Below are 141,020 nucleotides of genomic sequence, written 5' to 3'. Positions count from 1 at the left end.
CTTTATCTGATGGTTTGGGATGTCAGGTGCTTCCCCTTGGATGCTGGCTCTTTCCCGGGCTGGGTCACCTGTTCCTCTTTATCAGGTTCTACCTGCCTCTCTTCATGATTTTGCTATGCATATTATCATTGTCCTTGCCTATGGAATTTTCCAGCTACGTCTGTAAAAACTAGAAACCAACGTCAAGATGAGCCCTTACTCCTCCTCCTCCTTCTCGCTACTTCTACTTCTTCCCCTCACTCTCCTTCTTCCACTTATTCTTCCTCTCCTCCGCACCCCCTTCACTTCATTTTTCGCCTTACACTTCATTTTTCCCCTGTGCAAGCATGAGGACCTGAGTTCAAACCCCCAGCACCCACAGAAAAAGCTAGGCACAGCCTTTTGTATTTGTACAAACCCAGAATTAGAACTGAGGTAAAGACAGGCAGATCTCTGGGGCTTGCTGGCAACCAACCTAGCTCCAGATTCAGTGAGAGACCCTGTTTTGTTTTGTTTTTTGTTTGTTTGTTTTTCGAGACAGGGTTTCTCTGTGTTTCTCTTGGCTATCCCGGAACTCAGAATCACCGAGATCCACCTGCCACTGCCTCCCAAGTGCTGGGATTAAAGGCGTGTGCCACCATCACCCAGCAAGAAAGCCCCTGCCTTAGAGAAAGAAGATGGAAAGTGATGGAGCAGGACACCTGATGTCCTCCTCTGACCTCCACACATGTACATAGGGGAGCACCTGCACGCATATACATCATGCAAACACACAAAAGACTCACATGCACGAAGTGAGGATTAAGCTGGGCACAGTGGCTTGCCCTTGTGATCTCAGCACTGGGGAGGCTGAGGCAGAGAGGATCACAAATTTCAAGCCAGTTTGGACATTTGATGAGACCTTGTCTCAAAACGAAAAGTGAAAGAATTTCTGTGTTATGTTCAGCAGTAGAGCATCTGCCTAGAATCCTCCAGTGAGGGGCTGGGGTGTGGCTCAGTGGTAGAACATCTGCCTAGAATCCTCCAGTGAGGGGCTGGGGTGTGGTTCAGTGGTAGAGCCCCTGCCTAGAATCCCCCAGTGAGGGGCTGGGGTGTGGCTCAGTGGTAGAGCACCTGCCTAGAATCCCCCAGTGAGGGGCTGGGGTGTGACTCAATGGTAGAGCACCTGCCTAGAATCCCCCAGTGAGGGGCTGGGGTGTGGCTCAGTGGTAGAGCACCTGCCTAGAATCCCCCAGTGAGGGGCTGGGGTGTGGTTCAGTGGTAGAGGAGACTAGCCTAGCATGCGCAAGGTCCTTGATATTCTTAATATTGGGGGTAATTGGAGATAGGCTAAAGTGGAGTGTGGTGGCCCAAGCTTGTAATTTCAGCACTCAGAGGCTGTGGTAACAGAATCACAAATCCAAGGCCACGACATAGTGAGAGACACTGTCTTTTCTCACAAGCAAAACAAACCAACTGCCACAAGGATGGAATCCAAATGGCAGAGGGCTTGTCCTGGCTCCAGACCACCTCATCAGGCTGCTGGGGCACAAGAGGCGCAAGAGGGATGTCACCATCACTAGAAATAGTCCCTGGGCCCAGGCAGGGTCAGAGTGTCTGAGCCCGATCTTTCTGAGTCCCCTCCAGGCCTTTCAAGCCTGATCCATCCTCTTCAGTGACCAGCAATATTTTTCCCTTCAGTGGACAGTTCTGAGAGAGAGAGATGCAGAAGCCCAAAGTAGTTGTTCAGGACAGGAAGAGCCACACAAGTCAGGGAGACAGATGTGAGAAGCTTCAGTGTTAGAACCAATCTGTGTACGAGATGTATGTACAGATGTGGGAGGATTCTAGGCAAGCGTGCATCTCTGTAGCTTTGTGTAACTGGTCTCTGAACAGGAATAAAGAGTTGCTTGCCCTGCTCTCAGATCATCTCAGAGCCAAGGGGAAGTTTATGTCCAGAACCCAAGTCCTCCCCATCTAGACCATACTCCGAGAGTCTCGGTCAAAAGGACTCTCAGCACGTCTGTGAGGACTATAAACCTGTTGTGTTCCCCAGTCCTCCTTCTGAGAGTGGAGCATGTGGGATTTCTGCTCTAGGACAGCTGTTGGCAGAATGGGAACTCCGAGTGTGAATACAGGGGTGTCAGAGGCCACCATGGTGAAGGCTGGACATGGTTTGGGATAAGAAAGGGAGCCATAAACCCATGGAGTTGGACAGTGGGAATTGGCAAAGGCACACTCCAGCCTGGAATTCTGGGAACTCTGAATGTGAACTTGGCCACCCAGTTTATTAAAAAAGGGGCAGCCATCAGTGATTTGTTAAAATGTGTTGACCTGGCTTGCTCCATCCCTATTTTTTCTGAGTTGGAGGCCAGGCTGGTCTACAGAGAGAGTTCCAGGACAACCAGAGAAACTCTGTCTAGAAATACACACACACACACACACACACACACACACACACACACACACACACACACACATTTTGGGAGGCCAGATACAGGGTGTGGCACAGGATTTCATCACACTTGATGGAAGCGCTATTGTACCCCTGACTCTATTCTCTCTCTCTCTGGTTTTCACGTGGCCCAGGCTGCCCTTGAACTCCCTAAGGAGCTGAGGAGAACTTCTGATCTTCCTGCTTCCACCTCTTGAGTCCTGGGATAACAAGCATGATCCAGTATAAAGCAGATGTTTTGTTTCGTTTTTTAAAAAAAACAAAACCCAAAAAACTCCATTTCTTTTATTTTTAATTTTTTTTTTTGGTTTTATTGGACAACTCACTTCAGAAGAGTCAAAGTTTTCATATAGGCAGACCCTAGGGAACTAGATAAAGGTTATTTTTCTCCAAAGAGTTCAAGTCCTGTAATTTCATTTTCTTCCGGCTTTGAGCACACTCAGATTTCTGCCAACTGGATTGGGTAACACTGCCTGTCCATTTCTTTCAGGACATTACTGTCTGTTGTTCCTGGTGAATTAGGAATTTCCAGATTATTGTTGTCACTTTGTTTTTAATCCTTGTTTTTTTTTCTTTCTTTTTTTTAATTAAAAATTTCTGCCTCCTCCCATCCCCCTATTTCCCTCCCACTGCCCCTCCCCCTCCTTCTCCAGTCCTAAGAGAAGTCAGGGTGCCCTGCCCTGTGGGAAGTCCAAGGTCCTCCTCCCTCCATCCAGGTCTAGGAAGGTGAGCATCCAAACAGACCAGGCTCCCAAAAAGTCAGTACATGCAGTACAATCAAAACCCAGTGTCATTATCATTGGCTTCTCAGTCCGCCTTCATTGCCAGCCACATTCAGAGTGTCCAGTTTGATCACATGCTCCATCAGTCCCAGTCCAGCTGGCCTTGGTGAGCTCCCATTAGATCAGTCCCACCGTCTCAGTGGGTGGACGCACCCCTGGCAATCCTGACTTCCTTGCTCATGTTCTCCCTCCTTCTGCTCCTCATCTGGGCCTTGGGAGCTCAGTCCAGTGCTCCAATGTGGGGTCTCTGTCTCTATCTCCATCCATCACCAGATGAAGGTTCCGTCTGGATGGAACTCCTCAGCACAGGAACAGGGACTCCATTTTTTTTTTTTTTTTTGAGATAGGATTTCTCTGTGTTCTTTGGCTGTCCTGGATCTCACAGAGACAGTTACAGATTCAGGGCCAGGGAGAGGGCTCCATGGGTAAAAGCACCTGCAGACAAGCCTGAGGACCTGAGTTCGATCCCCAGAAACCATCTGATGGAAGGAGAGAATCTATCCTCAGCCCTCTATACATACACCCTGTCATTTGGGTGCCCATACATTCACATAAAAAGAGGTACAGGCACTAAATAAAAAAAATGCAATTTTTAATTGCATGTTTATAGCTTTATAGCTTGGAAAGGAGAAAGATCAAAACCTTACAAATGCTTCATTGATTATTTTTTAGGATTTATTTTTATTATTGTCCATGTGTGTGTTTGGTGTGTAGTGTGTAATATGTGTGTATGTGTAGTGTGTGATTTGTGTGTAGTATATGTGTGGTGTGTGAGTTTGGTGTGTGTGTATATGAGCGTGAATGTAGCATGCATGTTTTGGGGTGTAGGTATATGAGTTGTGTGTGTAGTGTGGTATGTAAGTGTGTAGTGTGTGATTACAGGCATGTACCACTATAATCAGACAGCATTTTTATTTTGAACAAGAAGAAACCAAGGCGGCTCAGAGATGACATGAGTCATTTGGAGCGCCCCTCCCCAACAGAAAGAACTGGGGGCTGGGGATCTGGCTGGCTCCAGAACTCTTTAATCCTCAGTTGGGTGAGGAATCTCACACTTACTTTCTTTTTTCGAGATAGAGTTTCTCTGTAGCTTTGAAGCCTGTCTTGGAACTAGATCTTGTAGACCAGGCTCGTCTCGAACTCACAGAGAGTTCCTACCTGCCTGCCTCTGCCTCCCGAGTGCTGGAATTGAAGGAACGCACCACCACTGCCTGGTTTTAGCTGCTCACACTTCTGATCATGGTACCTAGGAGGCAGAAGCAGGAGGATTGCTGCAAGTTCAAGGAGCAGCCTGGGCTACAAAGTGAGACAATATTGGGGGAGGGTTGCTTGAGGCTAAAATCATGGGCACTGGCTCTAACACCCTCATCCTGCAGATAGCTGGCTCTAGCGTCCTCATCCTGCAGACCCCTGGCTCTAGCACCCTCATCCTGCAGACAGCTGGCTCTAGCGCCCTCATCCTGCAGACCCCTGGCTCTAGCACCCTCATCCTGCAGACCACTGGCTCTCCCGCCCTCATCCTGCAGACGGCTGGCTCTAGCGCCCTCATCCTGCAGACCCCTGGCTCTAGCGCCCTCATCCTGCAGACCCCTGGCTCTAGCGCCCTCATCCTGCTGACCCCTGGCTCTAGCGCCCTCATCCTGCAGACACCAGAGTCTCACGCCCTCATCCTGCTGACACCTCTACTGCAAAGATAGTCACATGTTCCTAAAACCCAAAAAATCTATACGAAGTGTGGCAATTGCCACCCTCACAGAGTGACCGAGTCTAAGACCAATTGTGATGAGGGCCTAGAGAGATGGCTCAATTGTTAATGACATGTGCTTTTCTTACAGGGAACTTGAGTTCAGTTCCCAATGCCCCTGTTGGGAGGCTCACAACCACCTGTAACTTTGGCTTCAGGGAAACCAATACCTTTTTCTGAGCTACACACACACACACACACACACACACACACACACACACACACGTAAAAATAGTAAAAAAACAAAAACAAAACAACAATCTTTTTTTTAAAAAAAATTTTTGTGACTTATTTAACTTTATTTTATGTGCGTTGGTGTGAAGGTGTCAGATCCCCTGCAACTGGATCTTCAGACAGTTGTGAGCTGCCATGTGGGTGCTGGGAATTAAACTTGGGTCCTCTGGAAGAACAGTCAGTGCTCTTAACCACTGAGCCATCGCTCTAGCCCCCCAAAACAACAATCTTAAAAAGAGGGAGAGGGTTGTAACGAGATGCAAAGTCGTCCAATGTGCAGGGAACCGATTTCCTGAAAGGAGGCGGCAACCTCAGTGAAGCCTCTGCTCAGGGCTGAGCGTGTTGAGCGTAACACAGAACAAGAGGATGCTGGCCCCCAAGAGATGCAAGCATTTTGAACTGGGAGGAGACAGAGAGAAAGGGAGAGGTGATCCAGTCCTGCAACTTTTGGGTTGTGGGAGAAGAAAACGCTGAAGCAGTGGAACAATTTGATGTTTGCAAATAAAATTATCTTTAGTCAAGAGAAAGACTGAGCCTAAAGAGTGGTGTAGTGCTCAGCTTTAAAGCTAGCCCTTAGGTGGCAGAGGCAGGAAGATCTCTGCGAGTTCAAGACCAGCCTGGTCTACAGAGCGAGTTCCAGGACAGGCTCCAAAGCTACAGAGAAACCCTGTCCCAAAAACAAACAAACAAAACAGAAACTCTTTCTGAGCTTCAGGCCAGCCAAGGCTACATAGCAAAACCCGATCTAAGGGAAAAAAAAAAAAGATAAAGATAGATTTAAAAAACAAAATAGGAGGGAGGAAAGGAAGAAGAGAGAGAGAGAGAGAGAGAGAGAGAGAGAGAGAGAGAGAAGGGAATGAAGGAGGGAGGGAAAAGGAAGAGGGGGGAGGAGTCCTTGCTCCTGATGCAGGGTTCCGAGCCTCTGAGGAAGGGCTGTAGGACTGTAGGGAGCTGGACAGGTCACTCGTCCCTGTGAAACCCATCCCTAAGCGACTCTGGAGCCGGTGGGAGCCATGAACTTGACAGGATGGGACCGCTGTGGTTTTCAGGGAGGGCCTCGGTCATCCAAGAGGCAGCTCCAGTATCAAGTCCAGCCTCAGCACGTCCCCTGGCAGGGCCGGGAGAGGGCGTGTCTCAGTGCAGGTGTCTTCAGCCGCACCCTTTCCCTCTCTCACGCCACACCCCGCTGGTTCATAAAGGGCCATGGAGGGGCTTAAGCCCTGGGACGTGGAGACAATCATTAGGACAGGACCTGGCTGTGCTTCTTAGCTCTGCCTGCCGTGCTCACACCCCAGATCCTCAGGTGGGTACCTCCTCAGTTTGGGAAAAGGGCAGTGTGAGTTGGCGGAAGAATCCGAGCCTGCTGGAGCTCCTGCGTGCAGTCTTGTCCCTCTGATGAAAGCCTGGTTCAGCAAACCAGAGCTAAGCTGAGGTGACAGTAGTGTGTGCCTACCCCCAACTCCTGCCATAGTGGAAGAGGGCAGAAACTGAGGGAGGTGCTTACCTGTACCCAGGCCTGGATTTGGAGTGGGAAAACAGTAGCTGGGGATGCTGTGTGACTCCAGGCAAATGCTGCCTCCTCTCTGATCTGTCTTCTCATCTGCAAAGTGGAAAGTTAGGGGATGATCTTTTTCTTGCATGCAGATAACCTCTGCATTAAGCTTTTGGCTGATGATCTCCAGCATCTTCTGTTTTTTTCATGCCACTGACCCAATCTTCAATCCTCTGTACAGTTGTGCTGATTTCTGACCACAAACCCCCAAACTGAGGGCTGGGTACTTTAAACAGGGCTTTGTGGGTCACAGAAACTTCAGAAAATACTAATTCCTTCCTGGGGGCAGCCAAGTCAGTGAAGGAAATGGCTTTGGGCGAGACATACAGCTGGCCTGTGCAGGTCTGGGCTTGCCAACCAATCCCCAGGAGCATGGTGGGCAGAGGGAGCACAAGAGTGCTGGCTGGCTGGCTGCAGGGTGAGTTTGAGCCTGGGAGAGTCACTCTTATTCCTATAGTTCTATACCCCCAGAACCACATACGCTCATAGTAAATGGATATAAAATACATGCAGAGACAGTGATGTGGTTCAGTGGGAGAGCCCCTGCCTAGAATCCCCCAGTGAGGGGCTAGGGTGTGGCTCAGTGGTAGAACCCCTGCCTAGAATTCCCAGTGAGGGTCTAGGGTGTGGCTCAGAGGTAGAGCCCTGCCTAGAATCCCCCAGTGCGGGGCTGGGGTGTGGCTCAGTGGTAGAACCCCTGCCTATAATTCCCAGTGAGGGGCTAGGGCGTGTCTCAGAGGTAGAGCCCTGCCTAGAATCCCCCAGTGAGGGGCTGGGGTGTGGCTCAGTGGGAGAGCACCTGCCTAGCTGATGCATGACCCTAAGGAGCTGGAGCTCAGTCAATGAGACCCCATCTTCAAACCTAGGATGTGCTCAACATGTGTGCACTAGGAGTCAGGCATAAGGAGGGTGCTTATAGGACTCTCTTCTGAGTTAATTGTTTACAAAAACATGATTGGGAAATGAGGCCAGGCCCGCTTCTCTTCCCTCAGCTATAACATCATCTTTTTTTCTCTTGGCCTGTTTGGTTAAGTCTACCTTGCCAAAACAATGAAAATAATCCTGTAATTGTCCCCGGACTGAATGGGAGGGCCCGGTTAGATTTCTTTCCTTGTGAGACAATGACCCTACCACCACCCTCATTCCGGAAGCAGAGGGTTGCTTGGAGGCCCCAAGTGCTGCCTCTGGGGTGAAGTCTCCCTGAGACCAAATTTGAGTATTGATCCCCAACACTGAAATGCAGGGCTGTCTTAGGGGAAATCTAAACACAGCTGGGTGCAGCTCAAGAGGCTGACGCCCTGGGGATTTCAGGGCCAGACTATGCTACATAGCAAGACTTTGTCTCAAAAAGAAGAGGACGGTGGAAAAAAAGGGCCAAGCAGTCATGGCACACACCTTTAATCTCAGCACTCAGAAGGCAGAGACAGGAGGATCTCTGTGAGTTCAAGGCCAGCCTGGTTTACAGGACTACACTGAGAAACCTTATCTCAAAACACACACACACACACACACACACACACACACACACACACACACAAATGGAGGTAGAAGCAAGATGGTCCACTAGGTAACGGTACTCACATCCAAGCCTGGTGACCTCATTTGATCCTTAAAACCCACATGGTGGTGAGAATTGACTGCGGTGGGCATCTCTGACATCTACAAGCATGTTGTGTCACTCACACGCCCGCCTGCACACACAATAAATAAAGGTTGAAGACATCTTTTAAGGACTGGAGCTGTAGGCCAACGCTAGCTGGCATGTAGGAGGCCCTGGGTGTAACCTCTCAGCACACACACACACACACACACACACAAAGAAGGAGACTTCTGAAAATCAAAAACAGTGGCAGGTAACAAGGGGTATTTCATGGTTTATTATGTCAATTATCTATCAGTCAATTGTCTATTGTTTGTTTATGTGTCTATTACAAATCTAATTTTTTTCTGTCCACTATCTTCTATCTATACATCCATCCATTTATCCATTCATCCATCCATCCATCTGTCTGTCTGTCCGTCCGTCTGTCCGTCCATCCACCCCTCCGAGACAGGGTCCTGTGCAGTCCAGGCTGGCTACAAACCTAAGTTGTCAGGGGTGATCTTGAACTCCTGTGGTAGCATGCACCATCATACCTGGTGTTAGGATGCTGGTAACTAAACCCAGAGCTTCATACATGCCAGGCAAGCACGCACAATGGCATCTCGGCCCATGACTGTAATCCTAGCCTTCAGGAAGCTGAGATAGTGAGATAGGAGGATTGCTACAAGTTGAAGGCCAGCCTGGGTTACATGTGAGTTCTGGGTCAAGCTGGATAACACCCTGACAGTAAGATCATCGGAATGAGACCCTATATCAAAAAATGTGGTATGTGTGTGTATTATTTGTATTATTTGATAATATTATTATCAGTCATTATTTGTGTTTTTGATGTGTACGTTACTGAAAATTGAATTTTAGGCATGCAAAGTTAAGTGCTTTACTGAGCCACACACTAGCCCCTTACTGGGGGATTCTAGGCAGGTGCTCTACCAATTAGCCACACCCCAGCCCCTCACTGGGGGATTCTAGGCAGTGGCTCTACCACTGAACCACACCCTTAGCCCCTCACTGGGGGGTTCTAGGCAGGTGCTCTACCATTGACCACGCCCCATCCCCCATTGGCAGACAAAATGTAAACCCTCTATTGCTGAGCTATGCCCCTTGCCCCTCATCGGGGGTTGCTAGGAAAGCGTTCTACCATTATGTTACATTCCCCAGCCCTGTTCTGGTTGTCTGTTTTGAAACAGGATCTCACTAAGTCTCCCATACTGACCTTGAAATTGCTCTGTAGCCTGGCCAGGCCCTAAACATCTCCATTCCCCTGGCTCAGCCTCCCAGGTGTATGGGACAACAGACCTGTGGTCAGCAGGCCTAGCTCCCTGAAGGCCAATTGTTGAGTGCTTGGCCTCTAATTTTATAGGCAAGAAAACGGAGAAGCAGACCTTTGTGGTTCTTAATTCCTGACTGTGCGATGCTCCTTCGTTCTGCTGTTTTCTACAGTGAACTCCTAGAGACTGGCTTCCTGGGTGATGGGCACAGTAGACCAGAGTGCAGCCTGCTGGCTGCTGGCTGAGCTGGCCTGCTGGGGCCAGCTGGAGACACACTGTCTGGAGACAGTGCTGGAGTTCCCAGGCAACAGATAAGAGAATGGAACGGGACCTAGAAGGAAAGGCAGGGAGAAAATAGCTCCAGAAGTCCGCATAGGACCATCAGCAGGTCACCTGCATCTGAATTATCGAGTCTCCTTTAAAACACCATTTTTTTAATCCCAGCACTCGGGAGGTAGAGGCAGGCAGATCTCTGTGAGTTCGAGGCCAGCCTGGTCTACAGAGCTAGTTCCAGGACAGCCAGGGCTATGTAGAGAAACCCTGTCTTGAACCCCTCCTCCCCATATATGTAAATAAATCAATAAATATGCTACTCTTGGATGAGGGAGATGGTTCAGTGAGCAAGTGCTTGCCTTGCAAGCTTGACAGCCTGAGTTTGATCCCCAGAACCCATGTCCTAAAGCCAGGCATGGCTGTGCCATTTGTCCTCTCAGTGTAGGGACTGAGACAGGCAGACCCATGACTTGCCGGCCAGGTAGCCTAACAGAACTTAATCAGTGAGTCCCAGGCCCCAGTCAGAGACACTATATCACGAAACAGGGGCGGCAGCTCCTGAAGAACCACACCTAAGGAAGAGCTCTGACTTCCACATGCAGACAAGCATGCAAGCATGGCTGCCAGTTTGAAATCTTTCTGCCTGGGCTACTTTTATCAGTTCAAGGACGTTCTAGATGACGTAATGAGACCCTTTCTAAAAATAAAAAATAAAAAAAGACTGAGGAAATCACTCAGTGGTAGAGCATTTGCCTGATATATGTGAGACCTTAGGTTCAACCTCCAGTATGGATAAAGAAAAAAAAAAAGAAAGAAAGAAAAGAAAGGAAAGAAAGGAAACACCTGCCAATCCTTAGGGTGTCCCACCAGCCACTAAACCAGAGTCTCTGGATGCAAAGTAGAAATGGAAATTATGTGATTGTAGCATGTGCGTGCATGCATTTCATGTGTGAATGTGTGTGCATGCATTTCACATGTGGATGTGTGTGCATGCCTTGTATGTGCAGATGTGTGTGTGTGGTGTGAATGTGTGTGCACACATTGTATGTGCGGATGTGTGTGCATGTATTTCACATGTGGATGTGTGTGTATGCCTTGTATGTGTGGATGTGTGTGCATGGTGTGGATGACTGTGCATGCATTGCATGCGTGGATGTAGACACACGTGTGGACAACCTTGGGTGTCAGTCATGGCTTTCCACCTTGTTTGGGGCAGGGCCTCTCATTCTTCTCTTCCTAGGTCAGACTAGCCCGCTGGCCCTTTGATGCTCCTGTTCCCACCTCCCGCTCCGCTGTAGGAGTGCTGGAATCCCACATGTGCAGCTACATACAGGTTTCCGAGGGTTCTGGGGATCAAAACGCAGTTCCTCACATTTATGAAGGGCTTTACCCACAGAGACATCTCAGACACGGACATTTTAAAGGAACGTCCATCTTGCCCACGTTCAGTTTAAATGCCGCTGTGTGAGGTGAGAACAGCAGGCTGAATAGCCAAAGCACAGTGCTGCCGCTCCTGAACAGAGCACGGTCGGTCGAAGAGGAGGTAGCAGCGACTGGCCAGCACAAAGCTCAATCCTTGAACCAGGCCGACCTCCCTAAAGTGTTGAAATTGCTTATACCCCTCCCTCCCTCGTCCCTCCCACATCCAGGCCTTCAATCCCTGCCTCCTTCCTTCCCCCACAAACCCAATCCCTCAGAACCATGTCCAAAGTTCAACAATCAAAGAGGCGGTTCTCAGGGACAAGAACAAACAGAGCCTTTTGCCATGGTTGATCATATTTCCAAGACCAACCTGACTGGGTGAGATCGGATAGATCCTGGGCCGGGGAGGGGGGCGGGCGGGAAGAGCGGGGCTCGGAACCCAGCCCCGGGTGGTAGCGAGAAGGATTGGATAGTTTTTAATGTGCGTCAGTTGACCTCCTAAGAAGTGGTTCTTGAAGCATAGAGTTCCCCCGCCCACCCCCACTCTGTTCCTGGATCCGTTATGCAACCCAAGTTTCAACTCTGGGTTTGTTGGGAGCCAAGGGAGGCTTCACGGGGGAAACGGGAGGGTGTCCAGGGCAGTGAGGGGGAGAGGGGTTTTGAAAGCCACGCCTTTGCTCCTGCCTCACCCTTCACGTTTGTAGTCCACGTGCTGCGAGGCCGAGCAACCCCACTGCCCTCACTCCTCAGCGTGGCAAACAATCCTCTGATTCTCTGGCCCCAGATCTCCTGGGCTACAGCTGAATGTTGCTATGGTAACTGTAACCTACTGGGAAAGGGCTTCTGAGGAGTCTCTCGCTGTGCTTCTGCCATTAGCTTCTCCTGTGGTTGTTAGCCTCCATTATGAGCCTCTGGGCAGGCACTGGGCAGACATGAGCGTGGATGGGGAGTTGGTCGGTGACCCCGGGAGCCAGGAGCTGGTGCCGCCAATAGATTCATATTTCAGAACTCAGATGTAGTCAAAGCGTAAGCCTCGAGCATCTTCCACACCTGGGACTTTGCTAGGAATACTGAGGTACCGTGGCATTAACCCCAGCATTCTGGAGGCTGAGGCAGGAGATTCAAAAGCTGTAAGGTCACCTGGCCAGCAAAATGGACCAGTGGGTAAAGGTGCTTACCGCCTGAAGATGACGTGAGTTTAGTTCATGGATCCCATAAAATAGAAGGAGAGAACAGATACCTACATGTCTTCTGACCTCCACAAGTGCATCGTATCACGTGTGAGGGTGCACACATACTCAAAGCTGAGAGCTAGGAGCTAGGGAGACGGCTCAGTAGGTGAAGAGCTTGTTGCATAAGCATGAGGACCTGACATTGATCTCCAGAGCCTGGGGAGGCAGCCGCAACTGGATCCTTGGGGCTCACTGGCCAGTCCGTCTAATCCAGTCAATGAGCGCCCTATCTCTAGGTGGAGAGAGACGGAGGAAGATTTTTGAGTCTGTCCTCTGGTCTCCACATGCATGTGCATACATGCACATATACACCATTACACATACACACACACACACACACACACACACGAAAACTGAAGGTCAGCTGAGGCTGCAGAGTGAATTTGTAATTCCTTCCAAAATCATCCCATGTTTTCAAGTTCCTTTATCTCCCCCAAATGCCAGTGTTGAGACTTTCTTCTCCAAATTTGCATACACAGTGAGATGCTCACTACCTTTTCAGATGGGCTATCCTTCTGCAAAATCTTTGACTTGGTTTAAGCTTACCTTTGGGTGTGCCGAAGTACATCTGGGTAAGAGCCACCTTTAGACACGAGCATCTAATCCTCCCCCCGCCCCCCGCACAGAGATTATGGGATTATGTTTAAAGTGTGATACGAGTAAGCCTATCTATGCTCTCCATTTCTTGTGAATCTACCGCCTAAGCTTGCGGGTTAATAAAGACAAACAAAGCCGGTGGGACACGGAAATCAGTCACCTCTAGCACAGTAGGAATGGGCCACCAGAAGCAGAGGGGAGTCGGGCGGGAGGAGAGGTGTGCGTGTGCGTGTGTGTGTGTGTGTGTGTGTGTGTAGGAAGAAAACGGCTCATCCCCCAGGAGACCCTGGAAGGACCACAACAGACTCTGTGGTCCTGTTGGTAAAATGTTTGCTGTGTGTCCTTGTTTGTTCTTCCATCGCTGTGATAAAAACACACCAAGACCAAGCCGGGCAGTGGTGGCGCACGCCTTTAATCCCAGCACACGCCTTTAATCCCAGCACTTAGCGGGCAGAAACAGACGGACTCTGTGAGTTCGAGGCCAGCCTGGTCTACAGAGCAAGGTCCCACACAGCTGGGGTGACACAGAGAAACCCTGTCTCAAAAAAACAAACAAATGAAAAATACCATAACCAAAGGCAACTTGGGGAGGGAAAGGGTTTTATTTCATTTTATACCTCAAGGTTACAATCCATCATTGAGGAAACTGGAGGCGGAAGCTAGAAGCAGAAACCCAGGAGGATGCTGCTTACTGGTGCTCTCTCTCTCCCTCTCTCTTTCTCTCTCTCCCTCTCTCTCTCTCTCCTCAGGTAGGCTCTCTTTCTTGCTTTCTTTCTTTTAATTTTTTTGGGTTTTTTTTTTCTTGGTTTTTCAAGACAGGGTTTCTCTGTAGCTTTGGAGCCTGTCCTGGAACTAGCTCTTGTAGACCAGGCTGGCCTCGAACTCACAGAGATCCACCTACCTCTGCCTCCCAAGTGCTGGGATTAAAGGCGTGTGCCACCACCGCCTGGCTCCTTTCTTTTAATTTTTAAATTATGGGTATAGATGTTTTGCCTGCATGTATGTCTGTGTACCACAAGCATTCCACAGAGGCCAGAAGAAGGTGTTAGATCCCTTGAGACTGGAGTTACAGATGGTTGCAAGCTGCCATGTGGGTGGTAGAAATCAAACCCAGGTCCTCTGGAGGAGTGACCAGTGCTCTTAACCACTAAGCCACCTCTTCAGCTTCCCAGCTGGGCCCAGGACCGGGCCTCCCTGCCTAGGGATGGTACTAGCCATGGGGATCTGGGCCCTCATGCATCAATTCAATTAAGAAAATGGCCCCATAGACACAAGTGCAGACCAATCTGATGCAGGCAATCTCCCAAATCAGACTCCTTTAGGTCACTCTGGGCTATGTCAAGTTGACAGCTGAAGCTAACGAGAAGACCACACAGTATGAGGGCATTAGTTGGATTCCCAGAACCTGAGTAACATCTGGGTGTGATTAAACATATCTGTGACTCCAGAGCTGGGACTAGAGGCAGGTGACTCACGGGAGCTTGCTGGCCAGCCTGTCTCGCACAAATAGTAATCCCTAGTTTTATTGTCTCGAAAACTAATGTAGAGAAGCAATAGAGGAAAACATGTGACATCAACCTTTGGCCTCCAGCTGCACTCACGTAGGCAAGTACACACATGCGTATGCCTGCCACAGACTTGCGCATACACACGTACAAACGTACACATGCTGCTCACAGAGCACACGAGAGGTGGGCAGGGGGCAGGGGCTTGGAATTCTAGTTACTTAGGAGGCTGAAGCTGGGGGAGCCTGAGTTCAAGGCCAGCCTGAGCTGTAGGCCAGCCTGGGCTACAGAGTGAAGGGCAGGAGGAGAGGAGAGAGAGGTGCTAGAAGGTAGCTCCAACAGGAAGGGGCTTGCTACACAAGCAAGGATCTGAGCATGGTCCCTAGAACCCAGATCAAAAAGCAGAATGTGGTAATGTATGCTTGTAATCACTAGGGAGATAGGTGGGGGGAGTGGGGGAGGGATGGGGGTGGGTACTAGGGAGATGGGGTGGGGGTGGGTGAGGGATGGGGAATGAGGGTGGGGGAGGGATGGGGTGAGGGTAGAGGGTAGAAAGATGAGTGTGGGAACCCCTGAGCTCTCTGGCCAGGCAGCCTAGCCTAATATGAGATCCTCAGGCCCAGTGAACAGTCCTGTCTCAAAAGAAGGTGTGTGTTGGGTAGTGGTAGCTCATGGCTTTGGTCCCAACAAACAGCCAGGGCTACACAGAGAAACCCTGTCTCGAAAAACACGAAACAAACAAAAAACTATGGTGCAGGGCTCAGCTCCTGAGAAACTGTCCACAAGGCTCTGATTCCTCATGCATGCAAACACATACACCCACACCCACACATACACATGTGTACCCCCACGTGCACTCACACACACATGTGCACCCCACAATGCACCTTCACACACATGTGCACCACACACATGTGCACCACACGCATGTTCACCCACACACGTGCACACACACTATGCACTGCACACACACACGTACCCTCACACACATGTATACCACACACATGTGTACCACACACACGTGCACCCACACACACATGCACCGCACACACACACATGTACCATCACACACATGTGCACCACATGCATGTTCACCCGCACACGTGCACACACACTATGCACTGCACAAACATGTACTCTCACACACATGTGCATCACATGCATGTTCACACACACATGCACCCACACACATACACACCGCACACACACGTACCCTCACACACACGTGCACCACATGCATGTTCACACACACACACGTGCACCCACACACATGTGTACCCTCCCCCCGCCAACACAAAACAAAGCCAGAATCACTCATGGACTTCAGGATCCAGTGAGGCCAAAGTCTGGTAGATTTAGCGAAGGTTTGGAAGTTAGGGAAGTGAGTCCCACCACTCCCCCTCTTCATTCTGATGATAAGACTCATGAGGAAGCTGCCTCCCACCCTGATGTCATCTGTCTGTCAAGAGGAGCTTTGTAACCCCCTGTAGAAGCAGTCAACGGGGACTTGAGAAGATGAATTGGCAGTTAAGAGCATGTGTTACTCTTCCAGAGGACCCAGGTTCAATTCCCAGCACCCACAGAGCAGCTCATTACCCTCCGTAACTCCAGTTCCAGGGGATCTCACGCCCTCTCCTGGCTGTTATAGGAACTGCATGCACATGGTGCACAGGCATATATGCAGGCCAAACACTAGACTTCAAAGGATAAAAATGTTTAAAAAGAAGTGGGGGAGGGCAGCATTCCCTTCCCATTCCCTTTGGCTGACAAAAAAAAATCTGATTTCTTATCAGAGAAAAACAGGGCAGAGCTTTGACCAAGGCCAGACCTGTGATTAAGCTTCTGAGTGGATTTCGTCCTGGGTCTCCAAACTTTGTTAACTCAAGTTGCCTGGCCTTGGGGTCATCCTAGCCTTGTGGGTCTAAGTAACTCCACACACTTACATCCCTCGCATTCCAGGGCAACACTAATAGCATTTGAATTTGTATTTTATCTAGATCCCCCCCCCCCCCCGAGGGCATTCCTGTGTGGTATGTTGGTAGAGGGAGTCAGTTCTTTCCTCTCATCATGTGGGATTGAACATATGAACATAGGTCACCAGGGTTGGTGGCAAGCACTCTTACCACTGAGCCATCTTGCTGGTCCCACTGGTAGCATCTCAAAGTGTGTTAGAGGGCTGAGGTGCCATTTTGGCTTTTATGCAGTACAGGGGATTAAACCAGGATTATCTCCCAAGTGCTAAATGTTCTCTCTCTCTCTCTCTCTCTCTCTCTCTCTCTCTCTCTCTCTCTCTCTCTCTCTCTCTGTGTGTGTGTGTGTGTGTGTGTGTGTTATTCTATAGCACAGGCTAGTCTGGAACTCATGTAGATTAGGCTATTCTCAAACTTGCAGCCAACCTCCCAAATACTGGAGTTGCAGGCATTAGCCACAATGCTTAGCTTATAGTGTGTGTGTGTGTGTGTGTGTGTGATGTGTGTGTGTGTGTGTGAGAGATGTGTGTATGTGTGTGTATGCTCACACACGTGTGTATGTGTAAAGGTCAGAGATCAACATTAGGTATCATTTCTCATGAGCCTTTCACCTTTTAAAATTTTTATTTTATATGCATGAGTGTTTTGCCTATAGTTGTATTAAATGTGTATTAAATCTCAGTACCTACAGATCCCAGGAGAGGGTGCTAGATCCTTTGGAACTCGAGTTGTAATGCTATAAGGGGCCATGTGGGTGCTGGGAACTGATTCATGATCCTTTGAAAGAGTTGTCAGTGTTTTTAACCACTCAGCCGTCTCTCCAGCTCCTCTACCCTGGTTTTTGAAACAAGGTAACGATAGCTAAGCTTGCCAGAGGGAGGCACACGAGATCTAGCCCTTCTCCTCAAGTCTAACTTCTTGGTCTTTGTTACAGAGCATAGATAAGGGGTAATTTGCAGGGGTGTGGGTGGCCCTCCCTGACAAGGCTATGTTGGAAAAAATCTTTGCAATTAAGGCCCAATCGCATACAACAGGTTGCAGGGAGTGGCTAGACACTCTTGTGACCCTGCCCCCATGAAGGAACAGACCCAGGTGGGAATGATCTTTTTATAAAGGGAGAAGCTGAATTCCCAAGATGTCGATTGTGAAGGAAAGTCACAAGTTTGACATGCAGCTTAGGGTGGTTATTCAGCAAGCTCCAGAATTCTCCTGTCTTAGCTAGTAACTGGGTTACAAGTGCATGCCACCACACCCATGAGTGTCAGGATCTACCTCATCCTATGCTTGTAATTTTCCTGAGGGAGCTACTCCGAGGTTTGTATTTTTTTTTAATTGACTTATTTTTATTTTATTTGCATTGGTGTTTTGCCTGCTTGTATGTCTGTGTGAGGGTGTTTGATCCCCTGGAATTGGAGTTTCAGACAGTTGTGAGCTGTCATGTGGATGCTGGGACTCGAACCTGGGTCCTCTGGAAGAGCAGCCAGTGCTCTTACCCACTGAGCCATTTCTCCAGCTCGCAGGTTTGAGAAGAGATCTTACTATGTAGCCCTAGCTGACTTCGAATGCACAAAGCTGTTCCTGCCTTTAAAAGTCTACCACTCTGGCTGGGCGGTGGTGGCGCACACCTTTAATCTCAGCACTCGGGAGGCAGAGACAGGAGGATCTCTGTGAGTTTGAGGCCAGCCTGATCAACTAGAGCTAGTCCTACCACTCTGTCTCTTAGTTTATATTTCTTAAAAAACCAACCACTCCCTTTGGTATCTACAAGGGACGTTAACACAACCATGTTAATCTGGGGCCCTTCTTTCTTTTCATATGAAGACCAGGCCCTCCTCAGTCAAATGTGCCGGTATTTTCTGAGATGTAGAAGAGGACCGTGTACCTAACCTTAGAGATGCACCACGGGTTCAGAGTATCTGAAGCTTCTATGTGCCCATGACAGAAAAAGAGGCCAGGATGTGAGAGGTACTGAGAGGTGTGGGGTCAGAAACAGGGCTCGTGAGAACCACAGCTGGAGAGGACCTCCTGGCTGAGAGCGTAGAAGCTGTGCCCCTATGAAAAATAGCATGATTCCAAAGCGAGCGTGGAACACACAGACACTCCTGGGGGCTGGGGTGGGCATCCTAGAGCGTAGATTCCAGACTCAGGCCCTGGGGAAGGCAGGCTCTGCAGGGAGAGCAGACAGGGATGACTTGGAGATGCTTTGCCAGCCCACTGTTAGGAATCAGGCCGGGTCACAGAACGTCTCGCTGGCGATCCTGAAACACCCATGTCCCAGTTCCTTCTGCTGCTTTTGCTGTGATGAAGAATACTCTGATAAAAGCAACTTAAAGAGAGAAGGAGGTTGTTCTGATCCACAGTTCAAGGGTACAGTCCACTGCACCCACAATCTGGAAGCAGAGATAAATGCAGGTTGCTACTCAGCTCTCTTAACCCACTTAGACACCCCAGGATCCCAGCCAGGATATGGCACTGCCCACAATGGGCAGAGGTCCTCTCATCTCGATTAACCAGAGCAAGATAACCACTCACAGGCATGCCCATCGCCCTGCTCATTCGGGATTCTGTCATACTGACAACATAAATAACGACGGTCTATTACTCGGTGGACCTTGAGATGTCTGCTAGATGAGACACCGTCACCTGGGGACTTTAAGATACCTTCTCGTTCAGGAGCTTGAAACAGCTATCAGACTGGGGACCTTGAAAGCACTCACTAGGCTGGGAATCTTAGGGTGGATCCCTTCCATTCTCTGAACCTCTGGACTCTTCTGTCAGGTGCATATTTCAGAGAGATTTGCTATGATATGTAGGACATGTTACATCTCAGCAGTACAGCACTTGCCTAGAATCCCCCAGTGAGGAGCTGGGGTGTGGCTCAGTGGTAGAGCCCCTGCCTAGACTCCCCCAGTGAGGGGCTGGGGTGTGGCTCAGTGGTAGAACACCTGCTTAGCCTGAATGATAGTCTGAGTTCCTCCTCCAGTGATGCAAAGGTACGGGTTTTGCTATAGTCTGCTAGAGGGACCGTCTAGCTCCACTATAGGTGCTCTAAGAACTGGAGTGAGGTAACAGATCTACCATCCTGTGGCCCCTTTTGCCACTTTCTGAGCAGTCTTTCTGACTGCCACTCCTGTACCTACAACCTCTTCTCCCCTTTGTTTGACGGTGAGGGTCCAAAAGAGACAAGAGTCAAGGCAGGTGGTAGTGGCTCACACCTTTACTCCCAGCACTTGGGAGGCAGAGGCAGGAGGATCTCTGTGAGTTCAAGGCCAGCCTGATTTACAGAGGGAGTTCTAGGTGAACAAGAGCTGTTACACAGAGAAACCCTGTCTCAGAAAACCAAAACCAAAACAATACAAAAAACACAAGACACAAGCCTCCACAGAGTCTTGGGTAAGATACACAGTCCTTCTGTCATAGAGACAGCGACATGTTCTGGGGTGACAACAGCCCAGTCCTTCCGCTAGGCTGTCACCCAAGCCTAAGCTGTGTGCCTCCAGTTATTTTGCCAAGTGGGGGGGTCACTATGGCTTTGAATGACTTTCGTTCCTGTTTTTGGCTCTTCCTGTAGTTCTTTTCCCATCCCTACCCACCCCATGTTTTAGACAAGGTCTCTGTATGTACTGCCTTGGAACTCATGTGTTGCCCAGGTTGACCTTGATCCTCCTTTCTCAGCCCCCCCAAGGTGACACATGTGCCACCAGGTCTGGCTTCCCTTTGGACTCTTACTACTTCATAGAGGAAAGCTATGGAGATCCAAGTGGAAGACAGATCTCCAATGCCTCTGCATTCTAGACCTAGTGGACCCATTGATTCACCAATTAAGATTAAGTGTGTGTGTGTAAGAATGGCATTAGCCAATCAGGACAGGACACAGAATTGTCAGCACTGGAGGGGGTCTGTCCCTGGAAAAGATGTTCAAGGAAAATCCATGTCTTTCCTTTATAGCTTTGTTTTCAATGCTAGGGATTGAATCCAGGGCCTCACAAACAGAAAGGCTCTACCACTGAATCACACCCTATCCCCTCACTGGGAGATTCTAGGCAGGTGCTCTACCACTGAGTCACACCCTATCCCCTCACTGGGGGATTCTAGGCAGGGGCTCTACCACTGAGCCACACCCCAGCCCCTCACTGGGGGATTCTAGGCAAGGGCTCTACCACTGAGCCGCACCCCAGCCCCTCACTGGGGGATTCTAGGCAGGGGCTCTACCACTGAACCACACCCCAGCCCCTCACTGGGGGATTCTCAGCAGGTGCTGTACCAGTTAAGGTTTATTCCATTGGATCCTCTAAGATACCAGGTAACCTCTAGGCAGGGAAGGACTGCACAGAAAGAACTCTGTGCCTCTGATTTCAGGGATGGTTTGAGATGCTGTATACACAGGTACGCTGTGACAGCAATGTCAACATTGCTTGTTGACTTGACCTTTAGGTTCTAGCTACCAGACCATGAAGAAGAAAACGTATTAGAGCACAAACCCTGTGAAACCCCAGAACGCAAACACAGAGGTCCTGATAGTAGAACCTGGAGGTGGAGATGGGGACAGAGCTAGGGGCAAGGGCTACATTGCGTAAGGGTAAGAGATAGCGCGACTGCTCATGGCTCAAAAGCTAAAGGTCTAGGCTGCTGCATTAATCATCAGGGTGACGAAGAGAAACTAAATTAAATTAGATATCAAAATGACTACATTGGAAAGACGTGGAAGTGAGGGTGCGCTGTGGGTTCAATAATCTTAATCATGAGCAAGACTTAAATATAGTCCTGGTCTACATAGTGAGCTCTAGGCCAGCCAGGGCTATATAACAAGACCCTGACTCTAACCAACCAACCAACCAACCAACCAAAAAAAAGCATAAGACTTCAATGACATCAGAGACAGCATCTAAAATATCAGGCATAGGGGGTGGTGAAATGGCCCAGCAGATAAGGGTGCTTGCCCGAGTTCAGTTTCTGGGAGCAGCATGGTGGAAGTTGAGAGCCGACTCCTGCGAGCTGTCTTCTGACCTCCACACGCTGTAGCACGTGGATACCAACACCCCCCCACACACACACACACTAAAATAGGTAAAAATAGTAAACACGCACACACACAAAACCCGACAACAAAACTCAGGGATAGAGCCGGCCCTGGTGACACAGGCCTAGCTACTCAGGGGACCGAGGTAGGAGGAGCAAAGATCTAAGGGTCTGTCTGGGTTACAGTGAGTTCAAACCTAGCATGAGTAACTTGGTGAGACCCTGTCCCAGAAGAAAACGTTCTCAAAAAGAGAGCTGGGGCTATAGCTTGGTGTCAGGCTGTGCGCCGGCCTAGCAGATGGAACGTTCTAGGTTCAATCCCCAGTCCCACAAAACAAAAATCGAGCTTAGGACAAAAGCAGTCACAAAACTACCAATTTAAAGTAGTTTCCGTAGGAGCCATCAAGCCTCTCTCTCTCTCTCTCTCTCTCTCTCACACACACACACACACAAAACCACCAACATCTGGGCAGCAAGGATAAGCAAATGGTTGGGGTTGGCAGACAGCAGCCCTTTGGCGTATCTTTTTTTTTTTTTAAATTGAGAAATATGAACTATGATTTAATTTAAAAACTATGTTATTTCTTTGTGTGGGGAGACACACACCAGGACACGTACACCATGGTGTATGCCGTGGAAGTCAGAAAGCAATCTGTAGGCGTCATTTGTTCCCTCTACCTTGTGGGTCCTTGGGGGATCGAACTCAGATCAATAGACTTGGCTGCAAGTGCCTTTCCTGGCCGACCTCCCACCCCCATTAAAGAAGGCCAGTTATGGCAGAATACACAAATTGTGTGTATCATCAATGAGCTCTTATCCCTGTCCTTTTGTTTTTTTTTCTTTTTTAAAAAAATTAGATGCTTCTTACTTACAGGTTTAGCAATAATAAACCGCAGACCTGTTTCTGAAGACCTCTACCAACCATGTATCATTAAACGCCTGCATTTGGTTATAGCTCAGCAGAAGCACAACCTCTTAGCCAAATTCTATTTATTTATTTATTTTATTTTGATTCTTTTGAGACAGGGTTTCACTGTAGTTTTAGAGCCTGTCCTGGAACTAGAGCTTGTAGACCAGGCTGGCCTTGAACTCACAGAGATCTGCCTGCTTCTGCCTCCCGAGTGCTGGGATTAAAGGCTTGCGCCACCACCACCCAGCTCTCTTAGCCAAATTCTAGTTCACTTCTCTTCTCTGTGCGATGCTGGGAAACTGCACATAGTTAGAGTGGTTTGTGCTTCCTTGGCCGGGAACTGCTGAGTTCTGTCTTTTGCCTACTTGCGTTAATTAATCTTGCTTATTTAATTAATTAGTAGGGGCTCTTTATTATGGACATAGTCTTTGTAGTTGCAAATACTTTCTTCTAATTAGTTGTCTTTGGAAACGTACTTGCTAATTTTTGACACACATCAAGTATTTGTTTGTTTCCCTTACATTCGTCTCATTTGTTGGGTGTATGGTGCGGTGGCAAGCGGGTGGAGGTCAGAGAAGAACTTTTGGCAGTTGGTTCTCTCCTTCCACTAAGAGTCCTGGGGATCAAACTCGGGTTGTCAGGCTTAGCAACATGTGCCTCTATCTGCTGAGCCATCTCACCAGCCATACTTATTTATAGGCAAGAGCTCACGATGTAGTCTAGGCTCACTTCAAAATATCATACCCAGCTCCTTCCTTCCTTCCTTCCTTCTTTTCTTTCTTTCTCCCTCCCTCTTCCATTTCTCTCTGTCTCTTTCTTCCTCCTTCCCTCCCTCCCTCCCTCCTTCCCTCCCTCCCTCCCTTTCTCTCCCATCTCCTTCCTTCCTCCCTCCCTCCCTTTCTCTTCCACCTCTCTCTCTCTCTCTCTCTCTCTCTCTCTCTCTCTCTCTCTCTCTCTCTCTCTCTTTCTCTTTCTTTCAGTTCTGATAGCCCAGAGCGGCCTCCACCTCCTCATGTAGCTCAGGATGTTCTGGAACTCCTAACCCTCCAGTGTCTAACTCCCAAGCACTGAGATTACAGGTTTTCACCCTCACACTCAATTCATAGTATTTCTATTTCTCTTCTCCTTTTTCCTTTTTCTGAGACAGGGTCTTGTTATACAACCTTGACTAGCTTAGAACTCACTGTAGAGACTAGGCTGGACAGATAATCCTTCTGCCTCTGTCTCAGTAGTGCTGGGATTATCGCTATTCGTCACCAAGCCTGACTTTTATGACATCCTTAAAAGTATTTGGACAAGTGGTGGTGGTGCACACTTTTAAAAACATTATTTTATCCATATAGAATCTGAGTATGTATTAGAGTGAGGTCCTCCCCTGCCCCCGACCGCCACCCATTTATTGATAGTGCATTTTCAGAAGGCAAGGCAGTGACCAGGACATTGGCTGAGGAGCACAGGAGAAACTAACATACAGTCAGGAAGCTTCTGGAATCACCCAGGTGAAATGTGAACCTAGGTGCACCAGAGTCAGGTGGGAAGCAGTCACCAGTGTGACTCAGTGATAGATCACTGCCTAGAATTCCTCTGTGAGATACTGGGCGAAGGGCTTGGAGAGACAGTCCTTACTAGCATTAAGAGGCCCTGGGTTCGCTGGCCAACAGTGAGGGAGGGAAGGAAGGAAGGAAGGAAGGAAGGAAGGAAGGAAGGAAGGAAGGAAGGAAAGAAGGAGGGAAGGAAGGAGGGCAAACTAGCCACAAAAAAGTCCCTCACCTCAATCAGATATGTATTTCTGTTCTAAAGGCAGAAGCAGGAAGTAGAATTTCAAGGCTTAGCAGAGCATCCGGGAGGCATTCGAATTCGAATGGTGTTGTAAGGATGACACAAATATCGGGTATGGCTTTCTCCTGCAGCAATCGCATGGGTTGCTGTAAGAGTCCCCTGTTGCTCATTCCCTAGTTGGACTGGGCCAGCCCTACCCTGAGGTCTGTAGTTCACCAAACCTGTTGCTGGGATAGATTCATTTTCTGTGTCAAACTGGTTCATTCCTAGTCATAGGAATCGCAACCTTGGATGCCATTGTAATCTCTTTTTGTAGGATTTTATATTACACTATTTTATTCATGATTGCCCGTTTTAAGAATTTTTGAAGCCGGCTAGTGGTGGCGCCTGTCTTTAATCCCAGCACTGGGGGGCAGAGGCAAATGGATCTCTGAGTTGGAGACCAGCCTGGTCTACAGAGTGAGTTCCAGGACAGCCAGTACTACACAGAGAAAGCCTGTCTTAAAAAACTGAAAGGAAAAAAATACAATATTTTAAAATTACTTTGTGTGTGTGCCCGCACATGTGTGTGTGCGTGAGTGTGTGTTTGTGTGTGTGTGCGCGTGCGTGTGTGTTTGTGTGCGTGTGTGTGTATGTGTGTGTGTGGGTGCGTGCGTGCGTGTGTGTTTGTGTGTGTGTGTGTAAGTTAAAGGACAAATTCCTGGAGTCATTTCTCTCCGTCCTTAAGGATCTTCAGGATCCAACTCAAGCTGTCGGTCAGGGTTGGCAGCAAGCACCTTTCCTCGCTCAGACATCTCACAGGCCCATCTTAAACAGGCAAAGGGCCAGATGTGGCGAGTGTGCCTGAAAGTTCAAGTCCATAAGGCTCTGGCTTGAAAAACAATAATGTGGGGCAGTGGTGGTACACATCCTTAATCCCAGCACTGGGGAGGCAGAGGCAGAGGCAGGGGATCTCTGAGTTTGAGGCCAGACTGGTCTACAGAGCATGTTCCAGGACAACCAGAAAGAAAGAAAAAAAGAAAAACAATAATAAAGCTCTCTCTCTCTCTCTCTCTCTCTCTCTCTCTCTCTCTCTCTATATATATATATATACACATACATATATAAATGAATGATTATACATTTAATAAAGATGGAGAGAGGTCTCTGAGAGAAGTTGCTCACTGGTCCAAGAGGAATTTGTAGTAAAGCCTTTACCTTCTAATTATTATTATTAATATTTGGAGACAGAGTCTCACTATATAGCCTTGGTTGGCCTAGTGTTCTCTATGCAGGGCAGGCTGGTCTTGAACAGAGATCCTCCTGCCTCTGCCACGGCAGTGCTGGGTCACACAGAACATTAAAAAAATTTATTGCATTTACTTTTTATTAGTGCGTGTGCAAGTGGCATACATGTGTCAGAGGGCAATCAGAGGGAGTCAGTTCTTTCCTTCTGCTGTTCGTCCTGAGCACAGACTGAGTCATCTTGAACAACAAGCACCTTTTACCCAGAGAGCCATCTTGGGTAACCTTTACTAATACTAGTAACTGTCATAAAGACAGTCTTTGCTGTCCAGCACTCACTCTTGCCCTTAGGAACAAAGATTGTTCAGTCACCCAATTCTCACGTTCCTGTTACCCCAAACCTGTAAGGGGCAGAGGTGGGATTCTTAATTTCAATACAGCTGAATTTTCTGTTCTTTCAATTTTTTTCCTTTGAGACCGTTATGAGTAGCTCAGACTGGCCCCAAACTCATTATGTAGCTAAGGGTGATTCTCCTGTTGCAGTCTTCTGAGTGCTGGGACTTGTCTCGCTTTGCTCCGTTTTTTGCAGTGCTGGGGATGGAATTCAAGGCTTCCTGCATGCTAGGTGAGCGCTGCACCAGCTGAGCTACATCTGCTATCCCTCTTTTTTATTTTTGAGCCAGGTCTCACTTGGTAGCCTATGCTCTCCTGGACCGCGATCTGTGACAGCTCCGACTAGCTAGAGCTGGTCTCCGACTAGCAATCCTCCAGCCTCAGCCTCCTGAGCCCTGGGATGACAAGCACAGCTGCTGGCATTCAGATTTCCAAACCTTGTTGCCTTCGCCTCTTCCCTAGCCACTTTCCTCCCTCAAGTCGGCTAACTTTCAAATCTCAGTCGAGGACCCCCGGGCCAACGGTGCCCGCATCGGCCTTGACACTTTCAGCTGACAAAGACATGAGCTAGGCCGGCAGCAGGAGGCCACACGAGGTGACGCCCAGTCACGATTCCGCATTGACCCAAGAGAGAGAGTTCCGCTGCCAGCGGGAGAGGCAGGCAGGGTCACGCAAGTACAAGCTGCCACAGCCGTGCACCCTTACCTCCGAGCTAAACCCAGGATTGGGCGGGGCCTCTTCGAGAGGGGCGTGGCCGTAATCCAGGCACCAGCGCGTGGCCTGGGGGCGGGGCTTCTCTGAGGAGAGAAGTGGGGCGCGGCCTAAGAACGGAGAGCTCGGTTTAGGGGCGGGGCTTTCCGAGCCGACTTAAGGGGCGTGACCCACTGGGACCGTACCAAGAAGCGCAGATTTGGAAGGGGAGCAAAGGAAAGAAGGCCGTCCTCTAGAGCGCGCGCGTGCGGGCCTTGTGGGCGGAGTCTTGGCTGTGCCGGCCACGGCCCACCCCCTCAGCCTTCGCGGGTGGTGGTAGCGTCCCAGTGGTGCGGACTTGCGTCCGGCCCCAGTGCCTCAGAGATCTACCCGGCCGCGCGCGGTGTGTGAGCGGGTCGGTACCGAGGGGCGCCGGGTGAGTGAGGATTGGGGGACTTCGGGGGAGGCTCCGCGATTCCGGGTCACCTCCTGTCGTTACGACTATCCTTCTGGTAACTCCGGGGAGGGTTTTTAGGCCGGATCTCCGCGCGTCTCACCCCGTGCGGAAGGCGACACTTCCCACCTCGGCCCTTCTCTTGGGGTGGTGCTTCCCACCACGACCTAACCTGTCGCGGGGAGTATTGAGGGTCGTCGTTTCCAGACGCCTCCCTATAGCAGCCTTCACCTGAGGGTTGGATCTGTGCATCTGCGGGTGGGGATCCGGTTCACTCGACTCCTCTCTCAGGCAAAGCAACATTCCCTCTCCAAGCCTCAGTTTCCCCACCTGCGCGACGGGACTTTGGGGGCAGCAGATTATAAAACCCACTCACATTAGAATGAGCTCTATGAGGAGAATAGGATCCGGCAACGATCAGGTGGGCTCAGTGGAGGTAGCCTGGAGTCGTCCAGCTTGCATCCCTGGGGCAGTCACCCTCTCGGGACAGTGTCTGCGACACACCTTTGTCGGGCTGTCTTGAAGCAGCAGTGACACCTGGAGCTCTTGGGAGCAACTAGGTGAAAAGTCGAGCTCTGCGGGGCGGCAGGAGCGAGGCATCTTTCCGGTACTTGACCTGGACTGCCCCCACCCCCCAATTTTCTTTTCCCAAGACGATTCAGCATTGTGTAAGCCAGTGAGTGCCCAGGATTGAGGATTTCAGGGACTCTTCAGTGAAAGCGGCTGTGTTTGAAATGGAACCATAGAACTTGAGAGGCTAGCTCGGAGCCTAGCCATGCAGGAGAATAATGGAAGCACAAAGGGAAGCTTAACTGGTGGGGACGGCCCTGAGTTTGAGTCTTGCCACTTTGGCAGGATACATACATCACTCTTTTGAGCTTCAGTTTTGGCTTTAGTGGTCCAGCTGCTGAACCCTAGGGTTGGCTTGTTTTTGCTGTTTTGTGACCAGGTTTCATTAAGCAGCCTAGGCTGGCCTGTGCCTGCCCTGGAACTGATTGATTCTCCTGTCAGCCTCCTGAAGACAAAAATTCTAGGTGTGTGTCAGCCGGCCTGACCAGGGTTGTGACGTTTTTGAGGGTAAGAGATAGTCCTGGAGCTGTTCCAATATTCAGGGGATTGAAGCAGGAGAATGTTTGGATTCAAGGTCAGCAAGTTCCAAGTCAGTCAGGGCAGCATATTGAGACCCCGGCTCAGGAAAACTCTTTGAGAAGAAGAAAGAGCCTAGCTACTGGTATTGAGAACTGGGCTGTTTGTAAATCAGGTGGTTATCTATCTGTGGAGATTTGTTCTTACTATACATGGCAGTAACTCCTGGAACTGTTTGTAGCTTTGGTTCATCAACTGCACATAAACTCTACCCTCGTAGATTCCCCCTTGAATGGTAATCTTTGAATTGACTGCTAGTGGGAAAAATGGCTCAGAGAACCCAGATAGTAAAGTCAGGAAACCCAGAATGGTCCACCTTCACAACAGTTACAGTAGCCGCTTTGTAGAGTTTTCACAGCCAGGTAGTGGTGGCGCATGCCTTTAATCCCCCCACTCAGAAGGTAGAGGCACTCTGTAAGTTCAAGGCCAGCGTGGTCTACAGAGCTGAGTTCCAGGACAGCCAGGGCTACACAAAGAGACTCTGTCTGAGTTTTCACTTTCTTTGGAGAGTGAGTGGATCTTAACTTTTATACCCTCTGATATGGGAGTTGCTCAGTCATTATCAAAAAGTGGCCAGAAAACAGGCCTGCACTGGAGAGAATGGGATATTATAGTATTACCCTCACATCTGGCACTTGAGAAAATAAGAGGCAGGATCTAGGCTGGAAGATTCCAGAGTTGGACTTTGGTACCTGGAAATCACAGGCTTGATGGCAGTGTGGATACCTCAGATGAAGACATCCTGGCAGTAGGAGTTTATAAACACCACAGGAGATGGATATCTGTGGCCTGATAAACCTGGAATTGTCGGACCATTTCACTCTGGGTTGAGGTTTTGTTAACTCCTTGAAAGTCAGGATCCGCATCCATTGGGTAAGTCTATGTACTTAGCAGATAGGTTGTTTGGAAAGAACTGCCTGCCAAGAACTAAACATTTGCTTACTAAACCCATAAGTCATTTCGACATTACAGTTTTGAACCTAGTTGTTTTGAGACAGGGTCTCAGGTCGCCCAGACTGACCTTGAATCCCTGATCCTCCTACCTCTGCCTCCTATGTGCTGGGATTATAGATGTGCACCACCGCTTCTGGCTCTAGTGTCTAGTTCTTAGGGATTCCCCCCCTTTGTGAAACCTTACACAACCATCACACTGTCTTTGTAAGAGACTCCAGCAGCATCCTTAGCCGGTGTGTAATCACTTCACACCCAAGCCAGGCCTCTGGGCCTCAGCTGAGTGAGACATAACTTTCCTTAGTTTATTTTTTCTTTATCAGCTTTTCATACAGGTATGAAATCTGTTGTGTATTGGGCATATTCCTTCACACACATACCCAAACAGTTTTACTTTTTCTTTTCTCATCTGCCCTGTGCTAGACAAGCACACTACCAACCCACTCAAGGCTTAAGGGCATGGTAAGATCTTGTTTCGAAAAAGAAAAGAATAGAACCAATAGCACAAAGCATGACTGAGTTCATACCCTCTTGTATGTCTAGAAACAAGTAGTGTGTGTCTTCTATAAACAAGAAATACCACTTCATAGAGCTTTCCTTTTTTTCTTTTCTTTTCTTTTTTTTTCTTTTTTTTTTTTTTTTGTCCCCCTCTATTGTTTGTTTTGTGTCACAAAACCTTAACTGGCCCAGAACTACGTGTATAATCCAGGCTGGCTCCAAACCTGTAGCAGTCCTCCTGCCTCATCCTCCCAAGTGTTGGGTTTACAGGGTATGTATCAGCCCCCTGGTGCCAAATCCCCATTATTATTTATTTCACATGGGCTGCAGTGCAAAGCTCATCTTTCCATGCAGTTCTGCTGTTTGGCATTGGACAGAAATCTGGACTCGCTGCAGTTGGTGCAGAAGTTCTGGGCCAAAGGTAGCGTATGTGCTGGGATAAGCCACAGGTACACGCCAAGCTTTGATTTCTACATCAGTAAAGCTGGGGAAAGAATCTCTGTTCCACCAGTCTCCCGGATTAGCTCAGGAGCTTGCTTGATTTTTATTTTAATTAATTAGTTTTATTTTTGTCATTTGTTTTTCTCATGCAGTGGATGGCCTTGGATTCCTGGACCTTCTGCCTCCATTTCCCACAGGTTAGGGTTTTTTGTGTGTTTTTGTTTTTAGTAAGTCCTTGTCTCTGAGTAGCAATCCTCCTGCCTCAGTCTTAAGAGTGATGGGTTTCCAGGTATACCCCACCATGCCCAGGAAGAAGGTAGCTGTTGATTCTTGCTGTTCTTGGTGGCTTAGGTCCCCATGGAATGACACTTCAAAGGCCCTCAGGGTGTGTCTTTGGTTCAGCTCCTTGAGAACCTTGCTGGGGACAGAAGCAAACAGAAAACTGAATACATATGGCAGAATAAGCCAAATTTAACCCTGAGATGACAGATGAGAGGTGCTTTGTAGTGTTGAGCGCTCAGTGACCACATGGAACAGAACAGAGCAATGAAGCATGCAAGAGGAGTGGCCTTGGGAGGCCGGGAACTGTGCCAGGCTCTAGGCAGCTAGTACCATTGAGTCTCTCCATGTCGGTTTCTTATTGACCTGAAGCCGGCTAATTTAGCTGGGATGGCTGACCTGCGAGTCCCAGGGATTCACCTGTCTCTGCCTTCCCAGCACTGGGGTTTACAAATTCATGCCAGCATGTTGGCTGTTTTTTCTGTTTGTTTGTTTAAGCTAAGTTTTAGAAATTGAAACACTTCACCAACTGAACCATTTCCCCAGTCCTTGTTTCTTGGGCTAATTAAAAAAAATTATATTTATTTATGGGATAAGGGCATATGTTCTAAATACTATGTTAGAGGACAGCATGGAGGACCCAGAGATCAAACTCAGGTCATCTTTCCCCTCTGAGCCTCCTCACTTCCCTCTTCGAGCTCCAGAGTCTTCTGCCGTAGCCCAGGCTGGCTTTGAGCTCAACACAATCCTCTTTAGCCTATCAAATGCTAGGGAGCCAGAAGAGGGCATCGGATCTCCTGGAACTAGAATTCAGAAAGTTGTGGACTCCCTGGCATGGATTCTGGGAACCAAGCACAAGTGCCTTTAATTGCTGAGCTATCTCTCTAGCCTCCTCACCCTCCCTTTTAAAATTTAAATTTTATTCATTCTCTGACCATGAAAACACAAACATTTCACCTTTTTAATAGATAATCTGATGTTTTATTTCCTGTGTTATTGTCAGGTAACATATCTGCCTTTGCGCACGGAGCCATCTTGCTTGCCCACTTATTTCAAGTTTTTGTTTTGTTTTGTTTTTCAGGACAGGGTTTCTCCATGTGTAGCCCTGGCTATCCCTGAACTTTCTTTGTAGACCAGTCTGTCCTTGAACTCACAGAGATCTACCCTCCTCTGCCTCCTGAGTGCTGGGATTATTGGCATGTGCCACCACTTCCCCAGCTCTTATTTCAGCTTTAGGATATGTCTTAGATGGAGGCCAATCTCAGAATTATCTTTTGATTGGTATACTGGGGTCTGGGATCTTCTGGTCTCCTTTGTATAATACAGCTAAGAGAACTCTACATGTGATTTCCAGAAACTCAGCAGCTTCTGATTAGGGATGTCGCTCAGTAGGTACAGCGCTCACCTAGCATGCATGAAACCCTGGGTTCCATCCCCAGCACTGCATGTCTGTAGTCAAGGAGGGGAGGTAGGCGATCAGGAATTCAAGACTATCCTCAGCAACAGAGTAAGTTGGAGGCTAGCCAGGACTACATAAGACCCTGTCTCAATAAAAGGAGAGAAAGAAGGAAGGAAAGGAAGAAAGGAAGGCATTTGGAGGATAAAGGATAATTAGATAACACTCCAGGCTATGGTACCTTGGCAGTGATCTGTTCTGAGAGTGGACAGGAGATAGCCTGTGGTAGGCAGTAATCCTGGTGAGTTTGGCTTTGGTCCGCCTGATTGTATAACAGGGAGAATAATAGACAAGGTGTGCTTTCTAAGGTGGAACTTACGTCATTTCATTTGCAAGTGGAGTTACAGAGGTATTGAGTCATTTGACTTTCTGTCCCCTGGTCATAGCTTCAGTGTCTGTGGCCCTTCCCAGCCTGACCTCTTCCCAGAGTTCGGTCTCCACATCATCTCTTCCTGAGGTGTCCATAACACCATGAACCTGTAAGACTTTGATCTTCACAGTGTGTGTGTATTGCGTACTGGGTCTGTTGTATAAAGGTTCACAGGACCGGGTAGATACACACAAACTCTTGTGACCTTCCCAGCACACACATGCAATGATTGAGGGTCACCCAGGGTCAGTTTTCAAAACAGCAAACAGAGATGAAGGCCCTCAGATACACAGATTGTATCAGCCAATTGTGCCAGGCACCTCTGAGGTGGGGCTGAGGCAGGTACACATTCCAAACATCACAGTTTCCTGACCTGCGTTTGTGGTCTGGTAAAGAAGGTTTTGTGCTGGCTTTGCTTACGTGTTCAGCGCCTTTCTGATTGTTTATAAAACCACAGTATCACCTGGACAGGTTCCTTATATAATGTAATTTGAGAACTGGGAGTATAGTTTAATAGTGTGTCTGTCATGGGTTTGCTCACTGGTATTTCATTTGTGTGTGTGTGTGTGTGTGTGTGTGTGTGTGTACATTTGCCATGGTATGTGTGCGGAAGACAAAGGAACAACATTGTGAAGTTGATTCTTAATTATGTAGATCCTGGGGATTGAACTCACCTCGTCAGATTTTGCAACAAGCACCTTTTCTCACTGACCTGTAGTATGAGGGGGCTGGCTTGTTGGGGTATCTGTTCTGCCCAGTACCCCACAGCAGGCAGGCCCCAAAGAAAATCACGCACAAGACTCCATAAGGTTATAAACTGATTGGCCCATTAGGTCAGGCTTCTTGTTAACTCTTATAACTTATATTAACCCATTATTCTCATCTGTGTTAGCCATAATGGCTCCGTACCTTTCTCAGCTGGGCATGTTACATGCTGCCTCTTCGGTGGTCTGCACAGGAGTGGCTGAGGAACCTTTCTCCTCCCTAGCCTTATCCTATTCTCATTACTCCGCCTCTACTTCCTGTCTGGTTGACCCGCCTATACTTCCTGCCTGGCCAATCAGCGTTTTATTAAAATACATGATTGACAGAATACGGATAATTCTCCCGCACCACTGACCCATCTCAGTGGCCCCTAAAACAGTATTCTTGTGGGGGGCTGGGGCTGTCTCTCAGCACTGGAACACTTGCCTACTGTGTGGAAGGTCGTGGGGTTCCATCCCCAGTACCATAACACTAAATCAAGTTCTTGCAATATGATCTGGAGTTCACATAGTACTTCAGCAGACATAAGCTGCCACCAACATGGTCTCTGTTCCTGACAGTGGCCCAGCCATCTTTCTGTTCCTGGCCCCCAGAGCTCTTAAGAACAAACACTACCTTCCCCTTTCCCTTTTATTCTGGCTCTGCAGCTGCCATTACGTCTTGTCTGGTTTTGATCTTCAAATCTTTTCTGTGATTGCATGGTCTTACAGTAGCTGTTGTGCTGGTCCTCAATTTGACCTCTTTTTTTTTTAAGTATTTTTATATATTATTGTTAGAGTGGATACATGTGTGTGTTTACAATGCACATGTGTGAGTGTGTACCATAGCATAGGACAGCTTTGGAGAACCAGGTCTCTCCTTCCATCTTTACATGGATCCCAGGGATCAAACTCAGATTGCCAGACTTACAAGCAAGTGTCTTTACTCACTGAGTCAATCCTGATGCCCACTCTGCTTTCTTTGAGACAGGATTTTGCCATGTTCCAGGCTGGCCTGGAATTCATAATTCTCTGCTTCTCCCTCACCCACTTCCCAAGATCTGTCTATAGTACCATTGCTAAATTCCCCCCCCCAATAGTTTTAAAGATTTATTTTTATGCACATTGGTATTTTGCCTTCATGTAGGTATGTGTACCACAATGTGTACTTGGTTCTGGTGGAGCAAGAAGAGGGTGTCAGATCCCTTGGAACTGGAGTTAATAGGCAGTTGTCAGCCACCACGTGGGTGCTGGGACGTGAACCTGGGTCCTCGGCGAGAATGGTACACGTTCTGATTGATCTTGAAGACTGTTGTTGTTTCTTTGTTATTTATTTATTGAGGTAGGGTCTCTCATAGCCCAGTCTTAAACTTGCTCTGTAGCCAAGACTGCCTTTGAACTGCTGATCCTCCTGCCTTCACCCCTTGGGTACTGGGATTACAGGCACTTACTGCTGTGCCTCACTCAGATGCTGCCCTTTCCCACCCCTTGTCCACTTTGCTTAAGAATTTTTGTGCATCCAGAGGCAGAGGCAGGTGGACCTCCGTGAGTTTGAAGCCAGTCTGGTCTACAAAGTGAGTTCCAGGACTTCCAGAGCTGTTACACAGAGAAACCCTGTCTCCAAAAACAAAAACACAGATTTTTGTGTATGTGTTTTCAGGGAGGTACTGGAGGCATGAAATCAAGGGCTCCTGTGCCGGTACATTCTCTACCTTTAATCCATATTCCAGCCTTGCTCGAGAGTTTAAACCACTCTCCTTATCTGCTGAGTACATGTTTTTGTTTTTTTTTTTTCCTGTGTTTACCTTTTGTTAAGTAGCCAGTAACAAAAGAAGTCTAGCTAGACATGTAGCTTATTTCTGTAATCCTAGCCCTTGACTGAGGTAGGAGGACTGCGAGTCAGAGGCTGGCCTGGACTACATACTTAGACAGACAGTGTCTCATAACGTGAAATGAAAACTTTGTACCCCAGTGGCAGAATAGTTGGAATGGTAGGTGAGTTCAGTGAGAGCAGAGAACTTGCAGTTATCTCTGAGGGTAAGCCAGTGCCCGGAGCAGCACCAGACATAGGATGATAAGCACTCAGTTGATAGTATCTATACTAGGAGTGTAATGAATGAATATGATCATTCTCCCAAGAATATTGCTCATCTTTGTCCTGTGTGTTGACTGAGCCCAGATGTCCAATTTAGATTGTTATTCTAAGGTCTAGTAGCTATGAAATTTATTTTTATTATTTTATTTATTTATTTATTTAGAGGCAGGGCTTTGCTGTGTAGCCCTGGCTGTCCTGGAACTCTAGCTGTAGACCAGGCTGACCTTAAACTCAGAGATCAGCCTGCCTCTGCCTCCAGAGTGTTGGGATTAAAGACATGTGCCACCACTGCCCAGCTATTTTTAGTTTTTATATTAAAATTGTGTGTATGCATGTATATGTACATGTGAGGGCATCAGATCCCCTGCAGCTGGAGTTACAGGTGGTATGAGCTAGCGAATGTGGGTGCTGGGAAGTGAACTCAAGTCCTGTGAGAGCTGAACCTGGGTCCTCTGGAAGAGCAGCATGTGCTCTTAACTGCTGAGCTGGCTCTCCAGTTTTTTGTCAGCCTTTTATCATCACAACAACTAGAAAGCAACAAATGCATACGAAGTATTTGTAAGTTTATAAGTTTATCGAATCCCATATACTCTTTCCAGCGAAACCAAGAGCTTAGCAGGACCTGGGAGGAAGTAGTTGTATCAGATGAGAATCAAGAGAAACTCTTGGGCTGGAGAGATGGCTCAATGGATGAGAGTGCTGGCTGCTCTTCCAAAAGGCTGGCTTCAATTTCCCAGCACCCACATGGCAGCTCACAACTGTTTGTGACTCCAGCTGCAGAGGAGGCAACCCCCTCACATAGACATACACGCAGGCAAAACACTAATACACATAAAATAAAAATAAATCCTTTAAGAAAGAGAGGAACTCTTGTGACTGAGCGTGGAACTCAGCGAAGCGCTTCCTGGCAGTCAATGTGAAGGAGTGTGGGATGCACAGCTGACCCAACCAAAGACATGAGGCAAGTAGGTCACCAGGTGTGCCTTTCCTGGGTCTTTCTCTGTGTGAGGATCATTGGCACCGGCAGCTAACAACAGCCCGGTGCTCAGCATCCACAGAGCACTTAGTGCCTGCCAGGCAGACTCAGATCTGGGATTGTGCTTTCGTGGGATGAAAGGTGATAACAGTGGAGGCCGGAGTCGTGGCTAGAGCATTCCAAAGAGCATAGGGGTAGGGAGCTGCAGAGATGACCCAGTTCTCAGCACCCACGTCCTTCAGCTTACAACTGCCTGTAACTCCAGCTCCAGAGGATCCGATGTTCTCTACTGGCCTAACATATACGTACCCGTATACAAGCAAGCACACATATACACAGAGTTAAAAATAGAATAAAAGAATTTTAAAGAAAAAATGGAGGAGTGGTACCCATAGGGTACCCTACCTAGACCTATGTAGCTAAAGGGATGAGGCCTCAGGCTCAGTCAGAACTCTATAAGGGTAAAGCTTTGGGGATGGGAGAAAGAGGGCAGAGTCGGACTGGTGTCTTGTGACAAGCAGGATTCCGACTTGGGGATCTGGGGCCGTGAGTGGGAAGAGATGCTTTGCCCCAGTTGGAGGTGTTAGGTGCTCAGTCCCACCCACATGCAACCTCTTGCCCTTCTGCTGGAAGAGCAGCTTGCCTCCCTGCCCTTGCGTGATGGTTCGAATCAAGGACACTAATCCAGGATCTATCTATTTCTCTTTCTCTCTCTCTGTCTGTCTCTCTCTCTCTTGTTTTTTGTTTTTTTGTTTTTTGTTTTTTTTTTTTAAGACAGGGTTTCTCTTTGTAGCCCTGGTTGACCTGGAACTTACTCTGTAGACCAGGCTGGCTTTGAACTCAAAGATCTGCTGCCTCTGCCTCCTGAGTGCTGGCATTAAAGACATTTGCCACCACCACCACCACCCGGTGCTCTGTCCTCTGTTTGCTTTTCTGTTTTGAAACAGGGTGCTAGTAAGCTGACCAGGCTGGACTTGGACTCAGTCTCGCAGCTGTTCTGCTGCATCTGCCCTCTGAAGTGTGTGCGTCACCACACCTGCCCCTTAATTCTTAAACCTTAGTAGTTACATAGTTGTCCATCAGGAGTTGTGTTTTATTTGTTTATTTTATGGATATGGGTATTTTGTCTGCGTATATGTTATATGTTTGTATACTACATGTGCGCAGTGCCTTATGGGACTAGAAGGGAGCATCAAAACCCTGGAATGGGAGGTGCCTGGGGATCAAGCCTGGGTCCTCTGCAAGAGCAGCAAATGCTCTTAACCACTGAGCTATATCCTGGCTTCCCGTCTGTGTTTTGTTTTTTGTTTTGTTTTGTTTTGTTTTTTGACACATGGTCTCTCATTGGCCTGGGGCTTACCACTGAGGTTAGACTGACTAACAAATGAGCTCTAGAGACCCCTCCAGCCTGTAACTCCTGCTCCAAGGGCTCTCATGGCCTCTCCTGGCCTCCCTGGACACTTGAACGCACACACATATGCATAGTTGAACATGAAATAAATATTTTTTTAAAATATTACTTTAAATAGAAAATGTGAATTGAATACTCTTTACACAGGTCCTGGGGAGGGGACCCAGGTCCTCATGTTTACAAAGCAAGCTGTTTACTGACTGAGTCACCCCCCCACCAGCCCTAGCTCTTTAATCTCATCTAGTGTTACCTTTAGAGGAACTTGCATAATGTCAGATTTCTTTCCATTTCTCACCAAGCTTTCCTGATGTTCCTATCTTACATAACCACACTAAAATGATCCAGAACCGGAAGTAGTGCTGGTACAGCGTGATTAAGTCAGACACTGACAGATTCCTTTGTGAAGGGCCAGATAGTACATTCTTGAAACTTATGAGCTGTAATGTCTGACAGCTGAGCAACTGTTGTTTTATTTAGCAAGAAGACAGCCGTAGGTGGCGTGTGAGTGAATGGGTATGGCTGTGCATTCCATAAAAGTATTTGAGCAAGTAGGCAGTGGGCTTTGAATACAGGCCAGAGCCTGCTAATGCCTGGAGATGCCCCACTAGATGCCCCGATCTCAGCTCTAAGCTCTGCTGTGATGGCTAATCTTTACTGTCAACTCCTTAGACTCTAGGATGCCCAGGAGATGGGCCCCTGGATATGCCTGTGAGGCTTATCTTATGTCATAGACGTGGGAAGACCCATCTTGACTGTGGGGCTGGAGAGATGGCTCAGTGGTTAAGAATGTTTACTGCTCTTGCAGAGGACCTGAATTCAGTGCCCAGCAACCAGATCAGGCAGCTCACAGCAGCTTGTAACAAGAGCTCTAAGTGACCTCACAGCCTTTTCTGACCTTGAACACCTGAACTCATGCACATATGACCACACATATACACATAATTAAAAATAAAATAAATGCATGTTTTTAAAATGCTACTTTAAAATGGAGAAAGAGAACTGAACGCTGCATTCATTTCTGTCTTCTAATTATGGGCATATTTGACCAGCGGCTTCACTGTGTAGCCCAGGCTAGCCTTGAACCCGTACTGATCTGCCTGCCTCAAACTCCCAAGTACTTAGATTAGAAGCCCGAGTCACCACACTGAACTAGTTACCTGGTTTTCTAGCTGGCCTTTGTGTTTGCCATCCTATCTCTTTGTCACCTGCCATCTAGTATTCCTTTGGTCAAGAAACCCACCATGGCAGCTGATTTTAGACTCACCCAAGCCTCCTTATCTGGCCTATGTATTTTGGACAAGGAGTATCTTACCCCAAGAAAGGTAAAAGTCACACTCTGGCTTGGTCTGTCCTTTCTTCTGGGTCACAGGTCCCATGGCCTCCTTGGACTGCTCTCTGAAGTTCATAGCTGACTTTCTTGCTCTCCTAGGCTCCTGTCTCTCCACAGTATATGTATGCCTTAACCATGAAGGGCTGCTGGGAAGCAATTGCTTTTTCTTTTTTTTTTTTAAATATTTATTTATTTGCTTATTATGTATACAGTATTCTTTCTTCAGTCCAGAAGAGGGCACCAGGCCTCATTACAGATGGTTGTGAGCCACCATGTGGTTGCTGGGAATTGAACTCAGGACCTTTGGAAGAACAGGCAATGCTCTTAACCACTGAGCCATCTATCCAGCCCCAAGCAATTGCTTTTTCGAAGTTAATTTGACAGTAAGTCAGAAGCCTTAGAAATACTCCCTTTGGTTCAGATTTGTGTGTGTTTGTATGAGTGTGGTGTACTTACATATGTGTGTACATTTGTATGTGTTTGTGTATCTCACTGTGTTTCTGTGTATGTGTGCACAAATGTGTTTGTATGTATAAGTGTCTCTGTATATGTATATGTGTATCTGTGTGCTGTTCGTATGTATTTCTGTGTGTCTGAGTATGTATATATGGGTGTCTCTGTTAATGTGTATGTTTGTATATGTGCCTCTGTTTATATGCATGCATATATATGTGTATCCGTGTATCTGTATGTGTGTGTCTGACATGGGTCCCTGTGTCTGTATGTATGTGCATGTATGTGTGTGTCTGTCTGTTTGTATCTCTGTGTAAAAGTATGTATGTGCCTCTGTGTGTATGTATGTCTGAGAGACAGTGAATTGATGTTGGGGATGGAGCCCAGGACCTCACACAGTATTCAGTCACTGAACTTTACCCCTTCCATGTTTGTTTTATACATAAATTTCAGGCCATTTTCTCCCATAACCACAGTGCAGCGAATCCACATCAAGAGAAGAACACTGCATGAGCTCTCAAGCAGCCGGTCATTTCTTTTATAGCAGAAGTCTCTTTCCAGTCTAAGGTCACTTGCTAGACCTAATTTACTACTCATCCCCTTTGATCTGGAAGAGCTTTTTCTTTGTCTTTCATGACCTTGACATTTTTCAGAAAAATGTCAAGACGTGTTTTTGTCGTCAGTTTGGATTCATGTGGTGTCTTCTCATGGTAGGATCCCAGTTAGGTATGCCACTGCTGGGCTGCTCTGGCAGCCGCTAGCCATGTTCTCAGCTGTGAAACTCTCTTCTTTGTTTATTTTTTGAGTCAGGGTCTCCCTATACAGCCCTGACTGTCCTGGAATTTACTGTGTAGACCAGGCTGGCCTCTAACTCACAGAGATCTGTCTGCCTCTGCCACTTGAATGCTGGGATGAAAACTGTGTGCACCACCGTGTCAGGTTTCAGATTTCCCTTTGTTGTCAGGAATCTTATTAATCATCAGAGGTCTGTGTGGGGGCCAGAAGTTGATGTCTGCTGTCTTTGGTGGCTCTCTACTTTGCTTTTGGAGTCAGGGTCTCCCACTGAACCCGGCTTCTGAGTTGGCTACCCTTGCTGGCCACTTATCCCCCAGCACCCTCTTGTCTCCATCCCCTAGTGCTGAGATTGCAGGCAGCATTGCCAAGTCCAGCTTTTTACATGTTGCATAGTCAGCACTTTCCCCGATTGCTACAAGCTCTAGTGCTCATGGTTGGTCACAGCAGGCACAGCATGCAATTTGGGTATGGCTTTGTGTCTCCCCGTGAATTGTGTATTGGAAGCTGAGCCTCTGCTGTCCTGATGTTGACATTTTAAGGGGGGGGACTATTGCAGGTGACTGAGTCATTGAGGGTGCTACCTCCAGGAAAAATTTAAAAATAGATTTATTTTATTTTTAAACTACGTGTGTGGGTATGTGCATGTGAGTGCAGTGTCAGCGGAATCCATAAGAGGGTGTTGGATCCCCTGGAGCTGGAGTTACTGGGATGATAGACCTGAGCTCAAGGGAGATAATCTGATCTTTCTGTGATCCATCACTGGCTGTCTGATGAACAGTTGTCACGTGTTTGGGCAGTCTTTCTATGAGAGGCTGCAGTTTATCATTGTTTTCAATGGTGGCATAGCATTCTGTTGTTTATGTTGAAAGCAGAGGTATCCAGGGTGAGCCTTGCTGGGGATGCCAGGGTGAGCATGCTGCCAGGCCGTAGGAGACACCTTCCGAGCGAAGAACCACTGCATCCAAGAACTCTCTCTCCCTCCCCATAAGAACATAGCTTCAGAGCTAGATGTGATGGCTCACTCCAGGAGTCCCAGCATTTGAGAGCATAGAGCACTTGCCTAGTATTCTTCAGTGAGGGGCTGAGATCTTGACTTGGCAGTAAGATTACTTGCCTAGTTTATGGTACACATCATGTATTTATTTCTCTATCTTTTACCTTTATTTATTTGTTTCATTTATCTCTATGTGTCTAAATGAGTGTGGGTGTCCTTGTGCCGCAGCCCGCATGTGGCAATCATAGGTGTCTGTACTCTCCTGCCGCCCCCAATGTGCAAGGATGGAATATAGACCATCAGGCTTGGGTGTAAGTGCCCTCACCCACTGAGCCATCTTGCCAGCTGAAGTGTTTCTGAGAACAAGTACTGTATCTAGGCATGGTGGTTCATGCCCTTAGTCCCAGTGCATAGGAGACAGAGGCAGGCGGATCTCTTGAGCCCAAGGCCAGCCTGGTCTACAGGGTGAGTTCCAGGACAGTCAGGGCTATACAGAGAAACCTATCTCAAAAACCAAAACAAAGCAAAACAACAACAAAACAAGTCAAAGTGTAACTAAGTATGTCAATCAGCCTTTTGGTAGGGGAATGTATCTGAATGTGTGTGTGTGTATATATATATATATATATATATATATATATATATATATATATAAAAAATATGTTTTTTATTTACAGGGTGGGTGGCAGGAAAGGTAAATTGTAAAGAGAAAATGACCCACATAGGGTGAGAGTCTGGCTGGAGTTTTTATTCTTAAACCTGTAATTTATTTTTAAGGGAAAATGTCGTATGTGAGATCAGAGGACAGCTTGTGGGAGTGGGTTCTTTCCTTCCACCATGTATGTCCCCAGAATTATTTGAGCTCATTAGACTTCCACCTCGCAGACTGGAATCTGTAACTTCTGACCAGAGGGAGGGGCACTTAGCTTCAATGGGGCGACCCACGTGTGGAGTTTGGAATGTCACTCAGCAGAAAGGGTGGTGCTGGGACTACAGCCTGGAATTCCTTCCTGTTTTCCGGGAGGAGCAGGTCCTTTGTTCCTGGAGATTCAGCAGGGCAAGAAAAAGTCCCTAATGCAAACACTCTGAAGGCAGGGGGCAGGACAAGCTGTTTATTTCCCATGTAGTCTCTTAGAGCAGGAAGCCTGGCTCTGAGCATGGCACAAGCTGTTCCTGGGGCTGGTGTTTCATTTTTGTTTTGGTTATATTTTTGTTGTTGTTGTTGTTATTGGTGTGTGTGTGTGTGTGTGTGTGTGTGTGTGTGTGTGTGTGTGTTGCCTGTAGAGGCCAGGAGAGGCCATTGAGTCCTGGAGCTTAAGTTACAGGTTGTTGAGAGCTGCTCAACATGAGGGATCTGCCATGGGCTTATGTGTCACTGTGCCCATTGCTTGCCCTGTCTTCTAAGCTCTTTGTTTCCTGCGTAAGGTCTTACTATAGCCCAGCTGACCGAGAACTCACTCTGTAGCCCAGACTGCTTCAACTCAAAGCGATCTTCCCTCAGCCTCCCAAGCACCATTTTGTCTAGTTTGCTCTTGTTTAACTGTGCATATAGGAGAGATTAGGGATGGATGGATGGATGCAGAGAGTGATAGGGAGGTTCCTTTTGTTTGTGTGTGTATGTGTGCTCATGTGCACCTGGTGGTGTTTCTTAGCTACCATCTGTCTTGTTTTCTTGCACATGCATGTGTGCCCCAAGGAGGCCTAAAGAGGGTATCAGATCTCCTGGAGCTGGAATTACAGGCATTTGAGAGCTGCTTGACATGGGTGCTGTGAACCCTACCTGGTCCTCTGGAAGGGCAGGAAGTGTTTCTAACCACTAAGCCATCTCTCCAGCCCCTATACTATTTTTTGATAAGGCTCTTACACAGGCCTGGAACTTGCCAAGTAGGCTGATTGGCCAGGGAGCACTCTGTGCTGAGATTACAAGCGCAGACAACCATACGCAGCACTTTTCATTTGTTTTTGTTTTGTTTTGTTTTGTTTCGTTTGCTTGTTTGTTTGTTTTTTAAGACAGGGTTTCTCTGAGTGGCCGTGTCTGTCCTGGAACTCACTCTGTAGACTAGACTGGCCTCGAACTCACAGAGATCCGCCTGCCTTTGCCTCCCAAGTGCTGCAATTGAAGGCGTGCATCACCACTGCCAGACTTTGTTTTATATTCTTTTGTTTTGTTGGTTTGTTTTTTGCTTTTTGAGACAGGATCTTTCTTTGTAGCCCTAGCTGGCTTGGGATTTACTGTGTAGACCAGGCTAGCCTCAAACTTCCAGATATCCTCCTGCCTCCACCTCCTGAGTTTTGGTATGAATACAGGTGTACATCACATGCTGGGCTTATGCAGTGCTGGGGGCGGAACCAAGGGCTTCCTGTACCCTGGGCAAGTGCTCCACTTACTGAGCCACACCACCAGCCCTAGCCCAAGCCTGCTCCTTCCTCTGAATTGGTTAACTGCATGTGTGGACAAAGACTGATTTCTGCTAAGTCATGCATGCATTCACTGGTGCCTCTGGTGGCCACCTTCCCCTTTAGCCACGTGTCAGTCATACGGTTCCAAATTAAGCCCTGTTATGTGGGGGAAAGGCCATCATTGGTCACTTGACTAAAAAGCATTCTCTGGGATGCTAAAGTCAAGTTCAGGCTGGACTGGCACAGGAGCTATAGACACTGAACTTCCTGCAGTGTACTTCTCATCTGGACGCTGCTCACCCAGTTCTGTTTCCTCAGGGCTCTAAGACCTCTAAGGTCCCTCGGTCAGGCCTTAGGCCTTTGTCGAGCTTAAGTCTTACCAACTGTCCTTCCCGTCCACAAATGCTGCCTCTTGCTCCTCACTCAACTCTCACCATATTCCAACCAGTCTGACGAGTTTGTGCTTCCTGGTCTGTCAGTAAAGACATGCAGATAGCCCCAGCTAGCCTGGAACTTGCCATGCAGTCCAGGTTGGCCTCTGACAGTGTTTGGTGCATGCCATCACCCCCCCCATTCCCCCCCCCCCACACACCTAGCTTGTCATCTTGGTATTTGCCTATTTTGAATTTCAGGTGATCAGTTGCTTCCAATGAGACATTATAAGAAAGTCATCAGTTGTATAATCAAGGGAATTTTTTTAATGTGGGACCTTCCTGGACTAGGGGTTGTAACTCAGTGAGCGATTGGAGGGGTGGCTGAGTGACACAGTGCTTGTCACAAGGCCCTGGGTTCCAGTCCTAACAAAGAAGAAGGATTTCCCTTGTGCTCATGTCTAGATCTGAGAACTCTGTTGGAACTGTGATTTGAGCTCAGAAAAATAGAGCATTTTTGTTGTTGTTTTTGACATTTTAAAATTATTTATTCCTATTTATGTGCATTGGGTTTTGTTTGTTTGTTTGTTTGTTTTGTTTGCCTGCATGTCTGCTTGAGGGTGTCGGATCCCTTGGAACTGGAGTTCCAGACACTTGTGAGCTGCCATGTGGGTGCTGGGAATTGAACCTGGTCCTCTTGAAGAGGAGCCAGTGCTCTTAACTGCTGAGTCATCTCTCCAACTCCAGTTTTTGTTTGTTTGTTTGTTAGGGGGATGTATATGTGTGTGGGGCGTTATTGTTCTTTTAAATGGAATGGAGATCTCATTTCACGGTTTACTTCTTTTTTCCCCTAATTTTTCGAGACAGGGTTTCTTTGTGTAATAGTCCTGGCTGTCCTGGAACTCACTTTGTAGACCAGACTGACTCAAAGATATCTACTTGCCACTGCCTCCCAAATGCTGAGATTAAAGGCATGCACCACTACTGCCCACCTCACTCGTGACTATCCAGAAATTGTATAAAAAAATTTCACCTTACTTACAACTTATACCATTTTTGTTTTGTTTGATTGACTTTATTGCAATATAATCTTCACAGGTAATTTTAGGTTAATACTGTTTAAAAAAATAATCAAGGGCAGGCATGGTGACATACACCTTTAATTTCAGCACTCACAAGGTAGAGGCAGGTGGATCTCTGAGTTTGAGGCCGGCCTGGTCTACAGAGTAAATTCCAGGACTGCCAAGAGCTGTACAGAGAAAACATATCTCAGAAAAGAAAATCAAGTTTACAGCAAAAACAACTTTCCAGAGCCATTCAGTGTTTACTAAAGTTGCTGAAGCCAGTCATTCAGAGAGGTCTCCATCGGACACAGAGCACAAAAAAATCAGACCAGTGTTGCACACGCAGCTCAGATGGCAGAGGACTTGCCAAGTGTGCAAGAAGCTCTGGACTCAATCCCCAGTACCACATAAACAAGACACTTCACACCTTTGATCCCAGCACCCAAAAGGCAGAGGAAGACCAGAAGTTCAAAGCCAGCCTGGGTGATGCTAAACTTTGCCATGCCATGTTGTTAAGCTGCTGCAGAGAGGGACAGGCTGGATATTCAGCTCCTGGTTCTGAAGTCTATAGAACAGATGGACAGTGGTGAAGTTGAGAGAGCCTATAAAGCACTGTGTTGATCGCCATGATGGTGGCATCGCGGTTTAAACACTGAGTGCAGTGCTTGCAGACAGGAAGGGCATGATAATCACAAAACTATTTTCACAAACTTGGAAAATTTCTCTAAGGCTGTCCTTGAACTCACAGACACCTGCCTAGTTCTGTCTCTCAAGTGCTGGGATTAAAGGTTCCACTGCCTAACTTGAGACCCTGTTTTGTTTTGTTTTTAGTCCAGGATACGATTTTTAAAAAAATCACCGTATCCAAGAACCAGGAAAAGCTGAACTTGAACGAGAAAAGGTAATAGGCAAATGCCAATGGGAGGATAACACAAGATATTAAAAAGAACCAAACAGATTGTAGAACTGATGAAAATGACAGAGGGAGCCAGGTATATTTGGGGCTAGCCTCAGCTACATACTGAACTTGAGGCCAGCTGGGTCTACATGAGACATTCAAAAAACAAAGGAAAAAAAAGACTAGGGATGACAGTTGCCTGGTGTGCATGAGACCCTTGGCTCTGCCCCATGTTTCTGCTGCTGTGTTAAAACTCTCCAAACAAAGGCAGCTTAGGGGAGGATAGTGTTCATTTTACCTTACAGTTCCCACACAGTCCATCATTGACAGAAGTCAGGGCAGGAACTCAGGCAGGAAGCCCAAGCAGAGACCTGGAAGAACACTGCTTCCTGGCTCAATTGCTTGCTCGTGCTTAGCTATCTTTCTTATACAGCCAACTGCCAAGAGAACCTCTTGCCCACAGTGGGCTGGGCTCTCCTCTATCAATCAGCACTCAAGACTATTTCCCATTGCCATGCCCAGGGGCCAATCTGATCTAAACAGTTCCTCAATGAAGGCTTTCCTCTCAGGTGACTGTAGGCTAGGTTAGCAGGACAATTAAAGCTAACCAGAACTGGTTCATTCCATCCTCAGCTCTGCGCCCAGAGAGGAGTTGAATAGTCAGTTAAGGAGCTTGAAGATAGAACCTTAGACTCTCCAGTCTGAACAAGAGGAAAACTGGATTTATGTTGGAAGAGGGAGCCTAAGAGTTTTGTGGGAGCAAGAATAAGTCTTTAAGGGAACTGGAGAGAGAGCTCATTTCAAGAGTTACTTGCAGTAACATCAGCCAGTAACATCAGCTCCAAGGGAATCCTACACTGCTTCTGGACTGGCAGGGGCCTGCACCCACATTGCATGTACATACACATATATACATGCATTAAAAAAAATAATAGGACTTAACCCAGAAGCAGAAGAGAGAGGTTAGGGCAGAAAGAAAGAAAGAAAGAAAGAAAGAAAGAAAGAAAGAAAGAAAGAAAGAAGGAAGGAAGGAAGGAAGGAAGGAAGGAAGGAAGGAAGGAAGGAAGGAAGAAAAAAGTTCAGTAAGTCATGATTAAAAAGAACCCCAAAGTAGCAAATGACATAAACTGACATTTGAAAAAAGCTACTAGAGCGGGTGGTGCACACCTTTTTCTTGCACTCGGGAGGCAGAGGCAGGCAGATTTCTGTGAGCCAGAAATTTCAAAGCCAGCCTGGTCTTTAGTGTGAGTTCCAGGACAGCCAGGGCTGTTACACAGAGAAATCCTGTCTTGAAAAACCAAACCAAATTAACCAAGCAAACAAAAAAACCTAGCTACTATAACTGATTCAAAAAGCCCTGACCCAAAGAAATCCACACCAACAGCACACTGGAGGAACCCCGTAAGAGGAAAGCCCAGTACCACACCAGCAGCACATGGGTTCAGATGCCAGCCTTTCTGGACAGCCTGGCCACAGCTCCCAGTCAGCCTGCAGGCAGGTTGCCTTGGGGGAATGGTTCTTCTGAGAACTTTTGGCAGGGGAACTGTTTATTAGGCAATACTGTAATTTGTTTTCTTAAAGTTTTCAGCCCTCTGGAAGCCTCCAGATCTTGGCAGAGTTTTGTGAGCTGAGCGGTTGGACCCTCTCTCCTCCCTGAAACTGCAGGGTAGACACCGGGTCCCTTGTCTAGGCATATGTGAGTTGTTAATGACTGTTACTAGGCTATTTATAGTGACCACTATTCTGCACCAGACAGTGCTGCTTGCCTCTCTCTTCTTTACCGTTTTTGTACAAGTGACTGACTCATCCTGCATTGAGTGCCGGGTTGCCTGAATCTTGTATACTGACCAGAAGTTGCAAAAATGCTCAGTGGAGGATGACCTTGTACTCCAGTGTCATAAACAGTCTCCTGGAGAAAGAGAGAATCTTTCTGATATTAAAAAACAAAACAACCAAGCAAACAAAAAACATCTTTTAATCCCAGCACTTGGGAGGCAGAAGCTGGTGGATCTCTGTGAGTTCGAGGCCAGCCCGATCTACAGAGCGAGTTCTAGGACAGCCAGAGCAGCATAGAGGAAGACCCTGTCTCAAAACAACAATACCAAAATTTTAAATTCATTTCTAGTATATCAGTTTGTTTATGTGACAGTGCAGATCTGGAGATCAGAGGACAACCTGCAGGAACCAGGTCTCTTCTATCAAGTGGGTCCTAGAAATCGTACTCAGGTTCTAAGATTGGCAGCAAGTGTCTTTACCCACTGAGCTGTTTCAAGGGTCTGAGCCCTTGTGTTTTTGCCTCTTAGGCTCTTTAGGAAACTGGGGAAGCCCCCACCAGCATCCACTGGCATGAATAGACAATAATTGGGCTGTCTACCTTGCATTCAGAGATCTCGTGCATCTCCTTGCTAGGCAGGAGATCATCACACCTGGCATGATCATCACACCTGGATTAATTTTCTGAGGTTGGCTAAATCACAGACATAGAGCCTACAACTTCAGAGGGTTAACCACACATTATGGCTTGATCATTAATCTTCCTCCTTTCACCAGCTGGCCAGTTTCCACAAACCTAGAAAGGCAAAGATGGCAACTCCGCTCCAGGGAAGGGTAGACCAGTTGGACAGCCTAATTATTGGCTATTCATGCTAGTGAATGTTGATTGAAAATGTTCAGTGAGTCTACACTGCTGCACCACCAAACCTGGCTACTTCTCTTGAGTTCAGAGTCAAGACTATATAGTCTACCAAGTGGTGGTGGTGGGGCACACCTTTAATACCAGCACTCAGGAGGCAGAGGCAGGTGGATATCTGGAAGTTTGAGGCCAGCCTGGTCTACAGAGCGAGTTCCAGGACAGCTAGGGCTGTTACACAGAGAAACCCTGTCTCAACATCCGCGCCCACCCCCCAACCAAGAAAGACCACAGATTCCTGCCCAGCTGAGGAAATGGAGGATGGACAAAGATGAATGGTTAAACAAGAAGAAGAGTCTTTTGAGTCAGGGTCCCGTAGCCCAGGCTGTCCTTGGAAGACTTTGAACTCCTGATCCTTCAGAGGCCACCTGCTGGGATAGTGGGTGTGTCTCTGTGCCTGGCTACTTTTTTATTATTCCTTCTTTCCAGAACAGTGACAGTGTTGGCCAGCTGTGTTAGGTACGCTAGGCACTGTGACAGAATACCTGACAAAGCTGTGGAAAGGAGCAGTTTGTTTTGGTTCACGGTCAAGGATGCAGTCCGTCGTGATGGGAGGATGTGATGGGAACTTGAGACATTGGCTCATGTGCATCCATAGGAGAGAAGAGAGCCAGAGGAATGTTGGGATTCAGCTTCTTTCTCCCTTTTTACTCAGCCCAGGACTCCAGCCCATGGAATATTACTGCCCATGTTTGAGGTATCTTCCCACCTCATCTAACCTTATCTAGGAGCTTTCTCACAGATTTGTCCAGAGATTTGTTTCCATGGTGATTCTGAATACTGTCAAGTTGGTCATTGGTATTCGGTCACTCCGGGTGTGGAGTGGTACACATCTGTACCACCTGAGGTAGGAGGATCTCACCTTTGGAGCCAGCCTGAGCTACATTGTTAAAAAGTAAACATGAAAAAATAATAAAAGGACCTCTATGTAGGGAGTAGTCTGACCATCAGAAGCCGCTTTAGGTGGGCTGAATGTGATTTGGGGACTTAGGGTATACCAGTGTCCCTGTACTCCAACACTCTGCCATCTTCAGAACTGCCCACTAGGAAAGCACCTCTTTAGAGCTGTGCGATCAGCCTTGTGACTTGGCATTGTGAGCATCTGGAAAGCAGGGGTCTGGCTGATCAACACTGCCTGCTGCTTCTCAGAGGGGTACAAGTGCAGGCTTCTTTCTCTGTGTTAGCATCTCAGCCCCGAGCAGACCTTCGTTGGCTGCAGCTGGCTCCGAATGTCTGTTTCATCCCAATTCTGTGAGACAGATTTTCCTAGAATCCTCCATCAAAGCAGGGCCTAAACACCTCTTGGTCTGATTTTGTGAACATTTGACAGAAGGTGCGTGGGCTTGTCAAAGACGAAGACAAGGTTGGACAGACAAAACCAGCCCTGAATATGTAGTGTGGTTGAAATATTTAATACAGTGTTCTTGAGGACAGCAGAATTAAATTTATCCTTTAGAGTCAGATACCAGAGGATGAAGGCTGGGGGCGTGTTCTAGAAGTACAGCCCTACAGCACCACAGTGTAACTCCCACCTGAGGCTGGAGCTGTGTTCAATCTTAGAGCCTGCCTAGAATCCCAGTGAGGGACTGGAGATATGGCTCAGTGGTAGAGCTCTTATCTACCACATGGGAAGCCCTGGGTGTGAAGGCCTGGGTTCTATTCCCAGCACCACCCGGTGAGACATGTCAGGATAAAAGTCCCACTGTTGAAAAAGTGTGTCTAAAATCCGAGGAGGAGGCTGGTTCCAGTGGGTTGTGGAATGAAAGAACACATAACCTCAGATTGAGGCTGACCCAGGGTTTTCCTTGAGGCTTTGACAGCAAACGGAAGCTGACAGGAAGCCACTTCAAATGTCCTGCGTTGCCGAGACGTGACTCAGGCATTTCTGGCTCAGTCACAGGACTGTGGGGAAATAGAAGGAGTGGCCTGCTCAGGGTTCAAGACCTCATGCTGTTCAGCTGTGCCCCAGATCAGCTCTACCTACCTGCCAGGTCTCCATGCTGGAAAAAGGTCAGCCAAGCACCCCAAGACCAGCCCAGGCTCAGTGTCTCCCCAGGACTGAGAACCGAGAAAGACTTTCCTTAGGATTGCGACTTACTGCAGCGTGAGGATGGAGACTAAGGCATGGAGGGCGGGGTGCAGGAGATGCCAGGGCTGTGTTTCCAGTTGGCCTCTCCCTCGGGGTCACCTGAACAGCATTTCGTACTCTTGGCAGTGATGGATGACTTCCTGTGTAATGCAGAGATGGTTCTTTACTTTACAATGATATGAAAAGTCAACATTTTAGTATCTCATAGGTTTTTAGGGAGGTGATTTTGTCCAACAGACTATGGAAGTGTTTTGAGCCTATCTCATGACATCAAGATATTATAGTATTTGCTGGGTTGACTGTATAATACAGTGTATACACGAGAGAACAACCTCAAGAATTGTTCCTCAGAAAGCCAACTACCTGGTTTTGAAACATGGCCTCTCATTAGCCTGGAGCTCAACAATTAGGGCAGGCTGCCTGGTCAGCAAGCCCCAGGAGTCCTCTTGCCTCTTATCTCCCCAGCACTGGGATTACCACCATGGCTTTAGAGGTTTATTTTTATTTGTGTATGAGTGGATGTATGCTAAAGCACACATGTAGGGACCAGAGGACAACTTTCAGGACTCTATTCTCTTCCACTGCCCAGCCTTTGCGGTAAAGTAGCTATCTCTCCGCTGGGGTCTTCACCCATTCCTTGTCTTTGTGGAGTTGTACAGGGGTCTCTGCAAACAACATGACCAGCGGAGTGTCAATCCAGGGAAGGCAAGAGAATATGGTTCAACTCAGTAGCTGGTGTTGGTTCAAACTTCAGGCAGCTTATTTTAAGCAGAATACAATTTGGAAGAAAGTTTTGTGGTGATAATTAACTCAATCCATGTGCTCAGCAAAGCTTAAGACACGATTATATTCAAACTTTTGTAAACTACAAATGACATCTTCCATAAAGATAGGTTCTTTAGATTTAGTTAAACTAAGGGAGCAGACTCAAGGTAAACAATGGTAAGGTCTTCAAAAGGATAATATTGTAGATCGACTGAGATAAATAATAAATGTAAGAGTCGGGGGAGCCAGTGTGCCCTGTCCATACACATAGCACAGAGGTCACCAGGTCATTACATTCGTTCACAGCCTTCTGGGCAAAAACCAGGTTATATATCTTTCCCTTTGAAGAGACAACTGTGTGTGTTTAGCCTTCCTGGTTTCCTTGGTGCTAAACTGTGAGCACAAGGACCTCCATGTTTCCTACAGGGCTGGAGATGCTCAGGGACACTGTGACCCCATGACTTCCATTCTTGTTGTTGGCTAAGGGGCTCAACCTACCCTGGGGCGGAGCTGACACCATCAAAGTAGTTTCAGTGTTGGCTCTTTCCTAGGCTGTAGCTGCTGGACTGAAACCTTGCTGAGTCAGCCCGTGCAGCCCTCTCGCTGAAGTGTTCAGATGGGTACTTCTGCCAGCCTCAGGGCCACTCTACCCATTCTCTCTGACACCTGCCATTTCTCTCTCCTGACAGTTCTGTCACTGATATGGGGGACTCTCACAAAGACACCAGTGCCACCATGACTGAGGCAGTGGCCGAAGAAGTGTCTCTTTTCAGCACGACGGACATGGTTCTGTTTTCTCTCATCGTGGGAGTCCTGACCTACTGGTTCATCTTTAGAAAGAAGAAAGAAGAGGTACCAGAGTTCAGCAAGATCCAAACAACGTGAGTGGTGTCCCTCAGAGTCCCCTTGGTCATCCCGTTTGTGGGCATCCTTGGCACTTTGTCCTTCTTGGCTGTTCCCTATTTGGGGTTTGAATTTGGGGTGTGACCCTACGGGTAGATGATGCTTTAAGTCTTCTTTAGTAATAAGAAACACATCACACACGTGCATGTGGAAAAACAAAGCAGAACTGGATTCAGTCTTACCTTCTCCATCAGTGATTTTCTGAGCCAATGTCTCCTGATGTCTTTGCCTGCTGTTTCCCAGACCCTTCCAATGTGTGGGGTTGTAACTGAAGTAGACTCCTGACTTCACTGAGTTTATAGTCTCTTGCTGGGCCAACCTTCAGAGATGTTGAATCTTTCCCTCTCTGTTTCCTGGTCTGCTTAGTGGCCCAGAGCACCACTCTCTTGGGCTCTTTGAGCACTTGATGAGGTCATGACGTGAACTTACCCATGGGGCCTGAGTTCTCCTTGCTGCTGCATGTGTTAGTGTTGGAGTGTAAGTTTAGTTTGAGTCAAGCATCCTAAGGACCACTGAGATGGCGTGAGAGAATCTGAGGCCTGCACAGGTCCAAGCAATCAAGTGGAGGCAGGGGGTTAGGAGTTCAAGGTCATGCTAAGCTTTGTGCAAGCCTAAGCTATCTGAGTCTGTACCTCCCTCCCCCCCAAAAAAACCAGAAGGAAAAAAGTAGACTATTGAGAGTGTGAGAAGTACTTTGTAGAAAGGAGTTTAGGCAATGCCTTAATATGCATTGTTTGACTGGGTGTTCACCTTCTGCCCCTTCTCTCCCCGCCCTAGGCAGTGACAGGCCCAGGGCCTGACAACTAAAAACTAGCAGAGCTAGGCTAAGAGACACATCCTAAGACTTGCCTCTGCACGGGAGCTTGAACCCTGTCCTGCAGGTTGGGTTACACTGGAGGCTGGGGACACAGGAAGGGCAAGTGAGTTGGAATCCAGCTACTCAGGATGCATTGTGGGTGGAGGCCGGACGGTGCTTGTGGTGAAAGTGTGTCCTACTGAAGAGGAAGTGATCAGTGGCCTGGCCCATGTCCCACCATCTTCTGTGAACAAGCTGCGGGACCTGGAGCTGCCTCCCCGCCTCATCATCACCTGCTTATTGTCACCATCACTGGGCTGGGCAGTAAGATATCTGAACGTGATGGCAAGAGAGTCACCTCATCTACAGAGTAAGCTGAAGGCTTCTTACCTGTACAACTTAGCAGAGAGCGTGCCTCAAAAACAAAAAATAGGATCAGGAAAACAGCTCGTTGGGTAAAGGCACTTGCTTGCAAGGAAGGCCAGCAACCTGAGATCTGTTCCTAGGACCCACAAGGTAGAGGACAGAACTGGCTCTGTCGCTGTCCTCTGATACAAGTGCATTTTGCTTGTGCACCATGCACTCATGCACGCTCTCTCTCTCACGCACACACAGACACACACATTAGAAATAAATGTAATTTTAAAATAAAGTCAAAAGCCTGGAGCACATCTATAGTCCCAGCACTTCGGAGATGGGTGCAGAAGGATCAGGAGTTGAGGGTCACTCTCAGCCATACAACAAAATTGAGGCCAGCCTGGGCTACATGAGATCATGTCTCAAACAAAAGCAAAGAACAGCGGAGAGACGAGGGCGATGGACGGAACTTTGTAGAAGCAGGTTCTAAAATACCCTAGGGTGCCTCATCTAAGCAGGTCCCTGTGCTGCAGCCCTGATCTAAGCCGGGTGGCACCCTTAGCTGTCCTCCCAGCCTGGTGGCTGGGCAACTTTGGGGTGAGACGGGGAGCCACATTCCTGGAGGGCAGGAAAGGGTTTCCCTCAGCATAAGAACTCAGGACCCTGTCCGGAGGGTAGAGCCACACCTAGGCTACTGGGACTAAGGGAGGAACTGGCGAACTGGAATCCAGTCTCTCCAGCCTGGGCTGGCCCTGGGTATCTTCTTGGGGTGGGAGCACTGTTTGTGATGAAAATGTGCCCACCTGGAGATAAAGGGACCAGTAGCCTGGTCCCACCCTCCAAGCTGGCCTTGTTCCACCATCTGTAAAATGGAGTCCCGCTGCTCCACAAGAAAGAATATGAGATGCAGAACATTTTTCAGGGGATAGCTTCAGCCACAGAGCAAGGTCTCAGCAAAACCCTGTCTCAAAAACCAAAAGTTGCCAGCCTTGATGGTTCGTGCGTACCTGTAATCCCAGCACTTGAGAGATGGAAGTAGGAAGAACAAGAGTTCAGGGTCTCTAGGCAAGGTGACACATGCCTTTAATCCCAGCATTTAGGAAGTAGAGACTTAGATGGTTGGCTGGGTTTTTTTTGTTTTGTTTTTTTTTGAGACAGGGTCTTACAATGTAACCCATACTAGCCTCAAACTCACAGTGATCCTCTCTGTCCCGAACATTTCTGGGATCAAAGGCATGTGTCTCCTGGTCTTTCATGCTTTGCTTACTTATTTACTTACTTATTTATTTTAGGTTTTTCAATATAGAGTTTAGCTATCCTGTAACTCCATAGACCAGGCTGGCCTCGAACTCATAGAGATTCGCCTGCCTCTGCCTTCCAAGTATCGGAATTAAAGGCTTTCTCTCTTTTCCCCTCCCCCAGCATATCATTATATTCTTATCATTGCTTCTGGTGACTTCTAGAAATGATGTCATAAAGTCTTTGAAGGTCTTAATATAGGGGGTTGCGTTCTATGCTATGGAGCATCAAACCATTGAGCTTAGGTTATGCATGAATTTGTGTGTGTGTGTGTGTGTGTGTGTGTGTGTGTGTGTGTGTGTGTAGATATGTGCCGTGGTGCAGAGAACAGTGTGCAGGAATCATTTCTCTTCTTCTGTCTTGGGGGTCCTAGGGCCATTAGGCTCATCAGCAGGTGCTTTCACTCATGAGTCATCTCTGATCTTACTTATCTTTTGAGGGCAAGTCTCACGTAGCCAGGCCAACATCTGACTTGCTGTGTTGGATTCTGCTCCTTCTACCTCCACCCACTCTGTGCTGGTATTATGGTTGTGCACCACCTCACCTGATTTATGTGATGCTCAGCACCAAAAGGATGGCGGGCAGCTTTGTGCAGATATAGCAAATGCTCTCTCAGACTTAATTGAATCCCTATCCCCAAGGGTGTGGATGTTTACACAAGCCAAAATAGCAAGCCAGCTGCAATCTGGCTAGCAAGCACTCCAAACACGGAGAGGTATACAAGTCAGGAGGTGCCCCTGGGTACCCAGGTGACTCTCCCTGGGAGTTTAAACCTCTGTGGCCCTCCCACAGATCTAAATGTAGCTAGCTCCCTGAACTTCTGAACACTGTCCCATTGCTACTGACCATGTGTGCCCAGTGAAGACACCAGGGCCTGGAAATGCCTACTTGCTACTTGGGCCAGGTCAGCATCACTGGCAGAAAGTCTACCCCTCCTGGAGCTGAGAGAGGGTACATTGCCCTGAATTTTCATTTCAACTCTTTTCTTGGGCAGAATTCCTGCTGAGAGAGAATATACCACAGAATGGAGTGTGGTATATCCCAGGCCTGTCTGGTACAAAGAGAAGGTAGAGGTGGTGGATGCTTTTGAAAGTCTTGGCTCACAGTCGTAGACATCTGTGCGAAAGCACCAGAACAGAACAGCTATAGCCCTGTACATAGATCCTCTGAGGTACACTGCCCTGGGGTCAAAGGTGTATGTAGTTAGGGAGCCCAAGAGATAGGGATTGGTTTTAACTCGGGGTGAGAAAAGGGTTCTAGAAAGGGTCGCAGCATGAATCTAGCTCCAGAGCCAGAGCAGGATTTGGGCAGCAGTGATGGTGTCCATAGGTAGAGGTGTTGGGGTCGTTTGGGGAGCAGCAGGCGAGTGTGGAAAGTATAGTTAGAAGGGCAGGTTGGGACCGGATACCAGAGGGCTATGGGAGTGGCAAACCCCACTGATTTCACAATGGCTACATCCAGGTAATAGGGAAGGGAGAGGGCGGGCAAGTGCAGGAAGGAGGCTGAAGAAACCATTTTAGGATGTGGTCCCTGGGAGGTGATACTGCCCCAGGAGAGGCCCCTGAGGAGAACATAATGAAAGTTGATGATTGGGCTCTCAGTGCCTAGAATAGATAGGAGGGTGTTGGCTGTGACATGTAGGCTGGAGCAGGTTTGGGGAGAATGAGTGGAAGAGTTTGGGGATCCCCCTGGAACATTGGGTAGGGCTTGTTAGGACTATGAATTGAGGGAAAGCCAGAGTTCAGACTGACATCTTCAAAAGCAATAGGGGTGGGGCATGGCTGGAGAGAAGAGAATAGAAGTTAGGCCAAGCGTGGTGGCACATACCCAGAATCCCAGATGGCTCAGAGGGTTAAAGTGGTGTGCAATCATGGGACCCCGAGATAGGGTCACCAGGACCCGTGTAACGAAAGTCAGGACAGCTCTCAGCAACCAGTGCTCTCCCTTCACCATGTGCATTCCAGGGACTGAACTCCAGGTGAGGCTCGGTGGCAGGCAAGCACTTTACCCACTGTTGTCTCCCTGAACTCTCCTTTTAGACTTCATCAGGACATTTGTTTGTAACATGAGGGGCTGACTTGTTGGGGTTTTCTGTCCTGCCCGATTCCCACAGCTGTTTAGCCCCAAAGAAAATCACACAGAGGTTTCCATAAGTTATAAGCTGATTGGCTCATTAGCTCAGGCTTCTTATTAGCTCTTATGACTTATATTAACCCATTATTCTGATCGATTTTAGCCATATGGCTCGGTACCTTTTTTAGCTGGCAGGTCACATCCTGCTTCCTTGGTGGTCTGCTCAGGACTGGGAGGAATCAGCTTCTTCCTTCCCAGAATTCTCCTGTTCTCGTTGCATCACCTCTACTTCCTGTCTGGTTTTCCCGCCTATACTTCTTGCCTGGCCAATCAGCGTTTATTTAAAATATGATTGACAGAATACAGACAATTCTCCCGCACCATTTGTTCTCTTCCTTGATTAGTTGATCAGAGCTTTGCCATTAGATTTTTAGGTTGAAATTTTTTTTAATTCAATATCTTAAAAATCATTTATTGCAATTGATAGTGCATTATATTCTTTTCTCTTTGTGGCGAGGAGTCGGGTATATTCAGTTATAATTTGCATATAATAAAATCCTCCTTGTTTTTCTTCCAGTGCTAGGGATGGAACCCAGATTCTTGTACATACTCAGAAAGTGCTCTACCATTAAGGCACACCCTGTTCTAAAACCCTCTCTTAACTATACACATGGGTCCCAGGGACTGAACTCAGGTCATCAGGCTTGACAACAAGTGCCTTTGCCCACTGAGTCATCTTGCCAGCCCCATGTTTGAGTCTTGACACATGTACAGTTATGCAATCAGTATCACAGTCATCCATGTCCCGTCAGCCCCAAGTGCCCCACTCCCAGTCTCGTAGCTCTAGGTAGAACTCTAGTGCTGCATATTTAAGAATGGCAACTTTTCCTAAGCACAGTATCCATTCCAGCAGTTCTTGGCTTCCTGTCCCTCCCTTGCAACACTTATGTGAAAGAAACTCCAGCCTGTTGTTTCATAGTTTCCTACAATCTGGATTTGGCCAATTGTGCCCTCTCGGGGCTTGTTTAGAAAAGCCACAAAGACTCTCGTTTCCTCAAGTGACCTTTATTTCCTTTATTTTGGGATTGCCCGCCTTTGAAATCACAGCACTGCTCAGAGTCAAGGCTGCAGGCAGCTCTTACGTCTGTCTTTATCTTGGCGCGTCAGCAGATGGAAGAGCATAAGAGGGTTCTTTCCACTTCCAGTCAGGGCCACCCTTTCTGTACAGATGTCCTTGCACCAGTGAGCACAAAACTAGTAACCCAGATGTGTTCCTCAGAGAGAAAGGCGTGGCTGCAGGGTGTGTGTGTGTGTGTGCATGTGTGTGTGCACGCGCGCGCAGCTGTCTGCTCTTGCAGAGGACCTAAGTTCGATTCGCAGTACCCACGCGGTGGCTCACAGTTCCAGGGGACTCGATGCCTTATTCTGACCTTGGAAGACACCAGGCACACACATGGTACACAGATATATGCAGGTAAAACATTCATACATATATGCAGGTAAAGCACTCATGCATATAAAACACTAAAATACATTCAAAAACTTATTTTAAAAGTGAGGGAAAGACATTTAGGAGGGAGCTACCATGTGAAGGGTAGTCAGGGCACCATGCGTGACCCAGAAGTGGCTTGAAGAGGTCTGTCTGCAAGCATACGTCCGGGACCTCTGCTGCCACCTGTTGAGGTCACCTACATTTTTCTACTCTCTGATCAAATGGGTTCTGCCCTTCCTGTTGACCCTCCAGATGTGGTCTGCCTCAGGATAACTGCAAGAAAAGCACTTTGCCCTAGTAAGTCATTTATGACTGTCTTACAGTTTCATAGTAATGAAACGCATGACCAAAAGGAACTTGGTAGGAAAGGGTTTATTTTGTTTATTTAGTTTATTCAGCTCAAGTCCTGAATCCTGAAGTAGCCAGGGTTGGTTCAAACTTAGGCAGTCTGACCTTGAATAGTTTATTTTAGGCATATGTTTGAGCACAGCACAATTTGATGAAAAATCTGGTGATACTCAACTCAGTCCTGTATGCACAATCAAGCTTAAGACATGACTACATCGAAACTCTTTGTAAAGTACCTGTGACACCTTCCATAAAGACAGGTTCTTTTGCTATGTTCCAGTGCAGAGGATGATCCTGAACTCCTGTTTGTCCTGTCTCCACCTTCATGTGCTGGAATTACAAGTGTATGCACGCCATCCATCCCTGTGCAGTGTCTCTGGTGCTGGGGTGGATCGCTGGGCTGCGTGCCTGGGAGTCAACTACACTGCCCACTGAGCTGCGTCCCTAGCTTTGTTTTTTTGTTTGTTTTTTGGTTTTTTGTTTTGTTTTGTTTTGTTTTTTGAGACAGACTTACTCTGTAGTCTGGGCTAGCCTTAAACTCTGTCCTCATGCTTCAGCCTCCAAAATGCTGCTTTCAGAGATACACAGAGATGTGTACTGCCGCCAGGCCCAGCCCTTTTTCTGTCTTGACCTGAGGCCTCTGTCGGCCCTCCACCTGCCCTTGGCTGTCTCCCAGCTCCCTTTGAAGCAGCTCTCCTAGGGGTGGGACCCTGAAGAGAACTGTCTGCTTTTCACTAAGTTCTGCACAGACCTTCTGGCAGTGGAGAGGCTGACCATTCCTCCTGCTGGGACCTGCTGTCCCACTCCTGCTGCCACCATGTCTGACTCTCATCCTCACCCCCCTTTCTGCCTGTTCACCCTGCAGCCCGGAGACATTAGTTGCCAGACAGGCAGGCTCTGCAAGTTCAAAAGCAGATTCCCAGGTCCCTCCCAAGCAGCAGGATAGCCCAGGAGGAATCAGTTCTGCCACACAGAAAATTTAATTTGAGTTGCCTCAGCTTTCAGAAGTGCTTCTCCTTGTTGCCTGGGACAGGAACATAAAAATGCACCCCCTTGAGGCATCTGGGTTCACCCAGTGACTCAGTGCTTCCCCCTTCCCTCCCCTCCCCTCCTCTCCTCTTGCCCACTCTAGTGGCCTGCAGCTGACTTCAGAGGCGCCTGCTCCCAGTGGAGGGGTGGGGGTGGGGGACTAATTGGAACCTTTCAGGCTCTGCTGTGGAGCCATGTGGTATCTGGGCTCCCACAACTTGGGCCAGCTGCCACCTGCACAGGACTCTGGGTTCTATGCCTGGGTACCAGGAGAGGGGTTCCTTAAGATCTTGTACTGGCTGTCACCACTGCATGGGGCAGGAAGGGAAAGTATATCTCCCTGTAGTGCCCAGGATGTCCCCAGAGTCTTTTGGGACTCTGGCAGCAGCGATGGCTGGCTTGGTTCTTATTGCTGCAACCTGCACCCGTCTGTGTCAGGGCTGGGACAGCTTTGTTCTCCATCCTTTTTTTCTCCTAATGGGAAAGGGGGAGGGTGTGGGGAACGGGGCTCTGATATAAACAGTTACCAAGGAGACAGAGTGGGGGGGTGGAAATGTTCTCTCCTTCCCTCAGTCCATACAGGGGGGGGGGGAGTGTTACCCCAGCCGCAGGGGATCATGGGAGGCTGCAGTCTCAGTCCCGCTGGAGCTGCCAGATGTTGCAGAGTTCACAAGCTCATGGGGACAGAGGCAGGCAGAGGTGCCGGAGGATTCTGAGAGGACTTCTGGGGTGTCTGGGCCCAAGCCGCCTACTCCACCACACTGAGAATGGACAGAGCTGAACTTCCTTTCTGTTGGCTCCCAGCCAGCTGCAACAGAGCTCAGTGTGGGACCCTCCTCTTTCCTTAATCCCTGTTGGGAACAGGGGCATCATGGGATGTGCATACTCATCTCCGCCGGACGAGCCCACCCTGAGGTCAGTTCCAGCCCCAGTGTGGATGTGCATGTGCGGGTAGCCTGTGGGCAGGCGGCACATGGCTGCCATCCATTGCCAAAGGGAGAGGCAACTTCCTGGACTAGGGTCCAGCTGACCCCCGGATAGGTGCTACCAGGTCTGCTTCCTTGGACTTGCTGGGAGCTGCTCCCAGGCAAGGGCTGCCCAGGAGGGACACAGTGCAGTTGTTCAGGGTCTAACTTCTTGTTTTCCCCGAGGCCACTGCCCCTGCTGAATCCGAATCCGAATGAGTGAGGGGAGCAGACGGAGAGTTCTTCCTGTCTCGCAGGGCCAAAGCGAAGCTAATCAAGGGGCAGGCGCTGGGCCGAGAGGTGGTCCAGTAAAGTGCTTGCTACATGAGTGTGAGGACCTGAGCCTGATCCCCAGAACCCGTGTGAAAAGACTGGGCATGGAGGCAGGATTGTATTCCCAGTGCCGGGCAGGCAATGGGTGGGCAGATTCCCGGAGCTTGGTGCCCAGTGAGCCAAACCTGCTTGGTGAGCTCCAGGCAAGTGAGAGACCTTGTCTGAACAGAGCTCCTGAGGAACAACACCTGAGGCTGACCTCTTGCCACCCCCCTCCCCCACAAGAAGTGCTGGGTGTCATGGCTGTGTTTCCAGGGTCAAGGAGAGTGTCTCCAGGCAAACCTGTCGGTCAGGGGCTCTCACCTCACCATGGCCAGAGCCAGCTGGCCTGGAGTTGGCCCTTTTCACCTACAGCAGGAGACTAGCCTCAGGCCCTGTCCTGCTCACTCCCAGCTAGCAGTCCCTAGTTTGTGCCCTTGGGATCCTGTTGCTCTGTCTCTTGAGAGCCACTTGCTGTCAGAGAATGGAGCCCAGCCTTTCCTGTCTCTCTGGCAGTGGGCATCGCACCTTTGGCCCTGTGCCACCTTAGGCTGTTAGGTGTCTAAAATCATAGACTAGCCCAGACAGCTGTTCACGTTCCAAGACCTTTGTTCTCTTGAGTGTCACCAAAGTTCTAGGTGCCTGGCAGGGCTCAGGAATGCTATGGAAGTCAAGTTTGGTTAGTAGGACCAGATATCACGTGCCTATGTGGTGACAGGACCTAGATTTGCAGCCAGCTCTGCCTCTGACGTGGCTTCTCTTCTGTGATTTTCCCGGGCTCCAGCTCAGAGGACAGGCCAGGCCCTTGGAAGGCAGAGATGGCACGTTCTAGTCCTCACCCTCAGCTCCTGGCACAGTGCCCATTCACGCCCTGCCTATCCCAGCTGGAGATGTGACTTCTATGGAAACATCTGTCTTTTGGGAAAAGCCAGGAGCTGGCTTCTCAGCCCAGAAAGGGTCAGGAGTGGGAACTATCCCCAGAGGCCTCTGTCTGCCTCTGCCTGCCAGATGCTGGGTGGGAGACCTGGAGCAGCCATGTAGGAAAGCCTTGAATTGTCTGCCAAGTGCCAGGCAGACACACAGATACCTCCTGGTTATTAAAGCCAGTCCTCAAGGGAAGCGATTTGAATATGGGGTGGGAAGTGCTCCATGAATGTATGTGCCCTATTGAGAATGGTGACCTTGATGCTGCAGGGAGGCAGGGAAAGCTTGCTCTGGGGAAGCTCAAATTCTGTGTTGAAGGACAGTAGGGGTTTGTGGGAAGGGGTCAGGGGAGGCCAGGCTAAGTCCAGGGGGCATCAAGTCCGTGTGTCTACTCACAAGGGCATGGTGAGTCAGTGACTTGGCCAGAGAAGCAAAATCTGGAATTTCTTTCCAGAAGACCTTCTCTCACACTAGTCTCTCTACTCAGGGCCCCCATTTTGTTTGTTTATTTTCAAGATGGTTTCTCTGTGTAGCCTTGGCTGTCCTGGAACAGGCTGGTCTCGAACTCACCCACCACCTGCCTCTGCCTTCCTAGTGCTGGGATCAGAGGCGTGCACCACCACCGCCCAGCTGTCCTTATTTCCTTTTGCGTGTGTCTGTATGAGGATGGGTGTTCATGAGCATGCACACAGTGCACAGGTGTGTAGATACCAGACGCCACCTCGGGTTCCATAAATGCTGCTTTTTAAATCTTACGTATTTGTTTTGTGTAAGTGTATGCAGCTGTGTGCACGGACAGAGGCTGGTGCGCAGGATGCCCAGCTTGTTATGTGCTGCTAGGTCTAAGCGCTTGTCCTCATGCCTGCGATCAAGCCTTCTTAATTGTTGAGTTATCCCTGCAGGCCCCCACACCCCCACTTTCTGAGATAGACTTTCCCATTGGCTCACTGTCTCAGGCTTTCAGCTTGTGCTCTGTTTGCCTGAGGTGATGGCAAAGGAAGAAAAGGGACAGAAGATGGAGAGGGGCCAGACACTGGGAAGGGAGCACAGGCAGATGACCAGGCCGGACTCAGAGCTGTCCTCTGTAAGCTCATTGGTGGATCTGAGGACACGAGGAGTGATTGGACTAGTCCCACTCCTAGCTTCATCACTAGGGGCTAGCCTGTGGAATGTCCCCAAACTGCCCCAGGCACCACACCCTGTCACACCCATCCTGTAAGTTGCATCAGTCCCCCATCAGACTGTCTTGTTTTTCAGGACTTCATCTGTCAAAGAGAGCAGCTTCGTGGAAAAGATGAAGAAAACGGTAAGATTCCTGTTTCTGCTCCTAGTAGAGTCTGGCCTTGGTGGGCACCGAGGGGGCCCAGGAGAGGGCCTGATGGAGGGCTGAGGGCTGTTGGAACCAGCAGGCCCAAGTGCTAAGGGCATCCTGATCTTATCACAGCAGTAGGGGCTTTGCTTTTACTTTGACTGTCTTGAATAAACTAAAATGTCAGAACCTACCCCCCCCCTTGTCAATATTTACAATTTTGAGTCCATTCCCCAGAACCCACATAGAAAGCCAGAGTGGGTAGCATATGCTTCCAGTTCCCAAAGCTCCCTGGTCAACAAGCATAGCCTAATCTGAGCTCCAGAGCAGTGAGGGGCCTTGTTCAAAACCAGTGAGGAATGACACCCAGCTCGGGCTTCCACAGGTCCCTGCTGACACACACACACACACACACACACACACACATACACACACACAGAGTTGGTACGTTAAAAGCCAGAATGATGATGTACAACTGTAATCCCAGCAGTAAGAAAAGTGAAGCAGGAAAAGCAAAAGTTGAGGCCGACTTGGGCCATCATAGTAACACCCTGTCTAAAAATTTAAGAGGGCCAGAGATGGCTCAGTGGTAAGAGTGCCCACTGCTCTTGCACAGGACCGGGTTCAATTCCCAGTACCCATGTGGTGACGTACAACCACCCGTAACTCCAGTTTTAGATCAGATACCTCTGACCTCCAGTGACTCCTGAATACACATTATGCACACATACATACACACAAAATACAAATAAGCTGGGCATGGTGGCATATGACTTTAATCCCAGCACTCAAAAGGCAGAGGCAGACAGATCTCTGTTAGTTTGTGGCTAGCCTGGGCTACAAAGTGAGTTCCAGGACAGGCTCCAAAGCTACAGAGAGAAACCCTGTCTCGAAAAACCAAACCAAAAAAAAAAAAAAAAAAAAAGAAAGAAAGAAAGAAAAGAAAATATATTTTTAAAATTGAAAGTATAAAGGATAGATGTAGCCTCTATGTAAATGCCTATTTTAAGATCTGCATATGTGTATATGCATATATATGCTCATGTACATATTCATATGTATGTGTATGTATATATATATAGTTTTGTTTCTTGAGACAGGGTTTCTTTGTGTAGACCTGGCTATCCTGGAACTTGCTTTGTAGTCCAGAACTCAGATCCATCTGCCTGTGCTTCCTGAGTGCTGGGATTAAAGGCATGCGCTGCCATCACCTGCCATATTTTTATTATTTTTTAGTTGGGGGGGGGTGTTGTGCACAAGAGTGCAGGTATGCACTGAGGCCAGAGATAGTTCAATCCATGGAGCTGGAATTACAGGGTGTTGTGGACCACTTGATGTGGGTGCAGGGAACTGCCCTTGGGTCCCCTGCAAGAGCAGCAAGTGCTCATAACTACTGAGCCGTCTCTCTAGTCTCTGCCTCACCATGTTGTACAAGAAACTTTACTCCTGCAGATTTTGGTATCTTGTGTATGGAAGGAGATTATGGACCCCCACAAATGCCAAAGGACCACATCCACTGTGTGTTATGTTTATTGATATATACATATGTAAAGCAAGATGGAGATCAGCTAATCCATATTTTCCTAGTCCCCTTCCCTTTTTTTGTTTGTTTGTTTGTTTGTTTGTTTTTTCAAGACAGGGTTTCTCTGTAGCTTTAGATCCTGTCCTGGAACTAGCTCTTGTAGACCAGACTGGCCTCGAACTCACAGAGATCTGCCTGCTTCTGCCTCCCAAGTGCTGGGATTAAAGGCGTGCGCTACCACCGCCTGGCCCCCTTCCCTTTTTATACTCAATATTAGGTTGTGGTTTCTCCAGTGTCTGAGGATGGTCTTACGATGTGTGTGACATTACTTTGAGGACTCCAGCTGGAGTCCTCTTCCATCACCACATCTGTGACAGCCAGATATCAGCCCAAGAGATTCAGTGAAGAACTGAGGTCAGGACCGAGAGGACTCACAAGGGCTCCACTTGCCAGGCCTGCGCTGTGTCTCCTGGAACTTAGGGGCTGCTCTATCCTGGGCACTTACTCACCCGTGTGTCTGCCTGCTCCCTTAGGGAAGGAACATTATCGTATTCTATGGCTCCCAGACGGGAACTGCTGAGGAGTTTGCTAACCGACTATCCAAGGATGCCCACCGCTATGGGATGCGGGGCATGTCCGCAGACCCTGAAGAGTATGACTTGGTGAGTGTGCCCCACCCTGCTTCTCAAGTGTGAGGGACCCCAGGTTGCCTCTTCCTGTTTATGGAAGGTGTTGGGTGGGGTCATCTCAAAGAGCTCTAAGCCCACCGTATGTTGAGGCTCTTAATAACTTGTGCATTACAGCTGAGGGAAGAGTGGGGATAGAACCAGGGAGGGGTCAAGAGAGGCTGAGAATTTGGTCAGAGGCCACAGTTAGGGGCAATGGGGTCCTTCCTTATATCCATAAGCCACCTGGCTGATATCGTTCTTCTTAAGCCTGTATAGAATATGGCAGATCCCAGCCATGTTCTTAACAGTTAGGGACAGGAACATTATTGCCCCTGACTGCCAACTCACCATGCTTACTCTCCTGGTACTGCCTGCCTCCATTCCCTTACATGGGGTGGCTCTGTATAGCGCATAAAACAGCCACGGTAGAAGGGAGGAGCGGGTGGCTCAGGAGCTGCCTCTTTGGTTCCCATATTCATCAGTAGCATCCCCCTCCCCGCTCCGCCCTGCAAACTGAAAAGACATCCCTGTAAGGTGAGTCTTCTCTCAGAGCTTCCCCCTCCCCCAGTGCCCACTCCTTCCCTTCCACCCACTCCACTCTTCTGCCACAAAGGTCTTCCATCTCCAGACTTCCTTTTAAATATATTTGAAATGCGTGGGAGACTGTCTGGACCAAGGCCTTCCCACCTGCCGTCACCTGTGGGCTCAGGCCATAGTGGTGACACCCCTGTCTTTCTAGGCTGACCTGAGCAGCTTGCCTGAGATCGACAAGTCCCTGGTAGTCTTCTGCATGGCCACGTATGGTGAGGGTGACCCCACCGACAACGCCCAGGACTTCTATGACTGGCTTCAAGAGACTGACGTGGACCTCACTGGGGTCAAGTTTGCTGTGAGTCTCCACAGAACCCTTTGGGCACACACTGGCCTGTGTGTGGCACCTCCCCAGAGCCCTAGGATCCTCCTGTGCAATCTGCCCCATCTGTTTCTTCACCGTTTTACAGGCCAGGGGTTTCCAGCAGAGAGCCTTATCCTTCCTGTAGTGTAGCTTCACCCTTCCAGAGCGTCTCCCTTGCTGCCAGCTGACCGCACAGGACACTGGCTACTGGATGAGGGACAGAACAATATAATTTGGCCAAGCAAGGAGGACTGGAGCCGCCAGCTAAGCTGGTCACTTAGATTTGAGGTGTAAAGGCTAGCCATAAAAGAAGCCATCTGTGGACTGCAGGTCACCTAAATAAAGTAATCGGTTGTTCTTCTCAGTGTCCATAGTGCCGAGGCTCCCAGTGCAGGGTTCAGCCCACCCCACGGTCATCAGACCCCACTGGGCAGGCTGAAGTCCTGGCCTCAGAACCTCCCTGCTGTCCCCACAGGTGTTTGGCCTTGGGAACAAGACCTATGAGCATTTCAATTCCATGGGCAAGTACGTGGATCAGAGACTGGAGCAACTTGGCGCCCAGCGCATCTTTGAGTTGGGCCTTGGTGATGATGATGGGAAGTAAGTGCCACACCCCAGTTGCATGGGTCCCAGCCTGGGTATGGGCCACCCTTCTTCCCCCAGCAGGGTTGGGAGCCACAAGGGTGAGGAGCCGGTGTCTAGCCAGTGTCTAGTCCAGCTAAGCCTCTCCTCTCTCCAGCTTGGAAGAAGATTTCATCACATGGAGGGAGCAGTTCTGGCCAGCTGTGTGCGAGTTTTTCGGGGTGGAAGCCACTGGGGAGGAGTCAAGGTAAGTGGAAGGCCACGGCTGGAGCCTGGGGTGGGTGGCCCTGGGGTTCTAGTGAGGAGGGATGTCAAGAGCTCAGGCATAGGATCTGGGAGGTCCTTGTTCCAGGTAAGGGGGTGAGGTGGGGTCTCCCTTCCTGTCCTGTGGCATTGCCAGGACACTGACTTCCGTTCCACCTGTTGATCCTCTCAGGCTCTCGGGGTCAGCTTCAGCCCTTCCCTTGCCTTTTGCTTCTCTGTTGACTGCTACAGGGTCCGCTGTGTCCTGCTGTCGTATGTCTTCCACCCATGACCACTGTGTAGTTCAACCCTTTCTTGCTATGACTGGCCCTGCAACCCCCTTCCTCCCAGCCCTGACCCCAGCCTTGGTTTTCCCCTCCCAGCATTCGCCAGTATGAGCTCGTGGTCCACGAAAACGTTGACACTGCCAAGGTTTACACGGGTGAGATAGGCCGTCTGAAGAGCTACGAGAACCAGAAACCGTAAGTGGAGGAAGAAAGTGCAGCTGACAGTCCTGGGGTCCCTGTTGTACCCACATCCCGAGCAGATGTGTGTCCCTCCAGTCATTATTGAGTGAGCACAGTGGGGTACTGCACCGTCATGTCCTCTATATGGAAGGGCACAAGTTGCCCAAGGGACAGGCACTGCTCCCCACTGAGGCCTCGGGAGCCAGTTCTGGCGGATCAAACTTGGGCAAGAAGCCCCCTTCCTTTCCTTAGAATCCACAGCTATCTGGGCATGGCAGCTCAGCTGACAGAGTGCTCACCTAATGTGTGAGGCCCTGGTTCCGTCCCCAGCCCTCCACAAACTGAGTGTGGGGGCACATTCTCAAGCGCAGCACACAGGAGTGCAGGAAGGAGGATCCAAAGCCTGGGCTACAGGAAACCTTGTCCCCAAAAAAGTCCAAATCATGTTGCTCACTTTGACCTATGTATCCCTGGGTGCTGCCCAGATTATTCATGTTGAACCTCCCCAGTCATCTGTTGCCCTGAGTCAAGCCAGCCATCCTGCTGGGGCAGACTCTTCCATCTGCCACTCGTAGCCACCCTGTGGTCTCTGTGTGAAAGCCAAGTGCTATGTAAATATCTCAGAACCTAGGTAGCTTCCACGGTGGCTCCACCCCCTGGCCCAGCCCCCCCATAGGCAGAATACAGAGCCAGCTTGCTTTCCTGTCTGTGTCCCTTTGCTCTGCCCACTTCAGCCCTTGCCATATTCAGTTTGGCTCCCTCATGTCCCTCCGCCTGCCCACCAGCTCTAGCTCCCAGTGTTTAGTATAAGCAAGTCCCAAGCCAATCACTCATGACCTTCCTTTCCATCAGCCCCTTCGATGCCAAGAATCCATTCCTGGCTGCTGTTACCACCAACCGGAAGCTGAACCAGGGCACTGAGCGGCATCTAATGCACCTGGAATTGGACATCTCAGACTCGAAGATCAGGTATCTGCCGCCTCCCGTCTCCCCTGGGGCAAGCCTGGCACAGAGTCATCTGCTCGCTTCCTCCTGAGCCTTGCGCTTCCATTCTAGGTATGAGTCTGGAGATCATGTGGCCGTGTACCCAGCCAACGACTCAACCCTGGTCAACCAGATTGGGGAGATCCTGGGGGCTGACCTGGATGTCGTCATGTCTCTAAACAATCTTGATGGTGAGTCCTGCAATCGGTCCTTGACTAGGCCTGAAGGTTGAGCTTCTGCTCTAGCCTGTGACCCGGGTGCTAAGGCCCCATGCTTTAAGACTATGCATGGAGGTCTAGCCCTCTATCCCTGTTATAGCTATAGAGGGAGGACACCTGAGGCCAAGAGCCAGGCAGCTAGGGAAGCCACCCAGCCATATATCCTCCTGGACCAGGGCTGTTAAACCAAACCTTGTATCTTAGGCCCAGGCTCCACAGCTGTGGCTACAGGCTGCTGCCTCCCTGCTCCTGGGCCTCCAGCCCCACTGGTAAATATAAGGCCTGGGATTGGCAACATTCGATACCTTCTAGGTTCCTTTACAGTGAGCAGGTACCGGATGTTGCTGAATCCCAGGGCCTTCCACTGTGGACACAGTACCCGCCCACGTCCTGGCTCTTAGTGACTTGCAGTTAGAACACGTGGACCGAAGGAGCTGGTTTCTGTTCAAGCACCACCCTCCAACACACACACACTATCTTCCTCTAAGGCCCGGCAGCCTACAATGGCTAGATCCCTCTGCTGGACACTTCTGCCTGGCGGAAGTTTGAGCTGTCCCCCAGAGCGAAGGAAGCAATAGAGAGCAGGCTGGAGCGCCAGCTTCCTGCTACAAAGGCCTGCAGCACCTCCATCCCTATGACACCCCGCCCTGCCTCAGGGGGCAACCGCTCACTCAGTCCCCCTTCTCTGCTGCAGAGGAGTCCAACAAGAAGCACCCATTCCCCTGCCCCACCACCTACCGCACGGCCCTCACCTACTATCTGGACATCACCAACCCGCCGCGCACCAATGTGCTCTATGAGCTGGCGCAGTATGCCTCGGAGCCCTCAGAGCAGGAGCACCTGCACAAGATGGCGTCGTCCTCAGGCGAGGGCAAGGTGAGCCTGCACGCTCCGCCTCCACACCCTCACCCAGCCTTCCTTCCCGTCACACATCCCGGGTCACCCACCTTCCTTCTGCATCTCCCCAGGAGCTGTACCTGAGCTGGGTGGTGGAAGCCCGGAGGCACATCCTAGCCATTCTCCAAGACTACCCATCACTGCGACCACCCATTGACCACCTGTGCGAGCTGCTGCCACGGCTGCAGGCCCGCTACTACTCCATCGCCTCATCCTCTAAGGTGAAGGGCGCCAGCTCTGCTGGGACGCACCCCCTAGGGTGATGGGCTGTGGGTACCCGCCAGGGAAGCCACCCAGAAAGGGACTGTGGGGGGGGCCAGGCTCACACCAGTCCTTCCTCCAGGTGCACCCCAACTCCGTGCACATCTGCGCCGTGGCTGTGGAGTACGAAGCGAAGTCTGGGCGAATGAACAAGGGCGTGGCCACCAGCTGGCTTCGGGCCAAGGAACCAGCAGGCGAGAATGGCCGCCGGGCCCTGGTACCTATGTTTGTGCGCAAATCTCAGTTCCGCCTTCCTTTCAAGTCCACCACACCTGTCATCATGATAGGCCCTGGCACAGGGATCGCCCCCTTCATTGGCTTCATCCAGGAGCGAGCCTGGCTCCGGGAGCAAGGTAAGCCACAGGGCTCTGGTTTTGTGACGAGTCAGGGCCAGGCCAGAGAGCTCCCCTTCACCGCAGCCTCACCCCTGCCCAGGCAAGGAGGTTGGAGAGACAGTGCTGTACTATGGCTGCCGGCGCTCAGATGAGGACTATCTCTACCGCGAAGAGCTGGCCCGCTTTCACAAGGACGGGGCCCTCACCCAGCTCAATGTGGCCTTTTCCCGGGAGCAGGCCCACAAGGTGAGGCAGGCAGCTGTGCTGATGGGCTGGGCTGCCCCATGCAAAGGTGGCGCTGTGGAGTCGACACTGCTCACAGCCCATCCCCCCATCCCCTAGGTCTATGTCCAACACCTGCTGAAGAGAGACAAAGAACACCTGTGGAAGCTGATCCACGAAGGCGGTGCCCACATCTATGTCTGCGGGTGAGTAGAGAGGCCTGGGGAGGCACCCGGTGCTGACTACCAACCTACAGGGTGGCTCCGTCAAGTCCCCTCACACATTCTTGTCCCCTTGTCTCCACCCAGGGATGCTCGAAATATGGCCAAAGATGTGCAGAACACCTTCTATGACATCGTGGCCGAGTTTGGACCCATGGAGCACACCCAGGCTGTGGACTATGTTAAGAAGCTGATGACCAAGGGCCGCTATTCCCTGGACGTGTGGAGCTAGGAGCTGCTGCCCTCCCATCCCTCGTTCCCTGTAATCACTTCCCTAGCTCCCTTCTGCCGACCTCCACCTCTGGTGGGTCTTGCCTGGCCTCGACACAGGGAGGCCCAGGGACTGACTCCTCCCGGCCTGAGTGATGCCCTCCTGGGTCCCTAGGCTGAGCCTGGTCCACTGTACCAGGCAGCCCAGCCCCAGGGCACATGGCAAGAGGGACCGGGCCCACCTTTGGGTGATGGGTGCCTTAGGCCCTCGGCAGCTGTACAGAGGGGCTCTTCTCTCCACTGAGCTGGGGTGCAGCCCCACCACATGATTTTGAATGAGTGTATATAATTTTAAATAACCTGGCCCTTGGAATAAAGTTGTTTTCTGTATTTGCCTGGTGTTGCTGGAACCAATACGGGGTCTATCTTGGGATCTGCCTCAGTTAGACAACCCCCTCCCCAGACCAAGAGCCAAGCATCAACTGTGCTTTGTTAGGGCCCCAAGTCCTGCCTCCCCTAGGGAACACACCCACAATCCATCAGACACCTCTAGGAGAACACACACAATCCATCAGACACCTCATGCCTCTCTTCCTTTATTGAGGCCCAGAACCCAAATGCTGCAAGCTGGGCTCCAGGCCCAGGCCTTCCTCAGGGCCCACAGAGCCCACGAAGCCCAGGGGGCAGAGAAGGGAACCCCCCATCCACACAGGGGTGCCCCAACCTGCTGCCCCACCTGGCACACAGGTCAGAAGCCCCTTTGGGGCTGGCCATCGGATCTACTCTAATCCTTCTTGCTCCTGTGCTGCTGGCTGTGGAACTTCTGGTGTACCACTCGGAGGGTCGTGAAGAAGTTGCCGAGGAAGAGGAGAAGGAAGGGGAAGCCACACATGAGCACCTGCAGGGGTTGGGGACAGCTGGGGTCAGGACAGGGAGGTCTAGATGGAATCTCCCATGCATCCTAGACCCCTGGCTCACCTGCCACTCCTTGCACTCAGGATCCCGGGCCAAGTTAAACAGTGTCAGCGCATTAAAAAGCTGCCAGAACTGTAAAAGGGGGGGGGTCTCTTCAGTAAGTGTAGTGTCCGCTAGGACTCAGATCCAGAGGTGGACAACCAAGGGGTGGACGGGGACACTCAACTGTGACTTACATGTCCAAAGAAGAGGAAAGGAAGCAGGAAGGTGAGGCCTCTCCACATCCAAGACTGGAAGCCCTCTGTTGGGGAGGGGTAGGAAAAAGCTGGGGTGGTGAACAGACTGGAAGGGACAGGAAACCTTCACTCAGGAACCCCCCTTTCCCCAGGGGCCTTGGGGCTGCAGAGCAGGACCTACCTACAGTGAGATCCATGGTGTGTCGCTCGCCCAGGGCACGCAGGCGGTACAGGCACCCGCTCTGATAGTAATACTGCAGAAACTGCACAAAGCCTGGGTGGCCGACAGGTGCGCACGTCAGACCCGCTCTGGGCCACAGGCTTTCTCCCCGTCCCTTCCCTAGCAAGGAAACTCACTCTGATACATGGAGAAAGACAGAAACTGGTTCCGGAACTTCTGGTACATGAGACCATCTGGCCTAAATTTAGGGGGAAGCAGAGGAAGGAAGGGGAGGTAAGAGAGCCTGGGGCTTTGGCCTCACCCAATTCCCCTGTCAGCTGAGGTCTTGGTCACTCACCAGGTCAGCATGACTCCCGAAAGGAACGTGGACACGTAATGATGGAACACCCACCAGCCTTTGATCCTATAAGAGGGTGCCAATTACCCCTGTGAAGCAGAGCAGCTCCCCCAGATACAAAGTCCCTGTGCCATGACCCACCCCACTGCGCATGCACACCTGGAACCGTTATTGATGAGGATGCTCTCTCGGATGGTCAGGGTGCAGTAATACCAGACCAGCAGGAAGTTGAAGGCGGCGTCTGTCACCCTGGGGAGTGGGGTACAAAGAAGTAATGTCTGAGCCTTGTCCTTGTCCCAGCCTAGACCAAGATCAGAGCCATGTCCCTGACCCGTCCCAGCCTAGACCAAGATCAGAGCCATGTCCCTGACCCTGTCCCAGCCTAGACCAAGATCAGAGCCTTGTCCCTAACCCCGTCCTGACCCAGACCCAGATCAGAGCCGTGTCCCTGACCCCGTCCCAGCCTAGACCAAGATCAGAGCCATGTCCCTGACCCTGTCCCAGCCTAGACCAAGATCAGAGCCATGTCCCTGACCCTGTCCCAGCCTAGACCAAGATCAGAGCCGTGTCCCTAACCCCGTCCTGACCCAGACCCAGATCAGAGTCGTGTCCCTGACCCCGTCCCAGCCCAGCCCAGCGTGCGCACCTCGAGTTGAGCAGGAAGCGGCAGCTGAAGGAGATGACGATGAGGATGATGGTGAGGTAGAGCTTGAATTTCTCATACTCGTCTTTGTAAGCAAACCTGGTAGGGTGAGGGATGGGCATCCGCACTCATGGGTGGGCATGTGGGGGTGGGGCTTCCTTCTCTACCATGCCCAGAGGTCACAGGCCAGCCTGGAGAAGTTGACCCAGAACCCCAAGACCACACCAAGCAAAGTCAGAGGTGGATGGGGAACCCTGGGTGAGAGCCAGCCCTCGACGACCAGCATCACATACTTAGCCTGCTTGCTCAATAGTGTCACGTTGACATTCCCCAGAACCAGACTCAGGTACAACCTGCGGGACAGAAGACGGCCTGAGTGACAGAAACACTACAATCTAGAGCCCGCTGCCTTCCCCGTTGGCCATGTTCTAAACTCAGGAGGTGACACGGCCAACCACACACGACACCTCACCTACCCCGCCCCCCCCCGCCTGCTCCAGAATCCCGTCCTTGGGTAAACAGTGTCTCCAGCTTGTGGTGCTCCGTCTGGGACCTCCCCATGTTGGTACCTTGAGAGCCTGGATGTCCTTCCCCATGAGAAACTATCCCCACATCTAAAACCACTTCTCAGGTGTGGGCACAGGGACTTGGCATCTGGGCGAATGGTTATCTTCTCTTGCTATCCCACAATTCTTTGAGTTTTCAACTCCAAGAAACTCAGGACTGAGTCCCCTTCAGTGCTTCCCATACATAGCCAAAGCCACACATCGGCCCTCATTCCCGCCTCCCTTCAGAACTCCAAGTGGAGGAGATGGCTCAGCCGGTGGTGTGTGCCTAGCACCCGCGAGGCCCTGGGGTCAGTCACCAGCACCACATAAAAACTCACACCTGTAATCCCAGTTCTTAGGAGGTGGAGGCAGGAGGCTAGCAAGAAGTTGAGGCTAGCCTGGGCTACAAGAGACTCTGTCTCAAAAATATGTCATCAAAACCAACAAACAAAACCAGGCTCCTTGCATCTCTACCCCTCCCACTAGTGAAACTCATCTGTCCTCAGAGCAACTCCAGGTGTGACAGCAACACTGCGTCACTTACAAAGCAGCTGTGCCCAGCAGAGGGGCTTCTGTCCCCCCTCAGGCCTCAGCGGCATGGCAAAGAGACGCCCTCCTCCTACAAAGACGGCTGGGAGTTTGAACTCCCGAAGAGTGAATGGAGCCTCTGTCCTCCCAGATGCTTAGTTAGGATCACTGGTGCTGGGATGAAACACAGCGACGTGGGGAGGAAGGAGTTTCTAAGGCTCACACATCCTGGATTGCGAGTCACTGAAGAAAGCCAAGGCAGGAACTCAAACAGGGCAGGAACCTGTGGGCAGAGCTGACGCAGAGGCCATGGAGGGGTGCAGCTCACTGGCTTGCTCAGCCTGCTTTCTTATAGAATCCTGGACCAGCAGCCCAGGGATGGCCCCACCCACCATGGGCTGGGCCTTCCCGCATCATTTACTCTTTAAGGAAATGCCCTACAGGCTTGCCTACAGCCTGATCTTACAGAGGTGTCTTCTCAGTTCAGGTTCCCTCCTCTCAGATGACTCTAGCTTAGGCCAGGTTGACATGAAAACTATTGTCCCCACAATTGACCCCTTATCAACTTGACACCGCAACACTATTTAATAACCTTTCCTTTCTTGCTCATTCCCAAGATCTCGCATTAATAAACATCACACTATAAACCATATCACCAACTGAAAATCAGTACAGACGTTGCCAATTCAAACACTTCAAAAGCGCAGTTTCTTTAAAAATTACAAAGTACTGCGGGGCGGTGGGGATGCTAGCCTTTAATCCCAGCACGTCAGAGGCAGAGGCAGGTGTAACTCTGTGAGTTGGAGGCCAGCCTGGTCTACAGAGCGAGTTCCAGGACAGTCAGGGCTACCCAGAGAAACCCTGTCTCAAAAAAATAAACAAAACAAAATTACAAAGTCCCTTTTAAAATTCAAAAGTCTCTGTAAAACTCCAAAACCTTTTTCAAACTCTCTCAACTGTGGGCTCCCGTTAAATCAAAATAAGTTAAATACTTTACTTTGAGAGAGAAGAACCAGGGTACAGTCACAATAGGAAGAAGACCAAACCAAATTCCAACTCTGTAAAAAACTCAGTAGCCAGTGCCTGGGATTCAGTCTTCGAAGCACTACCAAAGGACCTGGGTCATTTCTCTGGCTCCACCATCCTCAGCCAGCACAGACGGTGTCCCTTGCTCAGGCCAGCTCCACTCCACAGCAGGGGCTGTCCTGGGTGGTCATCCCATTTGGTCATCCCCAAAATGCTGGGGTCTCCTGACACAGCTGGGTAGCCTCTCCCAGGTTCTCTTCCTGGTGTTAAGCCTCAACTTCTCTGTGACCCCTTCCATCCTGGGGCTAACTACCGAGGCTGCACCTTCACCAACGGCCTCTCCTGGCCTCTCACAGTGCCAAGCCTCAGCTGCTCCCCATGACCCCTTCATGCCTTCAAAACCAGACCATCTGGGTGACTCTTGCACCTAACCAAGCACAGCAGCCAGAACGAGGTACGGCCGCCTCCGGAACACAGTCTCTGTGTGCTGACTGACTCTAAGGGAACACTTCCCAGAAGAACACTTTCACCTCAGCAATGCTGGTCCGCCCCGGCTCAGCAGAACCACGGAATCCTAAATGTCCACGACAGAGTCTTTAACCTTCCCCCTGAATGTCACAAACCAACCTCCATCGTCTGTGCTGCTCTCAGCGTTACCTTCCGAGTGCCGACAGAATGGCCCACTCCACTGAGTTCTCAACGCTCAATGACTTTTCTAGCCCAGAGTTCCAAAGTCCTTCCACAATTCTCCCCAAAAGAACATGGGCACGTCCGCCACAGCAACACCCCACTTTCCTGGTCTCAGACAAGGCTACTATTGCTGTGATGAAACACAATCATCATTGAGGAGGAAAGGGCTTATTTGGCTTCCATATCCTGGATTATAGTCCACTGAGGGAAGCCAAGGCAGGAACTCAAACCATATGGAAACCTGGAGGCAGGAGCTGACACAGAGGCCATGGAGGGGTATGGCTTACTGGCTTGCTCCTCACGACTTCCTCAGCCTGCTTTCTTATAGGACCCAGGATCACCAGCTCAGGGATGGCACCACCCACAATGGGATGGGCCCTTCACCAACAATCACTAATTAAGAAAATGTCCTACAACAGAGCCAGGCATGGTGGCACATGCCTTTGATCCCAGCACTTGGGAGGCAGAGGCAGGCAGATCTCTGAGTCCAAGGCCAGCCTGGCTACAAAGTGGGTTCCAGGACAGCCAGAGCTACACAGATAAAATCTGACTCAAAAAACAAAAGCAAACAAGAAGAAAGGAAGGAAGGAAGGAAAGAAAGAAGGAAGGAAGGAAGCCTGTCCTACAGGCTTGCCTACAGTCTGATCTTATGGGGAGGCATTTTCTCAACGGAGGCTCCCTCCTCTCAGATGGCACTAGCTGTGTCAGGCCCACATAAAAACCAGCCAGGACACAAATGCATTGTCCAGCACAGACCCAGCTCCACTACCCAGGGCATCGATCTACCCAGTCAGCTAAATCCCCGGCCCTTGACTTGGTTTTAGAAATTTTTTTTTTATATGTATGGGTGTTTTCCCTGCATGTGTGTATGTGTACCACGTGTGTGCCCAGTGCCCACAGAGGACAGAAGGTGGTGTCGGATCCCTTGGAACTGAAGTTACAGGCAGTTGTAAGCTTTCGTGTAAGTGCTGGGAATCAAACCCTGGTCCCTTGGAGGCGTAACCAGTGCTCTTACCCATTAAGCAATCTCTCCAGTCCCTTTGGTTTATTTTTGTTTTATTTGGTTTTTCGAGAGAGGGTTTCTCTGTAGTTTTGAAGCCAGTCCTGGAACTCACAAAAATCTGCCTGTCTCTGCCACCACCACCCGGCTGGTTTATTTTATTTTTGAAGGAGTGTCTCACTATATAGCCCTGGCTGACCACACGATGCTGACCAAGCTAACTTTGAATTCACTATGTAGTCAAAGAGGACCTTGGACCTTGGACCTGCCTCGACTTCCAGAGTTGTCAGGACCACAGGTACATGCTAATTCATTGCCTCTGAAGATGACATAGGCGTCCCTACACCAGGAAACTGTGTCTGGCCATGTGTGGGGTTAGACGTCCATCACTGAGGCCCCAATCCCCTGAACCCTCCCCTTCAAGCTCCCATGATGGTGAGCTGTCAGACAGCTGGGCCGTCAACATGGTCTCCTTTGCCGATTGACCGAGAGAGGCTAGGGCTTCCCGAAATCCCTGGAGCTGGAAGAAGGAAGGGCTCACCCATTCTTCTTAGGCAAATAGGCTTCCATGTCAAAGAAGAGGCCTTGGCGCTCCTTCATCTGGTTTTCCAGCTCCTGTGCGGCCTCCGTGGACTCGGGTAGGAGAGAGGGTCTGCATCTGGGAGTATGGCGGGAGTCAGTCAGTGCAGGTGGGGGAGCCCGAGTCCTGCAGGAACCCCAGTGGGAACCCTTCGGGACAGAGAAAGGAACAGAGCCCAGGGAGTGGAGGAGTAGAAGAGCCACGCCAGGGTAAGCCAACGGCACCCACCCCTAGCGGGAAGGCACCCCACCCTCACTTTTTCAGCACCAAGGCCAGCTCCTGGAGCCGTTTCTTCTGGCGTGTGATGGAACTGGTACAGTTGTCCTGGAGCTTGGTTAGCTCCTCTAGCTTCAGGCGGTACAGGCGGTGGGTTTCCTAGGGTGAGGAGAGGGCATAAGCTTGACTGGGGAGCCGTCGGGGCAGGGAACCAGCCCTGGAGGTAGAACTTTCTGGGTTTGCTTGGGGACCTCCAGAGATTGCTCCACCCCTGAAGCAAGCCAGGAGCTAGGTCCTCAACAACAGGTCAGCTGTCCTCAACTCTGCCCGGGTGTTCTGTGCTACCTGCTTCTGGCATTATCATCAGCAGTGGTTCTCAGCCTTCTCAAACTTTAATACAGTTCCTCATGCCGTGGTGACCCCCAACCATACAACTATTTTCATTGCTACTTCATAATTGCAATTTTGCTACTGTTATGAATCATAATGTAAATATCTGTGTTTTCCAGTGGCCTTAGGCAACCCCTGTGAAAGGGCCATTTGCCCCCTAAAATGAGTCACAACCCACAAGTTGAGAACCACTGTTATAAACCATAGGGGCTGCCTGAACTTAATCTTCACCTTCTCAGTTCCTCCTACCTACCTAACCTGAAGGAGTGGAATCCAGGGTTATCCACAATGCTTTCTACCCAGGCATTCCCAATGTGTCCTCTCGGGTCAAAGTCACCAGCTTTCAGTCCTAAGGCCAGTCCCTCCCATCTACTCCCCTCCTGCGAGCACCTTTGGCCCAAGCACTTTGCCCTGGTGAGTGAACCTTGCAAGTTACAAAGTAAAGACGGGGCAAGGAGCAGTGTGGGAAAATCAAGGCAGAGGGCATCGCAGTGATGGCAAAACTGGGAGATTTGGGGCCGTCTAGGCCTCTAGAGAGAGTTTTAGTACCGGAAGGCTGGGAAGGGTTGGAAGCCACAGTGAAGACATGAGGCTGGGTGCAGTCCAGCAGAGGCAAAGGTCTAACCTAGTCTCCAGTTGGCCAGGCTCCGCTATTTGGGTGTTTCTCATGCCAAGCCCAGCTGCCACATCCTCCTCAGGTTCTAGCATATGCCACCTCTGCCTAGTGACAGCCTTCCTGGAAGCAGCAGCTTCCTTCTCTCTAGTATGGGCACAGAGAGGCCACGAACAACCCCCACCTGGAACTGGGAGGTTTTCCAATGGTCTTGGACAGACTCCGCCAAGTCAGAAGGTTCGGGTACAGTCTGCCCCGCCCACCTCTCCTTACAAGAAAGAACCACACGCGCCAAGGCGACCCTTCTCCTGTCCCTAGGTGGGCGCTGTCCCTCTGTCTCAGATGGCTGAGATCTCCATCCAAGCCTGGATTTTACCTAAACTTGCTTCCCTGCAGCATTCAGCAAGGAGTTGGCCAAGGGCAGGGAAGGCGTTGTCCGGTTGCACGTTTGCAGGGTGACAGAACCAAAAGGCCGGGCCCTGCTGGGCTCTGCCTCGGGTGACTACTCTTCAGGAAGGGGACGCGGTCCCAGTCGGTTAGCAGTGCAGTGGGAGAGGCAACAGAGGAATCCTGACCTGTTTTCAAGGCCTTTGCACAAAGTCGAGACGACCCGGTACAGAGGGATCCCGCCCAAGCACGCCGGGGACACGCGGGCAATCGGGGCTGCCATCGGACATTTGAGAAGAAAAGTGGGAGAGGGCCTCGACCCCTGCGAGCTACCCTATGTCTAATCTAGGGCTGCCCGACCCTTGTCCCCGAGACAGAGAGTCACGGCTCGGGGCACGGATGGCCTCAGGGACGCTCACCTGGATACCTTGGAAGTCCTGCTGCAGATCCTCCCAGTTGCGCAGGCAGTCGCCCAGCGGGTCTGGGGGCGGGGACTGCATGTCTTTGTCCACGCCACGGGCCGCGGGGAGCCACGAGTGGGGAGGACCGAGCTGCAACCCCGGCCGGCCCGAGGCGCCTCCGCCACCGCCCCCGTCCGCTTCCGGGCTCGCGCTGCCACTGCTGCCAACGGGAAAGGGCCCGGCGTAATCCGCGCGCGAGCCCCGCCCCTAGGAGCAGCCAATCGGAGCCCGGGACGAGAACTGGGCGTGGCCACGTGCCCGCAGGGCGTCTCCCGACTCCGTAACCGGACCTGTGCTCCCGGCGATCCTACCCGCGACCCGCTTCCTCCGACCACTCACAAACCAAGGAGATACGTGCTTCCAACACTTTATTTTTTTTTAAGATAGCGTCTCACTTCGTAGCCCTGGCTGCTCTGGAACCGAGCCGATCCCCCTGCCTCTGCCTCCCGCGTGCCGAGATTAGAAGCGTGAGCCATCCACCACGCCCTGCACTTCACTCACTTTTGTCCTTGAGAAGCTGCCCCACTCCAGGGACAGCCCGTGTCTCGCAGTCTCAGTAATTTAGAGATACCCTTTTCCTGGCCCGGAGTCCTCCGTATTCACCTCCCATGTCCTTCATACAGCATGTAGGCTGCTTCTAAAATACGAAACCTAACTCCCCACCGTATCATCCCTGTTGAAGACTTACCAGTGGGTCTAGAGCTGAGTCGGTAGAGGGTTTGCCTAGCACGCAGGAAACACTGAGTTCAATCCCCAGCACCACGTGATAAATCGGATGCGGAGACGCCTGCCTGTGATCCCCGCACTTGGGAGGTGCGGACAGAAGGATCAGAAGTTCCAGGTCATCTTCATCAGGGGACACCTACCACTCATGGCTCTCCTTCGAAAGTTCTAGGTGGTAGCTGGGGGTGTTTTCCTTCTTTCTTTCGTTTGTTTCGAGACAGGGTTTCACTGTGTGTAGCCCTAGCTATCCTGGAACTCACTCTGTAGACAAAGTTGGTCTCAAACTCGCAGAGATCCACCTGCCTCTGCCTCCCGAGTGCTGGGATTAAAGGTGTGTGGCACCACTTTCCAGCTGGTGATGTTTTCTTTTTCTTTTTTTTTTATGTAGTTTGGTTTTTGGAGACGGTTTCTCTGTAGCTTTGGTGCCTGTCCTGGAACTAGCTCTTGCTTGTAGACCAGGCTGGCCTCTCCTCAAACTCACAGAGATCCTCCTGCCTCTGCCTCCTGAGTGCTAGGATTAAAGGCTTGTGCCGCCACCACCCAACTTAGGGATACTGTCTTAAATAACTGACACCCTACACATTGCCCAGCAGTCCTCTAGTGATCCGTGAGTCTGGGGAAGTGATTTGGGCAACTCCCTTCAGGACTTGTGGAATTTGAGCCTGTGAGATGGCTGGCTCAGCAGGTAAAGGTGCCCGATGCAAGCCTGATGACCCAAATTCAATAATAAAACGCACATTATGGAAAGAATCGGCAACAAAGTCTCTGGTCTCCACAAGTGTCAAGGAATGCCTACATATGCAGATATAAAATACTGCAGGGTGGCTTAGTGGGTAAGAGCAGTTCTTCCAGAGGACCTGAGTTCAATGCCCAGCACCCACGTGGTGCTTCACAACCATCTCTAACTCCAGTCCCAAGGGATCTGACCCTCACTCACTTCTGGCCTCCACAGGCACCAGGCATATATGTGATGCACAGACATATATGCAGGTAAAAGATGCCCATAAAATATAATTTAAAAACCACACACACACACACACACACACACACACACACACACACACACACGCACACACACACACAACCTGTAAAGACTTGTGGAATTTTAGGGGCCTGAGTCATGCAGGAAGCCCTGGGTTTGATTCGTGTGGTGGCACATGCCTGTATTCCCAGCACTTGAGAAGAAGAGGATCAGAAGTTCAGTGTCATCCTCAGCTACGTAGTTAGTTGTCCAGGCTAGCCTGGGCTACATGAAGCCCTGTCTGCAACAAAAAGAAAAGAAGAAAAACAGGACATATAATTTCTAGAAACCTGGGACTGGGTGATAAGAGGTCCAACATGTGTCCTTCGTAATGAGTTGGGAACAGAATTTATACCCAGTGATCTGGAGGCAGTGGTCAGAATGCTGGCTCTGGGCATTAGGCAAAGACCCCCATTCTGGGAACACTGAAGTCAGGAAAGTCCCTAAGTCTGAGCTGGAGGATCTCCACCCTGGGGTGGACACTGTGATGCTCTGCATCACCCCAGGTGACCTCCAAAGAATGCACGTCACCAGTATGTTCAACAGCTGCTCCAGCCAGAGGCAGCCCCAGAAGTGTAGTTGGGTGGGCACAGCTTGCCTCCAGGTGTGGGGGTTCCTGAGGAGACAGAAGGAAGAGTGCATCTGCTCTGTTAATTGGACCAGAGCTTAAGAAGGCCTGTTATGTTAGAACACACCTGTAATCCCAGCACTCAGGAGATGAACGCAGGAAAATGACAAGGCTAAGGGCAACCAGGGGTATGTAATGAGACCTCAGTTCTTTTATTTTTGTTGTTGTTTGTGTAGCCCTGGCTATCCTAGAACTCATTCTATAGACCAGGCTGGCCTCGAACTCAAAGATCCACCTGCCTCTGCCTCCTGGGTGCTGGGATTAAAGGCGTGAGACCTCAGTTCTTTCTTTTGGCGGGGGGGGGGGGGGGTTGGAGACAGGGTTTCTCTGTAGCTTTGGTGCCTGTCCTGGAACTAGCTCTTGTAGACCAGGCTGGCCTCGAACTCACAGAGATCTGCCTGCCTCTGCCTCCTGAGTGCTAGGATTAAAGGCATGCGCCACCACCTGGCAGTCCCCAGTTCTTAAGATGAAGCAATGGTTCAGTGGTTAAGAGCATTGGTTGTCCTTCCAGAGGACCAGGTTTGGTTCCCAGCATCCATATGGTGGCTAACAACTGTCTTTAACTCCAGTTCCAGGGCATCTAATGCCTGTTTACTTCTGTAGGAGCCAGGCATACACATGGTGCATAGACATACATGCAGGCAAAACATTTATATACATAAAATTAAAAATAAGTCTAAAATACATGTTTAAAGGTATGTGTGTGTGTGTGTGTGTGTGTGTGTGTGTGTGTGTGTGTGTAATGGATTAGAAAAAGCCAGTGCAGGACTGAGGGTGTGGCTTAGTTGGTAGAGTGCCTGCCTGGCTTGTGTACAGGAAGCCCTGGATTCACCCCCAGCGTCACACAAACTAAACAGTGGTGCACACTGTAATCTCAGCACTGGGGAGGTGAAGGCCAGAAGAGCATGGGTTAGAGTCCTCTTCAGTTACACGGAGTTTGAGACCATTCCAGTCTACATGATGCCTTGTCTCAAAAAAATATAAGGCTTGCGGGGCAGTGGCGGCTGATGCCTTTAATCCCAGCAGTCAGGAGGTGGAGGCAGGTGGATCTCTGTGAGTTAGAAGCTAGTCTGGTTGACAGGAGGAGTTCCAGGACAGAGGCTACACAGAGGAACCCTGTCTCAGGGGGGAAAAAAAGACTTGCCTAACAGGTATGAGGCTCTATGTCAGTGTTCTCAACCTATGGGTTGACTGACCCTTTCATGGGTGTCACCTAAGACCATTGGAAAACACAGATATTTATGTTATGATTCTTAATGGTAGCAAAATTAGTTATGAAGTAGTGATGAAAATAATTTTATGGTTGGGGGTCACCCATGAGGAACTGTTAAAGGGTCGTAACGTGAGGAAGGTTGAGAATCACTGCTCTAGGTTCAATCTCCAGTATTGGGGGGAAAACAAAAAGAGAATCAGCCTTAAGACACAGACATGAAACTTCAGGATACAAAGGTCTTTTTCTGGACCACTCCAAGTGTGTACCTAATCCCCACCACCCGCTAAAAGTTCCAAACAAGGTTCCTCAGTGCCCTGGTGGGCTGCAGGTGAAGGTCAGTAGATGGGATCAGAGATATCTGTCAAATATTCCCCATGGATAGTTTTCTCCCACTCCAGCAGCTGAGCCACCAAGCCCCGATTCGGACGCATGTTGTTTTTGCATTTCTTCACGTGGGCCCAGGATCTCTGTGAATGTAGAGATAAGGAAGATTTCAGGACAGGTGGTGGGACCCTTCTAGACCAGATTACAACCAGCTCAGTGGGGTCAGGAGACATCTCCCCAGAAGCCCACATGACAGTTTAAGATAAGATGCTGGTACAGGGGCTAGGGCAATAGCTCATTTGGTAGGGTATTTTCCAGGCAGGCAGAAGGAGCTGAGGCCAGTCCTCCGGACCCATGTAAAAATGCTGTTTACGGTGGCACACTTGTAATCTTAGTGCGGTGAAGTGGAGACAGGATCCCTAAAGCTCACTGGCCAGCTAGTTTAGCCTAATTGTGGAGGAGAGAGAGAGCGCACACCAGGCCAATGAAAGAACTTGTCTCCAAGAAAATCAAAGGTGATGATGCCTGAGGAGTGATAGCTGAAGCTGTCCTCCGATTCCCAACACACACTCACATACACCTACACAGCTGTGGACACACACTCATAGGCACCTATACACACCCTCATGCACAATAACATGTGCACATACACACAAAAAGAAATTATAAATTATGTAAGTATTGAATGCAGATAAACTGAACCCAGTAAATAAAGCAGAGGTGCCAGAGGCTGGGATCAGGAAAGAACAGGAGGCTGTCAATCACTAGGCACAGAACATCAGTTTTGCAAGTGAACGTTTACAAGCTGGTTTTACAACCTGAATCTACTTACTGCTAAAGTCCATATTTATAAGTCATTAAGTAAGGGGGTGCAGCTCAATTGGTAGGGTGCTGGCCCCCTAAATCCATTACAAACCTCAGCTCATAACACATCTGCTGGTACTCTCACAGGCAGAAAGGTCTCACCCTGTCTACCCTGGAATGGAAGTGTGGAGCACTTGCCAGGGCATACTTGGTGAGGGTCAGCGAGGCCCCGTGGAGAGTGTGGGCGCTGTGCCTGAGACATGGGCTTTGGATCCCTGCTGTACCACTATCTGTAGTTGTGCAGCACTGGAGGGAGCACCCAGACCTACCACACCTGAAAGAAGCTGGGGAGCACAATGATATTTAAGCTGCAGTGTCACTGTGAACATGCCATTACATAAAAAGAATTAAAAGGGCCAGGGCCAGTAGGACACAGTTATAACCCCAGCACTCAGGAGGCCGGGACAGGAAGAAGGATTATGAGTTCTCTGTAAGCCTGAATTCTACAGCCAGTTACAGCTGGACCTGGGTTATTAATGAGTTCCAGGCCCACCATGAACTATGTAGCAAAATCTATGCGACACAGTGAACCCTATCTAAAACAAAACAAACCACTAAATGCCAGCTACAGGGATGGCTCCAAAGTTGCTGCTCCAATTGCTGCTTTTCCAGAGGACCCAGGTTCAATTCCCAGGACTCATATGGTAGCTCACAAGTGGGTAGAATTCCAGTTCCAGAGGATCTGACTCTCCTTCTGGTCTCCATGGGTACTGCATGCATGTTGTATACAGACACACAGAGAAACACCAGTGCACATAAAATAAAAATCAGCAAATCTTTTTTTAAAAACAAAAATAAACGTATTTGTTATCATCATGTGTGTGCATGCCATGTATGGGGCGTTCACATGCCACCATGCACTTGTGAGGTCAGCTGCATGCTATGTATGGGGGGTTGCACATGCCACTGCACACTTGTGAGGTCAGTTGCATGCTATGTATGATACACATGACACTGCACATTTGGAAGGTCAGTTATATGCTATGTATGGGGGGTACACATGCCACTGCACACTTGGGAGGTCAGTTATGCATTCAACAGTGAGCAGAGTTACAGTATGCATGCATCACTAAGAAGAGATGCAGTATGCATGAACCATTGAACAGAAATGCAGTATTCATGCATCACTGAGTTCAGCTGCAGTATGCATCCATCACTCCACACCTCCTGACAGTGATACAAGGTGGCCAGCTGTTTCAAGCTCCTGCTGCCTTAAACCCTCCCCCCATGATTGTGGATTATGACCTAGAACTGTGGGCTAGAATTAACCCTTTCTCCCTTAAGCTGCTTTTGTGGAGTATTTTGTTACAACAAAAGAAGAAACTACGGGCTCAGCAACTAAAAGCAGCCTAGGCTGCTCTTGCAGAGGGCTGGAGCTGAGTTCCCGGCACCCATGCTGGGTTGCACAAGGCTGTCTATAACTCCATCTCCAGAGGATCTGATACACAGAGAAAGAGACAGAGAGAGTTAAAGATAAAATAAATCTAAATAATAACTCTAATAATAATAATATAAATAATAATCTAAAAATAAATCTAAAGAAAAACAAATAAATGACTAAGACAAGGGCCATACAGTTGGCTGTCAACCAGAGCCCAGACTGGCTGAGCCCCTGACAGCCTGAAGCTGCTATTCTAAGCAAAGGGACCTTACTAAGAGTGCTGAGAGCTGGGTAACATCCAAACTTTGGAGTTCTCCTCCCTGTTAAAACTAAGACCCTATGGTAGTGCTCCTGTCCTAAGTATGCCCAGATCTAGCTCGGACCCCCTCATAGGATATTTGTGGCCCAGGGAACTATACTTATTGTTTGCCTTGTTTTTGTTTTTTGAGACAGGGCTTCTCTATGTATCCCTGGCTGTCCTAGAATTCACTCTGTAGACCAGGCTGGCCTTGATTTCAAAGATCCACCTGCCTCTCCCTCCCAAGTGCTGGGACTAAAGGCATGTGCCAACATCACCTGGCAGAACACATACTTTTCAAAGACAGGATATCATGTAGCAAGGGTGGCCTCAAACGTGCTCCTTAATTGAAAAAGACCTTGAACGACTGATTCTCCTGCCTCCCTCTCCAGTCATAGTCCCAAGATTACAGGCCTGACCCAATGTACTCTCTTTCTGTGTTGAAGGGGACTGAACCTAGAGCCTTTGTTTGTTTGTTTGTTTGAGACAGGATCTTAATGTATGGCCCTGGCTGTCCCGGGATTCACTTTGTAGACCAGACTAGCCTCAGACTCACAGACCTCTACCTGCCTCTGCCTCTTGAGTGCTAGGATTAAAGGTATAAATTACCATGCCTGGCTTAGACCTAGAGCCTTTTGCAAGTCAGGTGAGCACTCTACCAATTGAGCACCAGCCCCAGTCACATAACACATACCTTCAAGGTCTCCTCATTATAATGCATGAGGAAGGCCACCACAGCAGCACTGCTGCGACTGATGCCCTGGGTGGAGAAGACCAGGATGACAGAGTGGAGCCGGAGGTGAAGTTCTGCAAAGGAAGGAAGCAAGAAGGCTGTGCATGGCACTCTTCCCTGGGGACCTCAGTGGCCATCAGGAGACCAGCCTTGCTAGCCTTGCGGTGCAGGCCTGGAATCCTAGATGTTCAGAGGCTAAAAAGAAGAAGAAGAAGAAAGACTGAAAGTTTAAGGCCAGCCTAGGAACCCAGGGAGATGCTGTCAAAGTAAAAGATAAAAAGAGGACAGGGTGAGGGTGTCCTAGAATCCCCCAGTGAAGGGCTGGGGCATAGTTCAATGGTAGAGCTCCTGCCTAGAATCCCCCAGTGAGGGGCTGGGGTGTGGCTTAGAGGTAGAACACCTGCCTAGAATCTCCCAGTGAGGGGCTGGGGTGTGGCTTAGAGGTAGAGCCCCTGCCTAGAATCCCCCAGTGAGGGGCTGGGGTGTGGCTTAGAGGTAGAACACTTACCTAGCATATGCTCCACCCTAGTTGCATTCTTAAAGTCGAAAAAAAATAGAAGGTGAAAGTGGTGAACTGCTGGACAAATAGGGGTGGAGGAGGCTACTACCTACTCTCAGCCATCCAAGCAGCAGCTTGGACTGAGGGTCAAGTTGGTGCCATGCTGGCAGCCAAGACTCCTCCTGACCCAACTCAGCCTCACTCTACCAGGAATCTTGGTTTTCCTGGTCAGCTCTGAGCCCTGGGTCTAATAGAAAGATCTGCCTTTGTTGTGTTAAGCAGCTGAAGAGCATTGCTATGCCAAGTAGGAAGTCAGAGCAGAGCCAAGTAGACACATGAAGGACAATGGGAAGCAGAGCTGGATGGTTTGGGGTATCTTCCTTCCCTGTGGTAGCTTGAATGTAACTGGCCCCCATAGTCTCATAAGGAGTGGCATTATTAGGATGTGTGGCCTTCTTGGAGTGGGTATGACCTCATTAGAGGAAGTGTGTCACTGTGGGGGCAGGCTTTGAGGGATACTGCCCAGTGTGCCAGTTGATTTCCTGTTGCCTGCCTATCAAGATGTAAGGACTCTCAGTTCCAGCATCATGTTGGGCTACACACCACTATGCTCCCCGTCATGATGATAACGGAGGGAATCTCTGAAACAGGAAGCGAGCTACGCCAATTAGATGTTTTCTTTACTAGAGTTGCCATGGTCATGGTGTCTCTTCACAGCAATAGTAACCCTAACTAAGACAGTCCCTTACCCGACTCTACTGACTAGTACTGAACACAGAAATAGAAAAAGAAGCATTTCTGAGGTCTCAGACACCACAGAGAAGCAGGCAACCAAAACATGGCGCGCCCATGTTTGGCCAGTATCTTTACTGTAGGACTGGCTCAGAAGGACATGTCCGTGAAGCTGAGGGAAGAACAGGACGATCAGGCATCGTGTGGTGCTGTCACTAGACACCACTCCTCAGGGGCTCATGTGCACACAGCGAGGGCTATGGAGCAGTTGGTTGTGCTAGATTTTGTACTTCCCCAAGTCCTGGGGGGGGGTCTCAGTCAGGGACAGACTTGTGAATACAAGAAGGGAGCCCCCCATCTGGAAATTTTCCTTACCCATGAAGTGACAGATGTGGCGGAAGGAGCTGGAAAGGCTGGAATATGACGTATCCTCAACCTTGATGTGCAAGAGTTTGTCCGCATCGCCTACAAAACTGAAGGAAGGCAGCGTGGTTTAAGTATCCGCTTCCTGCTTGGTTGGACCATTCCTTCCAGAAGGGAGGCTTCTTAAGACTCAGGAAGTAAAGGAAACTTCCAAGTCTCAGGAACTGAGAAACCTGAAAACCCCAGCAAGTTTCTGAAACTTACAAGATTCACAAGGCCCATCCCCAAGCTATATAGGCAGTAACAAGTGCAGGTGAGCGGGGGCTCTCTGAGTCACAGCTAGCATGAATCCTGACTCCGCTCCCTATGAGTCGTAGTCTCCCTACACATGCACCTGTTAAGAAGCCACAGTAAACTCACTGGTTCTCTATGCTGAACTTTGGTGTCCTTGTTTTTAGTCTGTCGTCAGTGTCCTATCTGGGGTAAAGAGATGCTGCTTTCTTCACATCACCCCAGAAAAAGTCAGCCAGCCCCACTGGTGTCCCTTGTCCACAGCACAGAAACCACAAAGGAATGATTGGGAGCTGACACAAGGATGACAAGAAGTAGTAGAAAAATTACCTGGGGGCTGGGGAGATGGCTCAGTTGATACAGGGCTTGCTAGGCAAGCATCAGGACATGAGTTTGATTCCTCAGTCCCCATAGAAAAAGTAGACTTGGTGGCCTGCACTTGTAATCCCAACACTGGGAAGTGAAGGCAGATGGATTCCTGGCCTCATTGGCTAGCCAGTTTAGCCTACTTGGTGAATTCTATGCCAGTAAGAGGCCCTGTCTTTTAAAATATGTGAATAGTTCCTGCAGAATGACACTGGAGGTCGTCATCTGGCCTGTGCGTATAGTCACACACATGCACATACACAGAGAGAATGTCTGACAGAAGACATCTGCCTAGAATCCCCCAGTGCGGCGCTGGGGTGTGGCTCAGTGGTGGAGCACCTGCCTAGAAACCTTCAGTGAGAGGCTGGGGTGTGGCTCAGTGGTAGAGCACCTGCCTAGAATCCCCCAGTGAGAGGCTGGGGTGTGGCTCAGTGGTAGAGCACCTGCCTAGAATCCCCCAGTGAGGGGCTGGGGTGTGGCTCAGTGGTGGAGCACCTGCCTAGAAACCCTCAGTGAGAGGCTGGGGTGTAGCTCAGTGGTAGAGCACCTGCCTAGAATCCCCAGTGAGGGGCTGGGGTGTAGCTCAGTGGTAGAGCATTCTGCTGGAATTTTCCAGTGAAGGAATGGGGCTGGCTCAACAGAAGAGCATTTGTCCAGTGTGTGAGAGGTCTGGGTTTAATCTCTAGTACTGAAGGAAAAAATAGCCACAACAAACTATGGCAGTAGGAAACATGTATAAATTAATGACTCTTACCCTAAAATAAAAATCAGGAGCTGGGGAGACCCAGTCAGCAAAATGCCTGTTGCACAAGTGTGAGGACCTGCGTTACAATCCCTAGCATCTGCATAAAAAGCTGGGCTAATAGGGGCACACATCTGTAAATCTAGGGCTTGGGGTACCAAGACAGATACCCCAAGCTTGCTGGATAGCCAGATTGTCCAGTCCATGAACACCTCAGTGTTCTCCCTCAGTGGAGAGCTAGACAGTGGTGGCTCACGTCTTTAACTTCAGCATTCGGGAGGCAGAGGATCTCTGTAAGTTCGAGGTCAGCATGGTGTACACAGCAAGTACTACACAAAGAAACCCTATCTCAAAAAACTGAAAGTAAATAAATAAATAAAGTAGAGACTGGCAGAGGAAGGCACCCAACATCAACCCATGGTCTCCATATGCACAGGCCCATACATGTGTGTGCACACTCACTCACACACACACACACACACACACACACACACACACACACGTATCACCTTTACTTACTAGGGTGTTGCCTCCATGGAAACATTGACATGGGCTTTAATTTTCAAATCCTTGTGAATCTTAGCATTGCAGGCTTGACTGAATTTGCCCAGGAAGATCTTGCCTGGCATTATCTCAGCAGGGTATGGCTGGAAGGCATCCAGTTCCTGGAGTGGGAAGGAAGAAGGCTGCCACAGGTACACCACAGAATAGAAGGGGAGGTCCATCCCTGGAGGGGTAGCTTTGAAGGTGACCTCAGAAGGGCAGTCCCAGAGCAGTGAAGGAGATGGGATCTTGAGTTTCAAATACATCGACAACAAATCCCTCCCATAAAAAGCCAGAGGTTGGAGTGCAAACAAGAACTGCCCACAGCGTCACAGTACATGAACGAGTCTCCACACTGACACTCCGTGCCCTCATGGCACTTGTAAGCATGCATGGACACACACACACAGAGAGCACAAAACAAATAAATGTAATCAGAAAAAAAGAAATCTAGTAGCATTTTTGGTACAAAAGACTAGAAAAGAAAAGGTTTATCATGACTCAGTTTCAGAGAGATTTTAATCCATCATAGTGGGGAAGGCACAGTGGTAGGGTCCTGTTCATGGCAGTGAGAAAAGCTCCCACCCCAGGACCTACTTCCACCTGCCAGACTTCATCTCCTAAAGGCTTTGTGACTGTCTAGGAGGGATTCTGACTGGGGAAAACTGTTCAAGGCATATGCTATGGGGAACATTTCTGAGTCAACTCTGGCACTGTCTGATTTAACACACTGCCCCCCAAAACCACACCCTCTCTAGCTCCTCATGCTTGGCCTCTCCATAATGTGTTAACTCTGAATTTGTCATTATGGACTGAACTCCCCAGTTGTTCCGGGCTCATTTCTCCGCTCTCCCGTTTCTTCTATGTCCTCTCCCGCATCTTCTCTCTTTCTGCCTCCACTTACCTGTCAGTCTCCAGCCTCACTTCCTGGTAGTGAGCACTCATCCTCTGGCCTCACCTGTGGCATCCAGATGATCTTCTGGGTCCGGAAGAAGTGGTACAGGCCAGAGAAGCACTCGTAACCTCCTCTGAGGACATAGACAGGTTGGCGGGTAAAGAGGGTGAGCATCTGTCCAAATTCCACAGCAGGTCCAGGTAAGAGTTCTACAGGTGGAGACCAAAGAGATATACAAGGTGTTCTAGCATTTGCCTAGTGTTAGAATGGATAGCACTTCCATCTAAAAACCAGTTACTTAGAAATCTAAGTAAAGGGGCACATCAAATAAAATTAGGAAACAATACCTGAGTCAAGTATAGAGAAGAATGGAAACTTAACTTGTTTTTAAAAATTTTTAAATTGTTTATGGGTGCTTTACCTGCAGTGCCTGAAGTCAGAGCAGGGCAAGGGATCTCTGGAACTGGAGTTATAGACAGTGTGAGCAAGTATTTGGAGGCTGGGTTTGTTCATAGCACTTTCTCCTGTTCTCCTGACTCTGATTTCATTTTGTTGTCTGAGTTGGGGTCTCCTCTGAAGCAGAGCCCTGCCGAGAACTCACTACATAGCCCAGATTTGCCTTTGAAACTGTGGCCAGTCATGAACCACTGTGCCCAGGCCCTTCTACACTGTGTTCAATGGTGTGTAACGGTTCTGGTGTCTCCACATTCTCATCAACATTTGTTATTATCTGTCTTCTTTATTATGCCCACCCTAGAGAGTGTGAAGTAACACCCTCTTGTAGTTTGGTCTTGTTTGTGAGATGAGGTCTATGGAGCTCGGTCTGCCTGGAACTCATTATCTTCATTATCCTCCTGACTCAGCCTCCTGAGTGTGGGGATTAGAGGCTTGTGTCGCTGTGTCTGACTGCTGAGAGAGAGAGAGAGACTGTAAACGTGTCATATGTGGAAATCAGTCCTGTAGCAGGAGTCTATTCTCTTCTTCTACCGTGGGGGTCCCAGGGTCATCTCACTGATCCTCTTTTAATGGTCTGATAGAAATTTAGACCTTAAACTCTTTCCTGAATCGTAATTATGCTATACAACAGTTAATATTCATTATCCACTTGTCTGGGCACTGCGGAGACATATCGATGGATGCAAATGTGAGGGTGTGTCCAGGAAGAATTACCCAAGGATGGACGATCTCTCGTGAGTGTGGTGGCACCACTTAGTGGGCTGGGTGCTGGGACAGATGAAAAGAGGAAATGGAGGGCAGTGAGATGGCTCAGAGGGTCCAGGTGTTTGCTGCCAAGCCAGAGGACCTGAATTCCACTTCTGGAAGCCACAGGGTAGGAGAGAACCATCTCCTGCCCACTGTCCTCTGACTTCCACATGCACATCACGGCACATGTGTCCATCCCCTGTGTGCACACACACGTGAGGTGGGTTAACTGGCAGAGCACAAATGCTTGTCCCTGCTCTCTTAAGTTGACCCTGTTAGCTCTTCTGTCACAGCAGGAGCGAGAAAGTCACTAACGGAGACCTCGCACGGCCTCCACAGAGTGTCTGCACCATCCTGCCTCAGCCGAGACACCCTCCCTGGCCCAGGGAGCCCACTAGCAGGAGAAGGCCATGGCTCTCCTCCGAACTGACATCCTGGGACTGGGGAGATGGCTCAGTCAGGAGAGCATCACAGAAGCCTGAAAATCCGAGTTCCTTCCCAGAACCCACATAAAAACACCAGGCTTGCTCGTGTGTGCTGGTAATCACATCAATGGTCTCATCAGTGCAGATGGACTGATCCCTGGAGCTCCACGGCAGGACAGCCCAGCTGAACCGGTGAATTATACATAACAAGAGACTCAAAAAGTAAGGTGGGGCCAGGAAGATGGTTCAGTGTGTAAAGGTGACTGTCACCAAGTTAAATGACCAGAGTTTCCATCTCAAGACCTGTATGGTGGAAAAGGGAACTGGCTCCTGCTGACACACACACAAGCTCTGGACACTCCCACTCTAAAAAACAACGTAATTTACAAAACTTCCTAGAACGAAAAGAGCACCTGAGGATCAACACCTAATGCTATCCTCCGGCCTCCTTAAGTTCAAAGGAAAATAAACTAGGGAAAGAAAAATAAATGAGTTCGATTAAATAAACTGAACTGTTCTCAAAGACAAGGGATTGATCAGGACATAAATGACAGGGACCTATCTGGAGGATGAACCTTGGTCTGTAAACCATGGTGGGAGATGTTCAGGCAGAAGTCACCCCCCATCCCCATGAGACCTGGCTAGAGGTCCCCAAGTCCAGACAGTAGGCTACAGGGCACCAGCATATCTCTCTTGAGCAAGAGACTAGTGGGTCAGAGGCCACAGGGGAGTTGGGCTAGAAGTCCTAGGCCACAATGAGGCTGTTACCTTTAGCCTAGATATCTGCCTCTCCACCTCTGGAGACCTACATTCCACAACTACAGGTCAACATTAGTGATAATTGGGAACTGCCACAGAACTTCACCAAGCAGTTTCAGGAGCTATCATGCTTACTGTTTTATCAAGTAAAACAGCAAGAATATTTATCAGCAAGAATAGCTGCTGGGCATGTCAGTATATACCTGCAATCCCATCTCCAGAGATGGAGGCAGGAGGATAACAATTTGATCTCTTGGCCTTAACTTACTGGTAGTGGTAGTGCAGCAGGTGTGCACTGCCACACTGACTGAAAGGTACCATTCTAGAACCCTGCTTCACAAACGCATCCTTTCGTTTTGTTTCTTCTTTTCTTGAGACATAGTCTCACTACATAGCCCTGGCTGGCCTATTACTCCCTATGTAGATCAGGCTGGCCTGGAATTCACAGAGAGCTGCCTATTCTGTTTCCTGAATGCTAGGATTATAAGTGTGTGTCACCAGGTCCAACCTGAAAGGCATCAATATTTTAACTGAGGAAAGTTGCCTAGAGTGGAAATGCTACATTCGGCTGTGGTCTCTTTCTGAGTGGGAAACTCAATAGCACAATACCACCCCTTACAGAGTAAAAATATTGTTTTTTTTTAAATTACACTCATTTATTTACTTATTTACTTACTTGTAGGAGGCATGCATCTACCATAGCATGTATATGGAGGTGAGAGGTCAACTTGTGAAAGATGGTTCTCTCCTTCCATGTGAGTCCAGGGATCAAACTCAGGTTGTCAGGCTTGGTAGCAAGCACCTTTATTGCTGGGCCACCTCACCAGCCCTGGTCCTTAGTGATCCAGGGTAAAACTATGAACAAGCTGGGCATGTCACACACACCAGCAATTCCAGCACTGAATCAGAAGTTCAAGATGCAGTGATGTCGCTGACAGCCTGGGCTATGTGAGACCCTGTCTCAAAAAAGGTGGGGCCAAAGAGATGGCTCAGAGAGTAAAGGCACTTGCTACAAAGCTGCCTGACCATCTGAGTCTGATCCCTAGGACTTACATGGCAGAATCCACAGACACTATAGCATGCTTCACACACACACACACACACACACACACACACACACACACACACACCATATGTACATAAAATATAATTTCCAGAAAGTTTTAATTATGTGTGCCTGGGGTGCCCTCACACACTAGAGGGTCAGATGCTCTGAAGCTGTAATTACAGGTAGTTGCGAGTCGCCTTACATGAATGCTAGGACTCCAACTCAAGTCCTCTGCAAGAGCAGTCCATGCTCTTAAATCGCTGAGCCATCTCTCCAGCACAAAATGCACAAACAAACAGAGAGCTAGGGGCATAGCTCAGTTGGTAGCGAGCTTGCCTAGTTAGCATGCCCAAGGCCCTGGGTCCACCCCCAGCACTGCACATGACATGGTGGCATATGCCTGTAATTCCAGCACTCAGAAGGTAGAGAAAGGAACTTCAGAAGTTCAAGATCATCCTCAGCTACATAGTTAGTGAACTGGAGGTTAGCTGGGCTATACGAGACTGATTCAAAACTAGCAAATATCTACAAACTGTAGCCCAAAGGAACCCACACACGGAAGAAATTTCCAAGTCAAAGACCACTTGGAAAGAGTCTTGATGGCAATGTTGTTAAAGGTGGAATCTTAGTGCCCCCCAGTGGCAGGGAAGTGTCAACGGCCATTCTCATCCCATCAACATCGGGTTGAAAAAATAATAAACAGCTTCAAATTCTTAATGAAGTATCTTGGAGCTGACTACATGTGCTTTTGCGGAGTCTTTTAATTTTGTATTACTTTATTCATCTCTCTGTGTACATGTATGTGCATGTATCACAAACACATGTAGGAGCAAAACTTGTAGGAGCAAATTCTCTCCTTCCACTACGTGGGGTCCTGGGGATCAAACTGAAGTTGTTAAATTGGGGGGTAAGTGCATTTGCCTGCTAAGCCTCCTACTGGTTCCGGTTTTTGCACAGTAGTGAGGATTGGCCTGATCAGATTTTATTTATTTGTTTACTGAGATAAAGTTTTACTATACAGCTCTGGCTGGCCTAGAACTAGCTATGTAGACGAGGTTAGCCTCAAACTCACAGAGATCTACCTGCCTCTGCCTTCTGGGTGTTGGAATTAAAGGTGTCTACCATTACACTCCACTATTTACTTTGATTTTTAAAATATTTATTTATTTATTATGTATACAATATTCTGTCTGTGTCTATGCCTGCATGCCTGAAGAGGGCACCAGGCCTCATTACAGATGGTTGTGAGCTACCACGTGGTTGCTGGGAATTAAACTCAAGCTCTTTGGAAGAGCAGGCAATGCTCTTAACCTCTGAGCCATCTCTCCAGCCCCTCCACCATTTACTTTGAAACAGGGTTTTATGTACCCCAACCTGACCCTGAACTTGCTAGTAGCTGCTATCAGCCTTGAACTTCTGTTCATCCTGCCTCCACATCCAAGTGTGCACCATCATATCCAGTACATGGTATTAGGGTGGACCAAGGACTCCATGCATGCTAGATGAGCACTCTGCTACCTAAGCTACAATTACAAACCAGATCTTTGTTTGTTTGTTTTGTTTTGTTTTGTTTCCATTTGAAACATGGTCTCACTCTGCAACCCAGGCTGTCCTGAAACTCAGAGCAATCCTCCTGCTTCAGTCTCCCCAGTGCTGGGATTACACACATGTGCTACCACACCTAGCCCTGGCTGACACTTGGATTATAACCTCTGGAGAAACACTGGGTCTCCTGCTAAGTGGCCCCTGAATTCTGGGCTCAAGGCTATGATAATTAGCATATTGTCCTTTAGGGCCACTGACTTTTGAATCATTTGTTGCACAGTGATACAGCGCTCACTTGACAGGCATGTGGGTGATTTCACCTTCTCTTTTGTCCTCCTCCTCCTGTTCTTCATCCTTCTCCTCTTTCTCTTCTTCTATCTTTCCTGTGTGTGTGATATGCACGTGTGTGTGCATGTTTTTGCATGTGTGGAGGTACGCATGTATGCAGGAGATGGCTTAGTTGGTAAAGTGTTAGCCTTGCAAACTGAGGACCTGAGTTCAACCCCCAGAGCCTGCGTGATAAAGCCAGGCACAGTGGCATACTTTTGCAATCCCAACACCAGGAAGGCAGGGACAGGTAGACCCCTGAGTCGCACTGGCTAACCAGCCTAGCCTTCTTGGGACTCTCCAGGCCAGCAAAGACAGTCTTGAAAAACAAGGAGGATGGCACTTGACGACTGACACTTGAGGTTGACCTCTGATCTCCACAGACCTGTGCGCACACATGGAAATAAAACTGAAATCATTCATTCTTTCCTCCTTTGTTTCTCTCAGGAATGTGGTCACAGCCACACAAAAATAAGGAATATAGTCACTGTCAACTGTCCTTTCTATGGCTGCAAAAACCCACCTGGGAAGGCTGGGAATGTGGCTCCCTTGGTAAAGTGCTTGCATAGCATGCTTGAAACTCTGGGCTCCATTCCTAGCATTGCATGATCCAGGCATGACTGCACATGTCTGTGAGCCCAGCACTAAGAAGGAAGAGGCAGGCGTATCTCTGTGAACTTGAGGCCAGCCTGGTCTACAGAGCTCCAGGACAGCCTGGGATACATAAGAGAGATCCTTTCTCAAACAACACCAAAAAGACCAAAACACTAAGAAGAGCTCTCTTGGGGTGTTATTACCAGTCTCCTCGTTGTCATTGCTCTCTCCTTTCTCTTCTTCCTCCTCGTCTTCCTCTTCATACTGCCGTCGGATGCGCAGTTCCAGGGAACTGGTGTTGCTGTCATACACGATGCAGTATCTCACGCACTCCAGATCCACGGACTCCGGGATGAGGTACTGGTTGTCTTTCTGAGGAAACAACACAGACTTGTTGCTGGGAACTTGGCTGGGTATACTGTCCCTGCACAACATCCCAGAGGAGCTTGAGGCAGCGGCTGGGGAGTCCTGTCTTCCTTCCCTTGCTGACTCCTGAGCCAGAAACACCATTAATAGATAGAAGAATCTCTGGAATCCCAGAGGGGTCTCCCCTACCCTCCACTAAGAAGGACAGCAGCAGGGGACTAGACAGGAGATGGCCTGGCTGGAGAATGGTTGGTTCATTATTGAACGCACAGCTCCTCGGAGGCACTGTGGCTGATGAACGAGAGATGTTGGCAGTAGACCCCAAACCAAAATCATTCATGAAGATGATAAGACAACTTGAGTCTTGAAGCAGAAGTTCCGAGCAAGTGAATGTCATCAAGAGTACCATGAGATCAAATGCAGGATATGGGATGGCAGGGACTTGGATCTTCTCTTTGGTCTCTAATCATATTTCTGACTGTCTCCACCACTGTGGTAGAATGTCTGACAGAGCAGCTTATAGGAGGAGGTTCATTTTGGCTCATAGTTTGCAGGTACAGTTAATTGTGGGAATGAGGTGTGGCTACTGGAGTGTGAGACGGCTGGTCACACTGTGTCCATAGTCAGGAAGCAGAGAAAATGCTGGTGCTCACTTTCTCTCTCTCTCTCTCTTTTATTTTTTTAAATTTTTTTTATGGGGGCAAAGTTATGGTGGTTCAAGACAGGGTTTCTCTGCGTAGCGTTGTAAACAGGCTGGCCTCAAACTCACAGAACTCCACCTGCCTCTGCCTCCCAAGTGCTGGGATTAAAGGCGTGTGCCACCACCACAGGGTAAACTTGAGATTTTATAATCAGCCTCATTTTTGGTCCACTCTCTGCTTCCTGATTATGGACAAAATGTGACCTGTTGGCTTACATGCTTGCCATCATGCCTCCCCCACTAAGACAGGACCATATCCCTCAACTGTGAGCTCAAATATCCATACCCTTACTTCCTGAAATCGCTTTCCTCAAGGGTTTTGTCACAGCAAAGATGAGAAAAGTAACTAAGAAATGCGTTGTGTACTGAGGTGACGAGCTTATCTGAGGAGAAGACAAGCTCACCTGGGGAGGGGGTGAGGTCACCTGGAGAGGGCAGGAGGCTATGACAAGTGCCCATGTATTCTACTTTATTTTTTTATTTTTATTGTTTTTAGTGTCAAGGCAGAAAGTTAAGGGTCACAGAAATCCAGACCAACAAGGATCTCCGCAGCTCAAAGGGGAGAGATCTCATTGGTCTAGAAGCTCAAGAGAACATTCAGGAAGATGTCTGTGGCCTGGTGGGGGTCAACACACGACATCCCAGCATGGGGAAGCTGAGGCAGGAGGTCATGTGATCTAGGACAGCCTAGGCCAAGACTCTGGCTAATAATAAATAAGAATAAGGGCCAGGCGGTGGTGGCCCTTATTAAAGGCGCACACCTTTAATCCCAGCATTCAGGAGGCAGGTGGGTCTCTGTGAGTTCAAGGCCAGCCTGTTCTACAGAGCAAGTTCCAGTACTGAGAAACCAAGTCTTGAAAAACCAATAAACAAATAGATAGATAGATAGATAGATAGATAGATAGATAGATAGATAGATAGATAGATAGACAAATAAGAATAAGGGCCAGTGAGAGGGCTCAACAGGGAAAGGTGCTTGCTGACAAGCCTGAGGACGTAAGTTCAATTCCTTGGACCCAGATGTAGAGGTTATGTTCTGATCTCCACATATGTGGCATGGTCTGGCCATGCCCAGATACATACCCATGGCCCACAGAGAGACGGGGGTCAGGGCCTGGGAACAGACACACATACATACACACACACACACACACACGGGGTGGAGTGTAATAAAGGGGGCTAGAGAGAGTTAAGAGCACTAGCTACACTTGAAGAAAACTTGAGTTCGATTCCCAGTTTATATCTTATTTGATTCCCAGCTTATATCTGCCTGTAACTCAAGCTATAGGGGATTCAATTGATCCAATGTCCTCTTCTGAACTCTGCAGGCATCTGCACTCATGTGCGCAGATGTACACACACACACACACACACACACACACTTTTCAAAAAATAATAATGCAATAAAAATTTTAAGAAACATAAGATAAAAAGTGATAGAAGAAGATAACTACAATCCTTTGGCTTACTTAAACACACATGATCACATGACCACATAATATACACATGCCCAGCAGTGGTGGCGTATGCCTTTAATTCCAGCACTTGAAAGGCAGAGGCAGAACAATCACAGAGTTTGAGGCCAGTCTGGTCTACAGAGCTAGTTCCAGGACAGCCAGGGCCATTACACAGAGAAACTCTGTCTTGAAAAACAAACAAAAAACCATAATATACACACAATCGTGCAATACACATATATGATTACATAATACACCATACAACCATAATGCACAAATACATTACACACACATCACACATACACACTCATATATATACACGATCACATAATACATACTCATGCAATCACATAATACACACACAGACACACACACAAATATACAGACACACACTACACATACACCATGCATATATCACACATATATACACTTAGGGCACATGAACACAGACACACACACAATCATATAATCACATAATATACACATGATCATATAATACACATACACAATTACATAATATACTTGCACAATCACATAATACATATACACACACATGATCATATAACATACAAACAAACAAAAATGCTAAACAAAGATTGGGAAGTGTCTGGACAGAGAGAAGACCTCTCTCTGGTCACTGGTCTGTATGTGCCAACAATCTGTACTGACGACCTACCAGATGCCCGAAACTAGACAAAGTAGACCCAGCACCAAGCTTACAGCCAAGTCGTATGTACACAGGCTGTATGGACCTCAGTTCCCAGATCCCAGACGCCCTGCCTGTAAGCCATGCTGCCTACTTAACAATGGCAGGAACAGCGAGTGTCTACCAGAATGAACTCAGGGAATGTGGGAGGGATCCATGGGACATATGCCATCCCTGACAACCTGTCCCTCACAGCTGATGCCCCCTGTGGACCCAGTAAAAAGTCTCCCTCTCCTCCTGCAAGGTCCCCAGGCTGCCTGCCTCTGACAGCCGATACCTTCTTCACTCTGCGGGCAGTGATCACGTGGCTCTCATCATACTGTCTTTTGGATCGAACATCTGAGAAAGAAAAGAGTTGAACTCAGAATGGGAACTGTAAAGGAACACATGAACACTGGTGGGTAGGGGAGTAACTGTCCACTCCAAACACAGCTGTGATCTCAACACCTAGTGTGTGTGTAGTGGGCAATGGAGGCAGGGGGACTGAAAGTCTGAAGCCAGTCAGGGTCTCACAGTAAGACTCTCATCTTCAAATGAATACTTTCTACATTGATGTGGGCACTGGAGGGTACACACATGCCATACACAGTGGGGATCGGAGGATACCTGTAGAGTCAGTTCTCTTTCCACCATGTGGGTTCCTTTGCCCATGGAGCCATCTCTCCAGTCCCTAGACTTTGTCTTAAAACAGAAAAAAAAATCCCTTTAACTCTACCACATTTACATCTTTCTTTCTTCTTTTTCTCTTCCTTTCTTTTTTCTTTTTCTTTCTATCTTTTTCATCCCTTTGGTTTCCGAGACAGGTTTGTTTCTCTGTGTAGCCCTGGCTGTCCTGGAACTCACTCTGTAGACCAGGCTAGCCTCCCAGTCACAGAGATCCACCTGCCTCTACCTCTCAGGTGCTGGGATTAAAAGCATGCCCCACCATCCAGTTGACCTCTTCATTTCTTTGAAACAGAGTCTCACCATGTAACCCAGGGAGCCTGAAAAGTCTTAGTGCTGGGACCACCAGCCTGCACTACCATGCTGTGAGGAACATTCCTTGATCTAATCTTGAATTATCTTTCAAGTAGCAAAACATTCAATAGCGGCATTGCTTTTCTTTGTTCATATGTGCATGTGTGTGGTGTGTGTATATAAGCATGTGCATAAGAGTGTGTGAGAGTACATGTACATGTGTGTGCAAATACCCATGTGTCTCCCTCAATTGCTCCCCACCCTATTTTCTCAGACTGGGTCTCTCACTGAACCCAGAGCTCACCTTTTCACCGAGTCTTGTTAGCCAGCTTGCCCAGTGTATCCCATCTTCCCCTCCTGAGTTCTAGGATTACAGGCAGGCTGCCAAACCAACTGACTTCTATATGGTGCTGGAGATCAAACTCTGGTGTTCATAATTGCATGACAAGTATTTTATCTACTGAGCCTAATCAATCACAGGCAGTATTTTGAACAAAACAATAAAATTACTTTCTAACGCCATTCATCTCCCCCTCCTGAAACTTTGTTAACCTTAAAAAGGAAGGTTTGCAGGCCACTGTTCTCAGCATACCCATTGGTTAACTGTGTGTGGTTAGTTGGCTATGTGTGTGGGTGTTTGTTTTGGAGTGTTTCTGTGTGTGTTGGTGTATGTGTTGTGTGTCTGTACGTTGATGTTGGTATGTGTGTTTGGGTTGGTGTGATGCTGTTTTCCACTTACCCAGTAAACAGAGGTAGTTGGGCTCAGCTAGTCTGGACAGTTTTGAGACCTGATTCAAGATGTTATAGAGTTCTGTTGGCTCACAGAAGAGCAACTCAGCCATCCTACTGGGAAGAATCAACAGTGCACAAGTTAACACATCTTTCTTAGACAAATGACCAGAAAATGAGAAACTGAATTAAACACTTCAAAAATTAGAAGGGGCTAGAGCTGTAGCTCAATTGACAAAGTGCTTGCCAAGCAGGTATAAATCACAACATATGAATATGCATATATTATACATAAATATGCAAAAGTCATTATGATTTATGCAGTCATATAATATTAAGTATGATATAGTTACTATTTGACTCTCTCTCTATGCTTGTATGTGTGTGTGTATGCATGTATTAGGAATTAAGCCTAGGGCCCCTGAATATTAGACAAATAAATGCCCTGCCCGAGATATGTTAATAGCTCTCAAAAACTGCATGGTGGTTCTTTTAAGAGGCAGGCCCTGTCACCAAACACTTAAACTGTGTTTATGAGCAGCCAGCAGCACACTTCTTGGTGGTGGTACAGACCTAGAAATTCCTCAGAGCTATGGCAATAAATGTTGCTCCTGCCAATACTTCCACCATGAAGCTAGACTCTCAGGAAGCCAAGGAAGGGGCTGAGCCAGCTGCCAAAGCCTCCGCTTTAATCCTAGCTATGCCACTTAGCAGATTAAAGACTCATGTGGTCAGAAAAAGATTTACAGTAAAGACAGATTCAGATAAAAAAAAAACTCTCAATGGTTTACAGTATGTTTAAAAATATATGTAGGCTTGGAAAAGAAAAAGGATAGAAAAGGTCCTTAAAAAAGAAATAGAGTAAGAAAAGCCACATAAAGATGAAAAATACACAGAGAATATGGATACTGTATGTTGTTATCTTTGAATTATTTGACTGCTGAGGAAGGAGAAACTGCTACTAAAAGACATTTGATTATAAATTGCTGCTGGATTAATCCAACCTGTATATTTTTAAATGCCTTGACTTCAAAATTTAAAACAAAGGATATGTTACTTTGGAGAAGAGGTTTTGCTTTTGTTTACACAGAAAATGAGAGGCTGTGAATTCATTTTTAGTTAAGAAAAACAAGGCTTGATCAATGAAGACCCCCCTGAAAATTCTTCAATGGGAACAGATAGCCCAGATGATCCAATGTTTCAGAGCACCTCTGTTGCAGTTTCTTCTGAGTTCTGCATCAAGAACAGCTGCAAGACTGCTTGCTTGAGAATACCCATAGAATACTACAGTCAGGACTTGACCATAATCCTAAATTTTCTTTGGGTTTCCATAAGATTATCAGCAGGAAATAGCCAGGAAACCACACCCATATTCCCAAAAAATGGATTATGGATGTTTGTCTTTGTTTAGGGTGTTGGTTACAAGTTGTTATGGATAACGGTCAGGAAAAAAGCTAAACAAAGGAAATTAGATTCAGAGTTTCTGTTTTGAAAAGAAAAAAGGGGAAGTGCTGTGGGATAATGCTCGTGTACACTGTAAAGATTTGTCACTTGTATTGGTTTAATAAAATGCTGATTGGTCAGTAGCCAGGCAGGAAGTATAGGCGGGGTGACCAGACTAGGAGAATTCTGGGAAGAGGAAAGGTAGAGATGCAGTCACCAGCCAGACACAGAAGAAGCAAGGTGAGAATGTATTACTGAGAAAAGGTACCAAGCCATGTGGCTAACCATAGACAAGAATTATAGGTTAATTTAAGTTGTAAGAACGAGTTAATAAAAGCCTGAGCTAATAGGCCAAACAATTTGCAATTAATATAAGCCTCTGTATGTTTCTTTGGGATTGAATAGCTGCAGGATCGGGTGGGATGGAAACTTATGTCTACGTGTGTGTGTGTGTGTGTGTGTGTGTGTGTGTGTGTGTGTGTATGCATGCATGTGTGCGTGTGTACATGCATGTGTACACATATCATCTGGCTTTTTATATGAGTGTTAGAAATTGAACTCAGGTCTGTAGACTTGGATGGCAAGTATTTTATCAACTGAGCTGTCTCTCTAACCCCACCCAAACTGCCATGCCAAAACTTATACACATATATGCCGCATCCCTAACACCTGGTTATTTTTTAGTCATAAACAGCACCATTTCCTGCCCAGTCACTGCAGTCCTCCTATTATAGACCTAGTTCCCTCCTACTTCCTCCCATACTACCTATAAACTTCACCTCTTAATGGAGTCCAAGCTGGTCAGCTCTATCCATCTCTAGCGCTGTCATCTGAGCCCAACTCATCAGGGGATGCTAATTTAATTGCTGTCAGTGGGGCTTCTTGCTTTCTGTTTTCCCCTGTCTTTGTTATTATGCTTTGGTGTGAAATGGCTCCCATAGGCCTACATACTTGAATACCTGGTCCCCAGCTAGTAGTTCTGTTTTGGAACCTTTAGGAGGCAGAGCTTCCTGATCTACATATTGAGTTCCAGGCCTTTCAGGGCTACATAGTAAAACCTTGTCTTAAGATGCAAAACAAAAGTGCACATTATCTGAGAATGACAACTAAGGCTGCTCTCTGGCCTTTACATGCATGTATATTATGTGTGCACACATACACAGAGGTTTACTACCTAAAGGAGCAAAGGACCAATCATCACTGGTGGAAGATTTTGAGAAACCATGGGCCATGGCTTTGAAGACAGGAAGACATATGACCATGCTCAGCCAGGGGAACTGCAGACAAGATTCATGAAAGCACTGTGTGGGGAAATGAGTCAGCCCAAACTCAGCATGAGAACTTTCCACTACTTTTAACCCCACTCTACCAGCAATGGGAGGTCAGAAGTCACCATTCACCTGGGGTGGGGAAGAGAATTGAGGAAGAGATAAAGAAGAAGCAAAGCCAGATACTATAGTTCCCCAATGCAGGCACGTATAGAAAACAGGAAACCCAAGGGGCCTGGTGATGGAGTCCTAATATTGAATTAACTTCAAAGTTTATTAACTCAGTGAAGAGGATGTTAGACTGCTGTGATAAACCTGGTAACCAGGGACAATCCAAATGCCGCAACGACTTAAAGAATGGTGAGATGGCTCAGGGGCAAAGGTGCCTGCCACCAACCCTGATGACCTGAGTTTGATTCCCAGAATTCACATAGTAGAAGGGGAAAACAACCTGCATAAGGAGAGAAAGACAGCTTCTGCTGGCCTTTGCTATTCAGAAGTGCCGGCCTCTCCTGTTCAGATGTAAGTCTAAGAGAGTGGTCCAGAATAAAGGAGCCCTCTTTATATAATTAACAACACAACAGATATGGTAACAAAAATGAAGAAGCCTTTTTTACAGAGGGTTCATAAGGGAGAAAACTTTCTTCTGGCCTTGCTGACCCAGAAAAGCACACAAAGGCACAGCCAGAGATGATGACACTGCTATATCCACATGTTCCTACGTATGGACACTGCTTTCAATAGCTAGCTGCTTCTAGGGCATGGCCATGACCTGGTCATCACATCTCATCCACACAGACACTGTTTGGACAGGGTCATGAGAGAGTCACAGAGAAGAAACAGGAAACATGGTCCAACTGAGGCTGTGCCTTCAGTTGAGCTTGTGGGAGTGAAAGGCATTGCGAGTCCAAAGCAGAGTGAGATGGATTACATCATTTTCTCAGGGGTCAGTTGGTTCTGATCAGGTTGAGTACACAGGGTGTAGGCAAAAGGAGTAGGTATAAATGATCTCCAAGCACACTACTAACTTGGGTACAGTTGGGTACAAGTGTGCTTTATAAAAGCAAATTTTAAACATATTTCTCAAAAAAAAACCCCAACATTCTCACATTTCTGAACTGCCCTGACTTCCACACACGAACCATGATATTCTGATGCCCCCTGCCCCACACATGTACAGAACATAAATAAAAATGTAACTTTTTTTTGGTAAAGATTCGAGTTGACTTCACAGTTGCCTTCTCTTTTGTTATGCTTTTTAAAAGCAGAGCCTCAAACTCAAGATCCCCCTTCTTAGCTTATGCTGAAGGGGGAGCACTGAGCACAGAGCCTGCCATGGAGCCACAGATGGATGCAAAATCGGAACAATAACTTGGTTTTGAGAGAGGCGGACAGAATTTTTTTCAACTATTAAATCATTTCAGATAGAGTGGATAGAGAAGATAGGAGGCAGGAAGTCACTCCTCCCTAGACAAGAAGTGTAGCCAGGATACAGAGGGGAGGAGCCTGAGAATCTAGGACTCTTCCCTTTATGCAGGCAGAGGATGGTCTTGAACTTGATGCTCCTGAAGCCATCTCTGGCCTCCTGAGTGCTGGGACTACAATCCTGCATGCACTACCATCCTCTGTTTATGTGGTTATGCTGGCTAGTTTTATCTCAGCTTGAAACAAGCAGGGTCATTTTGGAAGAGGGAACCTTAACTGAAAAAAATGCCCCCACAAGATTGGTCTGTGGCAAGCCTGTAGAGTATTCTGCTGATTGACTGAAAAGATTTAGTTTTGTTTTTATTTATGTCTTTGTGCATGCATGTACACTTGTATGTGTGTGTGTGCTTATGTGTAAGTAATACAAGTAAATACAGATGCTAAAGGAGGTCAAGAGAAGGCATTGGATCCCCCTAGAACTAGAGTCATAGGCAATTGAGTAGGTGCTGAGAAATGAATCATGTCCTCTGCAAGAGCAGTACAAATTCTTAACCATTGAGCTATCTTTTAGCACACCCACATCCCTTTTTATTATCACTAGTTTTGAGACAGGTTCTCAAGTAGCCCAGGCTAACCTCAAACTCTCTTATGGAGTTAAGGATGACCTTGAATTCTCCATCTTCCTCTCCTCCTGCCCGTACCTCTTAATTGTTGGGTGATGTGGGAAGTTCTTCTATATATGTGTTGCTTTTATTGGTTAATAAATAAAGAAGCTGTCTTGGCCTGTGATAGAGTAGAGTAAAAAGCTAGGCATGGAAAACTAAACTGAATGCTGGGAGAAAGAAGGCAGAGTCGAGAGAAGCCATGTAGCCCTGACAAAGACAGACACCAGATGGAACCTTGCCAGTAAGTCACAGCCATGCGATACACAGATTAATAGAAATGGATTAAATTAAGATGTAAGAGTTAGTCAATAAGAAGCTAAAGCTAATAGGCTAAGCAGTGATTTAAATATAGCTTCTGTGTGATTATTTTGGGAGTCTGTGTGGCCAGGAAATGAACTAGTGTCTACCTACTACAATTGGGAATAGAGGCTGGCACCACCACACGCATGTCTTCTTTATGAGGTGCCAAGGATACAATCCCAGACTTATTGAACACTAGGCAAGTTCTCTACCAACCAATGTACAACCCTAGACCACTCTACATCCCTGTCATTCATGCTGCAGACCTGGTTAACCACAACTCTTACCCTCTACCATTGTGACCTGTTTGCACTGGTTCCACCCTCTGCACTTCTCCAGCTACCCTCATCCTTCACATCTTAGCCATCTCATTGTGTGGTCTCCCCTGACAAATCTCCCAGCCACTTCATTCTCTGCTACCCTCAGGCCCTGGGATCCTGTGCATTTAAATCAAGCCTGTTTCCTCCTAACATGCTTGTGATGGTCTCAAAGCTCTTGCTGGACACATCCTAAGGAAGAAGATCCAAGTTGCTTGACTGGTTTTCGGGCGCCCTGAATCATCTGATGTTTCCAACCTCCTCTAACTCCCTTGGCTCTAACCGAATTCAATGAGGCCCACTCTCAGAATGGTCTCAAGTCAGACAAATAGAAAAAGAGATGAACTCTGTGGGTACAGTGTTTGCCTATTGTTCTCAAGGCCCTAGATTCCATAACTAGCACTGCATAAACTGAGTATAGTTGTGCAAGCCTGTAATCCCAACACTCTAGAGGCAGGAAGATCAGGAGTTCAAGGCCCATCCTTGACTACACCAAAAGTCTAAAGACAGCCTTGGGTATATGAAAAACGGCCTTAAAAATAATAATATCCAGTCAGGTGATGGTGGCATATACCTTTAATCCCAGCACCCAGGAGGCAGAGGCAGGTGGATCTCTGTGAGTTCAAGGCCACCCTGGTCTACAGAGTGAATTCCAGGACAGGGTCCAAAGCTACAGAGAAAAATCTGTCTCAATAAACCAAGAAAGAAAGAAAAAAAAAAAGCCAGGCAGTGGTGGCATATTTGGGAGGCAGAGGCAGGTGGATCTTTGAATTCATGGCCAGTCTGGTCTACAAAGTGACCAGGACAGTCAAGACTACACACAGAGAAATCCTGTCTTGAAAAACAAAAGTAAATACTACTACTGCTACTTTTAATAATAATACATAGCTCTTGACCCCTAGCTGACAAAGGAGACAAGATCAAAGTCAGTGCTTACCCAAACATCTCTACCCCAACAGAAAGAATGTGTCTCTAAATACAGACTACATTTTTCTGCCTCCTCTGTTCCCTTGCCTACATACTTCCCACTACTGAAGAATCAACAGCACGTTGGTTCTCTTGTTCCACTGTGTGGGTCCTGGTTTGAACTCAGGTTGTGAGGCTTGGCAAGCAAGCTTCTTTGTCCACTGAGTCATCTCACCAGCCCACTAATTCCAGGCAAGTTTCTGGAAGAGACGCCTCCCTCCTCCAGGGGTTCCATTAGAATCGACCCATTCTTCTGGCAGGTCTCAGCTTAGGTGGCTTAGAAGGTTCATTAACATGACCTCCACTCAAACCTATTTCCCCAGGTTCCCATAGCACTGGGTCATTTCTCCAACTGTTGCCCCGATGTCACTCGAGTCAACTCCCTAAAGGCAGTAAAGAACCAGAGAAGGCATCCCCAGCTCCAAGACTGGGCCGGTAGTATACATTACCTATCCAGCAAAGAGGTGGAGGCCAGGGAAGGGAGAGCAAGATGGTCATTGTAAACTTTTACGTGTTGGTATGTTCTTAAGCTCTGATGTCGTTTGTTACCCCAACTCTGGCATTCTGTCACTGTCCCCAGGCAGACTGTCACTGATGTAGGTGTTATAGTCGTCCACGGAGGCAGCAGGCTATGGCACGACTGTCTGCCCCTCAAACTGAACTGGTGTGTGTGTGTGTGTGCCGACGTGACTGGGGTAGACTAGCAGGAAAGTACCACTGAGCTGTACCCTCCTTTTATTTTCTATTTTGAGACAAGGTTTCCCTACTTGACCCAGGCAGACCTTGAACTTGATACCACCCTCCTTCAACCTTCAAGAACCTGGTATTATAGACCTGCTCAAGCTGAGCTAGAACACCGAACTTATATTTTATTGTTTGAGAATTTCACATATGTATAAGGTGTTTTAATCAAACCCAACCCCATGCCCTCCTATCCAGTCCCTTCCCTACTCCCAGATCCTGAACATTTTGTGTGTTGTTGTTTTGGATTTTTTGAACAGCGTTTCAGGCTGACCTCAAACTCACAATAATCCTCCTCCTGCAGCCTCCTGAGTACTAGGATTACAGACGTGAACCTTCACACCTGGTTATGATCTGGAACATGTGGCGTGTGTGCATGTGCATGTGTATGAACCAGAGGTCAACCTCAGCTGTCATTCTTCAGGTGTTGTCTACTGACCCTTAATTTTACATTTTTATCATCTTTAATTCCGTTTTTGTCTCTGTGGGTATGTGCACGTGAATGTAGGTACCGACGGAGGCCAGAGGTGATGGCTATCCCTGGAGCTAGAGTTAAGGAAGTTATGCGACACCTGGTAATTTTTCAAGGCTCTGAACTCTGCAAGAGCAGCAAGTGCTCTTAACCACTGAGTCACCTCTCTATAGCCGTGATATATTGGGTTTTTTTTTTGGGGGGGGGGTGTCGAGACAGTTTCCCTATGGAGCCCTGGCTGTCCTGGAACTCACCATGCAGTCCAGGCAGGCCTCGAATTCAGAAATTCTCTTGCCTCTGCCTCCTGAGTGCTGGGATTAAAGGCATGCGCCACCACCGCCCGGTAAACTTTAAAATGTTTACCCTCACTCGCACTACTGGCGGGTTCGAGGGGGGTAGAGATGGGGTCAAAGGCCGAGTTACAGTCTCCAAACGTTTCCTCCTCCACACCACAGGATGGTGGTCCTCCGCATCACCTGTTGCTAAGTCAGTGCTAGAACTTGCTAATACCAGCAGGGTGTGTGCGAAGCCTGGAAACTCAGCAAGGTTCCGTGCAACTTGTGGGAATGACAGGGACTGACCGGCGTAGTGGGGAAATGCTGCCCACCCGGCCCCGGGACTTTCCTCGTCTCCCCAGAACCCCCTCCAGCCTCGCTCCTCGACTGAAGTCAGGGGCTCGGGGGCCGCCTGACCTGCTGCGCGACTTTGGTCGGGCTCCCCGGCAGGACGTGTCCGGAGCCCCACCTGGGAAACGGCTCCTGGAAGGCGCTTCTAACCTAGCGCCTGTCTTCCCGCTCTGGGTAGAGCGCCTCAAGCCCTCCACGCACCGGGTTGCTAGGGGCGTTCCCGCGAGTCTGTCTAACTCACGTGACCGTCCTAGCGGGCGAGCCTCAAAGTGGGCGGGGAGGAGACCGGACGAGCCTCTCTCGCGAGATCTTATAAGTGGGAGGCGTTCAGAAGGGATTCCTTACGAGCGAACGGGCGAAGCAACGTCAGGCTTTTCTCGCGAGATCTCGGAAGTGGGCCGGGCCTTTTGTTAGTTGGCTGCGCTTAGCCGAGCCTGTCTCGCGACATTTGGTGGCGCGGAGCCCGGCGTGTCTCTCGCGAGATCTGGTGGCTCTGCGCCGGGCGGACACTGCATAAAGTGGAGGTCGTTGGAGTCACTTGTCCACAGTTAGCTTATTCTCCTGCAAGTCTGTGTCCAACTCGCCCCAGCCATGCTGTCTGCTCTCGCCCGACCTGCCGGCGCCGCTCTCCGCCGCAGCTTCAGCACTTCGGCCCAGGTACGAGGGGCTGCCAGCCTAGCGGGGAACTCTGGGGCGCGCGTGCATCCCGGGGACGCGCGGGTTCTCAACCCGCAAGGCTCATCCTGAACATCAGGGCCTCCCGGCTCATGTCCCGACTGACATCCTGTGTGGGAGAACCTGGGAGAGGGGCAGAACCGGGCCGGGTTTCCCCCTAAAGTCTGCGTTTTCTGTAGGTACAGAAGCCAAAGCTCTCAGTCCGGAAGCAAATTGCATTATATGCAACTTTGCATTACTTCGACATAACTGATTTTCTCCTTGTAGCGTGAGCAGGAGAAATAACGGGTGACATTAACTATATAGTACAGGCATCCTGAGGCTCTCAGGATAGAGAACGGAGTCAAGGTTACAGTAGGTTAACAGAATTGATTGAAATTCAACGCTCCTGACAACTCTCCGTGGCTTTTCCCCTAAGAGATTATTTTCTTTATTTATTTAGACCAGGCTGGTCTTGAAGAGATCCGCCTCTGCCTCTCCAGTGCTGGGGATAAAGGCACGCACCGTTACGCCTCGTTTTTCTTTTTCTTTTTTTAAACAATTTATTTGCTTTTTTACCTGTTTTGGTGTGAAAATGTCAGTTTCCCTGGATCTGGAGTTACAGACAGTTTGGAACTACCATGTGGGTGGTGGGAATTGAATCTGGGTCCTCTGGAATAGCAGCCTGTGCTCTTAACCGATGAACTATTTCTCCACCCCCATCCCTCGTTTTTCAAAAATGTGGTGTATGTGCACATGTGTGTGCAGAGGCTAGAGAAGGACATCGGGTGCGCTGCTCCATCACTCTAAATCAGCCGTTCTCAACCTGGGGATCAAACGATCCGTTCAGAGGTCACATGTGAGATATTTGCATCACCATGCATAGCAGTAGAAAATTATAATTATGAAGTAGAAGCAAAAGTAATTTTCTGATTGATTGCCACCACAACATGAGGGACTTTTTGAAGGGTTGCAGCATTGGCAAGGTTGAGAACCGCTGCTCTAGACCTTATTTCTTTGGAATGAGGCCTTTGCCTGAACCTGCCAAGCTGGAGAACTGGAGATTTGAACTCAGCTCCTTAGGCTCTCATTCACTAAACCATCTCCTCCACTAGAGCCTTTTTCTCTTACGAATTCTTGGAGGATCATCCCTGCTTTGGGTAGACTTGGCCTTGGACACCTACGGCTAAGTTATTTTTAGTCATCTTCTACTTGGACAGTGGTTCTTTAACTAGTGCATGTCAGGATCATGCCCAGAAGCTTTACAAATCTCTAGCAAAATCGATACAACCAAGGCTTCAGAAATAATTACCATAACCCAAAAGGAAACTGATAATTTGAGGGGACTCCAGATTTCTGGTCATTTAGGTCATGTCTCCTGCTTCCCATTCAATCAATTCATTGAAAAATAAGGATACAGGGGGCTGGAAGAGATGCTCAGCAGTTAAAAGTGCTTACTAATCTAGCAGAGGACCAGAGTTTAGTTCCCAGGACCCTAGGCAGGTGCCTGACTAATGTAGTAGGACTCTGTCTCAAAATAAAACAAAGTTATAGGGACATAGTTTGGTGGTACACACTTGCTAGGCATATACAAGGCCCTGGGTGCTGAGATACCAAGATGAATGAGAAGGTGCCTGGGCTGGGTGAGGAGTAAGTTAATTGGTAGGGTAGAGATGAAGATGGATGCCGAGGAGTAGAGTAGGGCTAGCTCAGCAGAGATGGTGAAGAATGTGACGGAGTGTTGGTGTGTGTTCATGCACAGAGGAGCCTGTTAAGCAAGTTCTATACCACTGATCCACCTACCCAGGTTCAGCCCAATTGTGTTTGTTTGCTTGGTTTTTTTGTTTGTTTGTTTTTAGAAAGTCTCACTGTACAACCTTGGCTGGCCTGGACCTCTGTACGTAGAATTGGCTGTTCTCAAACTAGAGATCCACCTGCCTCTATACTTACTATGTGCTGGGATTAGAAATGTGGGCCACTATGCCCAGCTTCCATTTGGATTTTGGAGGTTGCATCTATGCACTGAGCAAAGTATAGACTTCTGTATTTTTATTTAAAATTTTAAAAATTATTAATATGCACATATGTGTGTACTATGTTCACATGTGAAGGTAAGGACAAGGTGGTTTTCATCTTCTGACATGTAGGTCCTGTGACTTGAACTTGAACTCGGGTCACTCAACTTTGGCGACCGTCAGCCCCAGAATTCTGTAGTAGATATGCTGTTGTCTCCTGTTATAAAGTGTCCTAGTAACGAGCCCCAGAGGAGCAAGTAGGGGTTGACAAGAAAAGAAGTTCAGATTTTATTTTTAATTGAAGGGAAGGGCGGTGTGTGTGTTTGTGTGTAAGTATGTGCGTGCACATGCATGTGTGTAAATGGTAGAGGGAGTAGGACACTTGCTGGAGTCCATTCTCTCTTTCCACCATGTGGGGAAGACTAGAGATTGAACTCATGTCCTCAGGCTTTTGAAGCAAGTGCTTTTATTTGCTGAGCCATCTCACAGTCACGGGCCCAGTGTCAGGGAATGTGACATTTCAGCGAAGGCCAGAAGAAAGCGTAGATCACATGTAGGAAGGGTTCCGGGCAGGTGGACAGTAACTGGCAGTCCAGTATGTGGGGCAGGGAGGCCTGGAATGATTGTGAATATGGGGGAGATAGAGAGAACCCAGCAAGCCATGTACAACTTGGGCATTTTCTCAAAGGTGGAGCACCATTTTGAACAGAGCAGTTACTTAGTAGGCAGAGGGAGACAGTCTGCTAGTCACTATCTGGGTGACAGCTGTGGATGTGGTGAAAGTTGGTGGAGCTAACTGAATTCGCTGATGATAAAGGAGAGTGGAGTCATGGGTGATGCCAAGGTGTCTACTGAGATGAGTAAGAATTCTAAAAGGGCTTGCTAGAGGTGGCACTCAGTGGTAGTGTGCCTGTTTGGAATCCCCCAGTGAGAGACTAGGGTGTGGCTTAGTGGTAGAGCCCCTGCCTAGAATCCCCCAGTGAGGGGCTGGGGTGTGGCTCAGTGGTAGAACCCCTGCCTAGAATTCCCCAGTGAGAGTCTGGGGTGTGGCTCAGTGGTAAGAATGTAAAGACTTAGGGAGAGCAGTTTTAGGATAGTAGGAAGGGTCAGTAGTCAGCTTTGGATGGATTTTTATTCAAAAATAAAAAAAAAGGCCAGTTGGGTGCCCATTTAGCTCTTGAGAAAACAGTGGCATAAGTCCAAAGACAACTAGAACCAAGTATGTTTGGTCTCCAAACTTTGGATCCTACCTCTCAATGATAAAATATAGCCAAGGTCCTCAATGCTTCTATTTCTAATATAATGTGCGTCCATGTAGTAGGAATACAGATGTAGAGGGTTTAAAACAAAGAACCACAGACTTGCATTCTGAGTGCAAAGGTTGTGACTGAAATTATAATCTATCCATCTTCAGAATAGTTGCCTAGCAGTAAACTGTTGAATGGGACTCTGGGCTCTCAGTAAAGGCCAGTGGGGTTGGAAGGAACCAATGTGATAATGCCTTGGAGAGATCCCACAGGGGTTGGCAAGATGGCTCAGAGGATAAAGGCACTGGAGCCCAAGCTTCTGAGCCTGAGTTCACCTCATTCTTTCACCCACATAGTGAAAGGATAGAACCAACTCCAGCAAGTTGTCTACTAAGTAGATAATGAAGTATAATAAAATAACATTTTTTTTGCAGATCCATTACTTGGGAACTAGGTTTTGGTGTATGTTGGCATAGTTGCTGTGGTGTACATCAGTGCACAGCATAGGACAGAGTGAGAAAGGCCTCTCCTTCCCATCAATATTATACAGAGCAGACCCACCTAAAGACCCTAGCAGGGACACTAGCTCTTTCCCACCTAAAGACCCTAGCAGGGACACTAGCTCTTTCCCACCTAAAGACCCTAGCAGGGACACTAGCTCTTTTTCTTGGTAGCACTTAAGATTTTTATAGGTTAAAATAAAACAGCAAATTTGGGGATGTTGCACAGGGTTTCTCTATGTAACAGCTCTGGCTGTGTAACAGCTCTGGCTGTCCTGGATCTCACTTTGTAGACCAGGCTGGCCTTGAACTCACAGAGATCCTCCTGCCTCTGCCTCCTCAGTGCTGGGATTATAGACATGTGTCACAACTGCCTGGATAAAAGGTTTCTTTTTCCTTGTTTTGTTTTTGTTTTTTACTTTTTCAGAAAAACAGGTTTTAAACTAGATGTCATGGTGCAAGACTTGTAAGCCCAGACCAGTTCCTCTGTGAGTTCCAGGTCAGCCTGGGAACTCAAAGTAACAGAATAAACAGAAACCATGCAAATGGTTTTCTTCTGTTCCCCATTTGGAATTACCTTGTACTTTGCTTGATGGAACTGGAACCGTTGCTGCTCTGTCCATTGAAATGATGTAGGTGTGCTGAGGAAAGGCAGCGTGGTGGTGCCGGAGTGGAGGATGGGAGACAGTGAGATGGGAGACAGTGAGACGGGAGCAGGACCTGAGGGGCCAAGTTCTTCCTGCACTGGTTCCCTGTTAGATTTATTTTTGAGACAGGCCTCCCTATGTAGGCCAGGCTGCTCTCTATCTATCTTAGGATTCTTCTACCTCTGCCTCCTGAAGAACAGCTTCCCTGAGTGTGTGCCCCACCCCACCCCCACTGCTCACATGCACCATGCACCTTTTTCTTTTTTCTTCCAGTACCGGGGATGGAACCCAGATCCCCTCATACGTGCTTGGCAAGCACTGTCACTGAGCCACACCCTAACCTTGGGCTTTGGTTTTGATAACTGACACCCATTATTATTTATTACTTATTATAGCATTAATTACTATCCAGTGTACACTTCCTGATGCATATCTATGTGACCTCCACCCACAGGCCCAGCCAGCCTTGAACTAAAATGCTGCAAAAGAAAAAATACGGACTGCAGTGGTGGCTCAAAGGTTTAAGAGCAGTTGCTGCTCTTGCAGAGGACCTGAGTTCAGTTCCTAGCACTTACACTAAGCAGTCCACAACTGTCTTTTTTTTAAAAATAATAATAATAATAATAATTTATTTATTTATTATGTATGCAGTATTCTGCAGGCCAGAAGAAGGCACCTCATTACAGATAGTTGTGAGCCACCATGTGGTTGCCGGGAATTGAACTCAGGACCTTTGGAAGAGCAGGCAATGCTCTTAACCACTGAGCCATCTCTCCAGCCCCGCCCGCAACTGTCTTTAACAGTTCAGAGACCTGATGTCCCCTTCTGGTCTTCTTGGACATGCATGTACATGGCATGTATCCATACAGACACATGTACATAATATACAGGTATAAATAAAAATAATAAAAAATCTTTCAAAAATACATTACTTACATACTGAACATGTACAAGCTTTTTTTCCCTGAATAACACTGTCTTCATGATTATCTTCATATTTACATTGTATTGTTAGAAGTAATCTTTTTATTTTTAAAGTTTGTTGACATGTAGGTGTGCATGAAGTTAGAGAACAGCTTTTTTGGAGTTGATTCTCTTCCACTCTGTGAGTCCAGAAACTCAAACTCGGGTCCTCAAACTTAACCAGCAAACACCTTTATTTGCTGAGTCATCTTGCCAGCCCATAAGTAATCTTGAGATGGTTTAAAGTACAGGTGAAAGGGGCTTGAGGGTAGATATGGTAGAACACTTAATTAACAGGAACGAAGCTCTTAGTTCAATTCCCAGTTCCTCAAAAGCAGCATATGGTGGGGGGCGGGGCGGGGAGGCAGAAGAGGGGAAAGGAAGGACAGACAGGACGATGTGTGTCGATTATACATGGTGCTACTGGGTACTTTGGGAGGTTTGGCCCTGTGGGGTGAGGGATCCTGGAACAAGCCCCTATGATAACAGAGAAATAAACTACAGAGCAAAGGTAAGGCTCTTATCAGTTCAACTGGCTACCTGGGTGGAGCAGCCTCTTATCACCCTCGGATCCTGTTCTCTCCTCTTGAACTTGGACTGCTGGACGAAGGTCCACAGGCCACTGGTCGATAAAGCTGCTGCCTCATTCTTTGGCATCTTGTCCTCTAAAGAAGCCCCATTCTGCCAGGCGGTGGTGGCGCATGCCTTTAATCCCAGCACTTGGGAGGCAGAGGCAGGCGGATCTCTGTGAGTTCAAGGCCAGCCTGCTCTACAGAGCGAGGTCCAGGACAAGCTCCAAAGCTACAGAGAAACCCTGTCTCGAAAAACCAAAAAAGAAGAAGAAGAAGCCCCATTCTATCTTAAGTGACATCTCTCTGCTTCTTTCTAGAACAATGCTAAAGTAGCCGTGCTGGGAGCTTCTGGGGGCATTGGGCAGCCCCTTTCCCTCCTCCTGAAGAACAGCCCCCTAGTGAGTCGCCTGACCCTCTACGATATTGCTCACACGCCTGGTGTGGCAGCGGATCTGAGTCACATCGAGACCAGAGCAAACGTGAAAGGTACATGGCGTGGCTATGTGACTCTACCATGTTCCATGCAGTAAGCCAGGGCCCAAGTTCTAGAGCATGATCTTAGATGATTTGGACCTGGGCCTACAAATACTTAAATAGTGGTGTCTTTTAGAAGGCTGAGGCTGAGCTGCTGGTGGTGGACATGGTGGTGCACACCTTTAATCCCAGCACTCAGGAGGCAGGGGCAGGTGGATCTCTGTGAGTTCTAGGGCAGCCAGGGCTACACGTAGAATCCCTGTCTCAAAAAAAAGAAGAAAACTGAGGCTGGCAAGATGGCTACATGGTTGAGTGGGCCCATGCTGTATAAGCCTGGTGACCTGCATTCACTCCCCAGAACCCACGTGGAGGTGTTGGAAGGAGAGAACCAATTCCCCAAGAATTGTCCTCCACAGGTGGGCTGTGTTGACACACACACCCCATAATTACTAATAATTTGTTGTATAAGTGTGAAGCAGGGCATGGTGATATCCACCTGTCACCCCAGCCCTTGGGGGTAAGGCAGAAGGGTCCTGGGTTTAAGGTTAGCCTAGGCTACATAGCAAGACCTTGTAGAAAGATCTTCGGCGTAGTTGGTAGAGTGCTTGCTTGGCATGTAAGAATTCCCGAGTTGAGTCTGAGTCTCTACCACTCAGGAAGGCCAGCTGTTTGGTATCCTAGGCTACATAGTACAACATAATTTTAAAAGGGCAGATTTGGACCCAGTCGCAAACCTCCTGAAATCCTCAGAAATAGACTCTTTCCCCCTAGATAGTAAGAGTAATGGGGTGTGGTGATGCAGGTGGATCTCTGCCGGTTTCTGTGGAACTAGTCCACTTCAGAGGGGCTCTTCCCCTTAGACAGGAGCTGTCATTTCACAGATAGGACCCGCCAGCTTTGATCCCTCCCCTCAGATGTGATGGCTTCCCTGGGCTCATACAGGTGACATTGCTCTAATGGGGTGTTCCTCCTAGGCTACCTTGGACCTGATCAGCTACCAGACTGCCTGAAAGGTTGTGATGTGGTGGTGATCCCAGCTGGAGTGCCCAGGAAGCCAGGTGTGTGGTGGGGAGCATCCTGGAGTGGGGGGTTAGAGGCTCAGCTGTTCAGGTCAGTATCAGAGAACCTGATTTCAGGTCCAAACACCTACATTGGGCAGCTCACAAATGCCTGTACCCACATATGCCTGTAACTCCAGCTTCAACGAATACAACACCCACTTACAGCTTAGTAGGCCCACCACATACAGATAAATAAGTTTTTTTAATAAATTTTTAAAACCTTACCTGAAGTGTCCCTCCCCGGCTGAGAAGGGCTTTCTGCTGATAAGTGTGGATTTACTTCCTCTCCCATTGCGAAGATCTCCAGAGACTTCCTTCTTGCCCTTTGTGACAAAACTTGAAGTTCACAGCAAATGTCACTCTGTTGAGAGGGCCCTGTCTTCCTCCCAACTCCACATCAGGACTCCTGCTAACCCCTAATGGCCCCCAGCAACTCACTCCATCTGCACACCCCAAGACTCTGCTGTCTTTAGCCGTAGTGGAGCGTTTTCTCTGTAAAACAGATTTACTTAAAATGGGAGCCATGTTCATGCTGAATTTAATAGTTAGCAAGCACCTGGTACCTATTTCAAAACTATATGCAAAGGCCTTCAAGGTGGCAGTGAAGGTGCATGCACCAAGGGGTCATGACCCATTGTCAGTGAGGAGACTGAGTTTCCTTATCTTCTAATTGCTATTTAAAGAAAAATTTTCCTACCTTCTCCAGGGGTTGTGTGTCTCACACTTGGTCCCTGCAGGTGTCAGACAGGGAAGCAAACCCCGTGAGGAAATGAGAATGAAAACCCGGTACAGACTGACTTTGTCAGCCTGGATCAGACTTTGGGGGCTCTAATGCCAGGTGGTTCATTGTCAGCAAATTTTAAACCCATTACAATTTGGGGAAAGATTTCCAGGCAACAATCAGTCCAATTCCAGGTGTACAATACATCTTAAGGTGTGACTACATAGAGACTCTGTTACACAGTACATGTGACCGTGAGAGCAGGTTCTGTAGCTAAAGGGCCTAGAATCTAGTGGGGGTCGAGGTCAGCGTGCCATAAAGTACATGTGACATCTCCCCTAAGGATGGGTAATGGTCTAGAGAGGGAAGTCTGGGATGATCGTTCTGGGGTGTTGGTTGAGGTCTGCCTTCACAGATAACAAAAAGGTCACCAGGGCATTAATAAAACCCAGCTTTCTGGATGGAATGCTGGTATTTGGTTTATAAAAACGAACTCCATTCAGGAGACACTCCTGTGTTTCCTGATTCTCTTAGTGTTTCTCTATAAGGATCTCAGTGCCCCCCAACAGTGGAAAGTGACTGTCAACTCTGTGAATTGTCCTTTGACACAAATACAGAGAATAAATTAAAATGTAATAATTTTTTTTTGAAATTTCATCATGTTCTTTGTGGCTTTCTCACCCTGGACTATCCCAGGAATGACGCGGGATGACCTATTCAACACCAATGCTACCATTGTGGCCACCTTGACTGCCGCCTGCGCCCAGCACTGCCCTGAAGCCATGATCTGCATCATTTCCAACCCGGTGAGTATGGGGTGGGGTGGAGGGGGCAGGGCCGGTCACATGTGTATTAGATGTACACATTGGAGGTGTTGAGGTCTTGGAATGTATCCTAAAACTGCCTTTTATCACCAATCGAGAGCTTGTACCTGGCTCTTCGAACTGACTCTCCTTCAGGCAGGTTACCTCCTTTCTCGGTATCTTACTTTCCCCACCTGGGATACCCATCTCCTTTCTCTTTCTCCTCCTCCACCACCTTCTTCTTCTCTTTACTCTTCCTCTTCCTCTTTTTGGATGGGAGGGGTGTGGGCAAGGTCTTACTGTATAGCTCAAGTTGCCCATAACTCAGTCTTACTTCTGCCTCCCAGGTGCTGGCATGGAGGGGTTCCAGGTGCACCAGCATGCTTGCTCAAATTGCCCACCCATATAACTCCTTTCAACCATGGTTGTGGTGGCCTGCGCCTCCTCTCCTCTGTTACATTAAGTGCACAACACAAATCTTGCCATTTTATTCTGTTTGATTTCTGTGCCTGGGTGGTGTCCTAAGCTCTTGCCCTATTGCATTAAGTCATTCAGTCTTCATACCTCATGAGGTAGTTGTATAGTTTCCATTTATCTTAGTTACTGTTCTGTTGTAATGAAACAACACAGCCAAAGTAGCTTATAAATCATTTAATTGGGGACTTGCTTACAGTTTCAGAGGATTGGTCCATGCTCATCGTGGTGGGGAATGTGGTGGCAGGCAGCAGTTATGCTGCTACAATAGCTGAGTGAGAGATTGAGGCTAATGTAAATCTACCATCGGTGACACGCCTCCTTCAACAAGGCCACACCTAATCCCTCCCAAACAGTTCTGCTAACTAGGGACCAGCCATTCAAACATGTAAGGATATGAGGGCCATTCTCCTTGAAACCACACCATCACACAGATAAATTTTACAGGTTCTAGGGAGTCAGGCAGCTTGTTCACCTGTTCTTAGCCATCCTCAGCCCAGCAGAAGAACTTGCCTCCTGTTTCCCAGATGATAGCTGAAGGGCTGCCAAGGAACAAGTGTCCTTGCAGTAAAGGGTGTCTTTGTTCACATGGCATGGCCACCTTGCCTTGCTCACAGTTACTGGCAGGCCCTGTTGCTGGGCTCCACCCTCAGCTGACATCCGTCTCATGGTTTTCCCAGGTTAACTCCACCATCCCCATCACTGCAGAAGTTTTTAAGAAGCATGGCGTGTACAACCCCAACAAGATCTTCGGTGTGACAACCCTTGACATTGTCAGAGCGAACACATTCGTGGCGGAGCTGAAGGTGTGGGCCCTGTGGGCGCCTCTCAGTTGCCTATTTTCTTAACTGCTCAGCTACCCTTGCTCCTGGGTGGGCATGGAAGAAGACAGGGGTATGGACCTGGGGGTTTCATTCTCTGTAGCTGGCTTCTGTATTTTCTGTAGGAGCAGGCAGTGAACCCCACATGCACCGACTGGCCAGCTCTTGCCTGACTTAGCATGCCCTCTGCCCTTGACCTCTTCCCAGGGCATCAGGGTTCAGACTTAATCCCCTCGTGGATGGTAGCCATTTGTCCCATTCACCATGCCCTGGGAAAACTGGATATATCTGCTAGTTCTTACACACAGAGAGAAGGACGTAGGAAAGTTCCAGAAATCATAAAATATCTGGACTGTCATCCAGGGCTTCTAGTCCTACCTTTTCTTGGGTCACCTGTGTAGCTTACCTTGAAGAATTCTTATCCCACCAGCTTCTCCTGTCTTAGACTGTGCCTAACTCATTTTTTTTATGCGTAGAGATACAAGTATGCATAATTTTTTTAATTGTATGCGGGTCTGTGTGGAATTGTGAGTGCAGGGCCTTAGGTGTCTAGAGAAGAGCATCAGTTCCTCCTGGAACTGGAGATGCAGGCAGTTGTGAGCCGCTGTGTGGATGCTGGGAGCCAAACTCTGGGTGCCCTGTAAGAGCAGCAAGCACTCTTAGCCAGTGTGTTCTGATGCCTTTCGCAGCCTGCTGTGCAGTCGTTTAGCTTGTAACTGAGTATCTCACCAGCAGCCCAGCCTGCTGCCTTGAACCTTGCTGTTCTGCCATCCAGCTCTAGTGTGGAACGATTTTAATTTCTCTGACTGGAGGGAGAGGAGCTCTCTCTGGAACAGAAGGTGGGGGTACTTGTTTGGACATTTCCATGGAGATTGATTTTAGCCCTAGGAACGATTGTTGCTGTCCTCTGATTCCACAAGGATGTCAGGTGGCTAGAAGGGTGGACAACACGGTCTGGCCTCATGATGGAGGAGCATGTGGTGACCCCTATACAAGCTGTCCCTCTCTGCACCTGCTCACGGTGACTGATCATGGGATAGGGCCCAAGTGCTAGGCACAGCCGGGGTCAGACTCTGAGTTGTCCTGGTTTGTTTCTGAGCGTTCTGGGCTTCCTGCCTTGTGAATAGGGTTTGGATCCTGCTCGAGTCAACGTGCCTGTCATTGGTGGCCATGCTGGGAAGACCATCATCCCCTTGATCTCTCAGGTATGTGAGTGGCTGTGAGAGAGAGTGCATGTGTGCGTGTGTGCATGTGTGCGAGAGAGAGAGACTGATGGATGGATCTCAGGAAGCTTTAAAATCACACTCAGGACTGCCTTGAAGGTCTTGAAACAGTCTGGGGTAAGTGGGACTGGCCTGTGTATTGTGGAGGGATTCCTGCCGTGTCTGGAACCCAATTGTCTAGGGTCTTCCTGGCTACAGCCTGTGGACTGGATGGAATCAGAAGCTGCTGGCTCCAGCACACTGGAGATCCCATGAGATCAAAGATAGTATAGGAGGCCAGCTCCCCACAGGTGCACAGCTAAAATCCCCACTTTTGGGAACTGGAGGCAAGAGGATTAGGAGTTCAGGGTTATTAGCTGTGTAGCGAGTTTGAGGTCAGCCTGGACAACATCGAGCCCTTTGGTGAACAAAACAAAATAGTTGAATTGTGACAGAGTTAGCACTGTGTGAAATGAGATCTGTAAATCAGCGCCGTAGCCCCTGAATGTGACATGCCAAGGACTCGTATCTCTGGTACTTATGCATAGAACTTTGTTTTAAAATGTATAACAGTAAATGAAGCGAGAGGGAACATGGCATCCATCCTGATATCATGGATGGAGATGGAAATACAGCTCAGCGGTTACAAGCACTTGCTATTCTTCCAAAGGATTCTAGTTCATTTCTCACTCACATTGGGCAGCTTACAACTAACCACCTGTAACTCCAACTCCAGGGATCTGCTGCCCTCTTCTGGCTTCCATGGGCATCCCCACACATAAGGCGTTCACATGCACATATAAATCTAAAACAGTGATTCTCCGAGCTCAAGTGTCAATCGGCTGCCACTTGATCTTCTGATGGATCCACATCACTGTCTGTAGCCATGGAGCGTGCTGCTTAGTATGCAAAACCCTTGAGAAGTAAGAGAGAGGAGGCTCAGTCAGCAAAGTGCCTGCCATGCAAGCAGGAGGACCTGAGTTAGGTTCCCAGCACCCGTGAGAAAAAAGCCAGGTGCAAGATGTCATCCTAGTGCTGAGGAGGAGAGAGAGAAGGGTTTCTGGAACTTGTTAGGCAGTCATCCTGACTGAGTCAGATCTGGGTTCAGTGAGAGACCCTGTCTCAAGGTATATATGTAAGCTGGAGGGTGATTGGTGGAAACCCCTGACATCAGTCTCAGGAAATGTATACATGTGTACACACAGGCAAGGGAGCCAGGCATGGCGGCAGTCCCATGTGGAAATACATAAGATCTGTCTCAACTAAGCCTCCAAAAAAAAGTGAATTTGCTTTTGTCAGTAGGAAATGATGTTGGGGTCTCTGTGGTTGAGTGGTGGGGACCGCTGTCTGGCATGATTGAGGCCCTGGGTTCCATCCCCGCTGCTGTTTTGAGAAAAAGAGGTCTGGTGTCTGGTTGCAGTGGTGTCATGATGGGAGGTGAACATGATGGGTGGAGTGGGGGTTGGGTCAAGCCTGGGAAGGGCAGGGGTTGTTGTACCAGAAAATTACTCAGTTCCTGGCTTACCCTGCAGTGTACCCCCAAAGTTGACTTTCCGCAAGACCAGCTGACTGCGCTCACCGGGAGGATCCAGGAGGCTGGCACAGAAGTTGTGAAGGCCAAGGCTGGAGCAGGTGGAGTTCCACACATCCCTGGGGTTGGGGCTCTGACATTGGGGCCGGGATGTTAGCATTACAGAGAAAGACTGCTTATCTCTGGGTAGGGAATGGCTGTTTCTCTCCAGAAGAAGGTTCTAGAAGGCAGCAGAGATTCTTTGGGATGAGGGTGGCTTTAGAGTTGGAGACAGTGAAATGCAGAGGTGCAGACCATATTTTCCACCGTGAGCTGTGGTGTGTGGGTGCTTTTTATGGGAGCACAACCCCTGGTGCCAGCTGTGCTGACCCACCATTCTCTCCTAGGCTCTGCCACTCTGTCCATGGCTTATGCTGGAGCCCGCTTTGTCTTCTCCCTTGTGGATGCCATGAATGGGAAGGAAGGTGTTGTTGAGTGTTCTTTTGTTCAGTCCAAAGAGACAGAGTGCACTTACTTCTCCACACCCTTGCTGTTGGGGGTACGTATCCAGGGTAACCGAGGTTGTGGCTGGTGCCTGGTTGGCTTTGGGGGAGGTAGAGTGCCTGTCTCAGGAGGCTGTAGAGCCGGGCCTATCGCCTGGCAGTGCAGCTATAGTTTGGGGATGTAACAGCTACACATGGCTGTCCAGGCCAGATGAGCTTTGAAAGGAGCTGATCCCTCCTGGGCTGGGATGCAGCTAAGCCCGGCAGCAATGAGGGGCTGGGGTCTTGTCTTGGCTGAAGAGCACCTGTGCCCTCAGTCTCCTGGGTGCTAGATTTCGGGCCTGTGCCACCAAGCTAAGCTAGAAACTTGGTTTCATGTATCACCATATCCCCTCTCTTCCAGAAAAAAGGCCTGGAGAAGAACCTGGGCATTGGCAAAATCACTCCTTTTGAGGAGAAAATGATTGCCGAGGCCATCCCTGAGCTCAAAGCCTCCATCAAGAAAGGCGAGGACTTTGTCAAGAACATGAAGTGAGAGAGGTTCAAGTCCCAAGCAGCCATATCACCCTAACTTATTCAGCATCATGTCACTGAGGCCAGCAGGGCCCTCAGTTTGCTTTGATGGTGGGTGTTGTGCCAGCATCAGCATCCCTTCCCAATGGTGGCTAGTCTGTTGATAATGACAATAAAGCAGACTGATTGTCTTTTTCACGGTCTCCATCAGCTTGCTCCAGGGCCTCGTCACTACATTTTGGATCAGAAATAGTCTGTGGCTGGGCATGGTGGTCCACACCTTTAATCCCAGCTCTCAAGAATCACTGATTTCAAGACCAGACTGATCTACATACTGAATTACAAGCCTATCATAATAATAATAAGAGCTATGGTCTATTCACATGTTAGGCAGAGACCTCTGAAGCTTCAAGGAAGTCTAAGCCAAACCTGATAGTTCATGCCTGTGATCTGAGCTACTGTAGAAGATAAGGCAGGAGGATCTGAAATCAAGACCTGCACACACTACAGTTGAGAGCAATTGCAGGCAGCTGAGGGAGACCCTGTCTCCGAATATGCATGTCCCAGGCCTTAGATTCTGTCATGCTTAGTTCAGTCATCATTTTGACACAGCCTAGAGTCACCTGAAAAGGGATATTTTCTCTTCAGTTCCCCTGATTAGATGCACCTGCAAGTGTGCCTATAAAGCCTTGTCTTGGTTGTAAATTGGTGTAGATCAGCCCAGCCCACTATGGACCTCAGCATTACCTGGGCAAATGACCCTGGCCTGTATAGGAAAACTCACTGTGGGGCTGGAGAGATGGCTTGTGTTATGGCCTATACTATTGGAGAGCCTTCTAGTTGGCTCCCAGCACGTGTGCCATGAAGTTCACAACTGCCTGTAACTCCAGCCCTCTGACTTCTATGGGCTCAGGCACAGGTATAAATACCCACACAGACACATCATTAAAGGTGAAATAGCTGGATGTCGTGGCTCACACCTATAATCCCAGCACTCAGGATAGGCAGGTGGGTTTCTGAGAACCAAGCCAAACAGCTGCGTACTGAGACCCAGTCTCATCCAAACAAAATAAATCTTATTTTATAAATCTGGCAGAGTGAACAGGCTCCCTGCCCTTGTTTGGCTGTGAAGTGAGTTCCTTGATCTGAGATAATGCAGCGTGGAATAGCAACCAGGCCGGCTGTCGAGTTCCTGCCTTGACTTCCCTCAATGATGGGCTGTGACCTGGAAGTGTGAGCCACAAACCCTTTGCTTCCCTGAGATGGTCCTGGTCACGGTGTTTGTCATAGCAACAAAAAGACTGGAACAGGTTCAGTTCCTAACTCCACCAAAAAATTAAAGATCTGAGGAGTGCCATGATTTCATGGTCAGCCTGGCCTACATAAGTGCCCTGCTTTAGGAGAGAAAACCAAACCTCACTGCCATTTCTGACTCATTCTGTGTGTGACACTCTACAGCCTTTTTGGGCAGTGCGTGCTGTTGAATAGGATCCTTGCATTCACCTGACAGGCTGGTTCTAAGAGGCAGGTCAAGTGACGTCTTGGATGTGGCTGGTCACTGCTCATATTCTAGGACTGCCTTGTGGAGGGCCCCCTGGGAAAGCAGACCCAGGTTCTGTGGGATAAGACCGGGTTCTTATCCACTGAGTCATTATCTCCAGGGAATATATATATATATATATGAGAAAGAGGTAGATAGATACTGGGGATCAAACTCAGATTCTCATCCTGGTTAGTCTTGTTTGTATAAACATTTTTTAAAAAATCTTATAATAAAAACATCACAACCCAAAAATTAACTAGACCCAAAGTCCATACAACTTAATGGACTTATGTACCATTAGAATTGGCATTAGAAACAAACTAGCCAGGCGGTGGTGGTGCATGCCTTGATCCCAGCAAAGGCAGGTGGATATCCAAGTTGGAGGCCAGCCTGGTCTACATACTTCTAGGACAGCCAGGGGTGCATACAGAGACTGTCTTAACTAAGGGGAGGAGAAGAAAAAATCACCCGCATTAAACTTTACACTTTCAGTAAATCCATGGCAGAACTGGAACTAGGAGAAAAATTAGCTTCATGGCCACTAGCTGGTGGCTTTTTGAGTCTCACTATGTAGTTCAAGTTGATGTCAAAATCCTGCTGCAGTTTTCTGGTGCTGAGGCCACAGGTGTATATCACCGTGCTCATGTTGGCTCCTGGTCTGAGAATTAGCAGGAAAAAGTGCAGGTGAAGAGCCAAGACCACAGGGTGCCGGGAAAACACTCCCAGGTGGGAGCAAGAGCCATGGGTCTTCCCTGGCTTCTCACATGGAGGAGAGCACTGGGCTGGCTCTGCAGACTGGGGAGCATTTCAAGCTGCCAAAGGAGCCACTGTGTTTAAACTTCTGACCCTGAGACACACATGACCTTACCAGCTACAGAGTTCATGTTCAAGAGCCTCACGAGGGAGATGGTTCAGTGAGTAAGAGCACTTATTCTATATAAGCAAGAGGAAAGACCTGAGTTCGAATTCTCCCACACACCCATATAGCAAGCTGGATGTGGCTATGCATATCTGTAAGCCCCAGATCGTAGACTGGGGCCCCGAGAACTCACAGGCCAGCTAGCCTAGACAAGAGCAAGCTTATTCAGTGAGATCCACCGTCTCAAGACAATGAAGTAGAGGACAATAAATAAAGACATCCAGCACTCTGTTAGTAAAGTGCTAGAGGCATGATTATTAGGACCTGAGTTCAATTCCTGAACCACAAAAAAATGCAGGTGTGAGCCCAGTGTGGCGTCTCATGCCTTTAATCCCAGTACTTGGGAGGCAGAGGCAGATGGATCTTTGTGAGTTCGAGCCAGCCTGGTCTACAAATCGAGTTCCAGGACAGCCAGAGCTGTTACAAAGAAATCCTGTCTCAAAAAAACAAAAACAAAACAAAAAGCCAGGTGCGATGTGTGCTTGTAATCCCAACACTGGGCAGATGGATGGATTTCCGGAGTCGCTGGCCAGCCAGCCTGGTCAAATCAATGAAGGGAAGGCCCGTGAGGAGAACTGTCTCAGAAGCAGTACGGACAGACAAGCTGTTCTGAGGAACATCTGAAGCTGACCTCCACACGCGAGTGCACATACACACAAACACAAACCTAAGGGTTTTTTTTTTCTTTTTAATCTTAATGTTTTAAGTAACTTTACAATTTTGCGTTAGGATTCGTAGCTGTCCTGAGCACATGCCTTGGAGCCGCAGGCCCATGACAGGAGAAACAGGCTCCTTTGGAGGGCGTGGCGCTCATCCTGGAGACCTAAGAATCAGTATGTCAACGGGCAGGGAGGGGTTAACTGGACATTCTCTAAGAACAGTAGCTGCGGAGCCATCTCTCCAGCCCCTCCTGGTCTTCCACTGACCCCAGAGCTCCCTGATTGTTCGGCCTGGCTGGCTAGCTAGCAAGTGTCAGGAATCCCCCTGTTTCCATCTGACCCCCACTGTGGCGGTTTCAAGGGCATATTGCCACTTTTGACTTAGGTGGTGCATCCTTCAAACTCAGGTCCTCCGTTCTTACGTAACCCCACCCCTTTCTGTGCTGCTCATTGCCACCCCAAGGTTGGCCCCCTCCCTGACCTACTGTCCCGTACAGCCAGGAAAGAAAGGTGAAGGAGGCAGTTAGAGTGTTAACAAGCACATGAAGCCGAGAGCCAGTCCTTAGCAGCACCAAGGAGCGGGGAGCCCGGATAAGGACAAATGAGTCGCAGAAGATTGCCGGAGTCGGGAAGGAGCCACAGTCACGCTAGAAAATGAAAAGGAAAGCAGTGTAATGAGGTGTGGGAAAGCCGGGAGTATCTAACTCAGGCTTCTAGGTCAAGACGCTGCAGTTCCCTCTGTGGCCAGAAGAGGGAGAGAAAGGCCGATGCGCACAGCTTCCAGGCAAGACTAGGTCACTCGAGTGAGATTAGCATTCCAGAGCCAAATCAGGCTAGCCCAGCTGTCTGGTCTTGGCTCTTCCAGGCGGGAAGGAGGAGACAGTCACCAGACAGAGTCGGAACGAACAATAAAGGGAGGGCCATGGAAAGAAGCTCACAAATTGCAAAGCAAAGCTTTGAGTCTCTATTGCAGGTTTGTAGGGGGGACCAGACTAACCTTGGGTTTCTCCTGTCTCCGACGCCCTGGACAAAGACACTGCTGACATCCAAAGGAGAGAGGGGGCTGAGATTCAAACACTGGGTAGGAGAAAACTATTGGGTGGATGGGGGGGTGGTGGTGGATGGAACTCGGGCCTACCCTGCAACCTTCTGCAAAGAGAGAGATATATCCCACTGTAGACAGCTGTTGTTGAGTGGAGCGATGACTCACCAGTTAAAACAACTTACTGCTCTTCCAGAGGACCTGAGTTCAGTTTCCAGCACCCATGTAGGGCAGATTACCACTGATTGAGCTCCAGTTTCAAGGGATCTGACGCCCTCTTGTGGCCTCTGGGGGCTCCTTCACTCTTGTGATGCACATAAACTTATGCAGGCATACACACATACATAAAAATAATTAAATCTTAACAACAGCAACAAAAAAAAAAGAGGCTGCTGTCTCCTTTCTCTCTGCCAGTGTTCTAGACCAGGGGAACCCATTGTTTGGGGGCAAACATCTAACCAAGCCAATTGACTAGAACACATTCTCTTTCTTATCCTCTTCATTCTGGCATCTAATGGGGTTGCCATGGGGCAGGCTGCACCAGATGGCAAAAGTGGAGACCCTCTTGAAGATAGTTACACCAGGACAGCTGACCTATTGGTGAGATAGTCACGCCATAACCTGCTTGTCATCTGTGACTGCTCTGTCTGAGGGCACTACCTGCAGATCTCCCCTAAAGCCTCCTTTAGCAAAGGGGTGACTCCTGGCAGCAGCATGAGGGTCCTTGAGTCCATTGATTGGTACCTAAGTTCTTCTGGTACCCATCTAGAAAAAAAAAAAAAAGATTTGATTTCATTTTTAATTACATGTATGTTGCAGGGCGTGGAGTGTGCATGTGTGTACAGAACTCCCTGGAGTCCAGAAGGAGGTGCCAGATACCCTGGAGCTAGCATTTCAGGTGGTTGTGAGCTTTCTGATATGAGCACTGGGAACTGGACTCAGGTCCTCTGCAAGAGCACTAATAAATGCTCTCAGACCCTGAGTCACCTCTCCAGTCTTCCTCCCTTGGTTTTATTTTTTGAGGCAGGATCTCATTATGTAGCTCAGGCTACCCTAAAAACCATGATCCTTCTGCCCTAGTCTCCTGAGTGCTGGGGTGTGTCATTGCATCCAGCTTTATTAAATTCTTTAAAAGATTTTGTTTATTTTGATTTTATGTGTATATGAGTGCTTTGCATGCATGTTGTATGTATGTACACCATGAGTGTGCAGTGCCCACAGAGGCAGAAGAGGGCACTGGATCCCCTAGGGCTGAAGTAACAGATGGTTACTTAAGCTGCCATGTGTGCACTGGGAATCGAACCTGGGTCCTCTGTAAGAGCAGTCAATGCTCTTAACTGCTGAGTGTTGACAGAGGTTTCTGTCCCACCCGGTCCCTCAGCCTTTCAGTCCCAAAGAAACACACAGAGGTCTACATTAATCATAAACTGGTTGGCCTATTAGCCCAGGCTTCTTATTAATGCTTACATCCTACATTAGCCCATAATTCTTGTCTGTGTTAGCCACATGGCTTGGTACCTTTTATCAGTGAGGCGTTCTCATCTTGCTTCCTCTGTGTCTGGATGACAGCTGCAGACTGCGTCTTTCCTCTTCCCAGAATTCTCCTGTTCTTATCACCCCGCCTATTCTTCCTGCCTGGCTGCTGGCCAATCAGCATTTTATTAGAACAATACAAGACCATTGCCCCACAGCAGCTGAGCAATCTCTCCAGTCCTTTGGTTAAATACTTTAATAGCACCGCAGTGCTATTAAAATCTCCTAGAAACAAGCTGAAGTTTGGGGATCCAGAGAAAAAGTTATATGTCCCACACCAGGGCCCGCACAGAGCTGTTCACCTCAATGAGCTACACTTCAGTTCCTGGAAGGGGTTCAAGTCCAGGACTTGGGAGTGGTTTTTGGAAAATTCATTCACCCCCATTTCTCATCCCTCATGGTAGTTAATCTCCATTGCAACCTGATGGAATCTGTTCTCTGGATATGTCCATGGCAGTGTTTCTAGACAGGTTTAACAGAGGAGAGGAGACCTGCCCTGAATGTGGACAGCTTCATCCCACAGTCTGGGGTCCTGGGAAGGATTCAAAGGAGAAAGTAAGCTGAGCACCAGCATCCGTCTCTCTCTACTTCCTGATCATGTGTGCAATGTGACGAGCCACCTCATGGTCACACAGCCATGCCTTCCCTGCCAGCCAGATAAACTCACACTGAGTCAAAACCATCCCTTCCTCCCTTGAGCTCTTTTTGTCAAAGCAACAAGAAAGGTAATAGATGCACGCCCATGGTCAAATTTTATAATTAAAGAATTTCTCTTCGCCAAAGTCTCCCCTGGACAACTGCATTGTAAATAAGAGTTCCCGGAGCCAGGCGGTGGTGGCGCATGCCTTTAATCCCAGCACTCGGGAGGCAGAGGCAGGCGGATATTTGTGAGTTCGAGGCCAGCCTGGTCTACAAGAGCTAGTTCCAGGACAGGTGCCAAAGCCACAGAGAAACCCTGTCTCAAAAAAACAAAAAAACAAAAAACAAACAAACAAACAAACAAAAACAAAACAAAACAAAAAAAGAGTCCCCGGAAAGAAGACAGGACTGATCAGAACCTTAGCAATGTAGAAAATTTGGAATGGAACAAGCCCAGAGCCAACTCATCTTGGACTAACTTTAGCACCCCCTCTATCAACCATCTCTGGACCAGGCGTTTTCTTTTGGTACACCACCCAGCTCTCAAATCATGATACAGAGATCTCTTATTAGTTATGAATGCTTGGCCTGGCTTAGGCTCGTTTCTAGCTAGATCTTTTAACTAAAATTAACCTGTTTTTCCCTTTATCTACCTTTTGCCTCGGGACTTTTTACTTTTCCTTCTTTTTTTTTTTTTTTAAAAAAAATCTTAGTTCTTTTTTTAATATTTATTTATTATGTATACATAATTCTGTCTGTGTGTATTCCTGAAGGCCAGAAGAGGGCACCAGACCTCATTACAGATGGTTGTGAGCCACCATGTGGTTGCTGGGAATTGAACTCAGGACCTCTGGAAGAGCAGGCAATGCTCTTAACCACTGAGCCATCTCTCCAGCCCTACTTTTCCTTCTTTCTATATGTCTTACTTTCACTGCTTCTTGTGACTGGCGGACTGGTGGCCACCTGGCTTCTAGTCCCAGGTGTGTCCTTCTTTTTCTCACTCATCCTCTTCTCTCTTGTTCTTCTCTCCCAAGCCTAGATTTTTCCTCCTATTTATTCTCTCTCCCTGCCAGCCTCGCCTATCCCTCTTCTGCCTAGCTATTGGCTGTTCGGCTCTTTCTTAGGCCAATCAGGTGCCTTAGGCAGGTAAGATGAAATAGCAGTAACACATCTTTGCACATTTAAGCACACATCCTCACATCATTAAATAAATGCAGCATAAACAAATGTAACACATCTTTACACAGATGAAATACTATTCAACAACACACATCTGTATGTAATCTAACACCTTTGACCATTAGGAAGGTACTTTGGAATATACAGACCCTCAGTTTCCACCAACTCAAAGGCAAAGAATGCCTTCAGATAGCATCTGATGCCCACAGTGCATCTTCGCTTCCTTCCTGTGCCCCACCTCCCAGATGTTTCCATCAATGCCCAGGAGAAGTGTCTTGATTTATTACTTTCTTTGTCCTGTCACTAAAAATTCCCTTGGTCTGTGACCATGACTGGAACCTGGAATTATTACTAGGGCCATTTGGCTCATGTTTGGCTTCAGAATAAACTATCTTTTTCTTAAAACATGGTTTATTGATTTTTATTATTTTATGTGTATGTGTGCACACTTGCTTGTATGTGTGTGCACCATGTGTGTGCCTGGGGCCCTCGGAGTTCAGGAGAGTTGCAGGAACTAGCATTCAAGAGGTTGTGAGCCACCTGGGGGGTGGGTTCTGGGAACTGAACCTGGCCCTAGTGGAATCACAAGGGTCTTTACGGGGAGCCAGGTGAGGATGTCCTCATGGGAAGAAGTGATATGGGTCCTGGGGAAATGTGAAAATCTTACACTGCAATCGTTGGAGATGGAGAGCGGGGCCACCAGCAGAGGAATGCAGGCCACCCTTGGCTGGAGAAGGTGGTAAGCTAGCTGGGGAGAGGACTGAATAAAGGCCTTTTCAGATATGAGGACCTGAATTCCAGTCCCAGTACCCAGGTCAATGTCAGGCAGGCATGGTGGCCTTCCTCTAGTTCCAACACTCACGGGGCAGTATCAGCGGAGCAAGCAGCTCAGCTAGATGAGCCATGTCAGAGTTCAGTAGAGAGACCTTGACTCACTGAATAAGGTGGAACATGATTGAGGAAGACTCCCAGCACCAGCCTCAGGCACACACATGCACACACACCTACACACACACATGCGAACACACGTACATACATGCATACCACATACCTTTACACAGGAATAAAGCAAAACAAAAATAAGGTTAGAAGTTCCCAGAACGACCCAGCCTTGCTAAGTCCTTGGTTTTAGACACGGTGGCTGTGGAATCATTGTATCATTATTTATTTGTGTTTTCGCTTGTTTCAGTGCGAGGATTGAACCCAGGACCTCACACGTGCTGGGCAAGCACTTAATTACTGAGCCACCCTCAGCTTTCTCTTTTGAGAGAGAAAGGTTTTAAGACAGGGTCTCACTGTGTAGTGCTAGCTGTCCTGGAACTCCCTACATAGACCAGGCTGGCCTCAAACTCACAGAGATCCACCTGCCTCTGCCTCCCAAATTCTGGGATTAAATGCATGATGCTCCACCACTGCCCAGCCCAACTTTCTTTTTTAACAAAGGTTTTTTTTAAATTTGTGTGTTTGTATCTGTGTATGTGCCATGCCCACAGAGGCCAGAAAAGGGCGTCAAATCCCTTGGGGCTGGAGTTACAGGCGGCTGTGAGCTTCCCCATATGGGTTCTGGGAACTAAACTCTGACCTTTGGAAAAATAGCAATGGCTCTTAATGGCTGAGTCATCTCTCCATACCCAGACGGGCTCCGTTTACCCCTCATCACAACTGCCTAAGGTAAGAACGATGAGCAGCTCCACTCTCCAGGTGAGAGACAGAGTCCGGGTTCAACAGCGGTAAGAGGAGGTGAGCTTTGACCCCAGGGCAATCTGCTTGTGAAGCTTTCCTCCTTCCACAAGGTGCTGTAGCTTTGGGAAGTTCAAGGTCATGTGCTAGGTATCTTGGGAATTTCCCACTTGATTCCTCCACTACCAGGTCACCCCTTGAACTGAGTGGGTCGCTCTGTAGACCAGGCAGGCCTCAAACAGAGTGGCTTTAAACTCAAAACCTTCAGATTTCTGAGGTCGCTGGTTCAACCAAGTTCTCATGTCTTGTGTTGTGGTGGTGGTGGTGGGATGTGTGTGTGTGTGTGTGTGTGTGTGTGTGTGTGTGTGTGTGTGTGAAGAGTCTTGCTGAGACCTGGGGTCTTAGTGGCCCTTCTTATGGACCTAAAGGGGCTAGCCCCAGACCAGGGCCTGGATCAGGGAACCAGTCACTACCAGAGTGGTGCCCCAGGAGATTGCACTCCTGTCTAGCAGCTCTTGGGGACCTGATATTGCATCCCTATCCCCTCTTTGTGTGTATGTTTACATGTGTGTTTATCTTGTGTGCACATGTGTGTTGTGTGTATATAGGTATCTGTATGTATCTGCCTGGGTCTGTCGATACTAGGCGGTGGGCTATCAATTCCGCTCAGGTCTTCCACCCATCTGGCAGCCATTTCCACTCTTCCCTGCCCTAGAGACTATTGTGGGTGGTTTGCCTTGGTCCCCAGCCGCTGCAGGCACAGCTCTGTCTCAGAACCAGACCAACTCTTGGTCCCTCCCCACTTCCCTGGGGAGAGCCCATCTCTGGCCTGGTTCCCATTTAGTTCCAACAGATCTCCTTCAGATTAGCCTGTGCCCTGACCTTAGCCCCCATCACACAGTTTAGCCCCCTCCCATTTCAACCACCAGCCCTGCAACAAACCCACCTGTGACCTAAAAATAGCTCTCTCCTCTGGCTTTCTCCCTCCCCAGCTCCTGCTGGTTTTAATATGCTCCCAGCCAGGCTGGGGTTGAGCTGTGCACCAGGCAGACCCAGGATGGTAATTAGGTTAACTCTGCTCCAGCTCCAGCCAGAGGGAGGCTGCCTGGCTGGGGCCAGGCAGGGGGGATTGGCAATGCTCTTTCCACAGGCTTGGGGAGAGTCTCTGAGTGTGCCAGGTGATACCTGTGTGTCTACATGTGTGATATATGTGTGTCTGTGTGTGTATGACGTGGGTGTGACGTGTGTGTGCGCATGGTGTGAAGTATGGACGTAGTGCCTGTGAATATGTGTGTGCTGTGTACAAAGGTGTTGGGGCAGATCTCTAGTACTGTAACAAAACACCCGAGATCGTTAGCTTACAAAGAAAATAGGTGGGCCCAGTTGAGAGTGCCGGCCTAGCATTCGTGAAGCTGGGGTTACCCCCACAGCAGAGCATAAGATCAGGCGTAGCGGGCAGACATAATTCCTGCACCGGAGAAGTGGAGGCAGGAAGATCACCGTGTCACCACACCACGACTGCTGCCCGTTTGAATAAACTCCCGAAGTGGCGCTCTACAAAGCCCTTGCCTGGCTTTTTTCTCCGCTGTCCCACAGTGCTGAGGGAGGCCTCTGAGGAGTGTCACTCACCCTGCGACAGACGAAATGGGCGGGTGCTTAGGAGAGGGCTCAGCCGGAAAAGCACTCGCTGCACGAATGGTGGCCTGGGTTCAGAGCCCCAGAACACACAGAAAGCGTGGTGCCGCTTCCCTAAACCTAGTATGGGGGAAGTGGAGACAAAATGATTCCCAGGGTCCCAGGGCCATCCAGTCTAGCCACGTGTGTGAGCTCCAAGTTCAGCGAGAGACCTGGCCTCACAGAGCGTTCTCCCAGAGGCCGGAGTTCGGTTCCTGGCACCCACAATCGGACAGTTCACAACTGCCTGTGACTCCGGCTCCAGCCATCTGCACTCATATGTACACACACACACACACACACAGAGAAAGAGACAGACAGAAACAGAGAGGCAGAGACGGAGAGAGAGAGAGAGAGGCAAAAAAGAGACAGAGACAAAGAAAGAGATAATACAGCCCAGGCTGGTCTCCAATTCATGACATCTCCCAGCCTCAGTCTCCCAAGTGTGGGTCTTGCAGGTGTGAGCGGCCACACTCTCTATGGCTGTGGAGCTTTAATAATATTGCTTTCCTTCTCTGAGCCTCAACTCTGCACCGGTGACATGGAGGTAGGTGTATTGTTGCAAGGGTGAACAGAGTATACAACGTTCAGTAGGAACTTCATAGGAGGAGCTGGGCTGGCAAATGGGCTCGGTGGGGAGGAGGGGGGAGGTGCTTGCCACTGAGTCCCATGGCTTGAGTTTGCTCCTGAGGCCCACAAGATGGCGAGAACTCCACCCCACAGTCCCCACACATACACACATGATAGACAGACAGACAGACAGACAGATAATAGATAGATAGATAGATAGATAGATAGATAGATAGATAGACAGACAGATAGATGTAATACAAGAAAACAACAAATAGAGACCGTCTTTATGAGTCGCCTCACTTGGTGGCAAGGTGCATCAGCAGGCTGCTGTGGGCATGGGCTCTGTGCATGTGTGGGGCTGCTATTGCATGTAGGACCAGGATATTGTGTATGTAGGGGGCTGCAAGGATGTGAGGTGTGGCTGAGGCTTGAGTTTGGGGCACGGAGACAGGGTCTAAATATATTCATGGACCTGATACAGGAAAGGGGGATGGGGATGCCTGAAGAGTGTATCCCAGAGGGAGGCCAGGGTGGGGTGTGTGTGTGTGAGATCCACATATGTGGCATGTAGGGAGAACACGCGCTCGATGCTTGTGAGTCTGTCACGTGTATGCGGGAGTGTGCAGTGAGCTCAGGTGACTGAAATCTGTTCTGCCAGCAGACATATGCTGGAGATGAAACTGGGTCACATACTCCCAGGCAGCCCCAGCTGCTAGCCCCACCACCCCTCCCCTGCCTGCCCTGTCCCTAAGGGAACATCATGGATCCAGGTGTGCACTCCAGACGTTAAGGGAGAGGTCATTGTATATTCCCCGGTGGGGGCATCCCCATGCAAGGCACCTGTATGTGGACATGGGAGGTGCGGAATGTGGGATGTGGGGTAGAGGGAGTGCAGGGTGTAAGTGATGGTTTATAAGACTTGTCCAGGAGGAAGAAGTGGTCCCAGGCCACAGCAGCGGACGAGGCAGTTGGCCACCCTGCAGCCGCTCCTCTTTGCCCCGCATTACCCTCTCATTTCCAGCTTGTTCTATTTTCTCTCTCTTTTTAAAAGCTTTACTGTTATGTGTTATGTGTTTCTCTCTGTATGTGTACATGTGATTGCAATGTTCAAGAAGGCCGGAAGAGGGTGCCAGATCCCCTAGAGCTGATGTTAACAGGCAGTTGTGGGCTGGCCTGGTGTGTGTGCTGGAAATCAAACTCAGGTCCTCTGGGAGACAAGCAAATGCTTCTAACAACTGAGACATCTCTCCCGCCTATCCTGCTCTTTTCTGTTTTATCTTTTATTTTGTGTGTGTGTTGGGGATGGGGTGGGTATGTGCATGTACCAGAACATGTGTGTGGAAGCCAGAGATGGATATCGGTTTATCTCTTTCCACCTTAGTTTTTGAGACAGGGTCCCTTGCTGAACCCGGAGCTCGTTGATTGGCTAGACTGGCTGATAGGGAGTCCTCAGGAGCCTCTTATCTCCCCTCCTAAGCACTGATACTACAGGTGTGCCCTGCCACACTTCGCTATGTACACGGGCACTGGGGATCTGAACTCAGGTCCTCATGATTGTGCAGCAAGGACTTTACCCACTGAGCCATCTCCCCAGACCCATTATCTTATTTTACTTTTAATTTGTGTGTGTGGGTGGGGGGGGTACATGTCATCACACCCATGTGGAAACCAAAGACAACCTGTAGAAGTCAGTTTTCTCTTTCCACCATGTCGGTCCTCCTGGAGAACAAATACGGTTTGTCAGGCTTGGTTGCCAGTGATTTTACTCATGGAGCATCTCATTGGCCCCACGGTTGAATTATAGTTTAGTTTCTCTTACTCGGGATCTTGTGACAGCCCAGACTTCCTCAGAACTCACTCTATAGCTCAAGATGGCCTTGAATTCATGATCCCACCTCAGCCTCTCAGGCTCCTGAGTACCGAGGTGACAAGCACATACCATAACCACACCTAGCTCAGTCTGGACCCTTTGTTCCCTGCTGCTTGATCTTCCCTCTTGGGACATACATATACTGAGGATTTTAAGACAAAAATATAAATAATTAGTATATACACAGTGTGTGTGTGTGTGTGTGTGTGTGTGTGTATGTGTGTGTGTGAGAGAGAGAGAGAATGGTGTGCCTGAGGCCTGAGGTCAGAGAACACCTTTTTTTTTTTTTTTTTTTTTTTTTTTTTTTTTTTTTCCCCTAGACAGCATCTCTCTGTGTAACAACTCTGGCTGTCCTGGAACTCACTTTCGTAGACCAGGCTGTCCTTGAACTCACAGAGATTCACTACCTCTGCCTCCTGAGTGCTGGAATTAAAGGCATGTGCCACCACAGCCTGGCCAGAGCACAACTATTCGGGGTCAGTTTTCTTCTATGTGAGTCTTTAGGATTGAAGGGTCTTTGCCTGCTGAGCTTTCTCTCCAAGCCCCTAAGATCCACAGCTGTCTAGAACACTACCATCAGCTGGGGAATAGGCTTTCTAAGCTAGAGGCTGTAGGAGAGGGGCATTTCAGATCCAAACCACCACACAAAGAACCTGCCAAGGAAGGGGAGTGTCTGAGACTATGAGGTCACCAGGGTTTCAGGGGACTTCCCCCATTCTTGGTAGGCTAAGGGCTCTGAGGGAACTAGGAAGATTGAGTGCATGTCCAATTTTGCTATTCCCCTGAAGCAGCGCCCTGCCCCCCAAAGTCAAGGCAGCAGGAGCTGCAGAGATAGACAAAGAAAGGAAGGGGGAATGGATGCTCAGCCAGGGCAAGGTTCCCAGTCTCAAGTTCCAAAAAAAGACTAGAAACCAGGGCTGGTCAGGGCCAAGATTCAGCGGCAAGCTTTCATTAAGCCAACTTCGTTTAAGGGCTGATCTTTGCGCTGAGACGGGAGGTTACTGCATCCCTGCACCTCCCCGGCCTTCCTCCAGTTCGCTCCACACCCTCAGCTGTGGCTTCTCAAGTGAGAGGCTGCAGGCCCTCGGAGGGTCCTCTCCTAGCCATCGATTTACCTGCTGCCCCCTTGCTCTGCCTAGGAAAGCCCAGACAGACAGAAGGGCAGACTCTCCCTGGAAGAAGGGAGCAGTCTGACTGGTGCTTGGCCAGCCCAGAGCTCCAGCTGATGAAATATTAATTCAGCAGGAAGGTGGAAGACTGGCTGAGGATTCACCCTTGGGACTCTGGGGTGGCAGAGCTGGCAGTAGCAGCTGGAGCCTGCCCTTTTACCCACTCCCGACCTTTGTTCTGTAAGGACCTTACACACACACACACACACACACCAAAAACACAGGCAAAGAAACCTGTGGGAAGGAGGAGGGGTGGGAAGGGGAGCTCACACAGACAGGCTCCAGTAAGACAGGCAGCCACAGATGGCCAAATATACTTACAGGCTTGCATGCCAGACACACAGCTCACAAGAGAGCTCTCTCTCTCTCTCTCTCTCTCTCTCTCTCTCTCTCTCTCTCTCTCTCGTATGATGCCCACATGCATGTATGTGTGTCACGTGTACACCTGTGTGCCTGGTGCCTACGGAGGTTAGAAGAGGGTGGTGATGGGAGTCAGGTTTGGTATTAAAAGTGTACAGCTTTGATCCCAGCACTCAGAGGCAGATTCAGGTAGGTCGCTGTACGTTTGAGTCCAGTCTACACAGCAAGTACCAGGCCAGTCAGTGAGTACCAGGGCTACACAGTGAGACCTCATTTTTAAAAATTTTAAAAAAAAGAAAGGAAGAAAAGAAAAAGAAAGAAAGACACAAATAAGAAGGCAATTGATCCTCTGAAACTGGACCTCCAGACAGTTGGGATCTGCTGTGTGGTTACGGGAACAGAACCCGGGTCGTTACGGGAACAGAACCCGGGTCCACTCTGAAACTGAACCTCCAGACAGTTGGGATCCACCATGTGGTCACTGGGACAGAACCTGTGTCCACTGCGGGAGCAGTACATGCTCTTTACTGCTGATTCATCTCTCCAAACCTCCAAAAACCTTCTTAAATTCCACATTCTGACTTTCCTTCCTCGAGTCCTGCCCCTTCTAGATGGTTCCGGCATGTCTACTGCTGCTGTCAGAGATAACTGTGGGGAACCCCTAGTGGGGCTGACGCAGGAACTGTCAACACTCCGGGATTACACTAGGGAGCAATCTCTGGGATCCCTCCCTGGCTGTCGCTGGCTTTCTCCTGCTCAGCATGCCCAGTGAGCAGACAAAACAGGACAGTTGCCGGAGCAGACAGGCCGCTGAAGGCCACACACAAAGCCACTAAGTAGTGTCTTGAACTCAGGATCCCATAACTTCCAGCCTAGAAGAACCAAAGGCCCAGTCATCCCGTTCTCAAGCTCCTTTTGCCAGGCCTGGGGGCCCACACCTGTAATCCCAGCCCTCGGGAGTCCGAGGCACAGGCATGACGATTGCTGTGAGTTTGAGGCCAGCCTGGGACACACAGCAATATTCTATCTCCCAGAACCTCAGCTGAGGATGGAGCTTGGTTGGTAGAATGCTTGCCTATCATCCACGAAGCCCTGAATTTTATCCCCAGCACTGTATCAGGTATGGTGCTTGGTGAGTGTCTATAATCCCAGGACTCTGGAGGAAAAGGATCAGAAATTCAAGGTCATCCTCAGTTACATAGTGAATGTGAGTACTCCAGGCAGGAGTACATGAGACACTACTAAAACAGAAGAAAGAGAGAGAGGAGAGGGGGTGGACAGGAT

At 48.7% G+C, this 141,020-nt stretch overlaps 4 protein-coding genes and 1 long non-coding RNA gene across 9 annotated transcripts; 2 read left to right on the top strand and 3 right to left on the bottom strand.

The window, feature by feature from the left end:
- Positions 1-5,232: 5,232 nt before the first annotated feature.
- Positions 5,233-10,117, bottom strand: LOC125400123 (uncharacterized). Its single transcript, XR_007231883.3, has 3 exons — positions 9,711-10,117; positions 6,678-6,773; positions 5,233-6,576 (listed from the first exon to the last, which is right to left on the bottom strand). It is a non-coding gene; the product is annotated as an uncharacterized LOC125400123 (long non-coding RNA).
- Positions 10,118-26,892: 16,775 nt separating this feature from the next.
- On the top strand, positions 26,893-71,200 carry Por (cytochrome p450 oxidoreductase). Of its 2 annotated transcripts, none has more exons than XM_048433846.3 (16): positions 26,893-27,046; positions 51,968-52,159; positions 63,034-63,082; positions 65,141-65,269; positions 66,015-66,164; positions 66,646-66,770; positions 66,910-66,999; positions 67,379-67,477; positions 68,315-68,431; positions 68,519-68,637; positions 69,359-69,540; positions 69,633-69,782; positions 69,905-70,175; positions 70,258-70,403; positions 70,500-70,585; positions 70,688-71,200. In XM_048433846.3, the coding sequence occupies exons 2-16, from the start codon at positions 51,981-51,983 to the stop codon at positions 70,830-70,832; spliced, it is 2,037 nt and encodes a 678-aa protein (XP_048289803.3). In that variant the 5' UTR covers positions 26,893-27,046; positions 51,968-51,980; the 3' UTR covers positions 70,833-71,200. The 2 variants fall into 2 exon arrangements, with proteins under 2 accessions (XP_048289803.3, XP_085538402.2); XM_085682276.2 differs by lacking the exon at positions 26,893-27,046 and adding an exon at positions 29,061-29,083.
- A 190-nt stretch (positions 71,201-71,390) lies between these two features.
- On the bottom strand, positions 71,391-79,712 carry Tmem120a (transmembrane protein 120A). The gene is made up of 12 exons (XM_048433847.3): positions 79,520-79,712; positions 77,751-77,869; positions 77,456-77,572; positions 73,416-73,475; positions 73,126-73,221; positions 72,639-72,728; positions 72,480-72,545; positions 72,319-72,380; positions 72,143-72,235; positions 71,962-72,026; positions 71,789-71,857; positions 71,391-71,708 (listed from the first exon to the last, which is right to left on the bottom strand). The coding sequence occupies exons 1-12, from the start codon at positions 79,598-79,600 to the stop codon at positions 71,595-71,597; spliced, it is 1,032 nt and encodes a 343-aa protein (XP_048289804.3). The 5' UTR covers positions 79,601-79,712; the 3' UTR covers positions 71,391-71,594.
- Positions 79,713-83,362: 3,650 nt separating this feature from the next.
- Styxl1 (serine/threonine/tyrosine interacting like 1) lies at positions 83,363-110,548 on the bottom strand. 4 transcript variants are annotated; one of them, XM_048434022.3, is made up of 9 exons: positions 110,283-110,548; positions 102,004-102,107; positions 100,585-100,646; positions 97,282-97,450; positions 91,241-91,386; positions 90,259-90,404; positions 88,353-88,450; positions 86,708-86,820; positions 83,363-83,613 (listed from the first exon to the last, which is right to left on the bottom strand). In XM_048434022.3, exons 2-9 carry the CDS (start codon positions 102,104-102,106, stop codon positions 83,482-83,484), a joined length of 969 nt encoding a protein of 322 aa, XP_048289979.2. In that variant the 5' UTR covers position 102,107; positions 110,283-110,548; the 3' UTR covers positions 83,363-83,481. The 4 variants fall into 4 exon arrangements, with proteins under 4 accessions (XP_048289979.2, XP_048289978.2, XP_048289977.2 ...); XM_048434021.3 differs by having other exon boundaries at positions 102,004-102,110; positions 110,335-110,548; XM_048434020.3 differs by having other exon boundaries at positions 110,335-110,547.
- A 137-nt stretch (positions 110,549-110,685) lies between these two features.
- On the top strand, positions 110,686-125,092 carry Mdh2 (malate dehydrogenase 2). Its single transcript, XM_087903541.1, has 9 exons — positions 110,686-110,873; positions 117,132-117,300; positions 118,263-118,346; positions 119,767-119,876; positions 121,028-121,153; positions 122,296-122,373; positions 123,903-124,002; positions 124,288-124,439; positions 124,787-125,092. The coding sequence occupies exons 1-9, from the start codon at positions 110,808-110,810 to the stop codon at positions 124,916-124,918; spliced, it is 1,017 nt and encodes a 338-aa protein (XP_087759667.1). The 5' UTR covers positions 110,686-110,807; the 3' UTR covers positions 124,919-125,092.
- Positions 125,093-141,020: the final 15,928 nt, after the last annotated feature.

Source organism: Myodes glareolus, chromosome 2, assembly GCF_982192425.1.
Source record: "Myodes glareolus chromosome 2, mMyoGla1.1, whole genome shotgun sequence".
Lineage (NCBI taxonomy): Eukaryota > Metazoa > Chordata > Mammalia > Rodentia > Cricetidae > Myodes > Myodes glareolus.
Note: the sequence above shows the minus strand (reverse complement) of the source record. Positions and strands in the feature narration are given on the sequence as shown.

Bases quoted from the DNA above. Each gene is read 5' to 3' on its own strand.
- Mdh2 (XM_087903541.1), top strand. From the start codon at position 110,808: ATGCTGTCTGCTCTCGCCCGACCTGCCGGCGCCGCTCTCCGCCGCAGC. The intron at 110,874-117,131 runs GTACGAGGGGCT...GCTTCTTTCTAG, and splicing joins GCTTCAGCACTTCGGCCCAG to AACAATGCTAAAGTAGCCGT. The intron at 119,877-121,027 runs GTGAGTATGGGG...TGGTTTTCCCAG, and splicing joins TCTGCATCATTTCCAACCCG to GTTAACTCCACCATCCCCAT.
- Por (XM_048433846.3), top strand. From the start codon at position 51,981: ATGGGGGACTCTCACAAAGACACCAGTGCCACCATGACTGAGGCAGTG. The intron at 66,165-66,645 runs GTGAGTCTCCAC...CTGTCCCCACAG, and splicing joins TCACTGGGGTCAAGTTTGCT to GTGTTTGGCCTTGGGAACAA. The intron at 66,771-66,909 runs GTAAGTGCCACA...TCCTCTCTCCAG, and splicing joins CTTGGTGATGATGATGGGAA to CTTGGAAGAAGATTTCATCA.
- Styxl1 (XM_048434022.3), bottom strand. From the start codon at position 102,106: ATGGCTGAGTTGCTCTTCTGTGAGCCAACAGAACTCTATAACATCTTG. The intron at 97,451-100,584 runs GTATCGGCTGTC...TTGTTTCCTCAG, and splicing joins CTGCCCGCAGAGTGAAGAAG to AAAGACAACCAGTACCTCAT. The intron at 91,387-97,281 runs GTAATAACACCC...CTCCACCTGTAG, and splicing joins CAATGACAACGAGGAGACTG to AACTCTTACCTGGACCTGCT.
- Tmem120a (XM_048433847.3), bottom strand. From the start codon at position 79,600: ATGCAGTCCCCGCCCCCAGACCCGCTGGGCGACTGCCTGCGCAACTGG. The intron at 73,476-77,455 runs GTGAGCCCTTCC...TCTGTCCCGCAG, and splicing joins TATTTGCCTAAGAAGAATGG to GTTGTACCTGAGTCTGGTTC. The intron at 72,546-72,638 runs GTGTGCATGCGC...ACCCTCTTATAG, and splicing joins CTCATCAATAACGGTTCCAG to GATCAAAGGCTGGTGGGTGT.